Source organism: Equus quagga, chromosome 14 (genome assembly GCF_021613505.1).
Source record: "Equus quagga isolate Etosha38 chromosome 14, UCLA_HA_Equagga_1.0, whole genome shotgun sequence".
NCBI lineage: Eukaryota > Metazoa > Chordata > Mammalia > Perissodactyla > Equidae > Equus > Equus quagga.
The window spans coordinates 66321198-66427657 of record NC_060280.1 but is presented as its reverse complement, the minus strand read 5'-3'; the positions used below and the strand labels follow the sequence as shown (position 1 = coordinate 66427657).

Here is a 106460-nt window from a genome sequence, read left to right as displayed (position 1 = left end):
TCAGCCCGTTCCCTTGACAGACTCCTCAGTCATCTTCAAGAGCCATTACAAATGGCACCACTATGGTGCATGGTTGTGCTCTCCTGTGCTCCCACAGCACAGATATTCCTCTGTATAGAACTCATCATGCTGAATCCAAATCCTCCTTTATCCGTTCATAGGTCTACCTCCTCCAATACCAATAGTTACGTATCTAGCACACAGTAGGTGCTTAATCAACATTGAATGAATGAGTCTTAGGCACTGGGATGCAGGGAAACGTCAGAGACCCTTCTCTTGGGAACCTATAATCTAGTGGGCAAGAAAGCACGGACACAGCCATATATCAGCTGCATGAGCTTGGGCATGGTTAGGAACTCCAAGAGAGCACCTATGCATCACAGGTTGTCAGGAGTATTAAGTGAAAAAACACATTTGAAGTGTTCAGCACAGTGTCTGGCATATAACATGTGACATCTGTCATCATATCATTATGCCCCTGGGCTGATGTCACATGGCAGACGGACCCTGTATAATACAGAAGGGCAGGAACCATTCCCAGTAAGGTAGGGCCAGGAAAGGCTTCACAGAGGTAGTATCTGATCTAGACCCTGTAGAATGGAGAAGTTCCATCAAGTAGGTGGGAGGAAGGTCCAGGCAAGGGCAGGGAGAATGGCAGGTTCAAGGCAGGAGCAGGCAAGGCATACCCAGGGCCCTGATCCAGCCACAGGCCCATCTGCATCTGACACTTCCTCTGGACTCAGCCCCACCCTGGCCCCAGGGCCTGGCCACCCCTCCAGCCCCTGTTCTCTCCCATCTCTTCCTTCACTGGAAATAGTAACAGGCTCCTGCCCCGACTTCCTTACCACCCACCTGTCCTCGATCTTGTGCAATCTGGCTCCCATCCCTGTACAAAGCGGAAATCTTCCTCTTATCAAGCTCCAATCCCTGAATCAAATGGCCTTTCTTGGCTTACGTTATTCTTGGCTTTACTGCAGCATTCATCATCGCTGGTGACACCCCCTGCTTGCAAATGTCTGCTCCTTTGGCTGGCTTCCTTCCCTATTTCCGCCCCCCTCAATCTGAACTTGGTCTCCTTTTGTTTCATAGACATTAAGGAAGGTCATATACAGCAAGTGCCAGCCCAGCACCTGACGTGTGGCTTCCTGCCTCCTATCCCTTCTACCTTTGCTGGTCCCTCCCCTTCATCTCCCCCACAAAGGTAGGCCTGCCCCAGGGTGCAGCCCTCTCTGTCCGTCTTCTCTGCTCTGAAGTCTAATTGCCCAGGTTCAGTTTAACCCTGCCTCTTAGCAGCTGTGAGACCTTAGGCAATTTACTTAACCTCTCTGAACCTTATTTTCCTCATCTGTAAAATAGATGTAAAAATAGCGCTTCCCTCATAGGATTATTACGAAGATTAAATGAGATGATGCATGTAGAGTGCTTAGCACAGCATCTGGTTCATACAAGTGTTCGATAAGTATGATCTGCTATTATTATTACTATTATTGTTATTCCAACAGATTCAACTTTCACTCTGTCTCTAACCCTGACCTTTCTCCTAAATCTAGATGTCCCAGGCCGCTTAAACCTCAACACACCTAAAATAGAGCTCTTCTCCCCTGGCCTGTTCCTCTCAATCCTGACAAAGTCAATTCCCAACCCAGGTGGCAACATGGAGATATTTGTGCCTCTGCCTCTCTTGCCTCCCCACATCTAGGGCCCAGGTGGTCAGGGAACGCTTCTTGGAGAGGGTGGCACTGGCTAGGGACCAGGTTAGAGGGGAAGCAGGGCACTCCAGGCCTGGGTGTCTCCAGGACCAAATATTCCAGCCCTTCCTCCCAGGCTGCAAGCAGCATCGTTCTTCCCAGCTTTGTGGTTGAGTGGGGTTGAGTAACTGGCTGAATAGCGCCACTAGTGACTTGTAGACAGACAGCAGCTGAGGCATTTAATGCCAATGCAAGTCCCAATTAGGCTTCTCTTCACTCTCTGTCACTGCAGCCAACAATGTTCCAGAAAGGCTCTGAAGCAAAGAACACTGACGCAGAGTGAAGCACAGCCACCACCAACCCATGTACATGGACATGTATCAGAAATAAGAAGGAAAACTGTGGTTTTGAGTCACTGGGATCTTAGGACTGGTTGTTTCCGCAGCACACCCTAGCCTCTCCTAAGTAGGGCAGGATACGGCATCACATGTTCCAAGTAGGAACCATCCAGAGGGAACTCCAGGGATGGGAAACTAAGCTGAGGCTGGGTGGAGAGAACTGAAGGAGCAAGATGGACCAGTGGGCCTGTCCCCTAGGCTGTCCTGAGCACTTCTTGGCACTGCTCAACTGTTTGTCTTGAAATCTTTGAAGGAACTTGCCCAAAAGAGAATCCATGGGACTCCACGCAACCACAGTATCTGGGTGCCCCCTACAGCATACTCATCATGCTTTGTTTTAACTCTTTGTTCAGTATCTGCCTCCCGGACAATAAGCTCCAAAGGAGAGAGCTGTGGCCATCTTGCTTATCACCAAATCCTAGAACAGTGCCTGGAACTTATTAGATGTTCAGTAATATTGCTGAATTAATGAAGGAATGAATGGAGGTGAATCAGGCACACTGTACATTTTCAGAGAGAGGAGGAAAAGACCCAGTCAAAGCCCCTGGGGCCCCACTTGGAAGCTTGACCTCATTCCAGAAGACCAGCTGTCCTGGGTGGCAGAGCCCAGGGGTCCCAGCTCTGGGGCAGTCTTGTGGGAACTCACCCACATAATAGGAAAGGGTGCGCTTCAGCCGGTCAAAGACAAACCAGCGCTTCTTCCATGATTTAATCTTGCCGCCCATCTTGACCAAGTAGCCACGGCAGACCTGGTGGGAAGCAGGAATAATGAAGGACCCAAATGAGCAGCTCCTAATCCTTTCTTCCCTGAGCAGCAATGTAAAGGCCATCACCTGTGGTAGTATTCATAGGGGGCTGTCCCCAACATGTCTTCAGGCCAGACACCAGGTCCTGGGACAGAGACCTCTGGTGTTTGGGCAGGAACTGAGGTGACTATTCCAAGGACCCAGAAGGTGCCTCTGACCATGGAGTCCTCTCCCCAGCACCCCAAGGTCATGCGTGCCTTGTACCTTGCTGCTGAGCACCACATGTAGGCAGGTATCAACACCATGGCCTGATGACTCGATGTGGGTCTTCAGGTCAAAGTCCTCCTTCCGGATTGGCAGGTAGCGGGTCAGGGGTCGGGCCTGGGAGCAGAGGGGAGAGTCAGCAGAGTATCCTCTCTTGGTCCATTGCTGCCCTGCCAGTCCTCTTGGTTTCGGTCCTGAACTTCCAACAGTCTGACATCACTCCCTCTCACCTTCATAGCTGTCATTCTGGTTTCACAGGGCTTGTGGCAAAAGCAGACAGACTTAGCGTCCCTGTGCTGATTCTACCTGTGATAACTGCTGAATGGCTCTATGCCTTGGTTTCCCCACCTATGACCAAGTCATAGCCTTTCTTGTCTTGTCCCTGCTCCTTTTCTTCCTCCTGGGTTAAATGGAATAAAGCAAGGTGCCAGATAGGAACATGCTTTGAGAGGAAAAACCCAGTAAGAAACTTGGTCTCTGACTTCCCGTGAGACCTTGTTTGGGTCACATCCTCTTTCTGGGCCTCAGTTTCCTTATATGTGAACCAAGGGCTTTGAAATAGATAATCACTAAGGTCTGTTCCTCCTTAAAAATTCTGATACTATAGAATTTTCAGTCAATTAGAATGTTTTTCTACTCTCCCTTTCCAGGAAGAACATTAGAATGTCAAGAAAAGAATGGCATCATAAATTACTTAAAGAAAAAACAAAATGCAAAACTTTCAGGAAGCACCAAAGATGGGCTGACTCCACCCACCTCCACAGCAGACACTGGTGGCCCGTGCAGCAATGCCTGAGCCCCAGGACAGGGGCCTAAAGGAGAGAGTCCCAAAGGGGCCTCTGGCTGAGGCAGGAAAGGCACTCATGGCTCCACTGAACTAGGCATTTGGTAAAGATTCCAAGCACAAAGGAAAAACCTAGAGTTTCTGATTACTTCTTAATTCCCAAATGCAATCCAGGCGGCCTACGCCTTATAATGAATGTCGTTGCATCACAGGAAATCAGGGAGCTGTGACTGCTGGTCACTCCTGGGGCAAGATCCCACAGGACTCCCACCCTGGCAAGGCTTATGGAGACCCAACAGGAGGGGACACCAGTCTGAGTCCCATATGCTCTCACTGGGGGCCAGGATCTGGGACCAGAGACATGAGTAGATTTCTCTATCCAACCTAATTTCTCCTTCTACCTTCAACTGTTCTGCTCAAGTCTCTTGTGTAAGGAAAAAGCCCAGGGTTGGTTTTTCTACAGGATGGATTCCTGTCTCAAGGAGAAATTAGTACAATTCTCTCTTGGAGATGTAAACCAGAAGTCAGAGTGAGGTCATTAGCTGGTGGTGGGGCCTGGAGCCGAAAGGTCTGGTGGAGTGAGGGCCAGGACAGCCATGAAGCACCAGGTACAGGACGGCATCAGGGAAGTGGGAGGAAGGTGCAGCGGAGACTCACAAAGCAGAAATGAGGCCCTTGAGAGAGGAGCCACCTTGATTCTTGACTCTCAGCTTCCATCTCTGGGAGGCCTATCCAGACCATCTTCTCTGACCCTAGATGACTGCAAGGTGGCCTGCCATGTCCCCACAACCCACCCACTTCCAACACATGACACAACACACACATGTACACTAGCTTGAACAAGCCCCTGTGGGTTTCTGTTCCTTGGGGCTGAATGAGTAACAGGTAGATTTCTCCTTGTGCTAAGCCAACAGCAATCTTTTCTGGAGTAGAACAGGTTTTACAGCCCAGCAAGGGTACCCCAGGATATGCCTACCCCTCCATAGCCCCACCCTCAAGCCAACCACCGACCACATCCCACCATCCACTCACCTGGGAAAACTGTTTCTCCCGCATCTTGACCTCCTTCTCCACCAGCTGCTGCCTCTTGGCACTCTCACTCTGCAGCCTCCGTTCCACCTGCTCCCGCCTCCTCCGCTCCTCCTCCAGGGCCTGCCGCCGCAGCTCTATCTCCCGCTCCTGCCCACAAAGCCAGGGGTCAGTGCCCTCAGCTGCCCTCTTCCCCCTAACCCCAGGCTGCTGCTGGGTGGCACTCACCTCAGAGGGCAGCCTGGCATTTGGAGACATCATCCTCAAAACCTACCCTCTCCAAGGACCTTGCTGTAAGGGTAAATGCTTTAAAGTGAGACCCTCCTGGCTTCAAATGCTGGCTCTGCCACTCGTGTGCTCTGTGACCCCAACAAAATCATTTAAACTCCCTAAGCCTCAGTTGCCTCATCTGTAAAATAGGGCCAAGAGTGCCTACTCCTGGGATTGTAGTGAAAATTAAATGAGATCATGTATGTAAATGCCCATCATTGACTCCAGCAGGCAGGAAGCACTCAATAAACAAATGAGGCTCTTATGATTTTTATCTGAATTCCTAGAACATGCATTATCTAAACAACTTTTTTGACAGCAAATGCATCCAGTAGTCCTTCTCTAACCTCTAAGGACCTTTGAAACTCCAAATTAGAAAAATCTGTAGTTGAACTTCAAATTTTATGGGAAAAAATGAATTTATGAAAGCCATTATTAAAAAATTTTAGAAGTCATAAAAACAAATAATTAAAAACACAGCATGTTGGTGATGTTTTATATCTCTTAATAAACAGTAACAACCTTCATACCATTAACTCTCATTTACCACTTCTTCTCAGTTCAAAACTTAGCAGAATCTCCTTTCTTCCATTTGCCAAGAGATGCTTATAAATTTTCCCTCCTTTGAAAGTGATTAAGACTGAGAGGCCTTCTTTTCTGGTTGGCCTAGCTGCCAACTCCTGCTCCCTGGGTCCCAGTCTCATCTCAGGAGATGCAGAGAGCCCGGATGATGGAGACAGAACAGCTCCTGCAGATCCTCTATCTAACTGCCTCCCCGGGCATGGGTTTCTTCAGCCTAGCTGTGCCCAAGATAAACCACTGGTCCCTCTTTGTTTTGTCCCAGCTCCAGGGCCACGTGAAGGAGACGTGATTTCCCTCAACCCCTGCCACTCCCCAAGGCCCCCAGCCGACACCTCTGCCCTGGCTTGGACATCTGCCTTCTCTTCTATCCCTATCCCTCAACTCCTAGTTCCTGTTTTTCCTAACCATCCCCAAGAGGAATGACCTGCCACTCAGGTAGACAGGAATCAAAATTCCTGTGGTAGCCAAAACGTCCACAGAAGTAAACACACAAAGACTGGAAGTTCCCTTACAGGCAATTCACGATTGGACAATGGTTACTGTGCTGCCTCCTCTTTTCCTAAGAGCTGTGAAACGTGTAACCTCATCAAGCCTCCCTATCCCCCACTTGAGGAATGCAAACTTTTACACCACTTTTTTCCTCAAGGGAATGTTGCTAGGTTAAACTTGGTGAAAGGGCTTGGGCTGGAGCACAGGCCCTAGGCAGGCAGAGAGCAGCTCTGGGGCTCTCACCACCTTCTGCCTCTGTGGCCCAGATATGCCTCACCCTAGACTCAATGAGTCGGCTTTTCTCCGCATGAGCTTCTTTCAGCATCTTCTCCATCTCCTCAATCTTACCCATGTCCAGGCCGCTCGCACTGGGGAGAGAAGCAGAAGAGCAGGTCTATCAAGGAGCCAAGAAGCATCCGGGGGGGAGATGGTGGGCCCCAGTGTACGGGAGGGTAGGGTTGGCACGATTGGGTGGGGTGGGGATCAGGTACCTGGACACGTTGTCAGGGGAGCAGGCCGAGTTGCCCCCTGTGGAGATGCTGGTCTCCATGCTGTCGGAACTCTCCAGGCTCAGTGTGTCATAGGCGTGCTCGCCCTCCTCCCCACGTTCCCGCCCGGCTGGCAGGTGGTGCAGGATAGAGTGGTGCATGAGTGGGGGGAAGCCCGAGGGACCCGCTGGGAAGGGGGCCGCCCCGTGCAGGGCATCCCACTGGCACTGTGCCTCGGCTGCTGCTTTCTGCTTCAGCTCAGCCAGTCGCCGCCGCTGCTCCTCAATCACTTGCTGCCCTGCAGGAGGGACAGGCAGGAGTTACAGTGGGCACCCCACTCACCCAGGGAGGACACTGGCAGCATCACAGACAGAGGAAAGAGGCAAGCAGGAAGAGGTTAACACAGGGCACTCCCTTCACCCCCCACCAACTTCCCTGAAGCCCCCACAGCTCCAGGTCCAGCTGTCCTGCCAATGCTTCAGTCGCCTGCACAATTGGCCACAGCCGTACAGTCTGGCTTCAGCGCTCTTTCTGCATCTCAGGCCCACACAGGGCACTGAACCTGCCCAAGTGGTGCCCTAGCAGCACAACAGCCAAGTGGCTCCAGCTCACAACCAAGGTCTGAAAAAATGGGCAGGACACATGCACCCACCCTACCTGCTGGGGGAAGGAAGAGATGGTGGGAGCCCCAGCAGCACCCAGTGTGTCAACGCAGACCCAGCTGTGATGCAGAAGCAAGAGCACCAGCAGTAGGAAAGAACAGGGAGACAAGGCAGAGCACAGCTGAGGCTGAAGAGAGCTCAGCTCAAGGGGTGAAGCCAGCCAGAGACCCCAACCCAGCTCAGCCTGGGAGCCTGCCTGCAGGCAGCGGGGGCCAGGGCAGGACACATCATGCGGATGCCTGGGCAAGGGGCTGCCTGGCCAAAGCAATGCCCTCAATGACCAACGCTCTACCTGCTGGGTCGTCGGTTGGGAAGGGCTCGGCAGGAAGCAACTCGACTGGAGTAGGGGCCCCCAGGCAGAGGGTAGGGTAGAGAGACACAGAGGGGATAAGAGGAGAGAGAGGCACAGACATGGGCTTTCAAAACAACCAAAATGCACACAAGCAACATAGACTCCTGGGTCCCCAGAGCCAGTATCTTAGGGAACCATTTCTGGAGGTCATCGAGTCTAACCCTCTGCCTCCAGACAGGGCAATGTTTATCCCTACTCAGGTCAACAAGCATTTCCTTTATTTGCTGGGCTCTCTAGGAAAGATCTCACAGCCCCCCATATCGTTAGTCCCCTACCCTTAGTCTTTTGATAAATGTCCAAGAAGCTCTCCTTTAGCGGTCTAATCTAAATCCTTTCTGCTCTTGCCTACACCCCAATTAAAGGGAAAACATCCTGTGAAAGGTATGGGCATGGATGAGGCATGGTGAGGGGGTGTATGGCAGATATCCAGGGCCTCTGGGAGAGCAGGTGGGCTGCCATTGCAGCCACTCACCCTTCTGCTGCAGGGCCAGTTGGCGCTTGGTCTCAATGTCCTGCAGTGTGGCTGCCAGGTTGCGAGGAAGGCTGCCTGTGCCATTCTGGGAGAGTTGAGCACTCTGTGGAGGGAAATGGAGCACTGGGAGGGACCTGAGGCTCAGAAGACGCCCCCCCCCCCCCCCCCCACCGCTACAACCCTCAAGGCTTTCATGGGTGGCTTTGGCCTCTCCCCAGTGTGGCAGTCTCCATCCCCTCTACCACCACCACCCTGCCACACAAGCAGCCCACCCACTGTCCTCAGACCTTTGGGGAGGGGCTACGGCCCAAGGTAGCCACGCTGAGCTGGGAGGAGGAGGAGGAAGAACCAGAGGAAGAGGGGAGGGGGCCACTGCGGGTCCGGGGCAGGGGGCTGGTGGCCTCACCATCCGTCTTGGAGCGGTAAACCTGGAGGGAAGAGACATTGCCTGGTGAACTCTAGCTCCCCCACTGGCCACCACTCCCATGTCACCTAGGCTGGCTGTGATCCAAGGTACTGCCGTGGCACCAGGCCTCCAAGGCCACTGTCTCTAGCTGACAACAGCATTGAGCCCCCTGGGCAAGCCCAATAGGCAGATGTTATTGGCAGCTGCCAGGCCTCCTTCCCAGGCTGTTCCTCCTTAGGCTAATCCCTAGTCCAACCCTGCATCTTAGAAAGGACCTTGTAAATCGACCCATGCGAGGAGTTAACATTGGTCAGGAAGAGTTGTACGGGAGACCAACTGGAGGCCAGGGTTCCCTCTGGTCCCAGCTCTGCTACTAATAGGCTGTGTGACCTTGGGCCATGCACCTCCCTGCTCTGGGCCCTGGCTTCATTATCTGCAAAAGGAGGGGGTAGGGCTAAACTAAACAATTGCCAAGCTCCTTCACAGCACTAATGTTTTGTGAATATGGTCTTTGGAGTCCAGAACCCTGACTCTCTGTGTAGGCTCTGCTACTTCCTAGATGTGTGGCCTTGGGGAGATTACTTATCTTCTCTGAGCCCCAGTGTTTGATCTGTAAAACAAGAGTTAACTTTATCTACCTCAAAGTGTTGTGGTGACAATTAAATGAATCACAACATGTAAAAATCTCTAACCAGCTGGGCACAAAGCAGAGGGGCTACACATGTTACATGAATCAAACTCCTCCCAAAGGGAATATGGAGTCTTAGCTAAGATCATAGTGTTAGAGGCGCAATACCTTCACTCAAGGAATGAATCTTGAATGGTGGGGTCTTAGGCACTACAGCAGGTCAGTGGAGTGAAACTTGTGGGGGAAGACTATTGAATACTCTTTCTCCAGCCCCATGGTCAGCAGCTTGCTGTAGGCTCAAGTAGGCCCATGCCCTCCATGACAACTCTGAGGAGGCTTGGGCATGTCCTCAGGGCTATCACTTCACAGTCTTTGTCCCCCTCTATCCTGCCTCCAAGTGTCACCCCTGGGGAGACTAGTAGAGCAAAATGCTGGCAGTTCTCTTAGGACGAACTAGTTCCAGTTGCAATCGGCTCAAGAATGTGTCAGGCCCCCAGACTGAGTGAGCAGCTCTGGGGTTGAGGACTACCAAGGACAGAGCAGAGCCACAGTCTAGCCCAGCACAAGGGACCAAATAGATCCCAACCTGACCACTGCTCTTGAACCCCCTTCCATCGGACAGTCAATCATGTTACCCTCGAACTCCAGCTGTTCAAAGTGCCAGGATGGCTGCCCATGAGGAGACTCTCATCGCCCTCTCAAGGTCCAGAGGCCCCTTGTTGCCCTGGCTGGACTGACCCTCCCCCCCAATCTAAGGTGGCAATGAGTGGCTGACGGATTAGCAGGAGATACCCAGAGCAGAGAGGAACAGGGACTGGAGAGAGATGGGCAGTGAAGGAGGGGGTTACCTGCAGCTGACGGGAAGCTTTGGCAGGCAGAGGCGGGGGGGAAGAGCGAGGGGAGGCTGCAGTGGGGCCAGTCCCCAGCCCGGCCATCAGCTCCTGGTACCACTGCTCTAAGTCTACAGCAGGGAGCAGCAGCTTCTCCATCTGGAGGAGGGCATGGGGAGGGGGACAGGTACAGGAGGGAAAGAATGGAGAGGAAAGGTCAGGAAATGAGGGGGAAAGCAAGGGGAGGAAGAAGGAAGAAAAGGGAAAAGGAAGGGGAAAGTTGGAGGAAGGGTAAAGGAAGGCCATTATCAGGGAAATGGACAGGAAGGTGAGGGAAGAAGGGAAGGAAGGGCGAAAGGAGAGCATAAAGAGAAGGAAGAAAAAACAGTGAGAAAACAGTTGCCGTGAATGTGCTAAGGGCAAAGAGAAACAGTCAGGGCACAACTCCCAGACCACAGACGTGCTATGCCGACCATGATGCCAGCCAGCCAGAGCCCACAGGCACTGAGCACTCCCCTGGGGCTGGCCTACAGCTGAGAAGCCGGGTTAGCAGGGGCAAAACACACACAGACAGAGCCACACCAGTAGTGGGCCTGGGGTGGCAGGAACACACAGACCACCAACCTTGGGTGAAGGCGTGATAGAAGCGAAGGAGGAGGAAGAGGGCAGCACGGGAGGAAGGCAGGTGGTGGGAACCAGGTCCCAGGAGGCAGAGGCCCAGAGAGGCAGGCCTGGCGCAGGGGCTGTGGGCATGGGCAAGGTGCCCCACATCGCCTTTAGCTGCTCAAGCGTCACGTACTTGGGGGAAGGCCGGGATACAGAAGGGAATACAAGAGGTTAATGGGACTAAAACCCGAGATGGCCCTGCTCTTGGGCAAGGGAAGGATCAAGGTAGGAAGCACAGAGCAGAGGCTTGCGGAGCCTGGGAAAACCAGAGTCTTCTCAGCACGATGCCCTCATGCTAGAGCAGAAGGCCTGGCCCTCCCTGAGCTATCAGGAGCTGAAGAGAGTTCCCAAGGTGACGGGGAAGAGAGAGAACCACTCCCAACCCCCCTTATGCCAGCTGCCCTTCTCCCTCACTCTTGAAGACAGACCCTGCTGTCCCCCCACCCCCACCCATGCCTGAGGGGCAATCTAGGACATTCAGAGTAGGCCCTTGGGCACAGGTGGGCTCACTCAGTGTCTGGTACCTCACTGTCAGGCAGGGGCTGGGCGAGCACGCTGGGGGAGGTGGCAGAAGCATAGGGGTCCAAGCGGGAGCACAGCTGGAGAACCTCTGCCAGGCTCACATACTCCTAGGGTGCCCAGTGGGAGGGGGAGGGACAGGCAGAGAAGAGGTTAACAGGGTTCCACCAGGTACCCGACACCCAAACTCCATGCCATAGGGCCATCACTGCATTCAATACAAAATCCAGAACAGGGTTGGAGAGCTCAGCTGCCCCCTATAGCCACAGATGGCTGTGGAGGGAAGGGGGGAGGTACCAGAAAAAAGACAGGTAGAACTAACTATTTGAAGGCTCTTCTTGACCTCCACTTTTGAGGCTGCCTTGGCATCCAGGCCCTGCCCCAAGCACACTCTGAAGGCCCATCCCTGGGTTTGCCCTAGGCTGGGGGCAGGAGAAGCAGCCTAGGGAAGGCCTTCAAGAGTCCACAAAGAATCAGAACCCAGCTCCCAGAGAACTCTTCTGTCTCCAACACCTTGGGCATCCCAATGGGGCACACACATGCAGCACTGATCACCAATCACACCTTTCCCGAGGGTCCCCTCGCACCTGATGTGCTGGGGAGGCGGGGGGGGGCCAGTAGGGGGGGTGCAGGGACACCACTAGGGCCTGAGCAAGATGTGCTCTGAGAAAGAGACCTTAGCAGAGAGCAGCTAAAAGCCCAGGCGGAAAAACAGGTCCACTGCCCAAGATGCTAGCACATTAGATTGTGGGTTGGGAGGTCATACTCCCTGAGCATATCCTTAGAACCCTGAGCTTATCTAGGTATTGGGGGCATGGTAGGCATCCAAAATTCATGGTGAATTATAGGATCCTTTGGCACAGGATCCTAAGCCTACCCTATCCAGGGGGAGCCCATCTTGGCCTAGCTCCAGAGGCCAACTGTCCTACAGGGGTCATGGAAAAGGAAAATGAGCTGGAGGGTCAAGTGTGTTGTGAGAACTGACGAATGGCAAGCAGAATACATGCAAATTAATATGCAGTTTGATGCTCTGATTTGGCATGGGCTGCCCAGGCACTTTATGGAAGAGCAGGACAGCACACTCACTCAAACTCTCACAAACTCTGGCCAAAGGATTATTGCTACATGCCCTTCAGCTGGGCTCTTGGGAGGGGCTATAGGCAAGAGCTCAGCAAGCAGGCAGACAGGCAGTGGGCACAGCAGAGCAGGCAGTTAGCTGTGATTACCTCTTGTGCTTTGGGGCAGAGCTGAGTGGAAGCAGGTGGGGTTAAGGGGACAGAGGAGGCTCCGGCCTGAGAAGACCCTGGGAACACGCCCAGAGCCACAGTCCCCAGCCCCACCTCTGAGGACTCGGAGATGAGCAGTTCAGCCTACAGAGAGGGTACATGGTGAGGTGCCTCACTCTTCACACTTAGCCCAGCCACCCCACCTCAGGCCTAAATTGCTTGTGCAGTGAGGCAGGAAGGAAGGGAAAGAGCTCAGGAAACTGGGCTAGTTAGACCTTACATACCAGGCACGCAAAGACTCAGGAAAGAATGGCTTAAGGGGCCTCAACGCCCAGTTCTGAGCCAAGAATCTACTTCTAGACCAAAGCCCAGGGAGCTCCCAGATCAGGACCCCTAGATGCCTATCTTCCCCGTCAAGGTGAGTCTGCCCAGCCTTGACCCTTACCAAACCTCTGAGCTGCCCATCCTCCCCACCCATGCCTCCTGAATCCTCCAGATGTATTCAGTCACCCAATATGGTAAGTGGGCTCCTGGTAACCCAAAAAGGTAAGGTCAGAAAGGTAACCAAAAAGAAGCAGCTGGTAGCCATAGAGAGTCAAATCCCAGATCTCAGGGCCATTCCTACTCAAATCTCTCCAGTTCAGGAAAATGTCCCCATACTCAACCTCAGCCATTTGAGCGAAGATGCCATGTGTTGCTCCAGAGCCTCCCAGGAGATACCTTGGGCCTGAAGCTGGGGCTGACCCAACCACGTTACCTCTTTGAGGGTCGATGAGGTCTTTGGGAAAGGCCTGCCCCCCGTGAGTGAGTGGTATCTTCTTTCCAACATAGTCAGTTTCTCCTTCTCCTGCAAGCCCAAAGTGGCAGAAAATCAGAAAGGAGTCGGAATGATGGCAAGGGAGGAGACCAAGCGAAGGGGGATCCCACATGGCTGGCAAATCTCCACCCTAGCCCTTCTGCATTCACTTCCCACTCCCCCACCACCTCTCCCACCCAAGTGACTGGGGCTACCTTCTGCAGCAGCTGCAGGGAGGCATTCTTGTCCCGGGCCAGGCGCTCCGACTCTTGCACAGCTTGGGCCCGGATTTGCCCGGCCTGACTGTCCAGGACTGCCAGGCGCTCCTGGAGGAGATGGTGGTGGTCAATCAGGCCCTGGGAAGACAGGGCTGAGCCCAAGTGGGGCTTGGCTGTCTCTCCTGCCCAGAGACCCTGGGCTTGGGTTAAGGGAATCAATCAACTCTCCTCCTGGCCCCAACTCTCCCCAGGAAAACTCAGGCTGCTGTGGTCAGCTCCTTCCCTCACCTCTCCCTTGACCAGTGACCCCTGTGCCACCAGCCACACCAGCCAGAATCTAAGTCCCCAGATCTCCCTTCTCCTCAACCCCACAGTCCACATGTCCAGAATCCTGGAGACACTGAACAGTTCTCTACCTACCCCCTTCCCCCATCCCCCATCCCACCCCCACTACCGCCACCCAAATCCAGGCCTACCACTTTCCTGGCTTGGACTCTTTCACCAGCCTCCTGCTCCCATTCTCTCAATTTTCTGATCCCCTCCACATTGCCAAAATAGCTTCCCAAAATGGCCTTTGAGGTTTGTTTTCATTTGTTTGCATATCTGAATTTTCTAATCTTTCTAAAAAGAATATCTATTACTTGAATAATTTTTTATTTATGTATTTATTTATTTTTTGAGGAAGATTAGCCCTGAACTAACATCTGCTGCCAATCCTCCTCTTTTTGCTGAGGAAGACTGGCCCTGAGCTAACATCCATGCCCATCTTCCTCTACTTTATATGTGGGATGCCTACCTACCACAGCATGGCTTGCCAAGCAGCGCCATGTCTGCACCCAGGATCCGAATCAGTGAACCCAGGGCCACTGAAGCAGAACAAGCGCACTTAACCGCTGAGCCACCTGGCCAGACCCTGGATGATTTTTTAAAAATCCACAAGTAAGGTTAGATAACTCTTCTCCTCAAAATCTTTCAGTGAATCCTCATTACTCACAGGATGAAGCACGAACTCCTAAGCCAGCATTCAAGGGCTCCCAGAACTGGGCCTACACTTTCTAATTCCACTCCCCCGCTGAGCCCTCTATGCTCTCAGCTCGGCCATATTGGACACTCAGTTGTGCAGTTTATACTCTCAGGCCTCTCTTATACTGTTCCCTTAGCCAGAATGTCCCTGTCTTCCTTCACCCATCAAGAGCTTACTTATCATCCAAGACCAGATCGAATGCTATATTTTCTCCAACATCTTCCTTGATCACCAATTTCTTTGCTCTTTCCTCTGTGCTCAAATTATTCTGTATCACCATTTGCCTTGTTTTATTGTTAACTTGTGAATATACATCCATCACCACCACCCCACCCAGGCTGTCAGATCCAAGGGCAGGGCCAGTGTCTTTTCTGTCTCCATATCCCTAATATGGTTTAGCACAGTGCCTGGCTCAACATTATGTGTTAAAAGGAAATGAAAAGATAATAAGTGAGAGAGAAGGATGGTGGCTGGGGAAAATGGGGTGGGTTGATCCCAGGGGGGCTTCCTGAAAGAGGGAGGCTTAATGCACTACCCTTAAGAACAAGACATAGGAGAGGAGAGAGGGAAGAAGGGAGCTGTCCTAAATCTGGGGTCAAGCAAAGACTGAAGCAGATCAGGCAGCAATCCTCACAGCAAGATCTGCTGTTTCCTGGGAACCTGTTAGGACCCAAGAACTCCGCTAAATGCTTTGCATTTGTTACCATGTTTAACCCTCTTAGAGGGCAGATGCCTTTACGCTTATTTTACTGATAAGAACACTGACATATTTAGGAGCTAAGGTGTCTTAGCTGGTAAGTGGTAGAGCTAGGATTAGAAGTAGATCTACCGGACTCCAAAGCCAATACTCTGAACCAGAGTGGAGAGGACAGGGGAGCCTGGGGTGGGTGAGACACTGGGAGCCAGGGAATGGAAGCTGAGCAAGGCTCATGAGGAGCAGCATGGGGAACAATGAGACCCCTGGGTCTCAGCAGCTGAGTTCCAGTTTCCTAGGGGCCAGGGTGAGCATGAGGAGGAAGGAACAAGAGTCCAATTCTATCAACCCCTCCAGAACTCGCTGGAGTTTATACCCACCAGGACCTCGAAGGGAAAGGATTAGCTGATCTAAGGCCCTGTGCATTCTCTCCAGAAGGAAAGAGAAAGAGGCTAGAGAAGTGCCAGCCCCCAGCCCCAGTGCAGTACAGTGGGAAGAACAGCGGCTTTGGGGCCAGGCAAGCCTGGGTTCCAATTCTGACTCTGAAGCTTATAAGCTGGAAAGTTTGGTGCAAATATGTTTCTTCTCTGAGCCCTCATTTCCTTGTCTATAAAATAGGGATAAGAGCACTGGCCTTGTGAGAGAACCTAAAGTCAGCATGAGATAACCCAAGGAAGCCTCTTGGCACACAGCAATGTGCTTGGGAAATGCTCATTTTCTTCTGTCCTTTCATCTGCCTCACATCTGGAAATGGAGTCAGGGAGAGTAGCAAGGGATGTGGATTTGGGGGTGGGGTGGTCCAGCAGCTCCCTTATTCTCACCAAACTCAGGCTAGCTGTCAAGCCCCCAACTCACCATATTTTGACACCCCTCCCCTGATCTCACTGCCCTCACCTCCTACCCACTCACTCCAGCCAGGCAAACTGCACATGCATGCATGTATGTGCACAGACATGCAAGTCTCAGCATGAGTGTGTGAGCCGCCTGGGCCATCCTTCTCGTTCTCCTCCCCAACATCTTCCTAACCCTTGCTTAACACAAGCCTCCTTCCAAGTTTACTCCCCACCCTCAGACACACACATACACCTCAGCCCCATCACTATGCCTTGGTCTAAGTGAAATCAGTAGCAGACAATCACAGCACCCAGAGCTCCAGAACTGGCTAGGATACAATACCCAATACCCTCGTTTTACGGCTCAGCCAAGCCAGGGCTAGAACCCAGGGGATGCTCTTTCTAGGACCCCTGGCTGGCTCTAATATCCAGATCTCAGGTCTCTATGTGTCCCAGCACTTCCATCAGTCAGAGAGCTCTACAAAGGCAGGAGCAAGCCTCCTCCTCTATCTCCATCTTTCACTTCCCTGCCCAGCCAGTGCCCAGCTCCAAACATGAGCCCAATTCACTTTCCACTAGAAGACTGAGGTGAGTCAGGACTTAATAACAATGGCTGCGGTTCACTGAGTGCTCACTATGATCATATCCTATGCTATCTTTACATACATCATCTTGTTTAATTCTCACAACAGCCTGTTAGTGTTTTCGTTTTACAGATGAGAAAACTGAGGCTCACAAAAGTGAGGTCATCAACTGGGATCCAAACCCAGGTCACTGGCCTCCAAACCCCACTGGGTAACAGCGGCAGGGAATGGGGTGGGGCACACCTTCCTCTTTGTGATGCTGCGAAGCAGCTCAGCCTTGCTCCGGAGCAGCCCCTGGCCTGCCAGCTCACGCTCTTCCTCCACGCGGCTTTCCCGCTCCAGCTGCTGGAACTCCAAGTCCTCGAAGAGCTTTGTCTCAGTCTCCAGGGCCTCTGCCTCCTTGAACGACATTGACAAAGGGGTTTGGGTGGTGTTCGAAATACCACTCTGGGCCTGGAAGGGGCCCTGGGGGCTGGACCCAAGGAAATAGGGGAAGGGACCTGCCCCCACCCAACACCTTTTCCTCTGCTTGGCTTTGCCCATTTCATGGGCATCACTGCCTGGAGTAGCAGAAAGGAGAAAATCAACCCCCTCAATCTTTCCCTGTCCCCTCCAAGCCACAGCACCGACCCTGGTGTCCAGGTACTGCAGGGCCCAGGTGGTCCCGTCCCACCGCTTTCCTCTCTTCTGGGCGGGTGGCCCTCGGGGGCCAGGGAAGGGGGGCTGGTGAAACTGACCCTTCTCAGCTGCTCCTGTAACTGTTCCCGCACTGACTCGGGGCAGTTATCGAGCTGCGTCTGGAGCTCGGCGTAGAGCGCCTGGCGGGCCTCCAGGTGCCTCCGTCCCGCGGCCAGCTCCGCCCTCTCCTGGTCAGCGGGAGGGGGAGGGAGAGGGCGGGGCACAGGGGAGAAACAGAACACACACTCCTCAACTCCGGCCCAGCAGGCAGCCGCAGCGGCGATGGGAGGGGCGGCAAGGGCGGGAGAGAGAGAAAGGGTGAGCAAGAATGGGGTGAGGGAGAAGCGAAAAAGGGGCAAGGAATAAAAGAGCAGAACAACCAGAAGAGGGGAAAGAAGAGTAGAAAGGGAAAATCAGGAGGGAAGAGGTGAGGAGAGGGAGAGGCAGGAGCTGAGGTGTAAGACAGGACTCAGAGGTGCAGGGCATGGGGTAACACAGGCAGAGGGGTGGGTTCCCAAGGAGAAATTTTGGTCTCTTAGAGTCCCTTGCAGTAGAAATGTTAGGGTAGGTCCTAAGAAAAAGCCCTGTTTTCTCTCTAAACCAGTCAAGGCCAAAGCTGGTTCCACATCACAAACACGGAGCCTCTAGTTCCTGTTCCTCCCCCTCTTCCACTGCCTGGAGACCAAAATTTAACCCTGGGAAAAAGGGTAGAGATAGTAAGGGTTAAATCCAGGGTTTGGGTGTGAATAGGGAGCTGAGGATGTTAAAGCTACACCGGTGCAGCAGAGGAGACCCCCAGCCCAGCCCCCTTGGCCTCCCTCCCTCCTGCCCAGGGTGGGGGTGGGGTGCTGGCACTGCGGGCTGAACTTCAGCAGGATGAGGGTTGCAATTAGTTGTCCGTTGCCATGGTAATAGGAGCCCCAGGAGTGGGTACAGAGAGGAGGTGGATAGCTCTGTCTGGGGCAAGATGACACCTCTGAGGGTGGGAAGGGGGACAAGGGAAGGAGCTGATGAGTCACCCCTCCAAAGGACAGGCAGAGGAGAAACTGATTACTGATTCCAAAGCCAGAGTGGGGCCTTGGGCTGGGAACCGGGGAGGGAAGTTAAGTGAACCTTCCCCATTGCAGACCACTGCTACCACCACCACCACCACTGCCACCACCATCACCACCACCACCTCAAGTAACTGGGCCCAGAGAGAAAGCAAAGTCCAGGCCTCCAGGTTCCTTCTGAAATGCTGAGCTTCACCCTGGGAGTAAGTCCCTATGTTGAACCCTGGCCCCAATCCCTCTCCACCCTCTTCTACCCCCATCCCTGGAGAGGAGGACCTGATCAGGCCAGCTTCTAGGGCCCAAGTACTTCTCCATCCTGGGACTCAGTCTACAATACCCAATGTTCTGGATGGCTCAGGGGCAGGAGAGGGGGAGAGGCCTACCCATTCCCACCCACTGGCTGGGGTATCTGGGAAACCCTAGGGGAAAGCTAGGAAGGGTAGCCACTGTGTGGCAGAGAGCCCCTGTCCAAGCCCTCCACGGGCCATGCCACCACAACTAGACCTCCTTACTCCTCTGCTCTGGAGGGAAGGCAGGTGGATGGCTGGAGGACAGCCTGCCTCTCCCTGCTGTATAGGACACTGCCAACAGTCTGTGAAGGGAGGACCCAGGCTCTTTCAAATGAGAGGAGCTCTTCAGGCTGAGAAGCTCCTCAGTCAAGCATTTCCCCCAACTTTGTATTACTCCTGCCAATGCCCACTGAGTAAAGTTTAGCTGTGCCCCTTGCCCATTCCTTTCTGATCAAAACCCTGGGGTCCCCCACCAAGAAAGGAAGGAGGCAGCATTAGAGGGGAGAGGCCAAGGGCACAGAGGTGCCCCTGGAGTTAGTGCAAAAGCAGGCATGGCTCAGCCCTGCCTGGGTGGCACTGGCAGTTAGGGACATGCGGAGAGCCCAGGACAGTGATTAGAGGGGGCGTTAGTGCAGGCCTGGCTTGTAAGCGTGGAGTTAATTTGGCACAGAATTTGGGAGTGTGGTTTTGGGGGCCAGAGCCAAAGCTCCAAAAAAAAAAAGGAAGGAGGTCAAAGAATTCTTAAGAGCTTCAAAATTGAGGGACAGGAGGAAGATACTCTCAAAAAATACAGAAAGAAAACTAATTCTTGGAAAAATACTGTCAAGTCCAGAAATAGATGGTCCCACTCCACTTCAAAGCTTTTGGCACGTTGTTGGGCATCTTGGGCATGGCTGGCACAGACCCTGTGAGATGGAGCAGCCCCTGCAGGCTGGCACGAAATCTGAAAGGGGCAGGGGCAGGAGCTGGGACCATCTGGGACAGGAGGCTGCAAATCCTGAAGGCTCAGGGGAAGCAGAGTCCTGAGGGCCATTTCCCAAAGACCACGACCTGAGCACCTGAGGCATGCTTGGAGGGAGATGTTCTCCAGATGGAGGCACCCCAACCTGAATCACTCCCCAGCACCAGTCCCCCGGGCAGTGCTCACTGTACAAGAAGGGGCTTCGGCACTTCCTAGAAGGGCCATGAAAGGCCCAGAATGGCAGGCACCCAGGCACCCAGAGGTAGCATAGAGACCCAGACAGAGGAAACCCCAGAAACCAGAAACCAGCCCAGCCCCTGGTGGTTGCCCTCCATGCTGGTACCTTCCACAGAGGACAAGGCCTCTTGCCTCTGGGGGGAGCATAGAGACCACCCAGTCTGCAGGACAGATGATGAGGTAAAGGGTAAGGGGCCACAGAAAAGGCATTTCTCCTCTCCCAGGCCACTGGTACCCAGCACTGAGCCAGGCCAGGTGTGGGTTACCTTGTCCCTCTCCTTTTGGATGCCTGTCTCCAAGGTCACCAGCTTCTCCTGCAGCTGGTCCACCGCCTTCTGCTCCTTCTGCAGCAGTGCCCGCTCTGCCTCCCTCTCACCCTGCAGCAGTGCCCGCTCCATTTCAGCCTGGGGGCAACACCAGGGTCCACATCAAGGCCCGTCAAGGCAGTTGGACTCAGGCTACTGTGGGGCCTTCATTCTGCCTGAGTAAGAGTCAAGCTCACCTCTCGGGCTGACTCCTGCAGCTGCTGCTCCAGCTCCTTTACACGGACCTTGAGCTGCTCCACTCGCCCCAGCACCTGAGCCCGCTCCTCTTCCAGGGCCAGCACCTCTCCCTGGAGCTTGGTGCTAGGTGCATCTTCATGCTGGAGGAGAGGGAAGCCATAAGCTGAGGAAGCCTAGAGCCGTCCAGGATAAGACGTCGAGAATAGATCCCCATTCCTCAAGGAATTTGGAAGGGGTAGCTAGACTAAGATAGGAGGCAAATTCCCCTCCCTGCAAGTGGAACAATACAGGCTCAGCTAAATGGAATAAAGATTTACCACTGAGTGCCAGGCCTGGGTGGGGCTCCAAGGAAAGGCAGGTCATAAAGCATATTTATAGCTTGGGAAATGCGTCAACACCTCCCTCTCTTCCTTGCCTCATTTCTACACCTCTCATGCCTGATCTCTTCCCAAACTTGATCCTTCAATTACTTCCCCCTCACTGGACCTTGGCATCCACCACATGCCTCCTAGCAGGTCTGACCCCAGCCCCCTCATCCTGTCCACTCCCCTACATCCCACCTCCTGCTGGGTGCTCTCAGTGCTGCTGCACTCCTCCTTGAGATTTTCCTCATCTGAGCGTTCCACACTCTCCCACAGGCGTTGCGTGGCACTTCCAGGCTCCTCGTTGCTCCGCCCAGAGGCCCCAATGGCCCCTGCAAGGCCTCGTGAGGGCCTCCGGCCTGCCAGTGCCAATGCTGCAGTGGCCTCCCCAATGCTGGGCAGCTCCCCGGCCTCAGGTCCCCCGTCAGCCCGGCTGTATTCAGCACACAGGTTCAGGATGGTCTCCAGGCGCTGGCGTTCCTGGGGAAGATGGACAGAGCAGAGCATGAGGGGGAGGAGGCCAGGTCCTGGTGGGACTAGAGCCATGCACAGTGTCCTGACAGAAGAGGGAAGTAGGACACTAGGCACTCGGGGCTCAGAATCAAATCAGGAGAACCCCAACCCCAAGGTCTAAGGAGGCAGAGGGAAGGAGGGTGCCCCAGAAGTGCACAGGAGGAACCAAGCTGTTGTGCCACCTGCCCACATGGCGAGCCCCTCCCGTCTTCCTGTTTCCTTTCCCTTCTCATTCTATCCCCGGGTGGGCTTCCTCGTGGACACAGAGGGACACACCCAGACACACACTGGTAAGCAGACTAAAGACCCAGTGAGACACAGACAAACACTCAGGTGATCTTTGTGACATGGATACACATAGATCCACAGACACAACGGCACACGGAGACACCCCTGCACATCAGCACTGACACACAAGGACACATGTGCCCTGGACCTGCATTAACAGGCAGGTACACACAAAGACACCAGCCCCGACATGCACAAATGCACACCGATGCACACTCACATAGATAAACACAGTCTAGCATACAGACAGGTGGGCACCAACACAGACGGCTGGAAACAGATCCATGGGTCCATAGGGACCTCACAGTTTCACACAAAGATGTGCTCAGCATGTATACACCGTGCCAGACAGACCTGGGACACGGTCTTCCTCATCCCCACCTTAACTCCAAGACACTCTCAGGCAGCCCTCGGCTCCTTCCCAGCTGGGTGGGCTGCTGCCAGGCCCAGGTATGAGTGCTCCCTCGCCCTGCCACTTAATCTGGCCCCTCCCCACACACAGCCCACTCAGATTCTTCTCAGGGGCCTAGGAGACGAAGGAGGGACAGTACAATCATGCTCCCAGTCTGTGGCCCCTCTCCCATTCATAACAGCCCAGGTTTGATGCCTCCCCTAGGCTCCCATGGCTCTCTGGGATCCCTCAACCTCAGGTGTCTCTCACCACGTACAGTTGGCCACGACCCCCTAGACACTTACCCAGCTTCCCTCCTGCTGCTTGCCCAGTTCCATGGCAAAAAAAAAAAACAGGAACAGAGCCTCAGCACCAGGGAGGCTGGGCCAGTGCCCCCGCCCCTGCCCCAGGACCCAGATAAGCAGCCTGGTTGAGGTGGGAGGGGCAAGGCAGACAGACTCCAAGATTTAAAGTGGCAGGTGGGGCAGGTCAGGGCCGGTGGTGAGATGTGTGCTGTGCATGGAGGTGGGGGTGGGGAGGCTAAACGAAGGAGTTGGAGGAAGCTAGGCCCACCACTCTGCCTGTGCCAGGCTCACTGCCCCCTCTCCAGGATGAGGCCCAGTGTGGGCCAAGCATTCTCATCTAGGCCAAGGCAAAAACAATGAAGAGAAGATGTAGCAACAGGAAAGACCAGGGTTCCTGCCTCACCTGTCCCCCACCCAACACAAACACACTCCCATAGCCTCACCTCACCCAATGCTGTCCTACCTCTTCTGAAAGGGTCTCCAGGCAAACCTCGGTTCTGATTCTCCTCCTCAAACCAATCCCAGGCCCCCCAGGAACCCCGTTCTTCTGCTCACAGGAGAGCAAGCAGAACCCATTCTCCTGTACATGTGCTCGAGGGTGTACACACCAACCAGAGCCCCTTGAGCTCCCTGTGCTATCTGGGGAATCCCAGCCCCCACCCAGCTCAGATGCCATCTCCAGGACAGCTGCCCAGAGCCACACCCGGCCCCCGAATGCACCCACACGCATGCCTACACACACAATCACAATCACAATCACACAGGCAGGCCCAGATCAGGCCAGGGGCTGACCATTCTGTTCTCTTCCTCTTCCCTGCCACTGACATTCCCCGATGATCCTGCATGGGCCAGGACAAGCAGCTCCCACCCATTTATAGAGACCAAAGAGAAGCAAGAAAGAAGGACCAAGGGCTTATTGTAAAGAGTAAGGCTTGGAAAGATGGGAGACTTGGGTTCCAGTTCCAGCTCTGTCAGAACTTGCCGTGTGACTTTGGACAAACCCATTTCCCTCTCTGGGGCTCACCCTTCTCATCGTTAAGATCTGCTTCTCAAACTGAAAGGTGCAAGGTCTTACCATAAATGTGGTATGTTTTCCTAGAGCTTCACTGTATTCAGGTAAATAACGTGAAACTTAATTAATACATTAAAACAGATGCTATGTTATAGAATAAATGCAAAATTAGCATAAATTTAAAATACAGCCTTGGATGGGGCCGGCCCCGTGACTGAGTGGTTAACTTCGCGTGCTCTGCTTCGGCGGCCCAGGGTTTCATCAGTTCAAATCCTGGGCGTGGACATGGCACCGCTCATCAGGCCATGCTGAGGAGGCATCCCACATGCCACAACTAGAAGGACCCACAACTAAAAATACACAACTATGTACCGGGGAGCTTTGGGGAGAAAAAGGAAAAATAAAATCTTTAAAAGAAAAAAAAAAAATACAGCCTTGGAGACTACAAATCAAGTTCTTCATGGCACCAGAACCTTGAGATACTGGTCACTACAGTGTATCCTGGAATGGGGAAGCTTAAGAAGCCCAGGCCCTGTCCATGGGCCCCTCCTACTCTGCCAGTTGGCCTGCCCACACTCTGGCAGAGACTCTGCCATGGATGTCGCAGCCTCCCTGGCATCTGCTCACCAGCCTCTCCATCTCCTGCTCCCGAAGCCGCTCTTGGCGCTGCCGCCGGTGGTACTCCAGGAGGTCATCCTCATTGTCGCTGATCTCCGTGATACTATTTTTCCGCTCTCGAGTGACAGGAACTCGTAAGTCCCCACTGGAGAGCTTCCTCTGGCTACGTGGGCTCTGGCGGGGCGAAGCCCCAGTCAAAGAGCCCAGACTGTAGGCCGGGCTCAGCCTGCCACTGAAGCTGCCCTTGCGGGGTGCCAGGGACTCCCCAAGTGTGGGCGAGGGGCTTCGTGTCCTACGGCTCCGTGCCCCCAGCGTTAGCGAGAAGTCCTCTTGTGAAGCCCCATGGGCTGCCCAGCGCCGAGGCCGAGGACTCTCTGCCACTTCCCTGGTTAGTTTAAGATCTGGGGTGGTCCGGGCGGGGATGGGGGAGAGAGCCCGTCGGGACAGGGACGGGCTCAAGGGAGGGAGTTCTCGCATACTGTCCAGGCCCCGCCGACCCAGGCGCGGACTCTCAGGAGGCTGCAGGGTGCGAGTGGCTGACCCATCTGAAAATGTTCGGCCTACCAGTTGGCGTGAGGGGCTGGTTGTCAATGCCCGCTCAGTGCCTGGTGGCTCACGGAAAGGGCTGGGAGGGCGGTCTTGGAGTGTACCAATCTTGTTTCGGGGAGCAGGAACTGGAGGCTGGAACTTGGGGCTGCCAGGAATGCTGGTGTGTTGTGTGCGGGCACCAGAAGCTGGGTATTCACTCAGGCTAATAGCCACTACGGGCAGCTGCCCACCCAGCCGGGGGCTCTCAGTGGCTCTGCGAGCCTCCGCCAAGACAGTGGCTGCAGGGCTGTCTGTCAGCAGACCCCGGAGGCCAGGGCTTGGAGGCCTCTCATGACCCCCCTTCCTGCCTAGCCGGGGGCTCTCAGAGGAGCGGGCACCACTCGGTCGGGACTGTGGGGGCTGCAGGGCCAGATGGTAGCTAGAAGAACGGGCAGGCACCAGTGGGGGCAAGGAAGGTGCTGGCTCCTGCCCACTGGGTGAGTGGCTGGCACAGCTTCCACTGCTGGCTGGTGAGGAGAGTGGAGAGAAAGCTGGAGAGGTGTTCTCATAACTGGAGCCCACAGACATGGCACCAGGGCTGACTGGTGGGGACAGCAGGTAGCGCCCACCATTAGCCATCGGCGACAGTGGGGAAGTTGCAGCAGGCTTCTTGCCAGCAGCTCCAGGATCCTCTAGCACCAGTGAGTCCATGATTTCCTGCAGGTCCTTCTCAATAGAGCTCACCAGGGAACTGTGGCTGGCACAGGCCGAGGGTCCCCGGGTTGCAGGCTGTGGGGTGTGGTTCCCATTCACCAAGCTTTCTGATTCTGCTGAAAGGAAATCCAAAAATGCCTCAGGCCCTGGTCTTTGACTTTGGGGAGCTGCATATGCTCAAGAGTGAGGGCACTTCCTCACCTCTTCTTAGCAGAGTAAGGCTGCAAAGATTCTGAAGAAAAGGCCAGAAGATCTGGGTTCCAGTGCTAGGTCTCCACTGACCTGCTGTGCAACCTCACCCAAGTCACTTGCCCTGGGTTTCCCTTCTGTAAAGGAAGAGGATGGGCAAAGCTCTTCCGGCTCTAACATTTTACGACTTAGGACAGAGTTGGCAACAATGCCAGACACTTCTAGGCCTAGTTGTTACCAACTCACCCCAAGACGAGGTTCCTCCTTGCCTTGGTTTCTCTAACCTCCTATACCTCTCCTTCAGGAAGGACAGGTAGATATTCTGCAAAGGGATCTGTGGAGCTGGCCAGATGTTCCAGGGGGTCCCAGTCATTTAGGACACTAGAGCCTCCCAACACAGGAGCCGAGATCCAGGAAAACACACACACAAAGTCTCCAGGGCTGAGTGAGGTATGTGTACTGCATCACTTTGTCCAATCAGAGGCAAGGGAGGGGCCTGGCACCGATGGCTAGTTCCTGGAAGCAAGGCTGGGCAGAAACTAGGTGCAGCTCAGTGCCTCCAATTAGCCCATTAAGCCACGCCAGCAAAAGCCTGCCTTTGCCCTGCCCCAGTCCTCATCAACCAACCAGAAGTCCCTGGAACCACTGCCCCAAACAGCTGAGGGAGTGGCATGCAAGGCTAGGGTGGGGGCAAGGTAAAGCTAACCAAGGAATGGACTGGGAACCCGGGTTTCTGAGCCCCCCAAGGCTGGAAAAGACTGGGGAGTGGAGGAGGAGAAGGAAAGCCTTACAAAGGCTTTTTTGCAAGACTGAGTTTGAGTCCAAAATTATGCAGACTGTGCAGGACCACAGTCAGAGGGGTTGCCATGGATACTGATGGTGCTAGTGACCAACTACCTTTCCTCAGCTCCCCAGACTATCCATTTAAGCCATTGATGCCACCCTGTTAGATATACCTGACATACATGTCCACCAGTCTCAGTACCATGTTGACACCTGTCATGCCATAACCCCTCTGAATGCCTGTACAAAGTCTGGGGTGGTAAGCCCACTGGCAGCCTCCTGGTCTATACCCCACCTTCTAGGCAGTTGGGGTAAGGAGGGCTGTGCTGGTTCCCTGGGACAATCACCAATTCTCCTCTGGGGATCAATAATTCACACACAAACTGCAGCTGCTCCACTGAGTCATCAGCTGGCATGGCATGGCCTGGGGGTGGGGCAGGGCCCAAAGACACGATCACCAGCAGGTGGTACCCACCAGAGCTTACAGGGGTTCAACCTAATGCTTCCTTCTGCCCCATCAGGCCACCCTGAAGGGTGAGGCTCCCTCATGGTGACACAAGAGGGTCAGGGTTGCAGACACTGAGGTGGCATCTTCCAGGGCAGTGGGATTCTGGTTGGCAGAGCCCTCCATCCTTCAAGCACATGACTCCCTAATTCCAGCCAAGCAGTACTTCTTGGATCTCTCCCAGTGGCCAGACTGCCTGGCACTCTCCACCAGCAGCCCATGGCAGGTGGCAGCAAGCCCAGATCATGGATATTGTCCTGCCCTGACACTATGGCTGGAGCATGGCTGGAGTGGGCAAGGAGGAGGACTGTCCAGGAGCTCCCATAAACCCAACCCCCTGCCCCAACTGGGTACCTACCTGGGCCAGGACTGTAGGGGGGCCCGGGGGCCCGGCCCCCTGCCGGAATCATGCTCTTCATCCACTTGGCTTCAGCCGGGTGGTTAAAGCGGAGGAAGGTGGACTGACCCAGGCACAACATGCAGCCTGTGGAGAAACCAAGCACTTGGAAGGGCAGGCAGGGCTGAAGCAACCCTCACTTTGCAGCAATAGTAGACTCACCTCAGGTTCCAAAGAGCTATCCCCACCTGCACTCACAGTGTTCACACAGTCCACACCTCACCCTACCTGTGCTTGAGACGGGGACCAGCAGAGCTCCACAGCACAGAGCAGAGTGGAAAGCACACTGGTTTGTGAGTCCCAAGATCCGAGTCCTAGTCATAACTCTTCTTCTTACTACTTGTGAAATCTGGGTGAAGTCACTTCACCTCCCTGAGTCTAGTTCCCTCATTAGAAAAATTAAGACAATACCACTGACTTGCAGAGCTAATTCAACAGTGTACGTGAAACTGCTCTGTAAATGGAGAAGGTTCTTCAGAGAACATAGACACCCATGTTCCCCCAACTCAACCTGTACCCATGGACCCATCTATCTGCCCCTTGAGTGGCAGGGTCAGTTTGAGAGGCAGCAACTTCCAGGATCACAAAAAAGCTCTGAGATAGGAGACAGGGAAAAACCATAGATCAGCCAGATGCCCCTGCAGGAACCAAAATTTCCTTTCTGGCTCTGACTCCTTCTGTTGTCATGTGGTCTTAGAAGAGCTGCCACCCTCTTGACAGTAGGGAGTGGCCACCACCCCCCTTCTCTCTGATAAAGCACTCTCTGGCCTGACATCTTCCTGATCTTTGGTCGCCCCTGGAATGTAGCCAAGCCTAGGCCAACAGGCTCAGCCTCAGACAAGCGCATTCCCAGGCAGTAGACACAAGCCCAATCCTGCCCAGGAAGTGTGAGTGCACAGAAGGGGGAGGGTATGTGGGAGCCAGAAAATGTAGCCAGCGGCACTAGGATTGTGCACAGTGGTACTAGGAGTGTGCACAGCAGCAGGTGTGCCTACAGGCACCTAAGCCTGGCTGGCAGAACTCCTCCTCCTGGCCACACCAGGTGCTCGAGGGCTCCTGCAAAAGATGCTATGTTGGGAGAAGCCAGAGCCCTGGGTTCTCTACCACCCACTCTTCTAATTGTCCACACCCCTGGCCCCAGGCTCCTGTCTACCCAACTTGGTGCCTTGGCACCCCAAGCTTCATGCCAGTTTGAGCTAAGACTGGCAAGGAAGTCTACATTCCTGGACACTGAGACAGTTCAGCTCAGGCAGGCCACAAATGCATGGGGCATCCCAGGCCACGTGGGTACCTTGGGAGGCCCCCCACTGAGCAGCTCAGGAGCCTCTTGTTGGAACCCAGGGCATTGCTGTGGGTGGGAGGGTTAACAGGCTGAGAAGCCTTTTGCAGATAAACATAGTGGACAAAGATACCCACTTCTCTGGCACACCCACAGGCCCTCCCCGGCAGGCGGGCACCAACAATTCTAAAAGTTGATGGGTGGTTAGGAGAGCAGGGAGCCTTCCCTGCCAAGCCTCCAATCAGAGGAGCTGATCCCAGAGTAATCATAACCGGAATAAATAATAGCCAACCACACCGTCCGCCTAATTACAACCGCAGCTGTTTCAGAAAGAGACCTGCCAGGTCACTCCCTCTCCTTTCAGCCATTTAACAAGCTAATTAATGATGAGTTTGCAGGGTCTAGACAGACCCACTCAACCCTAGATTGACAGGGGTGCGGTGAGGGGGAATCGGGAGCCTGATCACACAGTCCAGGCTGGGAAGGAGTTGGGGAGTCTGGGTGGATTCCAGCCTATCAATGCCAGGCCCACCCAAGGAGGCTGTGGGCACCTAGGGACCCTCAGCCCTGGCTTCTATAGCTGTGAGTTCCCAGCCCCCTCCTCTGCCCCTCAACCTCCTCCACACAGGGGGTGTGGCTATGCTGCCTCTGGGCTATAAATAGGTGATGCCAGGCAGCAGAGCTGGATCTGTATTAATAGAGCCAGCAGGAGGGCAGTAGGACTGAGAGCAGCCCAGCTCCTGCCCAAATTAACTTTCTATTTGCACTCAGGGGCCCCAAACATTGCCCCAACTCTGGTCCCATGCCCCCAGGGGCCTGACCAGCCTATTTCTGGAAAGAAACCTCCTTTCTGACCACTCCTGCCCCACACCTCCAAAGGTCAGCCCACTCAGGAAATGCAAGAACCCCTTCTCATCCAGGCAAAGTTGTGGTCTGTGCCCTCCATGCCTAAAGGGGCTCAGGGCCCAGCTGTGTGCAGGTAGGTAGAGGAGCTGCACATCTGGAGGGAAAAAAACAGGGCAAAGGAGAGGGTGGATCCCATCTCTAACAGATGCAGAGGGGAAATACCACACACTTTCACACAGGCTCATACACATACACACTCACAGAAACACACAGACTCACAGACACGGGCATACATGCTCACACACTCACAGAGCAACAGTCACTGCCTAGCTGGCCACACAAATAGAATGGACTGGCCAAAGGAAGGTTCAGGGGACGGGAAGATGGGAGAAAGGGCCTTGGCCCTTTCCACCAGAGACCCCTCTTAGCCATAAGGCAGGCTCCCATCATCATAACCAAGACCCCTCAATGCCATCCGGAGGCAGTCCCACGGAGCAACTGTCTAGTGCTAGGCAAGATGAAGTCCGCCCAGCGAGGAGTGGCTCCGAGCCCAGACCTCCCCCTCAGAAATGTTCAAGGCTCACACAATTGAGTCTCAAAGCCTCAACCTCCCAAAGAGGGGCCGAGGACCCCATCCCCCTCCTCGCACCCCACCTCCCGACGCCCCTCCCAGCCCGGGTTTCTCCAAGCCCCGGCTGCCTGGGGGCTGCGGCTGGCCCGGAGCTGAGGACTCACCGCCGAACCCGGACCTCCGGACCGCTCGCCCCCGCCAGCTCGGGCCTTCCAGGTCCCCGGCCCGCCCCGGGCCTTTGAGGGGGCGGGCCGACCTCCCGCGCCGCCGGCTCCAAGCTCTGAGCAGCTAGAAGCGAGGCTACGAGCAGCCACCAATGCCCGAGGAGGGGCGGGCCGGCCACTGGCGGCGGGGGAAGGGAGCCAGGGAGGGAGGGACAAAGAAGAGGAGGAGGGGAAGAGGAAGTGATGGAGAAGAGAGGGGAGCTGGATGGAGAGGGCGGGGCGGGAGGACGCAGGGAGAGAGCCGGCTGGGCTCGGGATTCCAGCGCCTAGGGCAGGAGTAGAAGTGGGGCAGGGAGGAAAGGTTCAAGGGAGGTGACAGAAAGAAAGGTATGAGGTAAATACAGGGGCCAGAGGGTGAAGAGCCAGGAGGCAGGAGTGAGGAGAAACGGGGTCTTACTGGGAGCCCTCTGTGGTAGGAAGTCACCAGAGGGCTGGGATGTGGCCACTTGAGCCTCTGACTGGCTGGTCACCTTGGGCCAGTCCCACCCTCTGGCCTTGGATTCCTTAGCTACAGAGTGAGGAGCTCGGCTTCAATGACAGCCGAGGTTAAGCTCTGACATTCCAGAGCTCCATATATTAGAGCCAAGAGTGGAACTCCCAGGGATCCAGCTAGGTCACTAGGTCCAGCTCTGGCCCTCAGTCTGCCACTGTGACATGGTCACTCTCAGGCTGGGAGTTCAGGCTAAGGCAGTGCTCTGTGCAACTGAGTCCAGCTTCTGCCTCCATCCCAAATACCTCCTCTTTTGCCCCCACCCCCACCCCGGCCCCACTCCCAGCAGCTCACCTCACCCCATGACCTAGGCTGGACCAAGGCACTGCCCTTCCAAGGCATCCCACTGCCCTGTGGGCTCCAGAAGCCAACCCTACCTCTTCCCAACCACAACCACCAGTTGTGCTAGCCCCAGCAAAGAGCTCTCCCATCCCAGTGAGGTACCCTTTCCATCTGGGAAACACAGTGCCACCTGCCTCTGGAGCCTCCAGGGTCAGGCTGAGGGTCTGGGCCAGACAAATACCTACCACCTAGCCTGGGCCCCAGAGAGTTCCTCTTATTCCAGGGACCTGGCTCGGGACATCAGAACCTTAAGGGACACACTGTGTTCTCACAGACACACTCTATATGCTCAGAGCTCACACGGCCCCACACTCTTTCTCTCAGATACACACCACTTGCTCAGCTGTGCACACTCTGAGTCACACAGAGTCCCGTCCCCCCCCAAGTTAAACAAGCCCTGTCTCACACACATTTATTCTCACATAACAATCCCACAGGCACCAACTGCCCCTCTTAGTTACACACTCACTCAGACACATATCCTTTTACTCAGTCCCTGGAGAGACTCTGAAATCAAAAGTCAATCTCTTTAGAGAAATAATCAAACAATTTTTGCTGAACACCTACCCACACTGCTATACGTCTCACACATACTCACACGCTCACACATACATATGCATCTTACTCCCCTTCTGAAGGAAAAAGGAAGAACAATATAGAGTCAAATGCAAAATAGCAAGAGTCTTTTAAAAAAAGTATTTCCTCAAGCGTGATTCATCGGTCTGGAAACTGTGACGGCCAGCTGGACAAACCCAGACAGACACGGAGGGTGCCTGCCAGTGAGAAACAGGGCAGGAGGCAGGCACAAGAAGTGGGGAGCTAGGAGCCTTTGCTTTTTCTCTCCTTCCTTTGAGCTTTATTAGTCAAGCTCTTTATCAGCCTTATAACAGAGGACAGTTGGAGGCTTCACTCCCATTTTACAGAAAGAATAACTGAAAACTGGGTGGGAGAGGAAGAGGCTCAGTGTCCTGGATCCCAGAGAGAGGCAGCAGGATAACCCAGGAATCCTGGTTCCCCATCCACATTCCAGGGAGCCCTCCCTGCTGGCCCTCACACAAGCCCCTACCCACCAATGAGGGGCTTAGGGAGTGAAAGAGGCGTAGAGACAAGGGCTGGCAGCAAATGCTGGGGGTGGATGGGGACCTACTGTCTAGACAGCCTGGGCCCTGAGCTGTGTGGCATTCTGGGTCCTCCCTTACTTAGTCCCCTCCCAGATCTTTCATGTGGTCTGGCAGCGTGGTCCCAGGGCGGGGCAGCCTAGACCCAGATTGAGATTCCTCCTCATTTCCTTGGTCCTATTCCTAGCTCCACCTCTTGCTCTGTACAGAAGAAGGCAGTGTGGGATGTGCTAAGATACACGGGTATGGGAGTGGAGTCAGGATCTTCCTGGCACCATCACTTCATGCTTCCATGTCCACAGCTCTAGCTAAACGTTGGCATCTGCTTTCTGCCTGCCTCCCCCTGCCCCTGGCCCAGGCATATTCCTGCTGGAAGAGCCTGTCACTGCCATCTCTGCTCCTCATGACATGACGTATGCCTCTCCAAGTTGCCTATGGCTGGGCACAGTGCCCAGAATGATGCATCTAAGGCCTGGCCCAGCCAGAGCAGGCTTCTTGTTATTTCTAGAGTAGCCCTCTGTTTTGCAAAGAGGAGGGTCCCCTCTACAAGGCTGGATTAGAGAAACAAGACAGGGAAAATGATCCTCTTGCACATATGGCCACAGATAGGCATGCAGCCAATGAGTTCTCCTATATACATAGGAGTACACACATGGACACTTTGGTACCATCAGTCCTAAGTTCACCCCTGCCCCCTACTTGAACATTCTGATCCATAAACAAAAGGAAAGAGACAAACATAGAGATACACAAGCCCAGAGTCACAAACACATCCGGAGATACATAAACACACTCTAGTTACACAGACACACAGAGATAGCACATGCACCCCCGAGCCACCCAGTTTCCAGGGAAACGCACTCCCAAGAATGTCCGGAGTGGGGCCATGCAGGGCTGGGCTTGGTGCCTTGCTCCAGAGATGAGACAAGGAAACCCTTAGCTCCTGGAGCCCAGGGGAGGGGGAGTGCTGGGGAACAGAACACCCGTTCCTTTGTGCCTCTGCCTACCCCTCCCCAGGCTGCCAAGCTTCTGAGACAGGCGGGCCTAGACAAGAAGGCTATGGGGGTGGGAGGGAGAAAAAGGGAAGGGGGTTTAGGGTCAGAAGAAAGTGGGAGGGTACATACTTGGCAGGGTGGGCTTTTGGCTGGGGAAGAGTTGGAGTCACTGGGGGCACAGGAAATGCCTAAGAATTCCATCTTGGCCCAGGCTCTCCCTTTTCTCAGGGAACTAAATGATGCACTGGGAAGACTGGGCATGAGAGGCCTACAGAGCATTGGTTCCTATTCCCTGCTCATAACACACAGGGGAAGAATGTTCTTGCCCATGAATGTGAGGGAACTGGGGCCAGGGGAGTAAGGACTGGGCTCCTTCTCCAGCCGTCTTTGAACTCTGCCCCTACCCCTCCTTGCTGCTCTACTGTTTCACTTCCAGGCACCCAAATCTCGGGGAAGATGCTCTCTTTGAGATTGAAGAGGACTGTCAGGAACCCGATGGCATCACAGCCAAAGCCCCAATTTATGGGGGTTCCTTCTCTCATCCAGAGTCAGAGAACTTGAAGCCCTAGAGGAGGCTTCTGCAGGCAGACCTGCCTCCCTGAAGTCAGTTGTCCCCCTCACACTCCCAAGGGTGAGAAGAAAGGAATAGGGCAAGGTTGGGTCTCCTGGGTCAGCTGTGAAGGGAGTAGCATTTAAAGAGATCCCAAGGGAACAGAAGAAGAGAGGAAAACAGTGGAGTGAGTGGGATTTCCACCGCAAAGGAGCTTCCAGCCAGTAAGAGTTAAGGGTCCCTGGAAAACAATGCCAGGACATCAGTCCTCCTACTCAGAGCCAGGCTTAGCCCAAAGCTCCTATCTTCATGTTAACTCCACCTCTACCCCCAACCCAAATCTGCTTCCCTCATTCCCCTAAAATGATGAGTCACTGAATAATTGATACCTAGGACAAACACAACTAATCTGTCAAAGTGCCACCTGGACCGACCCTTTACCTGCCCAGTTACCATAGTAACTAGGGGCCCAATTTTTAGAGCTACCTTACACAACAGAACCGCCTCTTGCTTTGGGAAACAGGGTAGTAACCATATTCATGACCCAAAAGCTAATGTCAACAATCAACAGGAGTGGGCATGTCCTCACGTACTGCCATCAGATTTTTGCCCTTGCCCCATCCCCATTGGGGGATATTGTCCTCGTCTCCCTGACCTCTACAGCTTTTCAGAACAATTTCCTCTCCAGCATCATGTAACAATGCATTGTTTCCCTCACTGCTGCTCCAACTGCTCTCCCCTAACAACCACAAATGACCACCACACCACTCCCCATGCCCTTTGATAGCAGGAATCGAAACCTCTTCTCTCCCCATGGTGTGGGGAGGCCAGGGTAGGGGAGACCAGAGAAGCAAAAGCAGGTTGAAGCTAAGTCTGGATGTTAGAGGGGTTTGGGCTGTTGTTTAGGCACATTCAGATGCACCTGAGCACCCCACCCCCAATATGGCCACTCAGGCAGTTACCATGGCAACCACCACAGCAGGCTTCCCCTGTACCTATTATGAAGAATTTTTTAAACAGACGCCCCTTTCTTTGGGGGTATCAAACCTTACCCTGAGTGAGCCGGGTGGGCTGCTGGACAGGGAGCCCATCAATGGTGCAGGCATTGCCACAAGGGTAGAGGGTGAGGGTGCCCCGCAGGTTCTCAATGTAGCAGTGCTCTGGAGCCAGGCCTGGACCCTGCAATGAGATGTCTCTGGCCGCAGAGCCAATCACTGTCCTCCCTGAAGACAGGAGGTAAACTGAGTCAGAGGGGTTGTCCAGGCTAAGGAGGCAGGGACAGAGCAAAGAGGGCCATAATGGAAATATATTTCCACCTCCTACTCCAAGGAGAGTCACTGGCCACCCCTTTTGGGCCCCTGAGCCTGGTGGAGGCAGTACAGGGTCAAAGCTCTTCTCAGACAGGGAAAACTCTGGCCCAGAGATGGGAAGGCCCAGAGGGTACAGTGGGATCCAAACTCTGTAGACACAATAGAGAAGGGGGCTTCTTTTCTGCAGATCTTCCCTTAGTTCCTCCAACTCCCCCTCCCTAAGTCCTTTTTCCCCTTCATCATACTCCCCTTTCTTTTCTTCTAAATCTCCTTCGCTCCTTCTTCTCTCCCTCCCTTGCCACCTGCAGCCCTTGCCCTCCCTCACTCCCTCTCTCTTCAGTGCAGCCTCCCCTCACTGCTTCTGTGTGAACAGCCCCTCCCCCTGGCAGAGCCCCTAGGCCTGGTATTTGGGGAATGTGGGGAATGTAGTATCACCCAGGCAACAAGGGCAGCCATGAGAAGAGAGGAAGGGCAGAAGCTGCAAGGTGAAGAGCCCTATACCAGGGCCTTATCTTGGGAGAACTGCCCCACTCTCATCTCTCCATTCTTCACTGGTACCTTCTCCCATGCCAGGCATCACCCTGGAGTGGGGCCCCCTTTTTTCTTGGCCACACTGATTGCTAAGAGCTATGTGCTCTCCTGTTTCAGTGCTCTCCTCCTTATTTCTAAACTGATCTTTAATCCCAGTCATGGAGCCAGATTATCTACCAAAGAGGGCAGGCAGGCTGGGGAGGCAGAGACAAGGGAAACGAGCTGGTGGGGTGGGGTGGCATGGCCTCCCATTTGGGCGAGGTAAACATTGCCAGCAGTTATCAGAAGAGCCCCAACACATGCCTGGACTCCAGGGCAGGAATATCTATAAGGACAGAGAAGTGGCAGGTGGGACACCTCCAGACTTACCTTCTTCCAGCGGCAGAAGGGTGATAGCAGTGCTGAGTCGCCCACTGCCCAGGCTCACCAGATGGGGTTTGTCCGTTTGCACTTTCAACCCTTTGCCTGTCTCGATCAGGTCCAGGGGTCCTTTCTGCAGGTAGTGGAGGTGAGGGATGAGCATCATTAGAGACTCCAGGCCAGCACCTTACCACCCTAGTCCCAGTCACACCAGCACTCTCTCCAGCACTTGCCCTCTCCAAAAGCTCTGAGGGTGTCAAAAGGCTTGTCTTGCACAGAGCATTATCCCACTAAATTGTAATTAGATCTGAATCTAGGACACTAACTCTCATCCCACTGGATTTATCTCAAGTCTTGGCTTAACTGCCCCTTTTGTCTATTAAGGTGGAAACAGGGAGGGGCCGCCCGGTGGCCGAGTGGTTAAGTGCGCACATTGCGCTTCAGAGGCCCGGGGTTCGCTGGTTTGGATCCCGGGTGTGGACATGGCACCGCTTGGCAAGCCATGCTCTGGCAGGCGTCCCACTTATGAACTAGAGGAAGATGGGCACAGATGTTAGCTCAGGGCCAGTCTTCCTCAGCAAAAAGAGGAGGATTGGCAGCAGATGTTACCTCAGAGCTAATCTTCCTCAAAAAAATAAATAAAAAACCTTTAAAAAAAAAAAGAAAGATGGAAACAGGGAGAAAGTAAGGAGAGCAGGGAGGCACCGGTTAAGAGGAGGGGGTACTGTAGAGGACGGTCAATCAAGACTTGTCCCTGTAGACTTGTCCACAGCAAAACACTTGGCCATTGCTTGTCCCTGTTAAACTAAATTACAAGACAGGGCAGGGGCATGGAGCACGAGAGGGATACAGCCCAGGGTCAGTCTGTAAACTGCTTCCTGACTTTCAAAGCGTATTTTCTGGGTGAACCAATTAACCTGATTCAGATACAGACTTAGCTGTTAATAGGCTTGGCACCTGGGGAGGGGCAAAGAGGAACTGCTGCTCTCCTCCTTGGGCTAGGACCACAGGTGGGTAGAGGAGCCAAACCCATCCTTACCAACAACCCTCTTGCCCCATGCCCCGACCCCACTCACCTGCACCATTGCTTGGGTCTTGAATCCAGGGCCTACCTGGCTCCTGTTGAGAGTGTCCATGGTCCTGGGGCTCCAGAGCTCCTGGGGACACAACAGAAAGCAGGTGAGGTGGGGAGTCCAGGACAGAAAAGAATCCATCCACACATAGATACCACAGTATGCCAGTCCTGACTTTTGCTACTATAAACACAAAAAGCCCTATAGGGTCCAACCTGTATTTCTGTGTTGTCTTGCTTCTGACATCTAGGACCTAAGTCTTGGCTGCTGAGGACCCTCAGACATCTGGAGCCTTAAGCAAGGTGGGGAAAATCTACCTTAGTGGGAAAAGTCGAATCCAAGGAACCCCCTCCAAGGACACTGGTAGCCAGAAGGTGGGTGGCAGGGCTGAGCAGGAGCTCCCTCCCCCCAACATTTCCCTCTCCTCTTCTCCCTTTGTCTCTTTTCCCAGGGGTCTCAGTAGGATGTTTTCTTAAAGGAGACACAACAGGAAAAACTCAACCATTCTTGCCATCTCTCTCTGTCTCAACTCCTGCATCCTCTCTTCCCTAGAAAGCAATCTTGCCCCCACACAATCAGCAAAGAAACCTCAGTGGTGGCTAGTACTGGGAATACAAGACTCCTGGGTTCTTAACCTGATTTGATACTATGGGAAGCTTAGGTCTTTAGGATCAAGAGTAAAATAGACTTCAAAGCCAGAACTTGAACTCCTCCCCACCCATTCCTTTTTCCCTGGGTCACATTTTTTGGTACCTGAGAAATGTGAGGAAGGACCTTTGTGTACTAACGTGTGCCCACCTGCCCATCCCTTGACCATCTTGCTAAGGTGAGAAACTTCTCTTTGCTACTGAAATGTTACTGGAGAAAGCTGAGAAGAGTGTGGCTGGAGGTAGGGAGGGAGACCCAGGAAGGCGGGATTTTCCTCCACTTTCTCTTCTAGCCATCTACCAGGTGCTTAGGGAGGAAGTTGGGTCAGGAGCCAGCATTCCAAGGAGTGCCTGACCCTGGCAGTGGGGCCCAAGGGCCTCAGCCATAGAGTTACTAATTTTACTCTCCCAGCTTCCACCCTTCCGGACCTGGACTACATCATCTCCGTCACCATTTCCACCCAAGCTGGTGGAAGAGAGGCCGGAACAGGGCCTGGGGCCCACCCCAAGTCTGCCTGAGAAGAAGGAAGGCAAAGGCCATTAACCTAGACCAAGCCCCAAGCTGGCCTGGCACCTCCCCAGGAGATCTGATCATGAGGAAGAATTTCCAGGGATAGACTGCTGTACTGCTTCTTGGACTCAGGGAAATCCCTCAGCATTCTCTAAGAGAGGAAAGGCAAGAGAGAGTGGGCTGGGAATGGGGAGTTTATATAAAAGAGGGAGTAAGAAAAACAGAACAAATAATGGTGAAGGAAAGGCACCATCATTTAGTGGAAAGAGCTTTAGACTGGGTGTAAGAGACTTAAATCCTCATCCTGACGTTATTATTTATTAGCTGAGATCTTGGGCAAGTTATGTAACTTCTTGGAGTGTCAGGTCATTCTCTATGAAACTAGAATAATGATAAAAAAAAAAAAGATTGCCTGGATTAGAACTTGCCTGAGACTAGGGGTAGAATGGGGAGTGACTACAAATGGGCCCAAGATTTCTTTCTGGATGACAGAAATGTTCTAAAACTAAACTGTGATGGTTGCGCAGCTCTGTAAATATACTAAAAATCATTGAACGTATGCTTAAGTGTATGTTATGGTATGTACTTTATACCTCAATAAAACTGTTAGGGTTTTTTATGGGAAAAAAAACGATTATCTGGAGAGTCAGGTATTATATTAAATGACCCACTGTGAAGTGCAAAGCACTATAAACATGCCAGTTATTATGAGCTTCATGACCTTTAACAAGTCACTTCACCTTTGTGGGCCTCAGTTTCTTCATCTGTCCACTTTTCACTATCACCCTCCGAAGCAGCCGTGGGTGTGTTCATTTATTTACACCAAAGAATTTCAAGTAGAGATAAAGATTGTAAAGGAATAAGGTTGATGGGGGGAAAAGAGTGATAAGAGGAGAGGAGAGAAGGGAATAAGGAGGTGAAAGGAGAGGGAGAGACCGTGAAGATAAGATGTAGAGATTGGGAAGTGCGAGGCTGTGGCCCCAGCTCAGAAACCTAATCCAGGCGAAGTGGAAAGATACACCAGACCCACGCGTCCGGGCGCTCAGGCGGGGTTCTGACCCCAGGGCTGCGGTGCGGCCGGGAGAGGAGCCAGCGCGGGGCGCCCTGTCCTCGGACCCCACCCCCGGTCTAGATGGTGGAGCGGCGCTGCGCCGGGGCGCCCCCCGCCGGTCCACCCGCTTCCGTCCGACACGGCTGCCCGCTACCCCGGGCTGTAATTACCCACCCTGCTCGCCCCGCCCGGCCTTTCTGGGAAACCCCGCCCCGGCCCACTGCCAAAAAAAGGCCCCAGCGGCGCGAGCCGGCGCTGGCGAAGGAGGGAAGGGAGGGAAGGGCCGCGGTCAGCCCCGGCTCTCGGTGGCCCTCCCGCACCACAGGCGCAGACGCCCAAGCGCCGCCCCGGGCGCAGGGAGGCAGAAGCCCGGGCGTCTGGAGTTGACGTGCAACAGCGAGGGCCCCGTGCGGGGTGAGGCCGGGGCTCCGGTAGGTGCCCCGCTCCGGCCAGCCCCTCCGGCCTCCGCGCACAGCGGGCACGCGGGACCCGCTGCCCCACCCTGTCCCCAGCCCTCTCTGCCGAGTGGGGCGCCCAGAGTCACCGCTCGGGGGTCTCGGCACCCGATCGAGGGTGGAGGGAGGCCCGGGGAAGGACCGCAAAGGTCTGCAGCCGTCAGGCGCTGGAGGAAGTCCAGGCCCCAGGCGACAGGTCAAGGCTAGGCCCAGAGCGAAGCCGGCCCTCCGCGGCGCCCCGCTCGGGCGCTCCCCGGGTCCCCACCGGGCCGCTCGGCCCTCACCTGTGGCCCAGGGGGCCAGCCGAGGCCTCGCCCGGGTCGTCGCATGGCTGTGGCCCGAGGCCTGCGGGGCCGAGCTGCGGTCCTCTCGGCCCGCCGCCGCCTTCGCCGTCCCGGCGCACATCCGCCCTCGAGGAAGGGCGGCCCGCAGAGGAAGGAGTCGGGAAGGGAAGGAAACTGAGGCTGGGAGCCCAGTGGGCGGGTCGCCGGAGCAGGGTGGGGGTGGGCGGGGGCCGAGAGAACTGAGGACGAGAAAACTAGGGGCCCGCGGGGGGAGCGGGCGGGCAAGGGGAGACGAAGGGATGTGGAGGCGAAAACCAAAGAGGGGGACTGAGGGATGAGGAAAAATGAGAGCTGGGGAGGGGAGAGGCGGGAGGAAGGTGGGGAAACGGGATAGAAAGTCCGGGGACGCAGAGCTGGCGGAGACAGAGGGACAGAGTAGTAGAGGGCCTGGGGGACAAAGAAGGAGATGGGGAGACAGGACAGAGGGTCCTCGGGTAAAGGGGTGACGGAGAGGGGAAGCCGTAGAAGGTCCCGAGGGCAGTGGAGGGGGGATGGGGGAGTAGAAGGACAAGAGGGCGACTGAGGGCAGGGCGGGGAGCAGAAGTGGGGAGACGGCAGGCGCTCAGAGAGGAGACGGCGCCCGGCGGAGCGGCACGAGCGTCGTTGGGGGGGGACTTTTACTTGGGGGTGGAGGGGGGTGCTGGAAAGTGCGCCCCTCGGAAGGCAGCGGGCTTTCCGCCGGGGGGCTCCCGTCTGCCCCCACCGCCCCGCGCGGCCGCCAGGTGGGACAAGGCCGCAGTGTGGGCCGCCCCGCCCGCCGCCGAGCCGGACAAGCGGCCTTTCTTCGGCGGCGCCGGCAGAACGAGCCGCTTGTTTGCGCGGCCGGGGAAGGGCGGCCCCACAGCCACCGCCCGCTCCCCGCGGGGCAGCTGCGGGAAGGGGGGCTGAGTGTGTAAGGGAGGCGCGTGTGTGAGGGGAATGCATGTGTGAGTGGGGGCTGAGTGTGGGGAGGGTGCGTGCGCGTGGAGAGCTGCGTATGTAGCATTGGTGTGTGTGGAAGAGGGCTTCGTGTGTGGGGGCGTGAGTGGGGGACAGCGTATGTAGCGGCTGTGTGAATGAGGGGCTGCCATGGGTACGTGCGGGCTGCGTGTGTGAGCGGGAACTCCGTGAGCGCGGGGGCGCTGCGTGTGTGAGGGCTCACACGTGTGACCGCGGCGAGGCTGCAGCCGTCTGCGGGCGCGGCGGCTGGCAGGGCGCGTGGGCGAGGAGGGGCGGGGCGCCGTGCGTGGCGGCCGCGGGGGAGGCCGTGTTTGTGAGTGACCGGTCGGATGAGTCAGCCTCCGGGAGCCTCCTGGACGGCTGAGCTAACGGGCCCAGAATGCAGCCCCGCCCCGGCGCCCTGGGCCTCCCGCTGGGCCGCACCGTCTCCGGGCCAAGCCCCCGCTCGCGGCCGCCTCGGCGGAAGCGTCCGCCGGCGCCTGGGCAACCCCACGCCACGCGGCCCCTCCCGGCCCGTCGCACGCCCGCGCTTCCCCAGCCCGGAGGAGCCCGGATGACTTGGCTCAGCCCCAGCTCCGGGGAACTCCGCAAGTGATTCGAATCCGGACCGCGCGGGCGTGGCAAGAGCCTGGGACTCACCCCCCCAGGGTGCCCCATCCGGCCACCAGGTCCCTAAAGACGTGGGGCCTCTGAGGAGAGCCCGGGAGGCCCCAGATATGCCACCTATTTCCTGAACACGCCCAAGAGTCCCTCCTGGACACCAGTGCCTCAGAGCCCGACTGCGCATCCCTTCAGCGTCCATCAACGCGGCCCCACCCAGGACCGGAGCCGAGATGCCCCAGGGCACCTCCTCCCCTCCCGGTGCAGGGCTCTCAGTCCTCTAATCGCCAAGAGAGGGGGAGGTCTGGGGCAGGCCAACGAGGCCCGGCGAGTGTCCGCCCGGCTGGCCATCTGAGTGCCCAATGAAGTCTTGATGGGGCAAGGATGAGCGTCCCTCCCGGGGGCAGAGCACGAGGGCCCCCTCTGGCGGCGGCGCGGGCAGCGGCTGGGGAGGGCAAAAGCAGGTAGCTCGCAGGAAAGCAGCGGAGCCGACTCCCCGGGAAAGCCTCTCGCCCCCACGCACTCACCTGGGGCGCTCCCTCCTCCCCTACGGGTTTCTACCGGGCTCTCTAGCCCAGAGCTGATCTGAGAGCTCTCGCCAGGCCCCTGGGACTTTCTCTTACGCAGTCCTAGCCGCGCAGCTAACGGGACCAGCAAGCGTGGTGGGAGCTCTTACCTCGCGGAGCGGGAGAGGGGACACCGATCCCTTCGCCTGGCTTGGCCGCCGCGGCCTTAGGCTCAGGAGGACAGTGTTGCTTGTCCCTGGGAGCCTGCTGAGTAGGAGGAGAGCGAGCGGGTCCCGCCCCCCTCCCCGCTAGTCCCCGCCCCCGTCCCCCGTCCCGTCCGCCTGCCCAGCCAGAGAAGACGCCCTTGTGGGGCTGGAGCCCAAGGTCCCCCCATCCACCCTTTCCCATAGCAGCACCTCCCCCGCCGCCTGCACAGCACCCGCTTTGTTCCTCTCTGCAGCTGGGCTCTCCACTACCACCACCGCCACACACACACCCTTCTCCTCCCTCCCCTTCCCCTTCGGACTCTCCTAGACCACCCTCCACCCTTAGGCTTTAAGGCTCTTCTGAGAGATGTTTTGACAGATTCTCTCTCTCTCTCTCTCTCTTTTTTTAACTTTAGATGCTTGAGTTCTCCATGGGCTCCCAGTGAACCCCGTAGTGGCAGCCCTAAACACACTCTCAACATCTCCTCCAGAACATCTGCCGAGGGTTACCCAGGTCTGCCCCCTGTCACCCTTCTCCTTACCCTATTCCAAGCCTCACTGTGAAGAGCTGTAAATGGGATTGATAACCCTGAACATGAGGCTTCACAGATCTTTCTAAGAAGAGCTATAAGGAGACATGTTAAAGCACCAAGCAAACTGTAAAGCACAGGGAAGCTGAATGGAATTATCATCTTGCCCCCATGTAGCTCCATCCGCCACCCCAACCTGCTGGATTATAATTGGGAGGCAAGCTATAAATATACAGTTGAGCACACCATCCTGTAGTAGTTTGGGTCCCTGTAGGAGTGGGGGGTTAATAAGGAAGAAAATAGGGGACTAAAAATCTAAGAGGAGCCTAGAAACTGAGCCAGACTGAAGTCGTTCTTCATCTCAACCCCCACCCAGAAATCCAACGCTGGCAGTGAATCCTTACCTTGCAAAGCCAGCTCTTGCCCCAGGAGACTGACTGGGGAGGCCCTAGGGAGCTGAACTCACCTAGACTGCATCTCTTTAACTTGCACTAGAGATCCCTGAGACTATTCCTCACGGAAAGAAGGAAGAGAAAGCCCCCAAGGCTGGCATAAATTCCAGGTGGGGAGGATAGCAGAAAATAATTTGTCCTCTTTGGGATGGGCAAGGCTTGTTCTGATTCAGTGGCTTTAGTTTATGCCCTCGCTCTCTAACCCAGCAACAGCAGGAGGCTGAACTGCAGGAATCTTTGGTCACTCATTGACAGGGCCAGCATTAGCAGGGGGCCCCCATGGCTGGAGGCTGGAGCTGACCGGAGCCAAGCAATGGACAAGAAGGGGGAGGGATAGGACGCTCTTTGCAGCTACCTGCCGTAGCTAGCAGAGGTCGAATAGTCAGGCTCCAGCATGTGATGTGGGTACAAGGAAGCCCCACGATTTCAGGGGGAAAGCCTCTTACTCTTCCTCTCTTCATAGTGTTTGAGGCTCATGAAAGTGTTTTGATTCTGGCCACCTTTCATGAGGCAGATCACAACAGTGATTTTCAGGCTATTCTGGTAAAAGAAAAAGAAACAAAACCCAAACTGTTGTATTCTATGTGCCAAGACCCAGCATTTGAGTGAAGGGGCTCAGATTGGGGTACCTCAGAGACTTTTCATGTACCTCTGTTTCACAACAACTTCCAGCTCTTCTTTACCGTCTTGGTCAGGAGGAATTTCAGGGAATAATCAAGCCTGCCACGGAGGCAGCTGATGCTGAGGCAGGGGGTTGAAACAGCACCCAACTTCTGTCTTCCCAACAGAGGGACCAGCTGACCCCATGATAAAGGCTGTGTGCAATGTGTCCTCGCTCCTGCTGTGTCGAGGCCCTATGTTCCCACACTTAGCACACTCAGGGGACTAAAGACCTACTACCCCCACCCTCCGCCCCCACCCTGCTCCACATCTGGAGCCCATCAAAAAACTCAGTGCTCTCTCACAGTTACGCAAGAGGTCGAGCAGCTGGGAGCTCAGAAAAGGGGGAGGATGAGAGAAGAAAGCAGAAAACAGCTTTCCAAGCATGCTTCAGACTTTCCAAAGTGGAAGCGGGGGGAGAGGGCAAAGGCTGGGTGTGGAAGGAAGAGTGGGTTTTTTAAGGCCCTCTGCACTTGGCTATGAATGTCAGGAGTGGATTTCCACACCCCTCCTGCCTTTGCCTAGGCACATTTCCCACCTCTGTCCCTCCTCTCAAATTGTATTCCCTTCAGCTCCAGAAAGAGGTGGTTATTGCTCATTACAGCAAGCAATCCCTGTAGATCCACACCCTATCTCAGAAAACTATCCTTTCTGGCTTCTTTGGATCCTGAACTCAGGCATCATTGTGTAGGTGTGGTGGCAGCAATGACGCCAAGTAACTCCTCGCTGCATCCAACTTGGGAAAAAGTTCAAACCTTTTTCCAGCAGCTGCAAAGGAGCAGAAGCTCTGTTCTCAGTTTGTCTTAAAAATCACACAATCCACACTGCCACTCGAAGCTAAGATACATCCAAGCTGAGTGGGAAGTTTGAGAAGGACAGAAGACTGGTCTTGTCTATCTCTGTGTCCTCTGACCTTCCTATGACCTGCGAAGAACAAGCATTCATTTGGGCAAAAGAATGGGAAACAAGACCTACTTTCATTTCTCTCATTGCCTTGAATTTGTAATGCCTCTTTTTCAAATAGCCCATTTGGTAATCAACCTGATCACAGAAAGTACACCTATAGGAGCTTTCCAGAATTGGATTAAGCCCTAAATAACCACTGAGCCCCTGCCCTATGAACAGCAAGGCAAAAAACTTCCTTTTGGGTGAGGGGTGGGAGGTGAGGGGAGTGGGAAGTGACCCAAGCTTCTAAAAACTGCCTGGTTGCTTCACCTCTTGTGTTTGAGGGGTAACAGCTTGGTTTGGAAAGGTAGTCTAATTTTCCTGAAGGTTTGTCTCCACATCAATCACTAACTTGCCAGGATAAGATGTGAGACTGAGACTTGGAGAGATGCTGTCTGCTCTTGGTTAAGAGCAATGGGCAGGACCAACCTACTTGTGGATCTTCTAGGAGTTTCAAAGACGCTCTACAGCTGCATATACTTACCAAAAGGGGTAAGAAGAGGGAGTCAGGGGAGAGAATGGTTGAAATGAGATGTGCATGGTAGGGCTGGCCCCCTGGCCGAGTGGTTAAGTTCACACGCTGTGCTTTGGTGGTCCAGGGTTTTGCTGGTTCGGATCCTGGGCGTGGACATGGCGTTGCTCATCAGGCCACGTCGAGGCGGCGTCCCACCTACCACAACTAAAATATACAACTATGTATTGGGGGGATTTGGGGAGAAAAATCCAGAAAAAAAAAAAGGAAGAAGAGATGTGCATGATAAAGGGAAGTTAATTCCAAGGTTTTGCTTTGAGAGATTCGTCTAAAGCCTACACAACAGAAGCCCTATTCCTCACCGTCATTGAGACCCACGTTGAGTATCACTAGTTGTAGTTCGCACTTGTCTACCTTAGAGAAAAAGGCTAAGAAGGTAGAGCCATTGCTTCTAGACTTTAATCTGGATGGGGACTTTACCTTTTTTCACTTTTCTTCCTCCAATGAGCCTTGCCAGATGCAAACTTTTAAGAAAGGCTATTCTGTATCAACCATGGAAATCTCTCAGATTCCACCCAGTGTGAACAATTTGAAATTAATTGGAGGGCAAAGTTTCCCATCAGAGATGCATGGGTTGATAGATTTGGGGTTTGAAACTACTCTGAGTAGATGAATGACAGATCCTTTATAAAAGGAACTCCTGACCACAGAAGAGGTGTTCCCTACCCCCTCTATGTGGAATTAATCCAGAGCAGGAACCACAGCCTCCTACATTAAACAGAATGCTTATTCAGATCTAATTATTTTGCTAGTCTCTCTCACAAGAAGCCAACAAAAAGTCCGCTTGATGCCTTGGAGGGATTAGCTGCCAGTCAGTGGGCGTGGCTTGGTTTTGGTGTGCTTCATTTCACTGGATTAAGGTTACAGTCTCAGAGAGCCAAGTCACACTTCAGCAACATTAGACCAGATACTTTTTATTTCTCTTAAGAAAAAAAATTAAAAATCTTGGCTTTCACTATTTAAATTAAAACTTTTTCATTCCACTTAGCAGTTATTAGAATAATCTGCCTTCCAAAGAATTTGTTGAGATTCAATAGTTTTTTTAAGTTAAATAAAAACAAAGTAAGGAATTTCTGGGGGAATCATCAACAGCTCCCAAGGCATCCATCACTCATCCCTGGATCACTTATTTCTTACCACTGATTGTATAACCGGGCAGACAACGCTCCCAGATATCACCAACCATGGTTATTCTTTAAAGATTAAGGCCTCATTTTTCTGACTCTACAACTGCCCCTGACAAAATTAAGACCAAAAGTTCATTAAGTAGCATCAAATTCAAAAGTTCCACGTGTGTGTGTGTGTGTGTGTGTAGCTGAAATGTAGAAAAATACAAAAGGAGGCATAATACCTGTAATATGGGGAAAAGGCAATGAATACTCTCAGATGGGAGATTATTTTCTCTTAAAAAAAACATATCATTAATTTTTAATCTTAGATCCCATTACATTATTCTGAAACAGTAAGCAGACACCAAAGTATGAGATAGTCAAGTCTAATAACATTCATTTTATAATACTCTTTATTTGATTAAAGAATTTGCCTTCTTCGTGTACACTGGAATGTTATATTCCCTATGTATTTTACAGGGTTACAAAACGTCTCTCATTTTAAATATTACCCCAAAAGTAACTTCAGAAAAAAAAGTTTTTGTGAAACTAAACTTGACTTTTAAAAAATCATATGGACAAGCAACTCTCAAACAAAACTGGATTAATACGATTTCTTGCCTACTTGACTACATGACAGATTTCTTGTCCCAGTCCCCTTCCTCAAAAAAAACCTCGTGTGGAAACCAAGCTTGAGATAAGAATCCTTCCCTGATGCAGTTAAGGGAAAGGGAAAGGCTGGCAATTCCTTTGGCAAACAGTTCCACCATGGCCGTCTGTGTGTGACTGCTTTGCTTCAAATACAGTACACTCTTTGCAGGCAAGGCCAGATGCTGTTTAGAGTGGCAGCAGCACTCTCCAACCAGCTGAAAGCACAGGTCACCTCCAGTCATCTGCGTCTTCCCTCTGCTAGTGGCTGCAGCCTGGCAGCAACTCCACCAACCCTACAGGGTTAAAAGCCAATGCTGGGCTGGCTGATGTAGTCTTCCCCATTGAAAAAGTAATGGATGAGATGAGGCTGAGAAACAACCACTACATGATGACACTCAATAGAAAAGCCTTAGAGGAAGAAAAGGAAGGATTTCAGAGACAGGCACAGATAGGCTGGTGAAAAAATGTTGGCAGGCTAGAAGGAAATGAAGTATGTATCAGCAATCCCTATGCACCAATATAACCAGCTGCCTCTTGAGATGCTAAAAATCTAGTGGTGGAAATGGAGTCTCCTTGATAGTTTAGGATCAATGAGACTGGCACAAAGACTCACTGAACCCACAGCCTCAAAAATCATAACCTTGTCTCTGCTGGAAAGGAAAGGACTGATGACAGAGAGAACAGCCAGGAAGGGAGAGATGATGAATTTGAGGAATGTGAATGGATTACAAAGCCTGTGAGTCATTATGTTTTAGCTGAAGTACCCAAAATGTGGAGAAATGGAAGCTTGGGTAGCACTAGCAGCAGACATGATTACCTGTGATGTGAAACCCCTAACTGGACATAACCATTCTCCTCTGATGTGGGGACCGTGCCATTTAAAAGCTGCTTCTCAGCTGTCTTTAATAATGACACAAGTGGGATTCACAGTACTGTTGTAAACTGGAGGGACAGGCCTGAAAGGAAAACGACTTGGCAAAGGAGTGGAGGGATGAATGGATATAGGAAAAAGACATAAGACATTCTTATCTTTTAACTTCTAGACCCCACACCCCTTAAGCAGTCACCTGTATGATCCAAAAATCAAGAATGGATTAGATCAATTTGTTCCAGGAGTGCCAAACAAATATAATGCCTATATACAGATGATCCCAGTGCTTGACTGAATGTATAGAAAGAAAAAAACTGAAGTTTGGAGTATGAAAGATTAAAATCTTCACAGAAAACGTTTTAAAAACAAATTAAGTATGAAATATAACTATATTTAGGGATTAAAATAAAGGAGCAACTTAGTCAAAGGCAGAGAAGAAGGTGTTTACTGGGGGCATTCTCTGGAAAGCTTGCTTTCCTGCTGGCCAGTAAAATCTGCCAAAGAAATAGCAGCCTTTCCCTTTATGTTTGTGTCATTTCTTTGCCAAAGAATGTCTCTGTGACACGGAAACACTGAGGATGAGTTGAGGGTCCTTGCGCGCAGAGAATCGTGCACTGTATCAGAAAAAAAGGGTCTCCAATGGCTTGTTGATTTGGAAAAAACTCTTCAGCCACTGTTGGCTTCTTCTTTATTAATCTGCAACTGTTCCTTTTCATTTCCCTCTTCTTGGTACTACAGGATTTCATACTTATCCACTAGGAAAGTGGTCTCTGTGGAAAACCTTACGGGGCTGTTTCCATCTACCTGGGTCACTTTGGTAACCTAGGAAAACAAACAAAGAGTAAGGTAAACAAACAGAAGGAGTCAGTCTCTAAGGTGCTGACTAAATTCTCAGTACAAATTCCCTAAAAGCAGTATTAAAAGTAACTCAGAAATACTAAAAAAGTTTAATTCACAACTGCAGCTCACAGCATTACTCTTCCCCACCAACACGATTAATCTGCTCTCTAGACAGAAAAGACAAGTGTTGGGATGAGATGTAGAGTAGTATCAGTATTAAGTAAAAGGTCCAGAATGACTGGCCACTGCCCAGGTCCTGCCCTATAAAATCTATAAAGTTCATGACATTCTATCAGGATGCTCAATTAACATTTTGACCCAAAATGCAATATTCTAACTCCTCATCCTTATTTGTTTGATTTGCTCTCAAAAGTCTCACTAAGCTGCTCTATCATACTTATTTTCTAGATATGGCTGGCTCCTTCTAACGAGATCTTGTCTTTTCTTTTTAGTAATAATAATAAATTACCTATAACAATGATACCTGTAATGGCACCAACACAATACTTGAACCATTGACTCATATTTTCTTTTTTTTTTTAAGATTTTATTTATTTATTTATTTTTTCCTTTTTCTCCCCAAAGCCCCCTGGTACATAGTTGTATATTCTTCGTTGTGGGTCCTTCTAGTTGTGGCATGTGGGACGCTGCCTCACCGTGGTTTGATGAGCAGTGCCATGTCCACGCCCAGGATTCGAACCAACGAAACACTGGGCCGCCTGCAGCGGAGCGCGCGAACTTAACCACTCGGCCACAGAGCCAGCCCCATGACTCATATTTTCTAATGAGGTTTTGAGAGAACAATTATACTGTCCTGTTCTTTGAATGGTTCCAAACAGGAAAATGTACCCATTTCTATCTGATGTTCAACATTGTGCTCCTAATACTGATGGGGTTATGCTAGTAACTGAAAGAGGAGAGAAAGAAAAATAGAGAACTGCTCTTTATAATCATCCAACAGAGGGAACTACACTTTCCCAAGCACTTACAGGAGAGACAGAGACCATCTGGGAAGATAAGATAGTGCCAGAATAAGAAACCAATCAACAAGTCAGAGGGGAAGATGACAATATAAACTGGGTCCTTGTAATGCAACTTCAAAAACTGGAGAAACAATGAGTTAAAAATAATGATCTAAAGGAAAAGTTCACAAATTTCCATTGCTTTGCCTACCTAAAGGACAAAGTTCACAAAAGAACTGATTCATGATTATCTGTATTAATGAAGGGATGCTGTGGAACAAATAATTCAAAAATTGTATCCATTTGTATTAGAATCACTCCCTCCTCCACCCCCCATAATTCTGTCTTCCAAATATACAACTTTCTTTTATTCCTTGGGTTCAAACCAAGAGACGTTACAAAACCACGTCTTGAGTCTTTCAGCAAATAAACTTTAAAATATATGAGATTATAAAAAAATAAGCAACTAAGCTGAGTTTTTGCTCTGACCATCAAGCCATTCTGTCTATCTGGCATCTGTCCTACCACTCTCCCTATTTATGCTCTTTATTAAAATGGGGTACCTGTATGTTACAGTAATTTTTTTTGGAGATGAAGGAGACTTGAACAGGGAAGAAATCGTTGGGCTGCCCAGCAATGCTGAACTCAAGGCTGCCACTCTTATTTTTGGCATCAATCACTGGCAGGCACCACTCCAAGGTATTTCGTCGACTGTCATGGCGATACTCGCCGTCGATTTCACCAATCACCGGTGCGCCGACACCAGATCTGTCACAAGAAACATCTGTGTCAAGTTAGCTATCCAGAGCTAGGAGAACTCTGCCAAGGAAAACCAGCCCCAAACTTGATTATGCTCTTCAAATTCTGCCCGCTTTTGTATAGTCCTAGAAAAAATTAGGCTCCCTAATAACTTGAAGGATCAAACAAAAGTCCTAGCACCTTGCTAACTGGAAGATGTGCCCGTGGACTGCTCCAACTTGTGGACTAGATCTGGAGCTAAAACTGAGACTGACGAAGGTGTGAAGTGGGATCTATTTCCAAAAATCCTGCACTAATGGTTTTTTGCCCTGTCAAGAAGAAATTTTAACATAATGTAGCCCTCTTTATAGGTACAATGGGGGAAAAACAGGTCGACAATAGTGAAGGCAAACTTTAAACACCATTATGCGGTTATTTATAATGGAGGTAAATTTGGGCCTTTGAGAGGATGTTTTCAAAAGATTTTAGATTTCAAAACTTACTGTAGTTGATGCTAGTTGGTTTATTTGATTTACGATGCAGTAAGCAGACTTTTATAAGTGAAAGCACAATTACCCCTGGGCAAAAGGGGAACATGATGAGAGAAAGAAATACATAGTTGTCCTTAATCTGCAAGAGAATCAGGGCTAGTTAGGATGTACTCTGCACTCCCACACATGGCTGACAGGCAGTATCACCTACTCCTACACATTCTAAATTTACCATCTTTTAATTCACCAGTGACACTCAATGCTTATATTAGGGGCAGGGTAAATAAAGGAGACAAAGAAAACTTTAAGGGTGATATAACATGATTAACTCTTCCCTATCAATTTTACGGTTCCAGTTGTATATTCTCTTTGCCCTTGTTCCAATTCTTATTCTGATCTCCTCTAATTTGATCACTTTTAGACAACAGGCTAAAATATTGTCTAAGGGTCTCTTCTGGAGACTATTGCAAAACTGAACTAAGACACAGGAAACCACTGTAACCACAATTATAGGATAGATGGAGAGGCCTAAAACTTGTGGCATCCTAGAAATAGTCTAGTAAAATAAACCTTAACAAAAGAAAACCCACACCTGTCACCAACACCCAAGTCCTACAATGGTTCAAGGCAGCCATCTATTGTTCTGAAAGAATAATCAAGCTGTGAAGAATAAGATGGTTATCTCATTAAAGGGGATATTGGTAATAAAGCATATTTTAAAAAATAGAAATAAGAATGACTAAAACCAGACCTGGCCATGTAAAGGCCTAAATTATCAAAAAGGGAACAAAACTATAAATTAAATTAGTACCATTTTCTTGGCAGTAATAATTCAGCAGTATAACAGAACACACGCATTAAGAATAAACTTATTGGGTGTTCATCATTAAGCCCTGTGCTTACTCACGGTGGTGGAGGGCTGAGAGGGAGAGGAGAGGAACTGGGATTCATTAGTGAAGTAGTAACAGTGCACTCACTGAAGTGCTAGGAAGGAGATAAACTTAAGGCAGAGAGTATTTCCAGATGCTCCCAGAAAGTAGGGCATTTAAGCACACAACAAAAACTTACTGGAACTAAACTTTTGCGGATGATGGCTGTTTTCATATTGTTTATTGTGGTGATGGTTTCACAGGTATATACATTTCAAAATTTATCAAATTGTATAATTTAAATATGTATAGTTTATTGCATGTCAATTATACCTCAATAAAGCTATTAGAAGATTTACTGAAACTAATGTAAATATCTTGTTTCAGTAAGAATCAATAGTTCCTTGAAAACATACCCTCATCTTTAAAGTTTAGAGAGCAAGCAAAAAAGAAAAACTCAGTCTGACAGACTCAATTTCCTTAAGAGTTGCAAAACAAAATAGAGAAAGTTTGACTGAGAAGTGGCTCCTCCTTCTGGAAATCTTCATTATTACATGAACAAACTGAGGACCAACATCTGAAAACACAGCTCTAGAACTATAAGCTTTGTTTATATGGTTTGGTTTTAGCAGTAAAATCCACTCTTTTTAAAGTGTCCAGCTCAACGCATTTTGACAAATGTATATAATTTTGTAAGCACCATCACAATCAAGTCATAGATCATTTCCATCACCCCCCTCAAGTGCCTTTGTGCCCCTCTGCAGTCAAATTTCTTCTTCTCTACCTCCTGCTTTCTGCTGCAAGAGTATTACCTTTTCAGAATGTCATGTAAGTGGACATAGCATGTAGCCTTTTGTATCTGGCTTCTTTCATGACTGGCCTTTATAAGAAGCAAGTATCTTAGAATGAATAGCCAACTAAGTGCTGCCTCCAAAACAAGTTCCAAAAGACTAGTTCTATAAATTCAATATAGAAAAAAATGATTATGTGGGGGACACCACTTACGGGAGTGGGATGGTGATAACCACATCATTCAGTTCTAAATTTTCTTCTTGTAGCTCATATTCTATGTTGACATCACAGCCATTTCCACTCTCTGAGGGCCAGCAATTAACTGAGAAGAAAAGCAGAGCAGGCATACCAGAACATTAGAAAAAGAAGGGAGAAAAGTTAAGACGGCAGATCAAAGTTGACCTGCAGCCTTTAAACATCCTAATGTAAAATATTAAAAATAACAGTTCCAAAATTAAAGGTGTTAAAAATTAAACCTAATGATTAAAATCCGCAAAATGCAGCACGAGTCCATTTTGAAAGAAGGTCATTTTGTCAAAAAGAATTTTGCTATGGCAGTGAAGATAGCCTAAAAGCCAGGGCTACTTGTAGTTCTCAGTGCAGACTAGTTTAGTGGGACTCGCCAGAGCACTCACTCGTCAGTGGAATGAAAGATTCCTCTGTGGTCTGTAGTCTCCACTTCAGCACCCCTACGTCACTGTTGACTGGAAATGACTTCTCTGGATTCTTCAAGCCAATCAGAGATTCTGCAGTGAAAAGTTTTTTATCCACATTTGGATGAGTCTGAAGTGAGAAGGGAAAGAAAACTTCTGAGGTTCAGACATGATAAGACAGGAAATAAACTCCCTATGGCCCATAATCTAAACATCTAAAATACCTCAAAAATTCCGATTCTTTTTGATTTTGAAGAAAGATTTCCCTTCTCCGAAGACTTAAAAAGACTTAAGACATTGAAAAAACAGTAATAAAAAAAGTAATTTCAATTTTAAGCCATTTTGTCTGTAATTGAAAAAGTTAGTAATTCTGTAATTGAAAAACTTAAAGACAACATTAACCAGGTCCTTTACAAAAGTACTTCACAAGGGGGGCTGGCCCCGTGGCCGAGTGGTTAAGTTCGCACGCTCCACTTTGGCGGCCCAGGATTTTGCTGGTTCGGATCCTGAGCGCAGACATGGCATCGCTCGTCAGGCCATGATGAGGTGGTGTCCCACATGCCACAACTAGAGCGACCCACAATTTAAATATACAACTATGTACTGGGGGGATTTGAGGAATAAAAAAGCAGGAAAAAAAAGAAGAGTGGCAACAGTTGTTAGCTCAGGTGCCAACCTTTAAAAAAAAAATACTTGACAGGGAACAGCCTCATGGTGGGACCAAGCTTGTCAAGTAGAAAACTAGGATCAGATGTTGATCAGCTGCCTGGGTCAGACAGCAGTCCTGGCCTTATGCTACGGAGGCAGTAAAAGGAAAAGCTCTATGGAAAGTTAAGTTGCAGTTTTTCCCAGGGAGCTAAAGTTATTCAAACTTAGGCCAACTAAGATGAGCCAATCTTGAGCCAGCCCTGATGGCTTGGTGGTTAAAGTTCGGCACTCTCACCACTTCCGTGGCCCAGGGGTCCGCTTCCTAGTCGTGGAACCACATCACCCATCTCTCAGTTGCCATGCTGGGCCAGCAGCTTACAAAGAAGAATCAGAAGGACTTACAACTAGGATATACAACTATGCACTGGGGCTTTGGGGAGGGAAAAAAAAAAGAGGCAGACTGGCAACAGATATTAGCTCAGGGGGAATCTTTCCCTGCAAAAAAAAAAAAGATGGGCCAATCTTTTAAAAAGGAAGTCATATTAGGAGGAAAAAGAAGAAATAACTTTTGGGTAGCAGTCTACATACACTTTAAGAGCCAGCAAAGCTGCTGTCAAATAACATAAGCATTGCTTTCAAAAGACAACTTTGTGCTGATAATGAAGGGAAACAAAAAAAGTAGACAAAAACACATTCTGCCCCGAAAAGGCTTTGTTCTTGTGACAAGAGGCAGAAGACTGACCATCTAAATAAAATGTGAGAACAATGTAACAATACTGAAGGTCTCATACACATCCAGGTAGGTGGAACACATGTATTTATTTTGTAAGAATTTTACGCACTTTTCAAATATACCATTAGATATTGCCCTTCAGCTAACAAAACAAGCACTAGTAGTTTATATAGTGGCAGAATGAGTAAATTCAGTGTCATAACCTGACATTAATAAAATACCTCCCTTGGGGCCGGCCCCGTGGCCCAGTGGTTAAGTTTGTGCACTCCGCTTCGGTGGCCCAGGGTTTTGCCAGTTTGAATCCTGGGTACGGACATGGCACCGCTCATCAGACCATGCTGAGGCAGCATCCCACATAGCACAACCAGAAGGACCCACAACTAAAAATATGAAACTACGTACCGGGGGGCTTTGGGGAGAAAAAGGAAAAATAAAATCTTAAAAAAAACCCAAAACCTCCCTTAATGTTAAACAATGTTTAAAAAGTTGATTGTTTTTTAAAACCATATTTTAAGTGCAATATCCTAAATGAACTTACTCTTTGCATAATAGTAACCAATAAGCATCTCTTTGTACCTTTATTAGTGAATATGAAGTCATTTACTAGATTCCAAAATCTTTCATTCAATTCTAATAGTAAAAGGCCATTCTAACACAGCTGCTGTTAATCATTCCCAACCAGCTTAGGAAGAGATTTATTACCTCAAGGCATCCACTGTAGGCAATAAAGCAACTTCTTTCCTATGCATCTACAATGGTACTAGTTACATAACTTAAATAATTTTCTGTGTTCTTGTTCATATGAGGAACTCCAGCTGAGAAAGACCATGCTAGGTAAACAAATGTCTTAATATTCCCTTATCAAAAGCCTCTACACACCTGTAATTGCACCCCTTTCTTATCGTCATTTTCCACATGGAGACGAATTCGGCCAAATTTATCATCTGAGATCCTAAGCATGATCATGCCATGCAACTCCATATTCTGTAACCCTCCATCTCGTCCACAGGTTAACGTGATCTTTTCTTCAATCTTCATGTGCACACTGTAGAGAAAAAGTAATAAACTTATTCAGAAAGGGGAAACCAGAATTCCCTTTCTCCAGGGTTTAATGGTGATTAGCCATGAACAACTTATTTTAAGGTGATGCTGCTATCAAATTTTAAAGCAATTATTCTCTTCGATCCAGCAATTTCTCACCCTACAGATAAATTCTCACCTGTGCAAAGGAACATACTAATTATTCACCAAAAGAAGCGTTTGTAATAGCAAAAGTTTAGAAACAACTTAAACATCCATCAATAGAGGATTGCTTAAATACATAAAGATATATCCACAAAAGTGAATACTAGGCCATTGTGAAAAAAAGGGGAACAACTGAAAAAGTTTTTTATTTGAAAATAACTTCAAAAATCAAAAAATTAAAATTATACCAGAAATATATTTATACCCTTTTTAGCTATTGTTAACATTTTATCCTATTTGTTTTATCATTTACATACTTTCTTTCTATAAATATTGTATATATGATTTTTTTCCCTGGACCATTTAGAGGCAGATTATACACATCATGGCCCTTTACCACTAAGCACTTTCAGAGTTTATTTTGTAAGAACAGGGATATTCTCTTACATAACTACAGTACTATATTAAGTTCATAAATTTACATTTATACAATACTTTTAAGATTTTTAGTGTTTTTTTTTTTATATTCCTTCTTCTCCCCAAACCCCCCCAGTACATAGTTGTGTATTTTAGTTGTGGGTCCTTCTAGTTGTGGCATGTGGGATGCCACCTCAGCAGTGGCTTGATGAGCAGTGCCAGGATTCGAAGTGGTGAAACCCCGGGCCACTGAAGCAGAGCGCTCAAACCCAAGCACTCAGCCACAAGGCTGGCCCCACACTGATACAATACTTTTATCTAATCTACCATCCATATGCCAATTTTGTCAGTTGACCTAATAATATCCTTCACAGTAGTACAAGATCCAGTCTAGGGTGAGGTATTGCATTTGGATGTCTGTCTCTATAGCTTCAAATAAGGAAATTCTTATCTCCAAAATAATTAAGTGAAAAAAACAAGTGGAAAATGTGTCGAGTATGCTACTTATGTATAAAAAGGAGAAAAATAGAATATGTATTTATTCATCTATACATAGACTATCACCCTCAGAAGGATACACAAAAAACGAGTTAATACTGGTTGCCTCTGAGAAGAGAAACTTGCATGGCTGGGTAGGAGGGAGACTTTTTAGTTGACAACTTTTGAATCTTTTGAATTTTGGAACTATATGAATGTATAACCTAACAAAAAAAATAAGTAAAACAAAAAGTACTGTTGCTATGGGCAATTATTAAATACAATCTATATTTTTTATTAAAACTATTTTTAGCTAGGTGAACCACAGAGACTAAAAAGAATATTCTGTCATCCTACTTTGTTCTCTATTCCAACCTCTAAGTCTTCCAAGAAACTAAAGCATGAGACTCAAGACCATAAAGGAGTGTATCATAAGACAGTGTAGGTCTCATTTACCTTCATAAGAGTTTTCTCCACGCTCAAGAAGTATTTCATCATTTAGAAAAGAGTCTCAAACCCTGTTTAGTACGTGATAGTCTCCAATATCTTTTTAAAATAATGTCAAGTCTTTGTCTCACTCAAAGCAATCACTAGGGACAACACAGGAGCTTTAGTGATTTAAGAGATTTATCCCGACATAACCCTGTTCATTTCATACAGAACAGGACATACAAAATACTCCTTTTTTATGCACACCTGATAGAGGTATCCTTCTAGACTCATCTTTCACTTGACCTCAAAACCATCAGCAACAGTAGAAGGTCTGGGCTTCAAGACAAGAATCTGAGCCATGAATATGTGAACTTGATAACTACCACTCTAAAATGTTACCAACCAGTATCACAGTTCTGAAATAAGAGACAAATCAAAATATTCTAAACTGGGTTCAAATACTTAAAAGGCAAAAGACAATGTTAATTTGCTGTTAAAGATATTCATAAATTTTGTATTAAAAATTGGTTCTCCTTCAAGTTTAATCAGAAAAAGACATGCCAAAATATAGTGTAGGGGTCATCATAGCACTAGCCCTCTAATTCAAGTCCACTTTAAGAGACAAGGTACACAGTAGGCATGAAGGCAAGTTATTTTTCTTGAATTTAGCCAGCACACGTTGATAAAAAGGTAAGTTCTAAACTTCACAGAAAATAGATGGCAGGGGGCCAGCCTGGTAGCGTAAGTTCATGGGCTCTGCTTCAGCAGTCTGGGGTTCACGGGTTCAGATCCCAGGCACAGACCTACACACTGCTCATCAAACCATGCTGTGGCAGCATCCTACATACAAAATGGAGGAAGACTGGCATGGATGTTAGCTCAGGGCCAATCTTCCTCACCAAACAAAAAGACAGACAGAAGAAAAAAAGAAAATAGATGGCTGAGAACCCTTCAATCATGGTTAAAAGAAAAAAAACCCAAAAATCCTCACGTTAATACCTACAATTTATTCCAAGTCTTTTAAATCTGAAAAATTAAGACACAAAAAGAATTAATAGTGCAGTGAAATAAAATTTTTTAAGCATTATGTGATCTGTTCTTACTGGAAATGTCATTACTTACCTTTCCATATTAATGGGTGGAGCATGCACCTTGGTTGCTTCAGAGGTACGCTTGCCCATATTGGAGGACACGATAGTTTCACCTTCAGATTTCAATTTGTCCACAAAGTTATCTACTTCCTTTCCTTTGGCTCCAAGTTTCAAAGCCTTGCTGGGGCCTGAAGGTCTAAGCGGAAGAATACAAAATAATAAAAAATACACATGATTAAAAAAAAACTGATAACCCCATATCACTGAAGCTTTCCCTGAAGCTATTCTCTAAGAGGAATGTGAAGGGGAAAAAAAGAGGAATGTGAAGACCTTAAGGGAAAAACCCAAGCTTCCCAATGTTTAGTGGACAACTAGACTATTCTCTGCCCAAACTGGTAGCTGAGGCACTATTAATACATAAGCTTCAAGTACCCAAAGACCAAAGGTATACTTTTATAAGCATGCATGATGCGATGTGCCTTCCATCCAGATAAATATACCTGTGCAAACTTTTGCATATAATTTCAAGTAGTTTACAGATTCTCCCTGAAATCCATTCATGAACACCAAGATTAAAAATCTGTGTTCCACAGACAGTTAAATATCCCCTCTTCTCCGAAAATAAGGCAACTCTCATAGGAAATTGAGGTCATAGTATAATTTGTAAAAGAAATCTCTTTTACACAAAAGGAAAAATACCATATTCAGATTTCTCCTTTATCCCTATATCATGTGGCCAAATTTAATATTACATCTTACTTCATCAAGTCACTCATTATTTACACCTTGCCTGGAAATCAGGTATCATTCCAAGATCACACATACAGCCTTCATCTGCCATAGCAGGGTTGCCTGTGATACAGTGGATTATACCTGGCTGGTGCAGGTGCCACTTTTGGTTTATCAGTTTCAATGATGGTCTCTGTGATCATGGCAGCTGTGCTGCCTCCAGATACTGCGGAGCTCCCAAATCCCCCAAATCCTGGTGCTTTTTTGCCTTGTCTCTCTGCATCTCTTCGGGCCTGCTGTAATTCCTTTGCTTTACGCCGCATCTCAGCCTTGGCTTCACGTTCTTGAGTCTACAAAGAGACATAATGGATGTAGGTTTGAGCACAGTCTATATTAGCAAATAAAAAGAGGAAAATCAGACAGTGAAGCCTAAAAGTAAGACACACAAACCAACAGTACCAGAGAAGAGGCTATTTACCTCTCTGACTGCTCTGAACACCTTCTCCTCGTGAGAATCCATTTCTGTGAAAGTTCTGATCTGTGCCAGGTTAACATTCTCCCGGTATCCCAGAGCGACAATTTCATCAAAAGCAAAAATCAAATCAAAACAGTGCTCAGATATTTCATTCTCTTCTAAGGCTCGGCAATATTCAGGGATCTAATCATGGATAGCAATGGAAAAGAAAGATTTAGAATTTATCAGCAGTAATGTTTTCCAAGTCTTATCCTTTAAAGTACACAAATTTCAATAAACCCGAATCTCTTAGCTCCTCTACTCTTTATTTTAAGCAAGACTTTGGCATAAAGTCTTTGCGTGCTTCTGGCTCTATCAGTAAGTCTTATCTAAAAAACATTATCTCAAAATATGGCCAGACTAGTGTCAGAACCACAAAGCAGATTAGAGTAACTGCTTAAGAACTAGGAAACAGGGGCCGGCCCTGTGGCCAGGTAGTTAAGCTTGCACGCTCCGCTTCAGTGGCCCAGGGTTTCACCAGTTCCGATCCTGGGTGTGGACATTGCTCCGCTCATCAAGCCACAGTGAGGTGGCATCCCACATGCCACAACTAGAAGGACCCACAACTAAAAATATACAACTATGTACCGGGGGGCTTTGGGGAGAAAAAGGAAAAATAAAATCTTTAAAGAACTAGGAAACAGAAGCACCGTTCTCATATTCTCTTTTGCAATACTTACAACCTAGGAGAACACCCAGTAAATGTTTGCTGAATGAAGAAAGAGCTATAGCAATAACCTGCTGGGTGGGGGTGGTGAGCACAAAGCATGTAAACTGATAAGCATCAGCTGCTTTGGGGGAAAAAATAGTTTCACACAGAAAATTTAAAATAAAAACTGTAACCCACCATTATAGAAGGATTCTTACCACTCTTGAGAAGAGCCTCAGGGTCTCTAGATCTTCTAAGATGTTGCTGTTTTTGGTAGTGATCAGTACCATGTACAGTTTCTCCATAGGCTGGTAGACATATCTTACGCTCTCTGTTTCAACAAAGGTATGTTGTTTTCCAGTGTTCATAAGCTTTGGAAAAGCTGCTAACAAGCCCTCAATTCGAGTTCGGGTCATCTCCACAAACTGTCGAGAAACAATAGCCTTTCCTGCTTTCGTGCAGACTGCTGCTGCCAACAGCACCTGCCAGGAACATATGCATAAATAAGTACTAATTAATTATTTCTTCACATGTGTTTTCTCAACACCCTTAGATCTTCCACAGAAAGGCACAATCAGTTATTTAGTGACATGACTACTATTAGAATGCTGACTTTCAAACTCTACTTCATAGCTATTTTAATTATAGTATGTAATTCATAAGACAAAGCTAAAATAGAGGAAAATGAAGCTATTATTCCTATTTTTCAATAATACACTTAAAGAAAAACTTAGCAAAGAATTTTTTCCAAGTCTACACATACATTATTAATGGGTCCCGTGTGACTCAAAACTGGATTTCTCTCTGCTTTGGCAGATCCATAAAGAAGAGTTTAAACTTTTTCTAAGAATAGAGATTTTCACAGCCAAAACAGAGGTCTGATCAGGTAGATTAAGGTTATAAGAAGCCCCTGACCTTTCCTTTCATTTTTGCCTAGAACATGGAACCAATCTAGTAAATCTAAATTTATCTTCTGCTCTTTGCTTAACCTTCCCATCCCATACTATCTGACCTCCAGACATGCAAACAATCTATAAAATGAAAACTAAATGACAATGTTTCACACAAGTTTTGACATTGGGCAATGATCAAGACCAACAGCCTTTTTTCAGAGTCTAACACTTCATTAAACAAATAAAGCACCAAAGGGAAGAAGAGCAGATCTCAAATGCCATTTGCAGGAGAGTAAGAAAACTAAGTACAGTATTAGTCTCTTCAGTGCAGGAACCCAAGAGTTCACAAGTACAAGTAACAAAAAGACTATTTACACATTTTGGAAACCTCAATGCTAGGACACAACCTCTGAAATCAACATCCTACGGGTCAGGCTTCTCAGCTTTACAGAAACCTGTCCTCTACAGGTAAGCAGCTTGAAGAAAAAGCAAGTTAGTCAACTGAAATAAATATTCTTATGGTTTCAATACATCAATACAGTTTTATAATAATTATAGGACAATATAATGTCCTTATCCATCAAGAATGGGTCATTAGGTTATTTTGGAGATAACTACCATCATGCTTATATCCAAGAAGCTAGGGATGAAGAATTTACATTGGAAAACTGTTTGAACTGTTATCTGGCACAAATTACTTTCCTCTACCAAACAGATTTTTATTTTTACTGATTGATTTACTTCCAACGAACATGGGGCAGATTTTGTCATGTGAAATCTCAAGCTATCAACTGCTCTATCTCCTGAATAACAACTGCAAGTTTAGAAAGAAGCACATTTAAGGGAGTAACACTATTTTGTTTATGTTGCTGATTCTATCAACTCTACACTGAAACTTACCCTAATTATCCCAGCATAAAGTTACTTTTACGTTGTACAGAATTAAAAACAGTTAAAAAAAAGTAGTCCTAAATTATAAATAAGTACTCTTAGGAAGAATCTTGTTTTGTAAATTAGTTCCTTTTAGAACGACTAGAAAAATATTTTAGACAGAGGTATACAGCACAAAAATTACCAGTTGATTACTTTAAGAGTGGCAAATAAGCTAGCTTGAAAGTCTAAAAACACTTTTTCCCAAACATTTATAATTTTTAAAAATAAATAGTTTTGTACTTAAGAAATGTATCTTTCACCATCATGGACTACTTGGGAGGTTTTTGCCATTACCCAGGTATGAGGCAAGAAGATATACTGAGGACAGTAAAGGATCTCAGAAAAAGAATAAAAATGCAAAATGGTTATGATCCATATTTCTCAAAAGAAATTCTCTACTCCATGTCTTAACTTGATTTATTTTATTTTTTGTTGACTACAGCATTTTATTTTTTTGAATAAAACTGTATGATATTTAAAGCGTACATCGTGGTGATTCCATGTCTTTAACAGCATGAGATAAAGATTTTTTTAAATAAGGGCAAGGTCTCCTATAATTTTTGGTACACAAATAATGATAATACCTTAATCCCTAAGGAGAAGAAATTGACCTAAAATTATCACCAGGCAAGAGTATTTGTTAAGAAGACTAAAACCAAATGTACTCTAGAAATCTGACTTCACATTAATTTTTATCATAGGAGGTTCATGTTTCAACCATCCACATATTTCTGGCAAAAAAATAAAAAATAAAAATGTAGTTGCTGCTTCAGCTTACTGATGATAAGCAGATAAGTCTCTGTACTGGTTTACAAAAGGTTTATATGCCACATGTGTCCAAATAAGGTAAGATTTTTGCCCCTAAATTACCCCTCAGAAAAGAGCTGTGCCACATAAAAACTTGGACATGAATGTTCATAGCAGTAATTATTCATAATAGCTAAAAAGTGAAAATACAAATGTCCATCAACTGATGAACAGATAAACAAATGTGGTATATCCATACAATGGAATATTATTCAACCATAAAAAGGAATGAAAAACATGCTACAACATGGATGAGCTTTGAAAATATTATGCTAAGTGAAAGAAACCAGATGAAAAAGGCCACATCTGGCATAATTCCATTTATGTGAATTATCTAGAGTAGGCAAATCCACAGAGACAAAGTAGATTAGTTGTTGCCAGGGACTGGGAGAGGGGAAATGGGAAGCATCTGCTAATGAGTATGGGGTTTCCTTCTGGCGTTATGAAAATATCCTAAGCTTAGTGGTTATAGTTGTACAACTTTGTGAATATACAAATTTGTGTATATAAAATATACAAAAAATTGTATATTTTAAAAGGCTAAATTTTATGGTATGTGAATTATATCTCAATTAAAAAAAAAAAAAGGAATGGAGGGCAAATCCAAAGATTAAAGGAGACAAGAGACAGATATGTCAATCAATCACAATGTATAAATCTTATTTGAATCCTAATTCATACTGTAAAAAAAAAAATTATAAGACTACTGGGAAAATCTGAACAGTGAATGAAATAGTTAATGATATTAAGGAATTACTGTAATTTTTAAGTGTGATATGATAGCAATTAAAAATATTGTTAAAATAAGGAATACTTGGGGCTCGCCCCGTGGCCGAGTGGTTTAGTCCGTGCACTCCGCTGCCGGCGGCGCAGTGTTTCGTTGGTTCGAATCCTGGGCGCGGACATGGCACTGCTCATCAAACCACGCTGAGGCAGCGTCCCACATGCCACAACTAGAAGGACCCACAACAAAGAATATACAACTATGTACCGGGGGGCTTCGGGGAGAAAAAAGGAAAAAATAAAATCTTAAAAAAAAAAAAAAAAAAAATAAGGAATACTTGGGGCCGGCCTGGTGGCAGAGTGGTTAAGTTCATGTGTTCCACTTCGGCAGCCCGGGGTTCACAGGTTCGGATCCCAGGCATGCACATACACACCACTCATCAAGCCATGCTGTGACAGCGTCCCACATACAAATTAGAGGAAGACTGGCACATGAGAGCTCAGGGCCAAACTTCCTCACTGAAAAAAAAAAGAAAAAAAAATTTAAATAATAAAATAAAATAAGGTATACTTATCTTAAAAAAAGAGTTGTGTAGATTCAAATCCTTCTACAGTCTGTCATATTAAAGATGCTCTCTCAATTACTTTATGTTGAACATCTAAATGAGTTGTTCAGGGTAGACATTATCCTCAATCTCAAACTATGCTTGTTTTGCATGTATTAATAAAAAGTCATGGGGCTGGCTCCGTGGCCGAGTGGTTAAGTTCGCGCACTCCGCTGCGGTGGCCCAGGGTTCGGATCCTGGGTGCGGACATGGCACCGCTCGTCAGGCCATGTTGAGGCAGCATCCCACATCCCACAACTAGAAGGACCTGCAACTAAGATATACAACTGCGTACGGGGGGGTTTGGGGAGATAAAGCAGAAAAAAAAAAAAAAAAGATTGGCAACAGTTGTTAGCCCAGGTGCCAATAAAAAAAATAAAATAAAAAAAAATAAAAAGTCACCTGCTTTATTAATTATCCTGAGGATCAGAACTCAGTTTCATGTGTTGAATTATAAATATATCTTTTAAAATCAACTCTCCTAATGTTATACAAATGGATTTTTATGACTTGAGAGAAAATTTCCAAAAACAGGGGCCGGCCCTGTGGCTAAGTGGTTGAATTCGCGCACTCCACTTCGGTGGCCCAGGGTTTCACCGGTTTGGATCCTGGGTGAGGACATGGCACTGCTCATCAAGCCATGCTGAAGCAGCATCCCACATGCCACAACCAGAAGAACCCACAACTAAAAAAAATATACAACTATGTACTGGGGGTCTTTGGGGAGAAAAAGGAAAAGTAAAATCTTTAAAAAAAAAAATTTCCAAAAACACCATACAGATTCAAAAAGTGCTACATAGCAAAAATCTTATATAAAAGTTCCAGAAAACTGGTAATTCAAGTGGACCTAGTGGTAATGATGATGCTTGTGAAGAATTTGGATAAATTGTCTCATGAATATAAGAAAGGAAAAAAGCAATTATTTCTCAATTAAAAATCTTATTTATATAATTTTAAACACATACGTATAAGTAAATTATTAAATATCTTAAGAACACATTGGACTATTTGTGCTACCCTCCTAAAACTTATATATTCCAATTGGCAAAAAACTTTTCTTCTTAATATTCTCATCAGGAAAACGGGGAATTTCCTTATATTTGGGATCACCTCACACGGGTTTCTCCTTTTCCCAAAGACTAAGTGAATTAGAAATAATGTTCTAAATTTGCAAAGAACCAAGGTGATATACCAGAAAAACTAAATGACCAGGAGTGAGAAGATCTGGATTCTAGTTTTGTTCTTATTTACTATCTGTCTGACCTTAAGCACTTAACCTCTCTTAGCCTCAGCTTCTTCTCCTATAAAAAGGACCATCATCTGACTACCTCACATGCTATCATGAGGGTCAAATGAGTATAATGAAATCATAAGCCAAAGTACTATACAATTTACACTACATATATTCACAATGTAAAACAGCACATTATTAATAAACTTGCCAAGAAATGCATCTCATTAAAAAAAATTATGTCATCTTAAGGCAATGGGTTTTTACCTTTATGGGTTTGTCAATATTTTGATATTCAAATAATGGACATAGACTCTCTCCCGACAAAATTTTACATATAATTTCAGGGAATTCATAGATCCTCTAGAGTGGTAATTCTCAAATGGCCCATAGAGAATCACTTTATGCAGTGAGAAATACGAACAATAAATGGGAGCATATTGTAAATGTAATCTTTGTAGATCCCCTTCCCATCAAAAAAAGGGCTGAGAACCTCAGTCCTAGAAAACTATGGTTCCCTACCTTAGAATTTTATGATGTTTTGAAGAAATAAAATAAGTCCCAGTTAAGATATTAAGTATAGCATAATTCAAACAAAAAGAATCAAACATTTACCTAGAGAAAGGACTGCTCATACCAAACCTTCAGACCTATACACATATGCTGATTTAATAGAAAGTCTATATCTAACATATCTAATAATAATAAGCCTGTTAGGTTTCAGGGTAATTCTTAGGCAGCTGGAATTAAAAACACCTCCATACCAGACAGATGGAATTTAGGTAAAAATTAACATCAAAGGCAATATGAGAGGGAAAAAGGAACAAAAGGCAACCTGTAACCAGAAAGGCGTATGCCATGGAAAGGGGCAATTCATCTGCTTTGCTTTATTGATTGGGCGTGGTCAAAGGTTAATTATAGGTACTGGCAATCTCTATTTTAGCAATACTATTTTAAGAATTAACTAAATAATTATTTATTGAACACCTACTTATACGCATTTGATCCTCTCTGGGAATACTAAGAGGAAACAGATTGGCATTCTTCCCTCAAGAAGCCTAGGAGGACCTTAAAGAAAAGTTTCTTGTAACTACGTATGGTGACAGATGTTAACTTTACTTATTGTGGAGATCATTTTGCATTGTATACAAATATTGACTCATTATGTTGTACACTTGAAACTAATACAATGTTATATGTCAAGTATAACTAAAAAAAAAGCCCCCCCGCCAAAAATAAGACACAAACATAAATAACTGTAAGACTAGGCAGACTGTGTTAAGTAATGTGCCATGGAATTCAAAGGAAGAAGAGATTCCTTCTAGCTGGTATGATCAGGATGACCTGATGGAGGAAACAACATTTAAATTATGCTTTGAAGAATGGGGGAATTAGAATATGTAAAGATGAAGAAACAGTGCTGTGATGGTGGCCCACATAAAAAAAAAAGAAAAAAAGAGGAAGATTGGCAACAGATGTCAGCTCAGGGTGAATCTTCCTCAGCAAAAATAATAATAATTTTTTTAAATAATAAAATAAAATTTCCCATTAAGTTGAGCTTTGTCAAACAACTCTTCTCTTAATAATACTCAGAATGGTTTGAGTGTATTATCATTTATTTTTGGATTAAATAGCAACTCTCTCCTATCCAGATTTAACTACATGGATTAGAAAGTTCCTTGAGTAAAGAAACCTAGAGAATTAAGTTTCTGTTCTGCCTCTGCCACTAATTATATGACCTTGGACAAGTCACTTAATTGCTTCTTGAAATATCCCTAAAATAGAGGCTAGTTTATATGAAATCTAAAGTGCCTTTCCATCTGTAAGATTCTGTAAGTCTAAGGATTTGAAAACTTTACAGCAACAAAAATTTCACAGCTCCAGTGGTAACTACTCTGGAACCATATTTCACATTAAGCTGCTAGAAGGCAAACTGCTTATCCAAAACAAATCATGTGTGTGTACAGTACAGCCATGTGCCTCATAAGGACATTTCAGTCAACAACGGACCACATATACAACGGTAATCTCAGAAGATTAGTTCCATACAGCCTAGGTGTGTAGTAGGCTCTATCATCTAGGTTTGTGTAAGTATACTTTCAGATGTTTGCACAATCATGAAACCGTGTAACGACACACTTCTCAGATATATCCATCATTAAGCGACGCACGGCTGTATGTGTGTGAGACAGCTGCCACATCATCCCTTCATCCCTACTAGTGACACAGGTCCAGAACAATAGTTAGTAATTCAGCATACATATGCACAATTCCCTAAAGAAAAAAGTCAAGGACTTCCTTGAACCCCTAAATGCTTCAGTATTCCTCATCTCCCGAATTAATCACTTTCTCCTTTGTAATTCACTGTAATGATTACACAAATATATTAAAATTCATGATCATATTAAGGCTAGTTTCTACAATTGTCATAGAGGACCATTTTCTCTTTCCTGTTTGCCTGAAGTAATTGCAGATAAAATCAGAGGGAAGATTACAATAAAATCTAGAGCACATACAAAACCTAAAACTTGAAAAGTTACTCAGTGACAGTTTTAAGCTCATCACAAGTTTCTGTTTTAAAACAAAAGCTTGAAGAGAATAAAAATAAAAGGACATAGTTCTCACTTTCTGCAGTGTACTTCCTATTTTGAGAATAAAAAGATGGCAAATCAATGGAAACTCAAGAAAATCATTTTCATTCTTTGCTGTCCTTTCAAACAACAATCAAAAAGATAGATTAAAAATATAACAGCTGTGTGGCTGCTGTATTGTATATGGAAAAGGAAAAAAAAATAGGCAATAACCCTCTAATTGGGACTGTTAGTAGCGTGTAGGATTTCAGTTTCTCTCTGATCATGTGTAGATCTGCCATACAAATCTAAATCTAGCTTTCTAGTATGTAATGACTTTTGATCATTTATATTTAATCTGACCACTACAGTAAGTTTACTCATTGCCTGTACTTAGTAAATACGAACAGCACTCTGTAGTTAAGCAAAGATTTTACAGTTTGGTGCTACCATGAGACTTAATATCAAGTTTATTCAAATATAAGTTTACTAAGAAAAAGAACCGATTTTAATGATATGTGACAAATTAGGAAAATAAGAACATGTTCTCATTAATTTGTATAAAACTAGAAAAAGGGTGCTTTTATTTTTTTGAGGAAGATTAGCCCTGAGCTAACTACTACTGCCAGTCCTCCTCTTTTTTTTGCTGCGGAAGCCTGGCCCTGAGCTAACATCCATGCCCATCTTCCTCTACTTTATATGTGGGACGCCTACCACAGCATGGTGTGCCAAGCAGTGCCATGTCTGTACCCACCCGGGATCCGAACCGGCAAACCCCAGGCCGCCAAGAAGCGGAATGTGCGAACTTTGCTGCGCCACCAGGCCAGCCCCAGGAAATGCATTTTTCAAAAATTAACATTTATGTACTGACATCTGCAACTTACTTTCAACTGCATTAAAAAAAAGATAGGGGCCAGCTCCGTGGCCGAGTGGTTAAGTTCACGTGCTCCGCTGTGGTGGCCCAGGGTTCGGATCCTGGGCGCGGACATGGCACCGCTCGTCAGGTCACACGTTGAGGCGGCGTCCCACATCCCACAACTAGAAGGACCTGCAACTAAGATATACAACTATGTACGGGGGTGGGGGTGGTTTGGGAAATGAAGCAGGGAAAAAAAAAAAAAAGATTGGCAACAGTTCTTAGCCCAGGTGCCAATCTTTATTAAAAAAAAAAGATAGAGGAATGGATGGATGATTAGATGTGTGATAAAAACAAGTACAGTGAAATGTTAATTACAGAATCTGGCTAGTGGTTATATCAGTATTCTCTAATGTTCTTTCAACTTTTCTATATGTTTAAAACTTTTATAACAAAAGGTTGAGGAAAAATCAACTTTCAGAAATGTTTTTTTTGTTTTTGCTTTTTTTTTTTTTTGAGGAAGATTAGCCCTGAGCTAACATCTGCTGCCAATCCTCCTCTTTTTTTTTTGCTGAGGAAGACTGGCCCTGAACTAACATCCGTGCCCATCTTTCTCTGCTTTATATGTGGGACATCTGCCACAGGATGGCTTGCCAAGCAGTGCCATGTCCGCACCCGGGACTGGAACCAGCAAACCCAAGGCTGCCAAAAGGGAATGTGCAAACTTAACTGCTGCGCCACCAGACGGAACCCTCAACTTTCAGAAGTTTTGATACAACTTTTAGATGCAAGAAATCTTACAAAAGCTCACCCTATTTGGATGTTTCTACTGTCCAGGGATCTCTTCATAAAGGAATAGGTCCCAAAAACATTACACAGAAATAATACTTAATAATGTCAAGATTCAACAGAGCAGAATGTATTGAGATAAGTTGTTCTCTAGAGTACACAAATCTGTGATATCTGGATCATGCCAAGTCCAAAATAATAAAAAAATATATGCATATTTACAGATGACATAACTGTATGTATATGCACACGTGCCTAAGTAACATGCAAAACTTATGTTTTACGTTTATCACTCAATACCTAGCGCTTTACCATTCCTCGCTCATCAATGAATTAAAAATACTAAGCTCCAAGAACTTTTCAACAACCAAGGTTTTTGTAAAGATTATCTGTATTTGATTTATATAATACAAGGCTTTAATTTTGCTATTAAAATTCTAACATGCTCTAAAACACACTATGAATACATCCAAGACGTAAAAGGAAAAGGAGTTTAAAAATCACTATCCAGGGGCTGGCCCGGTGCCGCAGCAGTTAAGTTCGCTTGTTCCACTTCTCAGCAGCCCGGGGTTCGCCAGTTCAGATCCCAGGTGCAGACATGGCACTGCTTGGCAAAAGCCACGCTGTGGTAGCCATCCCACATATAAAGTAGAAGAAAATGGGCATGGATGTTAGCTCAGGGCCAGTCTTCCTCAGCAGAAAAAAAGAGGAGGACTGGCACTAGTTAGCTCAGGGCTAATCTTCCTCAAAATAAAAAGCAAATCACTATCCAAATACTAAGCTTCCTAGGGGAAATGAAAACATTTTATGTCCAGCATAAAAGTTTTATGAGCTAATCCTTCTTGATGCAATTTACATGCCTGAAGCTGAAAAAAAACCCTTCGGTGGTTTAAAGTCCAAGCACAAATCTCCCCCAAGTTCTCATCTAAAAAGGTTGTCCACAGAACTTAACATGATTGGCACCAAAGTATGTTGTCATCTCTCAAGTGCCTAGGAAAATGCTTTAAATCAAATTATTAATCTACTGACAAAAAGAATTAAAAAAGAGAAGAACAGAACATCCTTCAAAAGATTGAAGAGCATAAAGTTCACTAAAAAATAAATTACTAGCTCATTTGGAGCCAAAGATTTTCTCCTATTTCATAAATATCCACCGATTATAGTAACAAAACAAGATTTACCGGAGTCAGCACTGTGTTTTGTCCCATCCTCACCCAGGTTAACTTTTCCCGTCGCTACACGAGATGAGAACACAAAGATAACGCACTTGAAGGCAAGTGAGAGGTCCCAGAGCAGAAGCCCTTCCTACTCCTCCTCCCGGGAGACATCAATGACGACGTGCCACACACACATTTGACTTCACCTCAGCAGTAAGTTCCTTGAGGACGGCCTGTGGTCTCTCTAACTCGCTCCGATTGCCCCCAAGCTCTGCACAGCGTACACTCAATCCACTGACAAAAGGACAAAGCTAAGTTCTGCAGAAGCGGCGGAGGGTTTCAGGGACACTTGGGTCCCACAGATTCGTGCTACAAGTTACTTCTTCCTGTTCTATGCCTCCTTCCGAACTTCCCTCTATTTCCCCCTTTCCCAAACAAAAGAAAAAGTCCTGAGCACCAATGGATTTGGAGTTCGACTATCGACGGCCTCCCGAACACCGGGGAGGGGAGGCCAGCTGATTACAGAAGGAAGGTAATCCCCCGAGAGGCGCGGCCTGCTAAGCCTAGGCGCCCGTAGAACCGGCGGGACATCAGCGCCGAGGTCCGCAGCGTGGGGTCCAAGCGACACCACGACGAGCTTCTCGCAGGACAAAACCCCAGGCCCGTTCCAGGGCCCGGGTCCCAGCAAGGAGGGTCCCAGCTGGTCGGGGGGAGGGGTGTGGGCCCGACGACAGGGGGACTAGAGTCGGGGCCGTCGGACCTCCCGGGAGGTCGGGCGCAGGGTGGGGAAGGCCACCCTGCTCCCCAAGCCCCGAGGGAAGTGTCCGGCTCCAGGCCCTCCGGGCGGGGCTCCTGTGGCCGCGGCACCAGGCCGTCCGGCGCGGAGAGCGGGCGAGGGAGGCCGGACCCGGGAGTTGGGCCCGGTTCGGATCTTACCATGGTGGGGGCGGTGGGGGTGCGCACCCGCGCTCCGGCTCCACTGGGGACAGGGCTAGGGTCAGGGGAAGGGGAGCACTGGGCGCTCCGGACCTACTGCCCCCTGACAGGAGCCGCCGCCGCTTCGCCTCTTGCCAAGATGGCGGCCTGGAGCCACGTCTCCAACCGGAAACGGCGCGGGTCAAAGGGCGGAGGGCGGGGCGCCGTCGTGTGGGGAAATTGTGGGTACCCGGCTGCTAGGCCGGCTTCGCCAAGGATGCGGGGAGGACTGGCCCCCGAGCTGTGGAACTTCATGCTTCTGTCCTTTCACTGTCAGCGCTTTCATTTAACTTGTGGCTCATCTTACAGTTTATAAAGGTCTCACAGCCACTATATCATTTAATATACAAAATAACCTGTGTGCATAAGGGACTAGTATCCAGAATATATAAAGAACTCTTATTACTCAACAATAAAAAGACAATCTAATTTTAAAAATGGACAACATAGGCATTTCTCCAAAGAAGATATACAAATGACCAATAAGCACATAAAAAGATGCTCAACAACCTTAGTTCTTAGGGAAATGCAAGTCAAAATCACAATGAAATACCACTTCACACAGACTAGGATGGCTCTAATAGTAATAAACGTCAGTGAGAATATGGAGAAATTTGAACCCTCCTATACTACTGATGGGAATGTAGAATAGTGCAACCATTTCAGGAAACAGTTTGGCAGTTCTTCAAAAAGTTAAACACAGAGTCACCGTATGATCCAGCAATTCCACTCCTAGATATACACAAGAGAATTAAAAACTTTTGCCCCCACAAAAATTTGTACGCTAATGTTCATAATAGCCCAAAAGTGGAAACAATCCAAATGTCTGTCAATAGATGAATGGATAAAAAATGTGGTGTACCTATACAATGGAAATTACTCAATTATAAAAAAGAATAAAGTACTGATATGTAATACAACATGGATAAACCTTGAGAATGTTATGCTAAGTGAAAGAAGCCAGTCACAAAAGACCACATCTTATATGATTCCATTTATGTGAAAAGTCTAGAATAGGCAAATTTATAGAGACAGAAAGTGGTGCTGCAAGGAGCTGGAGGAGAAGAGGAATGGGGTATGAGGTTTATTTTCTGGAGTGATGAAAATGTTCTAGAATTAGATAGAAGTGGTGGTTGCACAACTTTGTGAATATACTAAAACCCACTGAAGTGTACACTTTAAAAGGATGAATTTTAGGGGCTAGCCCAGTGGCATAGTCGTTAAGTGCGTGGACTCTGCTTTAGCAGCCCAGGGTTCACAGGCTCCGATCACGGGCCTGGACCTATACATTGCTCATCCAGCCATGCTGTGGAGGCATTGCACATACTAAATGGAGGAAGATTGGCACAGATGTTAGCTCAGAGACAATCTTCCTCAAGCAAAAAGAGGAAGATGGGCAATGGATGTCAGCTCAGGGCCAATCTTCCTCACCTAAAATAAAATAAAAGGATGAATTTTTATAGTTTATAAGTTATATCTTAAAAAAAAATATGTGTGGGAAGATGGGCAGTTAATGTCTGCCTGTAACTGTAATAGAAAGACCCCAATTCAGTCTTCTGAGTCTGTGGGTAGTTCTTCTTCTTCTTTTTTTTCTTTCTGCTTTTTCTCCTCAAATCCCCCCAGTACATAGTTGAACATTTTAGTTATGAGTCCCTCTAGTTGTGGCACGTGGGACGCCACCTCAGCGTGGCCTGAGGAGTGGTGCTACATCTGCACCCAGGATCCAAATCAGCGAAACCCTGGGCCGCCACAGAGGGGCGCGCGAACCTAAGTACTTGGCCCTGGGGCCAGCCCCTGTTGGTAGTTCTTCCATGCCAAATGGCAGACTTAGGGTATACGTGATTCAGCAGTTCTTCCCTATATCATTTTATCCCATACCACTGGTCAGCTCGACAGCACATCCACTGCTGGAATAATGGACAAACAGCACTCTTTTATTGGGTGTTTATTTTACGTCAGGTACTTTACACGTTATCTCTATTCCTTTACAACAATCCAGATAAGGACACAGGATCAAAGAAGTTAAGCACTTGCCCAAACTCACATAGCCGGTAAGTGGTAGAGCCAGGGTTCAAACTCAGCTTTTCTCATTATGACACACTGCCTCTCCATATCGCCTATGTATTCCTTAGTGTTTATTGAACATTCACAATGTACCAGGCATTACTCTAAATTCTTCACACAGATTATCTCATTTAGTCCTCACAAGAATTCTCTGAGATAGGTACCATCAATAACTCTGTTTTACAAGTGGGGAAACCAAGGTACAGAGAGGAAAGCTATTCTACCCCAGGTCTCAGAGCTAGAAAGTAGCAAAGGCAGGATTCAAACAAAGACAGCTCAACTTCAGAACCTGTACCCTTAAGCACAGCATTATAGAATTCTCACTGCTACTCATTTCAATTCCATCTCCAACGACTCTCTAGTAGAATCTTTACAAAGCTCACATATTTTTTTTGTGTGTGAGGAAGATTTACCCTGAACTAACATCTGTGGTCAATCTTCCTCTTTTTACTTGAGGAAGATTGTCGCTGAGCTAACATCTGTGTCAATCTTCCTCTGTTTTGTATGTGGGACGCCACCATAGCATAGCTTGATGAGTGGTGTGTAGGTCCACACCTGGGATCCAAAACCATGAACCCCAGGCTGCTGAAGTGGAGCACGTAAACTTAACCACTATGCCACTGGGCCGGCCCAAAGCTCACATATTTTTAATCTTTGCATGTCTGGAAGGATACATGTCAAACTGTACTCGTTTATTTTTGTGATAAAAAGCACATGTATTTTTTAAAAGATGAACAAATTCTTAATTTAAAAAAAGTAAAAATCCTGAGGGGCTGGCCCCATGGCAGAGTGGTTAAGTTCGCGCGCTCCGCTGCGGCGGCCCAGGGTTTGGATCCTGGGCGCCGGACATGGCACTGCTCGTCAGGCCACGCTGAGGCGGCGTCCCATATGCCACAACTAGAAGGACCTGCAACTAAGATATACAACTATGTACCGGGGGGATTTGGGGAGATAAAGCAGGAAAAAAAAAAAAAAAAAGATTGGCCACAGTTATTAGCTCAGGTACCAATCTTTAAAAAAAAAAATTCCTGAGCCAGCCCTGATGGCCTAGTAGTTAAAGTTCAGCACACTCCACTTTGGCAGTCCAGGTTTAGTTCCCGGGCACAGAACCACACCACTCCTCTGTCAGTAGCCATGCTGTGGTGGCAGCTCACATAGAAGAACTAGAAGGACTTACAACTAGGTTATACAACCATCAGCTGGAGCTTTGGGGAGGAAAAAGAAAGAGGAAGCTTGGCAACAGATGTTAACTGAGGGTGACTCTCAGAAAAAAAAGCTAATGCACACTTTATTAAAAAAATAGTATTTGGGAAAGGAAAAAGGTAGAAATCTTGCCTGGAATTATTGCTTTATTGTGGCGGCTTCCAGGGGCCTTCAATTTGGACTACTGAAGCTCAGGAAAGACCAATTGATGCTGAGTCTTTGGAAATATGATATTAGCTGAATTAAACTGAGAAGAAAAGCACCCCTGCAAGCGTGCTTTGTGAGGATTGCCTTAGAGGCAGTAGTCACAGTGGTTAAAAGCAGAGAGCTTGGACTTAGACTGGCTTGTGTCTGACTCCCATTTTCAGCACTTACTAGCTGAGTGACTTTTGGCAAATTACTTTAACTCTCCTAAGCCTCAATTACCTAATCTGTAAATCGGCAGTAACATCTATCTCATAAGGTTGTGAAGTTAGATAATATGTTAATAAATAAAACGATATAATCTAAGTGCTTCTACATGGTCTAGTGGTTAAGATTCAGCACTCTCACTGCCACAGTCAGGGTTCCCTGACCAGGAACCACACCGCCTGTCAGTTGTCACACTGTGGCGGCTGCATGTTGCTAAAAGCTGTGATGCTGAAAGCTATGCCAATGGTATTTCAAATACCAGCAGGGTCACCTATGGTGGACAGGTTTCAGCAGAGCTTCCAGACAGATAGATTAAGAAGAAGGACCTGGCTACCCACTTCTGAAAAAATTGGTCATGAAAACCCTATGAATAGCAGCCAAGCATTGTCTGATATAGTGCTGGAAGGTGAGAGGATGGTGCAAAATGACCCAGCAGTTCCCCTCTGCTATACACAGGGTCACTAGGAGTCAGAATCAATTCCACAGCACTAACAATACGTATCCATTATTGTGAGCAATAACGGATGACAAAATTGTTTTTTAATGTTTTGCAGTTCCATTTTTAACCAGAGTGTCTCAGAAGAGGTGTCTCTCATTTTCTTTTTAAAAAATTTTTTTTAAGATTTTATTTTTTTCCTTTTTCTCCCCAAAGCCCCCCGGTACATAGTTGTATATTCTTACTTGTGGATCCTTCTAGTTGTGGCATGTGGGATGCCACCTCAGCATGGCTTGATGAGCAATGCCATGTTGGTGCCCAGGATCCAAAACGGCGAAACCCTGGGCCGCTGAAGCAGAGTTCATGAACTTAACCACTCAGCCACGGGCCAGCCCCTCTCATTTTCTTTTTTTTTTAAGATTTTTTTTTTTCCCTTTTTCTCCCCAAAGCCCCCCCCGGTACATAGTTGTGTATTCTTCGCTGTGGGTTCTTCTAGTTGTGGCATGTGGGACGCTGCCTCAGCGTGGTCTGATGAGCAGTGCCATGTCCACGCCCAGGATTCGAACTAACGAAACACTGGGCCGCCTGCAGCGGAGCGCGCGAACTTAACCACTCGGCCACGGGGCCAGCCCCGCCTCTCATTTTCTTTTTAAAGTCACTTTCTCACTTTCCTCTGACAGATTTTCAGGGTCAAATTTCCAATATTCTTTTCTTTGTTTATCTCTCTCTGACTCTCAAAATTAACTGTGTCTATAGTTTTGCAATATTTGACCCTTACATCTTCATTCACTCATTCCTTCATTCATCCAGCCGATGAGCATTTTTTAGGAACATTTTATTATTATTATTATTATTATTTTTTTTTTTTTTTGAGGAAGATTAGCCCTGAGCTAACTGCTGCCAATCCTCCTCCTTTTCGCTAAGGAAGACTGGCCCTGAGCTAACATCCGTGCCCATCTTCCTCTACTTTATATGTGGGACGCCTACCACAGCATGGCTTGACAAGCGGTGCCATGTCCGCATCCCAGATCTGAACTGGTGAACCCGGCCGCCAAAGGGGAACGTGCTCACTTAACCGCTTTGCCACCCAACCGGCTCCTACGAGCGTTTTTAAAGCGCCTAAATGCAATGCACCAACGCTATGAAGAGCCTAACAATTAATTAGACACAGACTTTGCCCTAAAGCAGCTCAATCTTCTTTAGCAAATAAAAAGACAGGACACTGGGTTAAATTGGAGTCTCAGATAAATAACGAATGATTTGTTAGCGTCAGTGTGTCCCATGCAACGTGACACTGAGGACGGAAAGGACTATAATGCAATAGAAATGCTATAAAAGGACGTACAAAGTGTTGTGGGACTATTTCTTGGAGACTTTGCCTAAATTCCGACTAGACTGACAGGAGGAATTGCATGCCCAATGGTCCTTGTCCTGGGGGGGTCGGGGCGGGGATGCTCATGGTATTTCCAGATTGGAGGGCTGACTCTACGAACCGAAATTCATCAGCCCTCTTTTTCACTCGTGACCGCTAGATGTCGCCACAGACGCATTTGTTGAAACCATAGACAAACAGGCGACTTGATCGCCCAGAGAGGCTTTATCCGACTCCCTCTTGATCCATCTTGGATGCTTCGCTGGAGGAGACGTAACGCGCAAGCGAATGGAGAAAGTCTCACGAGAGTGAGAGCAAGTCTCGCGATTTTTTTTTTTTTTTTTTTTTTTGCCTAGCGACTGACAACAGGCCGGTTGCTCCAAGTAGAAACTGTGAAGTGGCCTACCCTGAGATTGGAGTGAGACTCCAGCCTTAGGCTGGGGTTCTTTCCATACAGAGGAGACGGATTCAGAGGGGCTACAGGTAATTCGTACTCACCCCAGCAGAAAGAGAACTCCCTTTCTCCCTCCCAAGAGGAATTTAAAAGGCCTGCCCTTTCCTCTTCTGCGACCCCCCCACCTGTTCCCATCTTTATGACAGCTTTTCTTTCTCCCTCTCTTTCACACCACCACTAACCATACTGCTTCCTTTACTCCCCATGAAACTTAAGTGGGATCCGACCTGCAAGACGAGGGGTGTAGATGGGGATGATGCTTTGGGGATTATTGGATGGGACGGAGAGACTAGAGTTTACCCTCTCTTGGTCCCGCCCTGTCCCCCACCACGAGGTAACCCTAAAGACAACTATTTCTAGAGGCTCTGCAGCCTCCCCCGAGAAACCCCGACAACCTTGGGAAAACTGATCCAAACTGAGAAGAAACCCGCCATCTACAGAGAAATCCTGTTCTGCCCTTGCCCGGGGTCTTGTGTGTCTCACAGCTTTAAGGAGCTGCTGCAGAAGTTGGTTTTTGTGGATTCCCTCCTTCCTCAGCCAGCCTGCCAGCAGCTCCTAAATAAGGGCTGCAACAGAATGACTTAACTGCTTGACCTGGGGCCAAGAAGCCTTAAGGAAAGTTTGAATGGGGGGTGAAGGTTCATGAAAAACTAGGGTCTAGAGTAAAGAATAGGGACCAATGCTGACTTGGAATGGCACTCCCCACAGAGTGCTTAATATCCCCTGATGTGAACTATGTAATCATGTCTCCTTTTGCTTAGACCAAGATTGTTGAAAACCAGACATATGATGAGCGTCTAGAGATTAACGACTCTGAGGAGGCTGCAAGTATTTATACTCCAACCTCAAGACACGAAGGTAAGAGAGGAACAAATGAAGAGGAAAGAAGAGAAATGGTTCTCACAACAAAGAGCAGGATGGATTCCGGATTGTCTCCAAGGAGTTCCTCTTTTATAATAGCAAATGTTGGCTTTCAGAGTCCAGTTACTTCACTTGCCATTGTTTCTGGTTTCTAACTAGTTAAGCGGGGAGAAAACACAGCCACTCAGATTACAGGATCTTCCTCCATCCTGTGCAGTGTTCCCTATCACCATTTACTTCACAATACTGCTCTGTTCACAACCTGCCAGGGGTTCATGTTGGGTTTTTTTTTTAAAGATTTTATTTATTTCCTTTTTCTCCCCAAAGCCCCCCGGTACATAGTTGTATATTCTTTGTTGTGGGTCCTTCTTGTTGTGGCATGTGGGACGCCGCCTCAGCGTGGTTTGATGAGCAGTGCCATGTCTGCGCCCAGGATTCGAACCAACGAAACACTGGGCCACCTGCAGCGGAGCACACGAACTTAACCACTCAGCCACGGGGCCAGCCCCATCATGGTTTTTTTTTAACTTATCAAACCTGTTTTGTTCAGTTTTGAAGATGCTTCAGTAACCTGCCCTTAACCTGCAATCCCACTCAAAATCTTAATGCGGTATTTTAGGAGGACTTGACACCATCATTTATTCAACCAACATTTTTTTTTTTAAAGATTTTATTTCTTTTCCTTTTTCTCCCCAAAGCCCCCCAGTACCTAGTTGTATATTCTTCGTTGTGGGTCCTTCTAGTTGTGGCATGTGGGACGCCGCCTCAGTGTGGTTTGATGAGTGGTGCCATGTCCACGCCCAGGATTCGAACCCATGAAACACTGGGCCGCCTGCAGCGGAGCGCGCGAGCTTAACCACTCGGCCACGGGGCCAGCCCATCAACCAGCATTTTTTGAGTGCCTACTATGTGTCAGCCTTATGCTTAACACTAGGTATACAATTTTAAAAGAGGCATTGACCCTGCCCTGCCATCCTGATGCTTGTAATTGTGGGAGACAGATGACAAATGAGTAAACAAACAGCATTACAAATGTGGTAAGTGCATTGAGGGAGGCACACAGTTTGACTTTATGGAGAATAATGGTGAGGAGTGAGATCTGCTTTTGATAGAGTGGTCAGGGAAGACCTAAGGAGATGACGTTTGAGACTGAAAGATGTGAAGGATCCAGTCATTGAGGAGAAGAAGGCCAGAAAGAGGGGGCAGGCCCTGAGGCCAGGGAGAACTTGAGTTGGTAGGAGGATTTGCAAGAGAGCAGGATGTGGTAGGGGGAGTGGTATCAGAGGGAGGCAGGAAGCATAACAAGCATAGCTTTAGAGGCCGGATGCTGTTTGTGCGGAATGGATTGAAGGGTGCAAAGGTGAAAGTAGGGAACCAGCTGAAAGGACTGTTGCAGTGGCTGAGTATGGCTTGGATGTGATGAGGAAGTTGAGAATAGAAGAGGCAAATACAAGACATGTTGTTGTTGTAGAATCACTAAGACTTGCTGCCGGATTGGATTTGGCTCTTGAGTTAGGAATCGAGGATGACATCCAGGGTTGTTTGTTTATTGTGGTAAACATACCTAACATAAAATTTACCATTTTAGCCATTTTTAAGTATACAATTCATTGGCATTAAGTACATTCATAATGTTGTGTAACTATCTGCTGTTTCCAAAACTTTTTCATCATCCTGAACGGAATCTATACCCGTTAAACAATAACTCCCCTTCCTCCTCTTTCCCCCCAGCCCCTGGTAAACTCTATTCTACTTTGTCTGTATGAATTTGCCTATTCTAGGTATTGCATAAGTGGAATCATACAATCCTACATTCATACAATCATACAAATCATACATTTGTCATTTCATGTCTGGCTTATTTCACTTAGCATAATGTTTTCAGGGTTCATCCGTGCTGTAGCACATGTGAGGATTTCCTCCCTTTTTAGGGCTGAATAATATTCCATGTATGTATAACCACATTTTGTTTATCCATTAGTCTTTTGATGGACAGTTGGGTTGTTTTCACCTTTTGGCTGTTTTGAAAGTGCTGCTATGAACATTGGTGTATGGTTCATAGTACCTGTTTGAGTCCCTGCTTTCAGTCTTTTGATTGTATGTAAATATACCCAGGCACCCAGCATATTGACTTGAACATGTTTATAATCTTGCCAGCTGTGGACATTGTAACTTATTTTCAGTTTGGGCAATTTAGTAGGCTGAAAAATGGTATTTAATTCATATTTATTTGATTTGGAAATCATTGAACATGTTTCCATGCCAGTTAATATCTTACATCTGGTTATACTTTTTTTTTTTTTTGAGGAAGATTAGCCCTGAGCTAACTGTTGCCAATCCTCCTCTTTTCACTGAGGAAGACTGGCTCTGAGCTAATATCCATGCCCATCTTCCTCTACTTTCTGTGTGGGACGTCTACCACAGCATGGCATGCCAAGTGGTGCCATGTCCACACCCGGGATCTGAACCGGCAAACCCTGGGCCGCCAAAGCAGAACGTGCGCACTTAACCGCTGCACCACTGGGCCGGCCCTGATTATACTTTTAATTGTTCAGAATATCTTTATTGCTCCCATCTCATGGACACTGATTCTGATTTATATCTCTGACTATTATTTGCTGGGAGCTTGGTCAGTTCCGTCCACATTGGTTTTTTCATTTCATCCTTACAACAGTCCTGAGTGAGAAATATTAATGACCCCATTTAGAGATGGGAATACTGAAACTCAGAGACCTTAAGTCATTTTGTCCACATGATGGAGTTGTCCTTCAAACCCAGTCTTCTGACTATACTTCCAGTAGTCTTTTTGCTTTTCTAATTACTAACCTCATTTTACCAACGTGTAAACTAAGGGCAGATTTTATATTATTTATGCAATGGCAGATAATCAATTAGTATAATATCTAACCCAATGCCTTAAGCACAGGAATGCTTAGGAACTATTTCTTGAATTAAAGTGATAGAGCCATGACTAGAATTCAGTCTCCTGTCCTTTAGCTAGATGTTCTTATAAACCCTGTTCCGTAAAATGGTTAGAGCATAAATATTATAAACTAAAAATATTTGTCTTTACGGGCCAGCCTGGTGGCGCAGTGGTTGTGTGCATGTTCCGCTTCGGCGGCCCGGGGTTCGCCGGTTTGGATCCCGGGTGCAGACATGGCACCGCTCAGCAAGCCATGCTGTGTAGGCGTCCCACAGATAAAGTGGAGGAAGGTGGGCACGAATGTTGACTCACGGCCTGTCTTCCTCAGCGAAAAGAGGAGGATTGGCAGCAGTTAGCTCAGGGCTAATCTTCCTCAAAAAAACAATTTGTCTTTAAAAATCATTTAAATAATGAATCTAAAGGGAAAACTTTTCTTCTAAGGACTTTCTCATTCTGCCCATATCCCTAACAAGACTATGGCTGATAACAGCAGTGATGAGTATGAAGAGGAAAATAACAAGGTACAGTATAACTCACGGCTTCTTGGGGCATTTCTGCTTTGAGTTTTTGGCAGTTAGTTTGACATGAGGCCAGTTCAGTGGTAAACATTTCTTGAATACTTACCTCCAGGGGTTGGGTACCTCTGAGCTCATGGAGGAAAATCAGGAGCAAAGAGCCTTAAGATTTTGACTCTCCTTCAGGAATAAAGCCTACTATTACAGCTGACTTTTTGGTAAGAAATTTAATATAATGTAGGCCAGTGCTTCACAAATTTTACTCATCATAAGAATCAGGTGGGGAACTTCTTTTTAAAAATGCAGATTCCCACTCTCCACCCAGAACTACTGAATCAGAATCTTAAAGGTAAAAGCCTGAGAATTTATATTTTTAGCACTCCCAGTAATTCTTATGATAAAGTAAGTTTGGAATTATTGGTTGAGGCATTTGTTCGTTACCAGAACTTGTGATACTGCCAATATTTTGTGAAAGAGACTTTAACTTTGAAATCTTAAGACCCAGAGATCATTTTGTTGTTACTCCATGAACCTTGAGAATCACTCTGTTTCTGAAAGAAAGATGGAAAGATGCCTACAGCTCCAGCCAGATAGGACCTCGAAGTTGCACATGTTCACTGCTTAACCACCATTGTGTTCAGCCTTAGCGCATGGTCCAGTGGTTACATTTTAATTGTCGTTCAAGAACAGGCGCTTTGAAAACTCAGGTGAAGAAGAATATTTGAAGTAATGCAGAAAGCTGTAGTGATATAGGCTGATTTCATAAAAAGCCTAACAGGTAATGTTTTAAAGTAGCCCCACTTTGTGACTAGTGTGCTGTTTTAACACCTTACCCGCAAAGTAATTGTTTAGGCATTTGTCTGTGGTATATAAGGTCTTCTGCCTTTAGATCAGGAATTTTGCAAAGCACAACTTTGAGGGAGGAGACAAAAGAAAAGTGAACAGTTTTCTTAAATTGACCTCCTAATTTTGTATATTTGCCCTAAATTTTTTTAGTCTTCATCATGATGTGGTCAATATTCAAGGCTCATTTATCTTTCCAATTTGGTATGTATGCACTCAGAATCAGTGTAAAGGATCCATTTTTGAATAAACTTTAAATTGACAGTCAATATTCTTAAAAATCTCCCTTTGCCAAACTACTTCCCATGTGACCAAAGATAATTTTGGCAGATTTTGAATTAAGAAAGAACAATCTCCTATAGTGTTCTTTCTTATCAATGGTATACCAATAACTCATAGTCACAGAATAAATTTTGCAACTGTGTGTCATATGTCACACCTATTACAGATTAGTTAAAATATATTTTTATCTGTGTCTAATAAATCTGTGTTGTGCTTAGAGGACAACAGGACCAAAAGCAGATTTTGATGTCCTGAATGTGTCACAATTTTATGTGCAATAGCTGCTTTACTGTAAAACAAATGTTAAATAATTTTTAAAACTAGAACCAAATGTCTGTTAACCTCAGTATAAGCCATATGACATATGGAAACCAAGCTTTCAAAACCTGCTTTTAAAGGGGGCCAATTGGTCATCCTTCAGGTCCTAAGTGAGGGCATGCCACAGGCTCCAGGCCACAGAGGCAAAGACATGGACCCCGTCCCAACTGCCCCTGCAAACCCCAAGCATCACCAGACCTCTTCTCATGGACTTGAGAGGGTGGGTTGGTACCTAGAGAACCAGAAGCTCAGAAAGGTAGGTTGTAATGCCAAGAACAGCAGAGCCTCTTATCTTGAGATATAATGTATATTCACTGCATTTAACTTATGTGGGAAAGGAAGGGAAGTATAGACAGATACCCACTGAAGAGAATTGTCACCAAATGGAAATAGAAAACCCGTAGCCTCTGGAACTGCTGGTCAGAATTCAGGCACAGGGTTGACTGTGACCTTTCTTCTGTTGATAGTTGTAAGCAGCTTACTCTGGGCAGTCTTACAAATTAAATAGTAGATTTCCTCCCTGCAAGCTTTGTGAGTATTAAGATGCCCTAAAGTTTGTCTTCCCCACTTCATCTCCCCCCGTTTCCTCCCAAAATAACTATTTTGAGTTGCCTTCCTCTTCAAAAAATCCCTAGGTTTTAGAGTAGAAGTTGACTGGATAAAGTTTATGCAGAGTTCTCAGGATCTCCTGAGTAACAGGTAAAATAGATATATATGGGATAAAATTTATACCCAAGCCTCAAGTAGAGAAATATAATATAGTTATAGAAAGTGGGGATCCGGTTTGTAGCTAAGCAGGCACAGAAGAACGTTCTCAAGGCCCTTCTGGGGAGTGCTGCCTTCTCTTTCAGGTGGTTTGGTGCCAGGTGGGAGGGTATTGGTTAGAGCACTAGGAGAGAACTGGGCATGGGTCCACTAAATTTCTCCTTATGTGGACCTTTCTTTGCCTACCCTGCCCTATCTCAGGAGAAGAAGAAGACCTCGAAGCTGACACCTCAGCGGGGCTTTAGTGAAAATGACGATGATGATGATGACTCATCTGAAACTGATTCTGATGAAGATGATGATGATGAAGAGCACGGGGCCCCTCTGGAAGGGTGAGGAAAGCCCCCTAGCCTAGGACACCCAAGCCAGGGAGGAAAACACCTCCTTCAAAACACTAGACCGGAGGGCATCAGTTAGAAGTGAAATTCCAACATCTCTTTTGATGTCTCAGAAACCCAACATAATGAGTTTTCATTCTTTTCTGGCTCCACAGCCTGGCTGCGTCCTGTGATGTCACTTGCACCATCTGAAACATTTGTGGGCTCAGGGATTTCATGAGGATTTGCTGAGCAAATCTAAAAGACAGTCCCTTACTTCAAGGAGTTCACATTCTGGGAAAGAGAAAAATAAATTTATATACATACCAAAGCATTTCTGTTTAGCAAGGAAAACATTCATGCACGGGAGCATTTCTGCTCCAGGCCCAGACCCTTTCTGGACAGGTGGAGAATAGGTGGTTCAGGAGCCCCACGTTGAGGCAGAATGTTCCTGGATGATACTTAAGTAAAAAATCTCACCCTGTTCCAGCCCTGGTGCTAGATTAGTCATGATCCCCCCTCCCCCACAGGTTTTAATCAAAGTGGATTCTAAGGCCCATCTATTTAAAATACAATTACTGGTTAAAGAAATGCTGGTGGAGCCACTCAGAATTCTATCTTGCCATGAAAAAGTATGAGGCAGCACTCTATGCGCTGGTAAAGAGCAATCTCCAAGAGATATTGTTAAATTTTAAAAAGGTATAGAATTGTTTATGCTGTGCTACCATGTGTATAAAACAAATATTACATAGACTATGTCCAGGATACACTAGAAACTGCTAATAGTGATTACTTTTGGGAGGGGAACTTGGTGGCAAGGCGACAGGGGTGGAAGGGAGACAAAAGTTTTCACTGTACACATTTTGTACTTTTTATTTTGTATCATGTGCATGCATCATTTATTAAATAAAGTAGTTTAATAAAAATAAAAATAGTTACCTTTGGATTATCCACCTGCAGGTAGACCCTAAGTAAATTAGGCAAATGTTTAACCCCAGACTGACTTTTCATGCTTCCCAACTTACATTATGGTCATAGCCTGCTTCTGTAAGGTTATAATCTGGGGAAATGTAAACTTTAAGTCAGTAATCTATTTAATTTTTTGTTAAGCAACTCTCCCCACAAGAAGCTTATTAATAATTTTTCAAGTCTCATATACTTTGCCAATGTTTATTACGTTTCTTAATTATAATTAATATGTGTTCTACTATTTTTTTTCATGTATCAATACAAGTTTTTTTTTTTTTTTTAAGATTTTATTTTTCTTTTTTCTCCCCAAAGCCCCCCGGTACATAGTTGCGCATTTTTAGTTGTGGGTCCTTCTAGTTGTGGCATGTGGGATGTCGCCTCAGCATGGCTTGATGAGTGGTGCCATGTCCGTGCCCAGGATCCGAACCACTGAAACCCTGGGCTGCCGAAGCGGAGCATACAAACTTAACCACTTGGCCACAGGGCCGGCCCCAGTACAAGTATTTTTAAATAACTATGCAATATTCAACTTGACATACCTAACCATCTCTCAGTTGTTGGATATTTTGTTTCTAATTTTTTACTGTTATAAATAACACTATGAGAAATATCTTTATAAAATTCCTTTTTTTCTTGGGGCAAACTATTTTCATGTCAAAAGTTAAAATCTCATTTCATCTTTTCTCTTCATCCCTTCCAAAAAAAGGGAAAACAACTTCTGCTACATTCCAAAGTTTTTGAAAATTATGTTTCAGATTTTCTGCAGCTCTGTTCTTCTTCATTGTTAGAGATACGTGACAGCTAATCATAATCGATTTTAGAGTTGTCTTGCAAACCACCCAGGAAAGGCAGGTGAGTGTGGCAGAAACTAGGTTCAGAGTCATGTGCCCTGTGATGAGAGTAACACAGACCGAACCAGGGTTCAGCCACTTCTGCTCTTCTCTGGCCACCTTGAACCATGTTTTCCCTTCCCCAGGGCCTATGATCCTGCAGATTATGAGCATTTGCCAGTTTCTGCCGAGATTAAGGAACTCTTCCAATATATCAGTAGGTGAGTACCAGGACCTCCCACCATAACCCCCAGCCCTGCCTTGCTCTTTCCTACCTCTAGTCTGAAGCAGGGCCGTTCTCCATCGATTTTTTTAGCCTGAATAGTAAAGTAAGTTTCTCTGTCTCCCCCTTCCCTTGGCAATGTCTTCTAGGTACACACCTCAGTTGATTGACCTGGACCACAAACTGAAACCTTTCATTCCTGATTTTATCCCAGCTGTTGGGGATATTGATGCATTCTTAAAGGTACAGTCAGAACATCCTAAGAATGACTCCTTGGGTGTTTTGTCTGACCTCTCTGTTACTCTAACAGTTCCACTAATATCCTCGACTCTCATTGTCTACCTTGATATATATTCTTCATTTCACTGGAGTTCTTAACCTTGTTCTCTACTCCAAATTATACTCATTGCTATTAGATAATACTTGATTATCTCATTATATGTTACAAATTTGTCATTTGTTTTCCACCTAATTATCCATGACTTCAGCTTTGTAGTTAAGGCCTTATAGCTCATGTATTTTTTTCTAGATAGTGTTTTAGTGTAGCATGATGTACAGGCATCCTCTTTAATACTAGTAATAATGATAAACCAGAAGAATTCTTTCTCTTCAGCTTATTGGAAGCAACAAGTATGGGCTTTTTGTGTCCTTACCATTTTTTTCTCTGCTTTCTTACCTTTCTCCTAACCAGGTCCCACGTCCTGACGGAAAGCCTGACAACCTTGGCCTGTTGGTGTTGGACGAGCCTTCTACAAAACAGTCGGACCCTACAGTGCTCTCCCTCTGGTTAACAGAGAATTCCAAACAGCACAACCTCACTGTAAGACGCCAGCCTAGCACAGGCACGAGCTGGAGAGGGCTGAGAGCTGAGGCCTTGTTGGTTATTTGTGCAGTTGACTTACTACCTATCAAAAGGGGTGGCTATGGTTTCAGGCCAGCTCTGTTTTTTAAATAACATTTTTATTGGGGTATAATTTACTTATCATAAAATTTGCCCTTTTATATTGTACAATTCAGTGATTTTTAGTATATTCACAGAGTTGTACAGCCATCACCACTATCTAATTTAAGAACATTTTCATCATTCCAGAAAGAAACCCCATCCTCTCATTCCCCCTGCTCCTAGCCCCTGGTTACTGCTTTGTTCCTTTTTCTTATGGCTGAATAATATTCCATAGTATGGACATACCACATTTTGTTTATCAATTCACTAGATGTTCCCACTTTTATTAATTATGCTGCTATGAGTATATACAAGTTTTTGCATATATTGTTATTTCTCTTGGATATATATGTAGGAGTGGGATTGCTAGGCATATGGTAAATGTTTAACATTTTGAGGAACTGTCAAACTGTTTTCCAAAGTGCCTGAACCATTTTACAATCCCACCAGTAATGAATGAGAGTTCCAATTTCTCCACATCCTCACCAACACCTCACTTGTTACTGTCTGTCTTATTTATTCTAGCCATTCTAGTGGGTGTGAAATGGTATCTCATTCTGGTCAGTCCTATCCTGTTGACCTGCTGCCTTCCTATGGCTCTAGAAAATTTTATCAGGATTTTCTCTAATCTTCATTTGGCTGCTGTCAAGCTTCCCTTTTCATTAGCTGCCTTGTATATGAAATAGCAGCATGGATGAGCCACTCTGTAAAAACAAGAGAGCTACGTCACTGCCATCAGCCAGGTTTTCCCCTTATTTTTATAGCAACATATGAAAGTAAAGAGCCTGGAAGATGCAGAAAAGAATCCCAAAGCCATTGACACATGGATTGAGAGCATCTCTGAGTTACATCGTTCTAAGCCCCCTGCAACTGTGCACTATACCAGGTACAAAATACCACATTCTTCACCACAGTAACCCATGGTAACCGTTACCACCTGTGAACCCCTTGCTTCTGAGAAGAGGGCCCAAAGGCTGGGACGTATTTGGTCAACCTGAGGTCCTGTGGATCCTGGCAGCTACTCGCTGAGATTGCAGACATAAAGATTGTGATTTATCTGGTATAATTACTTAGCCAGCTCTTCCAGACCTTAGGCCCTACATTTGGTCTGCCCAATCTATGTTCTCCTGAAATCCTAGTGTGCCAGACTGAGAATCTCCTTTCATCTTAGAATATTCTGATCCAGAAGTTGCTGATGTCATCAGTCCAAATTTCTTGTTCATGTTTACCTCTGTACTTTTAGGCCCATGCCTGATATTGACACGCTGATGCAGGAATGGTCCCCAGAGTTTGAAGAACTTTTGGGCAAGGTGAGTGGAAGGTAGCAGGAGCTAAGAAAGTGTGGCATTCACTCTAAGGCCCAGTGTTTTCTATCTTCCTATATTATTATTATCAACTTTTTAATTGAAGTATAATACACAATCAGAAGTATACACATAACATAAGTGTTGATTAATTTTCACTAACTGAACATCTTTGTGTAACCAACACATCAGATCAAAAGACAGAACATTCCTGGAAGCCCCCTCATGCTGCCACCTCCCAACGTAACCACTATTCTGATTTCTAACAGCTTAGATTAAGTTTGCCTATTCTGTACTTTATCTAAATCTAGTCAAACTCTTTTGTGTCTTACTTCTTTTGCTCTTCTATATTGTTCATCCATATAGAGATTCATCCATATTGTTTTTTTTATAAAGATTGGCACCTGAGCTAACATCTATCGCCAATCTTTTTTTTAACTTTTCTTCTTCTTCTCCCCAAAGGCCCCCAACACATAGTTGTATATTCCAGTTGTAGGTCCTTCCAGTTGTACCATGTGGGACACTGCCTCAGCATGGCTTGATGAGCAGTGCCATGTCTGCACGTAGGATCTGAACTGGTAAACCCTGGGCTGCCGAAGCAGAGCCCACGAACTTAACCATATGGATAGCCGGCACCCATCCGTATGTTTTCATACATTGTGGTTCTATGTTTGTTCTCATTATTGTATGCTACTCCACTATTTGAATATATGACAATTTGTCCATTCTATGATAGTTATTTGGGTAGTTTACAGTTTTGGGTTATTACAAATTACCATGTAATATTACTATAATGTTACTGTAAACATCCTAACATACCTTTTGGTGAACATATGTACCTCTTGTATTACTGCTTTAGACTCCACCTTCTGCACAGAGGTATTTATGCTCTTCTACGAAGCTAATGTTCAATTCATAGTTACCTCAAATTTTTAAAAATACCCAGAAATAAATTTAATAAGAAATTGCAGGGGCCGGCCCGGTGGTGCAGCGGTTAAGTGCTCACATTCCACGTCAGCAGCCCGGGGTTCGCTGGTTTGGATCCTGGGTGTGGATATGACACTGCTTGGTACGCCATGCTGTGGTAGGCGTCCCACATAGAAAGTAGAAGAAGATGGGCATGGATGTTAGCTCAGGGCCAGTCTTCCTCAGCAAAAAGAGGAAGATTGGCAGCAGTTAGCTCAGGGCTAATCTTCCTAAAAAAAAAAAAAGGAAATTGCTAGGGGCTGGCTCGGTGGTGTAACGGTTAAGTTTGTGCGCTATGCTTCAGTGGCCCAGGGTTCATAGGTTCAGGTCTTGGGTGTGGACCTACACACTGCTCATCAAGCCATGCTGTGGCAGCGTCCCACCTACAAAGTAGAGGAGGACTGGTAAGGATGTTAGCTCAGGGCCAATCTTCCTCACCCCCCCCACCTTCCAAAAAAAAGAGAAAGAAAGAAATTGGTAAGACATTTTTTTTGGTGAGACCCATTTTAAATTTTTTTTATTTTTTTATTTTTATTTTTTTTTTTGAGGAAGATTAGCCCTGAGCTAACTACTGCCAATCCTCCTCTTTTTGCTGAGGAAGACTGGCCCTGAGCTAACATCCATGCCCATCTTCCTCTCCTTTATATGTGAGATGCCTGCCACAGCATGGCTTTTGCCAAGTAGTGCCATGTCCGTACCCAGGATCCGAACCCGTGAACCCCAGGCCGCCAAGAAGCGGAATGTGCGAACTTAACCGCTGTGCCACTGGGCCGGCCCCTATTTTTTTAATTTTATTGAGGTCATAATAGTTTATAACATTGTGAAATTTCAGTTGTACATTATTATTTGGTGAGACCTTTTTTGAAAACAAATTATAAAACTTTAATGAAGGGCATGACACGATCTGAATGAATGAGAAGTCAAGCCCTGTCCCTAGATGGGAGGAGTCAATCTCTTGGCACTGTCAGTCCTTCCCAGTGGCTTACTATGTAAGTGTAATGCTGTTTTAATTAGGATTTTAACTGCATTTTTTGGAAATTGAAAATTTGATAATAAAGTTTATCTGAGAGAATAATTTTTAAGACTAATCATGAAAATTTTAGGAAAAAAAAATAGAGGATTTGCCCTATCAGACATTAAAAACACATTATAAAGCTGTAGTAAATAAAACAATAACATACTGGCATAGGAATAGAAATAGATCAGCAGCACATAATAATCCAGAAACACTTGTGTATATGTGAGACTTTGATGTATAAGAAAGATAGTATTTTAGGGGCGGGCCCTGTGGACGAGTGGTTAAGTTCGTGCGCTCAGCTTCGGTGGCCCAGGTTTCACTGGTTCAGATCCTGGGCGCGGGCATGACACCGCTTGTCTGGCCACGCTGAGGTGGCATCCCACATACCATAACTAGAAGGACCCACAACTAAAATATGCAACTATGTACTGGGGGGATTTGGAGAGAAAAAGCAGAAAAAAAGAAAAGAAAATTGGCAAGAGTTGTTAGCTCAGGTGCCAATCTTTAAGAAAAAAGAAAAGGAAAGATAGTATTTTAAATGATTGGAGATAGAATGGGTTGTGATGAGATGATGACTAGCCATTTGAAAAAAATTCAATTAGGGCTGTGCCTCAACCATATGCAAACATGAATTCCAAATGAATTAAACATTTAATATAAAGATAAAGGTACACAAAGACTTTTTAAAAAATAGGAGAAATATTTAGTACTGTTAGGTTAGTTGTTTCCTAGCATAATAAAAAATTTAAAAGTCATAATGGGGAAAATGTGAAAGTTTAGATTCATAGAAATAGAAAGTTCTAAGTACCAACAATTACCATAAACAAAAGAGTGAGGGGCCAAGAAAAATTACTTAAATATATATACATGATAACATTACTATCCAAGCAAAGAGCTCTTACATATCAAGAAAAGAAAACTGAGCAAAGATGCTTAACAGCTCCTTCCTGGGCGTCATATTTAAAATTGCTACACCAGCTCCGCCATGTTCCCCACCCCTTCCCTGCTTTTTCTCCATAATACTGACCTTCTAACATACTGGATACCTTACTTATTTTGTTTTCTGTTTTTCCCTACTAAAGTATAAGCTTCATGAAGAGAGGATTTTTTGTACATGTTTATCAAAGAATTGTAAAAGCAAAGAATTTTAAAACAATCTCTTTCCTGACAGCATTTTAAAGCTGTAGGTGAGGAGAAATATCTGGTTACGGAATTGAATAGATAGATTGCAGTACATCCATTCAGTGAAATCCTTATACAATGGAATATCATTTGGCCTTATATTGCTCTGATGCAGAGAAATATCAATGACTTGTTCTCTTTTTTTTTTTAAGATTTTATTTTTCCTTTTTCTCCCTAAAGCCCCCCGGTACATAGTTGTGTATATTTTTAGTTGTGGATCCTCCTAGTTGTGGCATGTGGGATGCCGCCTCAGCATAGCTTGGATCTGAACCGGCAAAACCCTGGGCTGCCTAAGTGGAGTCTGCGAACTGAACCACTTGGCCATGGGGCCGGCCCCACAATGACTTGTGAAAAAAAAATTACAAAACTATATACATTCTGATTTTTGTAAAAAGAGAACAAAATTTTTTTAAGAAGCCAATGGTTTTTAAATTTACAGTATGACTTGTTTAGATCCAGAGCCTGTCACCTGAGATGTCATGTCCATTTTTTCTGCTCCTTTGGTGTCCTAGGACCATTAAACATCATAACACCAAGTAACTATAAATACTTGGCCATAACCTGGGACCAGTTTCTTCTTCACAAAAATACACAGGAAGACAGCATAGCAGTATATTTTACTTAAAAAGTCTTTTGGTCCCGTTACAGCATCTGCTACTTTTGTGGTTAATGAGTATGATCAATTCCATTTTACTGATCAGAATTAAAAAAAGCATGTTGTATTGTTTGCTCGGGCTTCCATAACAAAGTACCACAGACTGAGTGGCTCAGACAACAGACATGTATTTCTCACAGTTCTGGAGACTGGAAGCCTGAGATCAAGTTGTCAGCAGAGTTAATTTCATCCAAGCCCTTTCTCCTTGGCCATCTTGTCCCTGTGTCTTCATATGGTCTTCCCTCCGTATGTGTCTGTGTCCTGATTTCCTCCTCTTATAAGGATACCAGTCATACCCGATTAGGGTTCACCCTGATGACCTCATGTTAACTTAAGTATCTCTTTTAAAACTGTATCTCCAAATACAAGTCACGTTCTGAGGTACTAGGGGTTAGGACTTCCAAAAGGAATTTTGGAGGAACACAGTTCAGCCTGTAACACGCCTTAAGCTAGGAGCTCTTTTCCTTCAGAGAGAGAATGGTGCTGGACCACTGAAAGTTCAGCCTTTTGACTTGGGTCCATCCCGTGCTCCTCCTAGGTGAGCCTGCCCACGGCAGAGATTGACTGCAGTCTGGCAGAGTACATTGACATGATCTGTGGTGAGCTCTTCTGTCCCTTCCATGTTCCTGTTTCTGGGTAAACACATTGTGGGCTTTGGAAAAGGCTTGTTTACTCTGCGAAGATAGCATCTTGAGTTATAGCCTTCACTGTGTTATTTGGCAGCACTTAAGTGTGGTATTTGGGCTTATGTGTCTACCTGCTGGGTGTTTAACCGCCACAAAGTCATAGCAACACATCCCATCTGGGAGGGGATTGGCTATCCTGAACAGAAATGTCCCATAATTCCGTTTTGTTTGGTTCTGCTCATGGGAGTTCTTGATTTCAGCCATCCTAGACATCCCCATCTACAAGAGCCGGATTCAGTCCCTCCACCTACTCTTCTCCCTCTACTCGGAATTCAAGAACTCACAGGTGAGCTAGCCTGAGAGACTGACTTAAGCTGTAATGAGGCTCACTGCAGTGTCCACTGTCCTGAGTCTGCTGTGATCGTGTCCTGTGACAGTGGAGGAGGTCTCTGCTGGAGTTACCGTTACCCTTCCCCATAATGAGGAGAGCAGCAAGGCAGGCAGCGGTGGGCTTCTAAAGGAAGGGGAAGTAAGAGATGTGGGCCTTAGACGAGGCTAAGTAAGGATCTACAGAGGACACTTGTTCGTACAGGAGAACCAAGTGGCCTAATGAATGAAGCAGGAAGGAAGGAAAAAAGGGGTTCATTTTTTAAGGAGGTGGGACAAACTTCTAGCTGTTTTTCCAAGACAACACCAAGGAATTATTTTGGAAGTAGTGTTGGGAGAAAATTGGAGCTTAAAGTGTTGTAAAGAGGTTAATTCCTGCTAAAATGTAGCTACCAGCATATCCCAAATACTCCATGTTTCCTCTCCTCTTTCCTCACAGCATTTTAAAGCTCTCGCTGAAGGCAAGAAAGCGTTCACTCCTCCATCCAACGCCACCTCCCAAGCTGGAGACGCAGAGACATTAGCCTTCAGCTGAGACACCTCCCAGGTCCTTCTGTTTCAAGGATGAGCTGGCTCCTCTACCCCAGCTAAGGAGAGGTTGTTGTCAGCCACCTGGTGTCCTCGCCAGTGTCACAGCTTGTCTCGGACAGTCCTACCGCGCTGTCAGGAAGCACCCCACATGTTCGCTAAATGGCTTCTGCCTCAGATTTTCTTCCCAGGGGGATTACGCATCTCCACTGCTATGGGGTTTTGAGTTAGAAGAATTGGAATTTCCAGGATCCCAGGATGCTCGAGTTGGGAGGAAAGCTTAAAGGATGTTCTTTTTGAGATAGTGACGGAATTATTTTCTTTCATTCTTAAAGTTAGTTGGCAAAGATTTTACAAATAAAATGCTCTATCTTTCAGGTTATCCTGCTGTTTTATAATATGAAAGAGGAAAGGCAGACTGAGCATAAGGCAGAGACAAGGAACTTGGCCTTGTAATAGGCATTAAGTGAGTAGCAGTTTAAGCAAAACAACTTTGTGAAATAAAGTCAAACCCCAGTCCTTCAAGGCTGGCAGTAGAGGGGAATCATTTTTCTCCTGGAACTTAATTTCTCTAGGGGTCTCTCCCCAGTTAATGCGGCCCGCCTCACAGGCTCCTTGCCTGTCTAGCTCCAGACCTGTCTGGGTGTGGTCTCAGGGAGCCTAGCTGTGGCGGGAATCAGGTGAGAGGGGAGTGTGCCTTGGATTAGGGAGGTAGTGGTGGTGGTAGTAGAGAGGGAAAGATTCAGGAAATATTTTGGAGGTTTTATCAGCCAAGCTCCAGTCAGGAGGTCAGAAACCATGCTAGTTATTTCTAACACAGGGTGTTAAATATGGGAAATTGGTTACAAAAATGTTGGAAGGGCTGAAGGTGCAAAAAGGAGAATGGAGCATGTGAAGGAATGAAGGTTAAAGGGCTGGTATCCACTGTGGGTGCTGGAAGCAGAAGAGGTGCTGCTGTGGTCTTGAAGGGCTGAGGAGGTGCCACCCTCAGGCACTGCTGAAGTCCGCAGACCTTCACCCCGTTACTGCAGCAGCTGTGAGCAATGCCTGCTGCTTCCTTTCTCCCACCTTCTCAAATCCTGCCAGTGCCTCCCACTGGCAAAAATTGGCAAAAATTAACAGCTGGCAAGGGAATCTGGAAAGTCCAGCAGTATAAAGGAAAGTATAGAAGGGAGGGTGTGGGGCTCAGAGACAACAGGTAAATAACCAGGAGAGAGGTAGAACCAACAGAACTTGGTGATCGACTGGACGTGGGGGATGGAAGAAGTCAAGGATGATGCCCAGGTTTTTTGGCTTGAGCAACTGAATGGATAATGGAGCCAGCTAGTGATATGGGGGAAAGTGGGGCAAGAATTGCTTGGAGGGGGAGATTGCATTAAAATGCTACAGCGTCAGCCCAGTATACACACAACACATGCACAGGAGGGGAACTGTTTCTTACAGACTCAACCCAACCATGATGTTCACATCGTGCTTGAATTTGAGGAGCAGGAACATTTGGGCTCGGGCCTTGCTTTGACACCATATTGGGTGGCTCTGCTCTCAAATGGATACCATAGTGCTAACATTTAACTCAGGGGAAAGAGTGAGGCAAAATGTGATAGGAACTCAAATACGCCATTAGGTTTTCAGGGAACCATCAGATTGCCTTCTTTGACTAGAGCTGAGACTGAACACTAATAAACACAGTTGATTCATGTCATACATAGTAGTTACGTTCTATCATGTCACCACAAACACTGAGTGAGCGGATACTCCTAGGGAAAATACTCCTAGCTCAACCATTGCTCCTAGGGAAAATACAAGGTTGGGCTCCTTTGTGCCCCTGGTCATAACATTCTCGTCAGGCAACCAGGATTCATTGAACTCACAGCCACCAGCACTAGAAATCATGCCGTAGGAAGCTTATCTAACACGCTTTCTCCATGGGGCACATCGCAGACTTACTACACTCAGGAATCCTAGACGGCACTTCAGCACTACAATTGGGCCATTTTAAACAGCAAAATCACCACCAACAAGCAAAGGATGTGGCACTAAATAGACCGTGAAAAGGACACTTGTTTAAAGCATGAAGGCTGAAGCCAGAAGGCAGAACGATGCCTCATTCAGCTTCAGCTGGAAGACAGGCATCGCGCGACTCACGTTTTTCACTGTTTTGAGCATGTCTGCAAATGATCGTAGAAACACTGCAAATATTGATTTGGGAATTACAAATAAATTATAGCAAGTACGTGAATTCACAAAGGCGGCATCTACAAATAATGAGGATCAGCTGTACTTCCTGCATCAGTTACTGGTTCACGCGTGGGCCTTTTAAGCTTATCTCCCTACTCCAGCACATCCACCATCACTCTCCCGTGATCACCTTCAGATACTGTTTTCATCATGGGCTCCTCTCTCCTCTTCAACAATCTGTAGTTACTCCCTTTTGGCTACTTGCTCTGTGGCCCTGGGCAAAACCAGATTAACTAAATCAGATTGCCTTAGTTAATGTAGCTGTGAAACAGTTACAATAAGCACTAACTTAACTCTTAGTCTTGTCCTGTGGGTAAAAATTTGTGAAAAGATTAAGTGCCACAAAATGTAAGCTATAATAATTATGTTACTAAGTATAAATTTTCAACTTGGCCTTTAGACTTTCCGTTTGGCTGCTCTCTTGCTACCCCGAGATCCTCCTTTTCCCTAAGTCCCCAAGGCGAACTGCAAAGCCAATCTGCTTGCCATGCTCCACGCGTGACTCCTGAGTTCCCTCTTCTAACTAAACCTTTATGCGGGTTTTTTCCTTGCTTGAAGTGTCCCTCACCTCCGCTGATCCTAGGCTCTCAGCACTTCCAGACAGACAAAATGGAATGCAAGTATTTACGTCTTCATTGCCTCCTTTAACCTTACTAAAATGACAGTATAGGATTAAAAAGAGAAAAGATAGAAACCAGCAAAGACAGGTAACAGAAAAGAAAGTGACAGTAGACTAAATAGCAACACAGTTGTGGAAGATGGACAAGTAACTGATTTAGTCGGGGGAGGGGAAGAAAACCTGAAATCTGACTGCCTGTGGAAGAGAGGGACAGAGAAACCGATAAAAAGTAAGTCGTCTGACACTGCAGAACCCTGGAGAGGATCAGCGATTGAAAGTGTCAGAGCCTTCTGATGGCAGGTGTGCAGGGTGAAGCTGAAAACAGGAGGATTGGTTGAAGGTTGGTACAAAGATTAGATCCCCAGAACCTTCGCCATCTGTACTGCCCACCTCCTTACCCCAGCAGAAGACTGTCACTTTTGAACCAAGGAAGCTTTGGACATGAGCATACCAAGCAATTATGAGGACAGGAATAAGGGGCCATACTTAAAGTAAGAGGATAAAATAGAGGAATGAGCAATGAGAGCTTCAGCCGCCTTCCAGGCTTCTATCTTCCAAGCAGAACATTGGAAGAGTCTGCTCCGGGGAGACGCACAGCCAGAGAGAAAAGCCCTACAGATGCTGACAGGGAGGCTTTAAGCAAATGGACAGGTCCCTGCCTACCCATCGGCTTCCGGTCAGCTGTCTGGTATCTCATTCGTGTGTGCGTGTGTGTGTGTGTGTGCAGGCATGTCTGCAACTCTCATTCTTAAATATGAATGTACAGAGGTCATCAGATATTTGAAGAAAGCCGGAAAAATAGAGACTAAAACCAACAGAACAAAGGAAATTAAAGAAACAAAGCAGGCAAGATAAGAAAACAATTTTTTAACTATGGTATTCATAGAGCAGGAGTTCTAAAGCTCGGTTGCACGTTAGAATCAACTGGAGACCTTTTAAAGAAAAGTTTTCTCTCCTAAACAATACACCAGGCTAACTAAATCACAATCTCTGAAGGTAGGATACAGGAATCCATATGTTTTTAAGCTCCTCAGATTATTTCAATATGCAGATAAATTTGAGAACCGCTGTTAAAGAGCGATGAGAAGATTCCACATCCATGAAATAAGAATAGGAGACTTACAAAAAGAACACACAATACAGCAAGAAGATAGAATGATTATAAACATTTACACACTGAATAACAGACCCTCAGAATACAGAACGTTGACAGAATTGAAGGGAAAAACAGTTCTAGAATAAAAGCTGGACACTTCAATACCCCACTCTCAACAATGGACAGAACAACCAGACAGAAGATAAGTAAGGAAATCGAGGACTTGAACAGCACAATAAACCAACTAGATCTAACAGACATGAACAGAACACTCTGTCCAACCACAACAGCATTCATACTCGTCTCAAGTGCACATAGGGCATCCTCCACGATAGAACATACGTGAGGTCACAAATTAAGTCTCAATAGATTTAAAAAGATATCATACAAAGTATTTTCTCAGACCACAACAGAATGAAGTTAGAAATCAATACCAGAAGGAAAACTGAAACATCCATAAACGTGTGGAAGTTAAACAATACACTCTTAACTAATGGGTCACTGAAGAAATCACAAGGGAAATTAGCAGATATTTGGAGATAAAATGAAAACACAGCATACCAAAACTTATGGGATGCAGCAAGCTGATGCTCAGAGGGAAATTTATAGCTGTAAATGCTTACATTAAAAAAGAAGCAAGATCTCAAGTAAACAATCTAACTTTACAACCTGAGAAACTAGAAAAAGAACAAACTGAACCCAAAGCTAACCAAAGGAAGGAAATGATAAAGATTAGAACAGAGATAAATGAAATAGAAAATAGAAAAAAATAGAAAAAAAAATAGAGAAAATCAACAAAATCAAAAGTTGGTTCTTTGAAAAGATTAGCAAAATTGAAAAGCCTTTAGCCAAACTGTCTAAGAAAAAAAGAGAAAAGAATCAAATAATGAAAATCAGAAATGAAAGTGAGGACATTACCACCAATTCTACAGAAATAAAAAGGATTAGAGAGTACTGTGAACACTTGTATGCCAACAAATTAACCTAGATGAAATGGACAAATTCCTAGAAACACAAAATCTACCAAGACTCAAAGTAGTGGAAAATTTGAAATCCCTATAACTAGCAATGAGATTGAATCAGTAATCAAAATTTAAAAATCCAAATAAAAAATCATGTATATTTTACATAACATGAAATTTACCAGTTTTAAGTGTATAATTCAATGCCTTTAAGTACATTCACATTGTTGTGCAACCATCACTACTATCCAGCCTCAGAACTTTTGCATCATCCCAAATTGAAACTCTGTACCCATTAAACAGTAACCCCCGCTCCAGCTCTCCCCAGGCCCCCAGGAACTTCTATTTTCTGTTTCCATGAATTTGCCTATTCTAGGTAACACATAAGTGCAATCATAAAAAATTTATTCTTTTGTATCTGGTTTATTTCATTTAGCATAATGCTTTTAAGGTTCATCCATGTTGTAGCATGTGTCAGAATTTCCTTCCTTCTTCTTTAATTTTTCTTTATTATTTTTTCCCTTTTTCTCCCCAAAGTCCCCCGGTACATAGTTGTATATTCTTAGTTGTGGGTCTTTCCAGTTGTGGCATGTGGGATGCCGCCTCAGCGCGGCCTGATGAGTAGTGCCATGTCTGCATCCAGGATCTGAACCTGTGAAACCCTGGGCCACTGCAGCGGAGCTGGTGCCAGAATTTCCTTCCTTTTTAAAGGAATATTTCATTGTGTGTATTTTACACGCAATTTTCTTTATCCGTTCATCTGTTTATGGACATTTGGGTTGTTTCCACCTTTTGGCTATTGCAAATAATGCTGCTATTACTATTGGTGTACAGACAGCTGGTTGAGCCCCTGCTCTCACTTCTTTTGGGAATAAACCCAGAAGCGCAATTGCTGGATTACATGGTAATTCTATGTTTTACTTTTTGAGGAACTGCAGACTGTCTTTCACAGGGGCTGTGCCGTTTTACATTCCCACTAGCAATGAAAAAAGTTGCACATTAATTTTTACAAGTGCTCATTAAACAGTCTATTGTGTCTGGAGGAATTCAGTATTGCATGGTCCAGGTGGGAAACTGCATCCGGAGCTGTGCCTACCCAAATGTTGGACAGCCGTACGTTCAAGCTCAGGTAACAAGCAACCTGCCTCCAATATTTATTGGAGAGTAAAGATTAAATGTTAGGTGACTGGAATATATTAAAAATTGGTATTCTTTCCTAGGAAAAAGAACTGTCATGTAAGGGACACTAGTAATGATTAAAAATCCCACGATCCTTAGAAAGATCAAAAAGATTTCAGAAATATCAGAGAAGGAACTAGATCAGGGATTCCCTCCCAATATTCTATTACGACAATTGTTAAATAAAATAATTTTGGGGGCCGGCACAGCGGTTTAGTTCACACGTTCTGCTTTAGCAGCCAGGGGTTGGCCAGTTCGGATCCCAGGTGCGGACATGGCACCGCTTGGCAAGCCATGCTGTGGCAGGCGTCCCACATATAAAGTAGAGGAAGATGGGCTCGGATGTTAGCTCAGGGCCAGGCTTCCTCAGCAAAAAGAGGAGGATTGGCAGCAGACGTTAGCTCAGGGCTAATCTTCCTCCAAAAAATAAATAAATAAATAAAATAATTTTGGAAGAATTATATAGTGAACGCTATATACCCACCGCCTAGATTCTACAATTAACATTTTGTTAAATTTGTTTTATCACATATCCATTCCTCTATCATCAATCCTTCTTGTTTTTTGATACATCTCGCAAGTTGCAGACATCAATGCACTTCACCCCTAAACACTTGAGCATACATAAAATTAACTGGAGTTCAACATTTACTTATGGTTGTCAGGGAAAATTTATATACAGTGAAATGTACAAATCAAATTACCATTTGATGATTTTTTAAACTAGAGCTTTATTGAGATATAATTCATATTTCACCCTTGTAAAGTGTACAATTCCACAAACAGTGGGTTTTGGTCTATTCATAAAGTTGTGCATTGGTCACCACTAATTCTAGAACATTTTCATCACCCAGACAGAAACCTCATATTCATTATCAGTCACTTCCCATTCTTCCCTCCCCCCAGTCACTGGCAACCACTAACCTACTCTCTGTAGATTTGCCTATTCGGGACATTTCACAGAAGTGAAGTCACATATGCGGTCTCTTGGATTTAGCTCCTTTCATTTAGCATAAAGTTTTCAAGGTTCATCCATGCTATAATTTGATGAGCCTTGATTTGCATAACAAGCAGGGGTTTCTTAACCTGTATTTTCTTGGAAGGCTTTAATTTCATCACATGCTCCAGGGGGTCTGTGACTCAACAAGGGAACCAGGAGTCTCTGATCTAAGGGACATGTATGGAGAATTGGGACAGTCGTTTGAAGGTCAACCCCTTAGCAAACACTTGCAAGGATGGGAGATTTGCCAGGAAGAGGAAACCTTTCCCCTAAAGTAAGACCTTGAGTCAGCTGAGAGGAGTGCAGGGCTTGTAGCCTTGCCAAAGAATCATCAGGAAGGGGCTCTAGGATCTCCCAAAGGGCACAGTGGACAAGAGAGTCAAAAGAACTGACAGCGAGGCACGCGGCTCCTAAGTTCTGAAGCCATGAAAGAGCTTACATGCAAAATCAAGAGAGGCCATAACCAAGTTTCCCTCAGGAGGCAGGGGCAGCCTGAGCCACCCCCGTGGAGGAAAACACTGAACGAGAGAGCTGAAGAAAGGCTGTGGTGGAAAAACCCAGAGCTATGCAAGCCAAGCTCATTTGTTGCTTAAAAAAGTAAAATATAAATGTGCCCTCAAAAAACTCATCCCATTTCTATTCCTTTTTTTCTCTCATGATCCGCTAGAAAAATTTTTTTGGAAACTCACAGCCTAGCCTGAGCCTCCCCGGTCAGGGCACGGGGCTCAGCGTGGCTTAGCCAGTCCTGAGACGGAGAGTGTCTGCCAAGAGGTATCGGCCAAGTGAGCCTCAGGAGCTGGGTACAGCTATGATCCCTCCCCTGGGACTCCCGAAATAGAAAATGCCATCCCTGCCACGGGGAAGAGTGTAATTAAAGAAACATTATTCATTTTTAAAAATAAAAGATCTGAAGCAAATAAGGTAAAATGGTAAGATTCAACAGAGTTGAGTGATGGGTACACAAGTGTTTGCTATATTTTCTCTTCTGCGTGATCTAAAGATTTCTTTTAAAAAGTGAAGCGAAACAGACATGTAATCTTCACTGTCAGGTTTACTGAATTTATTGTGTGTTCTGCACTGTCCTAGGCAGTAACGTAATAAAAATTACAAAGCAAGATATCAACAAGGGAAAAATATACCCTGCACTACATTAACTTGCAATCATGTCCACATTGCTTTTCAGAGTTCTTAGGTTGTTTAGGGGTATGTGGTCCCCCTCTTTCTCTGTGTCCCCCTAAAGCTTCTGGCCCTGTCAAACTATGTGCCACTATGACCATGCCCTAAAGAACAGAGGGTGGGACGGGAAGAGTGGCTTCCTGCAGATGGGCAGTCAGGGACTGGTCAGGGCTGGCAATCCATGGCAGGGGAGACAAGTTGAGAGGGAACCCGTCAACCCTGAGGGCTCAGGGCACTCACAGTGAATCTGGAAGGTCAGACTTGGGGAAGCCACAGAGCGGGCCCTGGGGCCCTCACTCACCCCCTCCCCAGGGGATGTGCTTAAAGTGCTAACACTGTAAGAAAATGATGCATAGCTACATGCTGTCCCGGATACCACCAGACTTCTCACCTCCCTCTTTTCCTCCTGAGTTGTGCTAACACAGGCACCGGCACCACCAGGGGCCAGGCCAATGGAAAAGTCTAGTGCCAGGTGAAGAAGCAGAGAAGGTCCAAAGTGTAACTTATGATGCCCAAGAAGAGGCAGGGCAGAGGGCACAAAAAAGGGCAGAAAGGTATGCAGCAAAAGGGACTAGTTTGTGCTTGGCCAATGCCCCTGGGTCAGGGGTTGGTTCCTGTGCAAAGGGCAGTTTGGTTTTATACAGCTAGCAGGGTCCTAAATCTTCCCTGAGGGAACGAAGCAGCATAGCATGGGGAGGAAATCCAAGACGTGCTGGTCCCTCCCTGTCCCCCCACAAGGCATGCCCCCATGCCTGCTGTACAAGGTGCAGAGAGTACTGGTGTGGGGCAGAGAGTGCGTCCGAGCCAACAAGGCCATGCCACAGTTAGATGCTGGATGACCTCTGGACACACCTGGCCAAAGAGCTCCATCAGCCTGGGCATAGGCATCACATGCAGGCCCCTGACCTGAGAACAAGGGGCTCTGATGCAGCTGGCAGCCTTGCCAAGGATACCTGTGCCCCTGAGGGTCAGATCCCAGTGAAACACATCATGTGGATGACACAGAGGACACCCCAGCCAGGAGGGCAGTGGCATGACCTCTTCACGTTGGCAATGTGGCCAGGCAGGGGGTGTCTCGCAGGAGAAAGAAGAGGGGCCCAGGCGCCAAGAGGGCACCTCGGTCTCGCCCTCAGCTCAGAGCCAGATCTCATCACTGCTCACACTGGACACTCGATAGATGTAGCCCAGCATTGGGAGACGGATGAAACCTGCAGGGTCAAAGATGCCCAGAAGTCTCCGTAACCTTCATTCCTTGGAAGTTGGGAGACCCCCCTCCACCCTTTGGGGACTCAGAGGCCTTTGGCATAAGAGAAAGGGTTGGGGAGCATAGGAGGAGGGCAGCAGGCCCCTTTGCCAGTACCTCGGCTGGTGAGGAGACCACCAGGCTCCGAGTCCACAAGCTCTGGCCGGCTGTTGTTCTGAGCCATCTGGCGGTCTGCAGGTTTCCCTGCTGGGTGACAAAGGGGGTGATGCCCTGGATGAGAAGCAGGCCTCATGGGGCCCTTCCCTTCCTAAGTACCAGGGTCTCTCTTTCTCAGAAGCACCTCTGAAGATAAAGCAGGGGCAAACAGAGGGCCTGGATGTACCTCTGGACTCCGGAGTGAGGTCGTTGAGCTGAAGGTTGGATGGGAGGGACATGTTCTCCCGCGGCAGGCGCACATTGTTGAGTTTCAGGTTGTTGGAGTCACTACAGGGCGGACAAAGCCTGGGATACGCCCTGGCTCCAGCAGGCACAGATTCTTGCTTTGGGGCCCATTCCAGAACGACTAGAAACCCCAGGTTGCCAACTCTCTCCATGCTGCATCTCAGTTCAGCCCATCCACCCAGCCCCAGAAGAGTTACCTAGAGACCAGAGATGGGCGCCGGGAGGAGCCTGAGGAGAAGGAAACCACATCACTGGTTTCAGTGTACCCACCCACTCTGGGCTCTGCCCCTGTGCCCCTTCAGACCCAGGACCCTCAGGCCAGGGGTCTCTCAAATGCCCAGCCCTGGCTCTGGGACCAGAGACTGGGTGCCCAGCGCCCGGCCCTGCTATGTGGGATGCATGTGGTCTTACCCATGGCCATTCCTGGGAAGACCTGTTCTGCCACTTGTCAGAGACCACTTGTTCTGCCCAGCTGCGCCCACTGCCCTTGCTGCTCAACCCAACCTCATCTCCACTGTCCCCCACCCTCTGCCCCCAACTGTTTTGGCCTACCTTTGATCTTCTTCTCTTTCCTGCAGACCAGGCAGGCCACCAAGGTGCTGAACCCCACCAGGGTGCCCAGGGCAAGCCCTCCAGCCACAACGATGCCCAGCAGTGGCACTTCCACCCGGGTGGCCAGGAGCCCTGTAGGTCGTCCTCTGGTTAGGTTCCAAGTGGGCAGGACCCCCAATCAGGAGATGCCACAGGTACGACTCTGACCTCCTTGCTCAAGGTGGTCAGTTCATTCCTGACTGACTAGGAAGGTGGCTGGGGACAGTTCATTCACAAGACTCGCCCGAGGGCACCAAGTCTGCCATTTCTGTACTGAGATCCCACACCCACCGGAGGCTTTGCTGGGCCGTTGCTGGCAGTGCTCACCTGGGGCCGGGAGCGAGGCACTGGTGACACCCACGTCGTTGGTGGCTACCACAGAGAGGTTGTGTGCCAGGCTGCAGAGCTGCAGCTGCACGGTGTGGTTGGTGAGCCAGGGGTAGCTCTGGGCATCCAGCACCAGGAAGTCGGAGGTGTTGACAGTCACCGGCCCATCCTGGTCGATCCAGGTCACATTGGCAGGTGGGTTGGCACGAACCAGGGCAAAAAGGACAACCAGGAGGCCCGGGCCCTGAGCTTCCTGGTACTTGGCCCCGACCTGGGCAATCTCCGGCTTAACTGGTACAAAGCAGAGGCCAGTATGCTCTCCTACAGCCCTTCAAACTCCTTGCCCCTTCTTCCCAAACCCAGAAGGGAGCCAGGGACCTGGACCTCTCCTTAAGGGGGCACTGGGAAACAGGATGGCTGGGTCTGCCAGAGTGGCAGCATTTCGTAGTAATTAAGAGTATAAACACTAGAGCCAGAAAATCTGGATTTGAATCCTAGCTCTGCTACTTACCAGCTGGATGACCTTAAGCAGATTGCTTAACCTCTCTGAGCCTGAGTTTTCTTGTTTGTAAAATGGGAATAACAATACTAATTACCTCATAGGATTACTGTGAGGATAAAATGAGTTAATATTTGCAAAGGGCTTAAGTGTTTGTTAAATGTCCTACGGGACCACCTGCCTAGTGGCTGCCGGGGGTCTCCTGGCAGAGAACCTCTCTCCCTGCCTACCGGAGGGGCACTCACATTGCACATTGAGGATGACGGAGGCGTTGGCTGACCGGCCACTGCCTGGGTCCTGCAGGGAGCAGTTGAGCTCATGCTGGGCCCGCTGGGCAGTGACAGTGAAGGTGCTGGTGCCTCCAGAGAAGGCCTCCCCGCCCACACTCAGCAGTCTGGAGGTGCTGGCCTCCTGCAGCTCTCCATCCAGGTACCAGGCCAACTTGGGGGTGCCAGGCCCTCCTGCCACGTGGCAGGTGAAGGCGTGGCGTTCATTCTCCCGAAGTGCCCGCTCAGCCCAGGTCTGACCATCGATTTGTGGCTCCAACTCCCCCCAACCTGGAACACAGCAGAGGATTCTGGGGACGTCTGGGGATGGGTTGGTAGTGCTCTGTGACCAGGATGAGGTCCAGTTACAGAGGGGCAGCAGGCCAAAAGAGGGAGCACCTGGGTTCTCTCAGCAGGGACTGGCAAGACCTTGGGTAGGTGAGCGAGGGGAACTCAGCTCTACTGCCTGGGGCCTGAAGGGGGTAGCCAAAAAGAAGGTGCAGGCAAGGAGGGGGGAACGGGGAACGTGACCCAGAAATGTATGGCCAAGGGATGAACAGGGGTGTACCTGAGCTCAGAAGAGCTGGTAGGAGCAGCAGTGTGTGCGGGAGCGTAGCCGGGCCTGGAGGCAGCACCATGGTGGCCCTGACGTGGGCCCCAGGCTGCCGAGAGAAGGTGGCCGGCCTCGATGTTAGCCAGGTGGGAATAGGCAAGCTTAGTAATTCCTCCCGGAATTTACTCTCCAGAAACAAAAAAGAAACTATGCACGGAAACACATAATGTACACTGACCCACAGTGGCGAAGGCAAGGACGCAAACAGCCAAGCCCACCCAGCTCGTACCTGTACACCCTGCGGGCGCAGAACTGAGCGCTGACTCCAGGGTACGAACAAGCATACACTCTCACATACAAAGAAACGACGAGCAACCGTGCAGCCCGCACCAGGCGCGCGCGCGCGCGCGCACGCACGCACGCACACACACACACACACACACACACACACTGGGGTACACGTGCCCCTCCTCCAAAGGGACC

At 47.2% G+C, this 106460-nt stretch overlaps 4 protein-coding genes across 29 annotated transcripts in view; 1 reads left to right on the top strand and 3 right to left on the bottom strand.

Annotated features, from left to right (window-relative positions):
• Positions 1-2450: 2450 nt before the first annotated feature.
• Positions 2451-42181, bottom strand: PHLDB1 (pleckstrin homology like domain family B member 1). Of its 16 annotated transcripts, none has more exons than XM_046685469.1 (26): positions 41887-42181; positions 39612-41655; positions 36667-36747; positions 35600-35723; positions 34442-34612; positions 26936-27061; positions 23868-25216; positions 20930-21211; positions 20369-20509; positions 20133-20270; positions 17386-17514; positions 16892-17047; positions 13511-13621; positions 13257-13346; positions 12500-12643; positions 11279-11383; positions 10713-10886; positions 10107-10247; positions 8512-8652; positions 8225-8327; positions 7693-7737; positions 6742-7036; positions 6528-6618; positions 4913-5059; positions 3097-3213; positions 2451-2835 (listed from the first exon to the last, which is right to left on the bottom strand). In XM_046685469.1, the coding sequence occupies exons 2-26, from the start codon at positions 40593-40595 to the stop codon at positions 2578-2580; spliced, it is 5643 nt and encodes a 1880-aa protein (XP_046541425.1). In that variant the 5' UTR covers positions 40596-41655; positions 41887-42181; the 3' UTR covers positions 2451-2577. The 16 variants fall into 16 exon arrangements, with proteins under 16 accessions (XP_046541425.1, XP_046541426.1, XP_046541428.1 ...); XM_046685470.1 differs by having other exon boundaries at positions 2452-2835; positions 23868-25213; XM_046685472.1 differs by lacking the exon at positions 11279-11383 and having other exon boundaries at positions 2452-2835; positions 41887-42180.
• Positions 42182-46545: 4364 nt separating this feature from the next.
• ARCN1 (archain 1) lies at positions 46546-71548 on the bottom strand. Its single transcript, XM_046685172.1, has 10 exons — positions 71393-71548; positions 60111-60374; positions 59208-59387; positions 58874-59079; positions 58032-58196; positions 55278-55443; positions 53000-53147; positions 52578-52686; positions 50038-50242; positions 46546-48494 (listed from the first exon to the last, which is right to left on the bottom strand). The coding sequence occupies exons 1-10, from the start codon at positions 71393-71395 to the stop codon at positions 48405-48407; spliced, it is 1536 nt and encodes a 511-aa protein (XP_046541128.1). The 5' UTR covers positions 71396-71548; the 3' UTR covers positions 46546-48404.
• A 5725-nt stretch (positions 71549-77273) lies between these two features.
• On the top strand, positions 77274-94208 carry IFT46 (intraflagellar transport 46). Of its 5 annotated transcripts, XM_046685175.1 has the most exons (14): positions 77274-77400; positions 78133-78229; positions 81597-81676; positions 82361-82448; positions 83217-83369; positions 84080-84210; positions 86141-86215; positions 86367-86460; positions 86909-87037; positions 87925-88046; positions 88404-88470; positions 92824-92884; positions 93172-93257; positions 93738-94208. In XM_046685175.1, the coding sequence occupies exons 5-14, from the start codon at positions 83232-83234 to the stop codon at positions 93831-93833; spliced, it is 999 nt and encodes a 332-aa protein (XP_046541131.1). In that variant the 5' UTR covers positions 77274-77400; positions 78133-78229; positions 81597-81676; positions 82361-82448; positions 83217-83231; the 3' UTR covers positions 93834-94208. The 5 variants fall into 5 exon arrangements, with proteins under 5 accessions (XP_046541131.1, XP_046541130.1, XP_046541129.1 ...); XM_046685174.1 differs by lacking the exon at positions 82361-82448 and having other exon boundaries at positions 84083-84210; XM_046685173.1 differs by lacking the exon at positions 82361-82448.
• Positions 94209-100626: 6418 nt separating this feature from the next.
• Positions 100627-106460, bottom strand: part of TMEM25 (transmembrane protein 25) — a 6150-nt gene continuing 316 nt past the window's right edge. The window contains exons 1-9 of one of the 7 annotated variants that reach the window (XM_046685080.1): positions 106267-106393; positions 105993-106086; positions 105404-105715; positions 104660-104950; positions 104294-104425; positions 103939-103969; positions 103683-103813; positions 103457-103546; positions 100627-103304 (exon numbers count right to left, since the gene is read on the bottom strand). In XM_046685080.1, coding sequence (XP_046541036.1) covers positions 103231-103304; positions 103457-103546; positions 103683-103813; positions 103939-103969; positions 104294-104425; positions 104660-104950; positions 105404-105715; positions 105993-106062 — 1131 coding nt within the window. In that variant the 5' untranslated portion in view covers positions 106063-106086; positions 106267-106393 and the 3' untranslated portion in view covers positions 100627-103230. Of the gene's footprint in view, positions 103305-103456; positions 103547-103682; positions 103814-103938; positions 103970-104293; positions 104426-104659; positions 104951-105403; positions 105716-105992; positions 106417-106460 lie in introns of those variants that run through there. The other 6 variants (XM_046685079.1, XM_046685078.1, XM_046685082.1 and 3 more) reach the window with 6 other exon arrangements.

Bases quoted from the DNA above. Each gene is read 5' to 3' on its own strand.
- ARCN1 (XM_046685172.1), bottom strand. The intron at 58,197-58,873 runs GTATAATCCACT...TCTTCCGCTTAG, and splicing joins GTGGCACCTGCACCAGCCAG to ACCTTCAGGCCCCAGCAAGG. The intron at 50,243-52,577 runs GTAAGTGGTGTC...TTCTTGTGACAG, and splicing joins GTTATCACCATCCCACTCCC to ATCTGGTGTCGGCGCACCGG.
- PHLDB1 (XM_046685469.1), bottom strand. From the start codon at position 40,595: ATGCATTCCCCTCACACACGCGCCTCCCTTACACACTCAGCCCCCCTT. The intron at 35,724-36,666 runs GTGAGTGGGGTC...CACTACCTGCAG, and splicing joins AGACCCAAGCAATGGTGCAG to AAAGGACCCCTGGACCTGAT. The intron at 27,062-34,441 runs GTAAGGTTTGAT...GTTTCTCCACAG, and splicing joins GCCCACCCGGCTCACTCAGG to GCTGCATGTTGTGCCTGGGT.
- IFT46 (XM_046685173.1), top strand. From the start codon at position 81,632: ATGGCTGATAACAGCAGTGATGAGTATGAAGAGGAAAATAACAAG. The intron at 83,370-84,079 runs GTAGGTTGTAAT...GCCCTATCTCAG, and splicing joins AGAACCAGAAGCTCAGAAAG to GAGAAGAAGAAGACCTCGAA. The intron at 92,885-93,171 runs GTGAGCTCTTCT...TCTTGATTTCAG, and splicing joins GTACATTGACATGATCTGTG to CCATCCTAGACATCCCCATC.